The 124,953-nt window shown below is 29.0% G+C and overlaps 13 protein-coding genes, 1 long non-coding RNA gene and 3 pseudogenes across 24 annotated transcripts; 10 read left to right on the top strand and 7 right to left on the bottom strand.

The window, feature by feature from the left end:
- Positions 1-3,158: 3,158 nt before the first annotated feature.
- On the top strand, positions 3,159-8,609 carry LOC149893049 (uncharacterized). Its single transcript, XM_090088839.1, has 5 exons — positions 3,159-3,603; positions 4,168-5,886; positions 6,019-7,628; positions 7,824-8,174; positions 8,217-8,609. The coding sequence occupies exons 1-5, from the start codon at positions 3,159-3,161 to the stop codon at positions 8,607-8,609; spliced, it is 4,518 nt and encodes a 1,505-aa protein (XP_089944965.1).
- A 2,034-nt stretch (positions 8,610-10,643) lies between these two features.
- Positions 10,644-13,765, top strand: LOC149893048 (uncharacterized). Its single transcript, XR_016449339.1, has 2 exons — positions 10,644-12,433; positions 12,970-13,765. It is a non-coding gene; the product is annotated as an uncharacterized LOC149893048 (long non-coding RNA).
- Positions 13,766-23,297: 9,532 nt separating this feature from the next.
- On the top strand, positions 23,298-24,800 carry LOC149893047 (cysteinyl leukotriene receptor 1-like). Its single transcript, XM_090101221.1, has one exon. The coding sequence runs from the start codon at positions 23,595-23,597 to the stop codon at positions 24,498-24,500; it is 906 nt and encodes a 301-aa protein (XP_089957347.1). The 5' UTR covers positions 23,298-23,594; the 3' UTR covers positions 24,501-24,800.
- Positions 24,801-25,038: 238 nt separating this feature from the next.
- On the bottom strand, positions 25,039-29,327 carry LOC145187910 (U6 snRNA-associated Sm-like protein LSm6). Its single transcript, XM_090101227.1, has 4 exons — positions 29,077-29,327; positions 25,552-25,622; positions 25,309-25,351; positions 25,039-25,215 (listed from the first exon to the last, which is right to left on the bottom strand). Exons 1-4 carry the CDS (start codon positions 29,165-29,167, stop codon positions 25,181-25,183), a joined length of 240 nt encoding a protein of 79 aa, XP_089957353.1. The 5' UTR covers positions 29,168-29,327; the 3' UTR covers positions 25,039-25,180.
- A 5,115-nt stretch (positions 29,328-34,442) lies between these two features.
- Positions 34,443-36,147, bottom strand: LOC149893046 (uncharacterized). Its single transcript, XM_090088760.1, has 2 exons — positions 35,383-36,147; positions 34,443-34,550 (listed from the first exon to the last, which is right to left on the bottom strand). The coding sequence occupies exons 1-2, from the start codon at positions 36,145-36,147 to the stop codon at positions 34,443-34,445; spliced, it is 873 nt and encodes a 290-aa protein (XP_089944886.1).
- Positions 36,148-37,195: 1,048 nt separating this feature from the next.
- LOC149893045 (uncharacterized) lies at positions 37,196-39,216 on the top strand. The gene is made up of 3 exons (XM_090076981.1): positions 37,196-37,251; positions 38,096-38,224; positions 39,020-39,216. The coding sequence occupies exons 1-3, from the start codon at positions 37,236-37,238 to the stop codon at positions 39,214-39,216; spliced, it is 342 nt and encodes a 113-aa protein (XP_089933107.1). The 5' UTR covers positions 37,196-37,235.
- A 213-nt stretch (positions 39,217-39,429) lies between these two features.
- LOC149893044 (uncharacterized) lies at positions 39,430-41,957 on the top strand (annotated as a pseudogene).
- A 1,987-nt stretch (positions 41,958-43,944) lies between these two features.
- Positions 43,945-59,813, top strand: LOC149893042 (tubulin-specific chaperone A-like). Its single transcript, XM_090075118.1, has 4 exons — positions 43,945-44,081; positions 44,713-44,818; positions 45,133-45,219; positions 59,664-59,813. Exons 1-4 carry the CDS (start codon positions 44,023-44,025, stop codon positions 59,745-59,747), a joined length of 336 nt encoding a protein of 111 aa, XP_089931244.1. The 5' UTR covers positions 43,945-44,022; the 3' UTR covers positions 59,748-59,813.
- LOC149893043 (uncharacterized) lies at positions 47,731-48,753 on the top strand. The gene is made up of 2 exons (XM_090075114.1): positions 47,731-48,007; positions 48,146-48,753. Exons 1-2 carry the CDS (start codon positions 47,809-47,811, stop codon positions 48,709-48,711), a joined length of 765 nt encoding a protein of 254 aa, XP_089931240.1. The 5' UTR covers positions 47,731-47,808; the 3' UTR covers positions 48,712-48,753.
- Positions 59,814-63,826: 4,013 nt separating the features above from the next.
- LOC149893041 (uncharacterized) lies at positions 63,827-64,153 on the bottom strand. The gene has a single exon (XM_090088657.1). The coding sequence runs from the start codon at positions 64,151-64,153 to the stop codon at positions 63,827-63,829; it is 327 nt and encodes a 108-aa protein (XP_089944783.1).
- A 2,013-nt stretch (positions 64,154-66,166) lies between these two features.
- LOC149893040 (uncharacterized) lies at positions 66,167-68,142 on the bottom strand (annotated as a pseudogene).
- Positions 68,143-68,168: 26 nt separating this feature from the next.
- On the top strand, positions 68,169-69,014 carry LOC149893039 (uncharacterized). Its single transcript, XM_090088507.1, has one exon. The coding sequence runs from the start codon at positions 68,169-68,171 to the stop codon at positions 69,012-69,014; it is 846 nt and encodes a 281-aa protein (XP_089944633.1).
- Positions 69,015-72,269: 3,255 nt separating this feature from the next.
- LOC145187348 (fanconi-associated nuclease 1-like) lies at positions 72,270-87,195 on the top strand. 3 transcript variants are annotated; one of them, XR_016453201.1, is made up of 12 exons: positions 72,270-73,392; positions 73,606-73,834; positions 74,003-74,137; positions 82,251-82,506; positions 83,267-83,500; positions 85,048-85,159; positions 85,246-85,488; positions 85,833-85,928; positions 86,117-86,209; positions 86,398-86,526; positions 86,792-86,897; positions 87,049-87,195. XR_016453201.1 is itself a non-coding variant. In XM_090089938.1 (12 exons), exons 1-12 carry the CDS (start codon positions 72,354-72,356, stop codon positions 87,072-87,074), a joined length of 2,724 nt encoding a protein of 907 aa, XP_089946064.1. In that variant the 5' UTR covers positions 72,270-72,353; the 3' UTR covers positions 87,075-87,195. The 3 variants fall into 3 exon arrangements, 2 of the variants coding, with proteins under 2 accessions (XP_089946064.1, XP_089946056.1); XM_090089938.1 differs by having other exon boundaries at positions 84,992-85,159; positions 86,792-86,867; XM_090089930.1 differs by having other exon boundaries at positions 84,992-85,159.
- LOC145187987 (5'-nucleotidase domain-containing protein 3-like) lies at positions 76,040-101,550 on the bottom strand. 5 transcript variants are annotated; one of them, XR_016453211.1, is made up of 18 exons: positions 100,755-101,550; positions 100,456-100,634; positions 100,184-100,258; positions 97,678-97,733; positions 97,307-97,394; positions 96,467-96,544; positions 96,218-96,274; positions 95,970-96,030; positions 95,772-95,874; positions 95,504-95,605; positions 95,267-95,360; positions 95,093-95,179; positions 94,836-94,889; positions 94,475-94,561; positions 89,056-89,120; positions 88,605-88,854; positions 80,272-80,455; positions 78,312-79,010 (listed from the first exon to the last, which is right to left on the bottom strand). XR_016453211.1 is itself a non-coding variant. In XM_090089967.1 (17 exons), exons 1-16 carry the CDS (start codon positions 100,891-100,893, stop codon positions 88,647-88,649), a joined length of 1,533 nt encoding a protein of 510 aa, XP_089946093.1. In that variant the 5' UTR covers positions 100,894-101,550; the 3' UTR covers positions 76,040-76,590; positions 88,605-88,646. The 5 variants fall into 5 exon arrangements, 3 of the variants coding, with proteins under 3 accessions (XP_089946093.1, XP_089946085.1, XP_089946075.1); XM_090089967.1 differs by lacking the exons at positions 78,312-79,010; positions 80,272-80,455 and adding an exon at positions 76,040-76,590; XM_090089959.1 differs by lacking the exon at positions 78,312-79,010 and having other exon boundaries at positions 79,842-80,455.
- On the bottom strand, positions 77,261-77,806 carry LOC149893038 (uncharacterized; annotated as a pseudogene).
- LOC149893037 (uncharacterized) lies at positions 90,690-91,314 on the bottom strand. The gene has a single exon (XM_090089987.1). It carries the CDS (start codon positions 91,201-91,203, stop codon positions 90,826-90,828), a length of 378 nt encoding a protein of 125 aa, XP_089946113.1. The 5' UTR covers positions 91,204-91,314; the 3' UTR covers positions 90,690-90,825.
- Positions 101,551-102,418: 868 nt separating the features above from the next.
- Positions 102,419-120,134, top strand: LOC145187516 (uncharacterized). Of its 5 annotated transcripts, none has more exons than XM_090089907.1 (37): positions 102,419-102,535; positions 103,419-103,594; positions 105,501-105,592; positions 105,771-105,924; positions 107,119-107,215; positions 107,347-107,411; positions 107,530-107,714; positions 107,854-107,896; positions 108,061-108,167; positions 108,255-108,347; positions 110,937-111,068; positions 111,177-111,269; positions 111,513-111,573; positions 111,677-111,934; positions 112,043-112,208; positions 112,332-112,459; positions 113,233-113,378; positions 113,481-113,726; positions 113,852-113,956; positions 114,048-114,173; positions 114,348-114,506; positions 115,209-115,262; positions 115,340-115,435; positions 115,569-115,634; positions 115,716-115,749; positions 115,822-115,916; positions 116,063-116,236; positions 116,448-116,546; positions 116,621-116,755; positions 116,874-117,037; positions 117,145-117,262; positions 117,981-118,178; positions 118,368-118,436; positions 118,690-118,813; positions 118,937-119,015; positions 119,493-119,571; positions 119,806-120,134. In XM_090089907.1, the coding sequence occupies exons 2-37, from the start codon at positions 103,456-103,458 to the stop codon at positions 119,854-119,856; spliced, it is 4,230 nt and encodes a 1,409-aa protein (XP_089946033.1). In that variant the 5' UTR covers positions 102,419-102,535; positions 103,419-103,455; the 3' UTR covers positions 119,857-120,134. The 5 variants fall into 5 exon arrangements, 4 of the variants coding, with proteins under 4 accessions (XP_089946033.1, XP_089946036.1, XP_089946044.1 ...); XM_090089910.1 differs by having other exon boundaries at positions 102,448-102,518; XM_090089918.1 differs by having other exon boundaries at positions 102,465-102,535; positions 108,061-108,156.
- Positions 120,135-124,953: the final 4,819 nt, after the last annotated feature.

Raw genomic sequence — 124,953 nt, 5'->3', positions numbered from 1 at the left:
TTTCGCATTTTTTACATTTTATAGGACTTACACGGGCTGATTTTCAAAGTTGGCGACAAGAGCACCACGGGCTAAATTCTTGCTGTGCCTTCAAGGTTTGGAGGCGTAATGGCGGGGCAGATTTTCCAAATTTCCGCAACATGTCACGTCTTGGAGGTGGTCGAGGCGGGCGGGAAAGAGGTGTCGTGGTGAACGACTACTGCTAGTTTTAATATAGTAAAATAATGTTGATACCGAAAAAATTAGTAATTACATGTGAAAAAATTCTGTTTTTATATTGTTAACCTACTTTTGTGCTTTTATCTTAACTTTGAAAAAAACATCTAAGTCAGCAAAAAATAAGAATAATATACAGACTCTTTAAAAACGTTACAACTCTTCAAGGATACAGCCTCTAAACTTTCAAAATGCATCTTTGTTGCCAACACTGTAGCAGAATTTATTATATATATATATATATATATATATATATATATATATATATATATATATATATATATATATATATATATAATCATCGTTATTAAATAATAAAAGAACGCAGGAACTTGTAGAAGACAATACGGCCTTGTCGTCAAGTACCGCTAAGAAATGATCGTGTAAAAATTTATACGATATTTGAGTTCTTTAAGTTTTCGTTTAAAAGAAAAGTAATTACTCTGATGAACAAAATCCTCAGAAAAATTTTTCAAAACTATTTTATTCCATAAGAATGGTCCGCGATAATCAATACAAAATTTAAAAAGACTTGTTAGAAAAATGGGCTGCATTATAAAATTATCATTGCGTAAAATGTATTTATTTTCATCTTTTGATGAATACAAATTATGGAAAGAAAATAGTGATGAATTGGTTTTACATTTAAATCTACAAAAACTATAAAAAGTCTTTTTAACATAGTATAAAAGAAGCAAATATAAGGTATTTTTCTAATCAGCTTGATAAGCATAAACTCGACACAAAGAGGACTTGGGCTGTTAAAAATGGACTAACAGAAAAAGAAAAAAAGAAGCACACTTGCTCACCACAAAAACTAATTTCCGATAAAAAAAAAATTATAAGAAGCGAAACAAATATATGTCAAGAATATAACAAATATATTGTTAATGTAGGCTTGCTTTTAACATTGTGCAACCAAATCAAACATTTTTTTGGGAGAAAAACTAAAAACTTGTTTTATAAAAATCCAGCGTGGTAGTTTTTCATTTTAAACGCATGCGTACGAGCATATAAAATATTCCAGGTCTGCGTTTTTTTAAAAGTTCAAAATGTTATTTTGAATCATTCGATAGAACGCTAACCCAACTTGTACAGGCTGTTTTATAACTTATGACTTTAAGTTGCGTATAACCAAAACGAGATTTTATATTCACATCAATTTTTAACAATAAAAAAGATATTTGACTAGTTATTAACCTAAAAATAACTCAAAATGTGGTTGCTATGGGCGTTTCTAAGGATACTTTTTTAAGATACCTAAATATAACAGCTAATATCTTTTTTAATAGAGTTTGTTTACAATCCAATATAATCAGAGACTATTCACAAGTGATGAATAAACAAAATAAGCTTTAAAAAAAGAAATTTTTTTTTTATAAAAATAAGCTTTTATGAGTGTAGGACCACCTTAAAGGAACAGTGCCACCTTTTTCTTGAACATTACTCGTTTCATTTACGAATGGTTTTTGTAAGTTAGAAATTTGGTTGCTTGGAAAGTGATTTACTGTTGAAAATATTAGCGGTGTTGGTGAAGGCGATGGAGCAGCTACCATATTTTTCAATCACAAATTTTAGCAGAAAATATTAATTTATTGGTTTAACTATCAAATTTTAGCAGAAAATATTTTCAGCTAAAATTTGATGGTAACTATTTGCTATGTAAAACGAACTGTATCTTGTGGTTTGTGACTTACCATAAATAGATCTAGTTCATCTATATTTTAATGGTAGTTGAAAATAATAAAAAATTATGCAGCTATAGAAAATTTTTTGTAGACAAGTAGTCTTAAAGTCTAAGTATCGCCAGCTTATGGTTAAAGTTATAGTTAAAGCTATGCATTTTTTTTAGGATATTTTTTGGTAGTAGAATTATAGCGCAAGATTTTTGAAATATTTGCAATACTGTTTTAACAATTGATTTTATGTTAAGTTCTGTTTTTATTTCAAGTCAAAGTGAATAAAAACTTTGATTTTACTTTAAATGGTCAAGACACAAAGTAACAATCTGGAGGTACTTTTAACGCGAAATTGGTGTCTCTTTTGTTTCAGTTCATAAATGTTACACTCAAACACCTGAAGTTTTTAATAACACAATTAGAAGTTGAGACTTTTAAAAAAACATTAGAGTCAAATGTTCTTTAAGACTATAAGTAAGTTAAAACCTAAACTTTACTTACATTTTGGTATTTAATAGTTGTTTAGCTGCTTTCCCAAAGCATAAGATGTTTGAGGTGGAGCAACTCCATCGGAGATTTTATCATTTGAGAGCTTACGATAAGAAAACTGCAAGGGCAACTTCTACAATTTTTGATAAATATTTGACACTAAGCATGCGCAATGAATGGGATTCCCTGAAATTCCGTTTTAAAACTTTTTACGCAACGTCAAAAAGGTTGAAATTTGTGTTTTCTGAAAACGGCTTATAAATGGTGTTAAAAGTGATATTAAAAATTAATTATTGTAAAGAAGCATGTTGAAAGTGATATTTATTATTTTATTACTGTATGTGGGTGTTGTTAAATGTGGTATTTGTAACTTAATTATTGTTATTATTGTTAATGGGCAATTTATTGGTGCGTGCTCTCCACAGACCTCTTTTTTATTATATATTCTGTTGGTGGAGAAGCATAGACACTCTTGCTTTTGTACTAGTTTAAAAATATATATCGTCTCTCCAAACGTTCAGTTATTTTTAATCCTCGAGATTTTACATGGCGCCCGATGAAAAACTATGAAGAGTTACCGAATTAAATGATTAAAGAAAGAAGTTTATGAAGAGTTAAGTAAAATTTGAGTTATTGAACATTGAAGTAAGTGGAGTTTGTTATTTGTGATATTGTTTGGGAAGAATTTGATAGAATTAGAATTTAATTGTTGAAGGTGTTGATTGTGACGAAAATTTGATTTTATTCTGAGTTGTTGTGCATATTTATTTAAAAATGGCAGCCGCATTAGGAAGGAAAGTAGCGAGAAGGAGAGCGTTACGAGTAAGTTTTGGAAATTTGTTGAGCGAAATAAGAGAGGAATTAGAGAGTGAGGAGTTAAACTATACAAAATTAATAGGTTTAAAAAATAATTTAAGCGAGAATTATGAGAGATTAAACAATATTGATGAGGAAATATTAAATAATTTAGATCAAGAGGAAATTGAAAATGATGTTTTGGAGAGTGCGAAAATAGTTGAGTGTTATCATGAGTTGATGGCTGGAGTGACACTAAAATTAAAAAGTATAAAAATAAATGACTCAGATAAAGATTCTGTTAAAAGTTTAAATAAATCAAAGCGTATTTTACCTAAGTTAGAATTGCCAGTTTTTAATGGGAATCCCTTAGATTGGCAGGGTTTTTGGGACCAATTTAATCTATCAATTCATAGGCATGAAGGTTTAAATGATATAGATAGATTTAACTATCTAAAAAAATATTTGTCTGGCCAAGCATTGGCTACTATTTCAGGACTTTCACTCAGTTCAGAAAATTATAAAGAGGCAATTGAAATCTTGACTAATAGATACGGGAACACACAAGTTTTAGTTTCTGCACATATGGATTCTTTGTTAAGAATAAGGAAAATTAAAGATTTAAATGATCTAGAAGAATTAAGAAAACTTTATAATGATATAGAGAGCTGCGTACGTAATCTTAGATCTCTAAAAATAGAAACAAAAACTTACGGCTGTTTGTTAATTCCTATCCTTAAGGAGAAACTGCCTGATGAACTTTTGATTTTAATTTCTAGAAAATTTGCCGGAGAGTTGTGGACTTTAGATAGACTTTTACAATATTACAATGAAGAACTACAAGCTAAAGAGTGTTGTGCCAAATATCTTTTAAAATCAAATTATGATAAAAATGAACATAAAAATTTCAAATACGATTCTTTAAACAAAAATGCACAGCAAAATTCTTCTTATAATTATAGAAATAAAAATAACTTTACAACATCAGGTTTTCATACACAAAATAGAAGAGCACCAGAACAGAGAATTTTACAATGTGTATATTGTTCAGAAAACCATAAGCCTTCTCACTGTTTAAAAGTAACAAATTTAGATTCAAGAATTGAAATTCTAAAAAAGCAAAAGAGATGTTTCATCTGTTTAAAATTAGGTCATATATCAAAATTTTGTCATTCTAACTATTCATGTTTTCAATGCAATGGAAAACACCACATCTCTATTTGCAATAAGAAGCAAACCCAGACTAGTGCAACTCTCGTAGGTGTGTCTGATAGCATTTTGCTACAGACAGCAAAGGCTAAGTTTTTTAATTCAGAGAGTGAGTGTGGAGTATTCAGAATATTATTTGATAGCGGTAGTCAGAGGTCTTATATTACCAAAGATGTATGTGAAAGATTGAAATTAAAAACTATAAGGAAAGAAGCTATAATAATAAAAACATTCGGTCAATTTAATAATTCCAGAGTAAAAAAGCTCGATGTTGTTCAACTTAAGGTAAAACATAGAAATGCTAATTTGTATGTGTATGTCGAGGCTCTATGTGTGCCAGTTATTTGTAGCCCTTTGCAGAGGCAAGAGATATCTCGAGCGTGCAAAAATTACCCGCATATTTCAAAGTTAATTCTAGCTGATTATGATGATGGTTCCAAAGATTTTCCTATTGACTTATTGGTAGGGTGTGATTTGTACCATAAATTTATGACAGGTAATGTTATTAGAGGGGTCGAGGGCTGTCCTGTGGCTTCTTCCTCTGTTCTAGGATGGGTGTTAAGTGGCCCAATGCCTTCTGTAAAAAATGTTAATAAGAAAGTAATCATGAATTTACGCGTTGATGCTAATTTAATCGAGAGTGTGGAAGATGTGCGAAGTGAGATTGATGAACTAAGAAGTGATTTACAAAAATTTTGGAGTGTGGAGAAAATGGAATCCACTGATGAGTGTGTAATACATAAATTCGAAAATGATATTATGCATAACGGTGAGAGATACGTAACTAAGCTTCCCTTTAAACCAGATCACGATTGTTTACCAGATAACTATAAAATTTGTGAGGTTAGACTGAATAGGTTAAAAAGGCAATTGCGTGATAAGAATTTGTTAAGTGATTATGACGCTATTTTTAAAGAATACGAAACGAATAAAATTATTGAAAGAGTACCTGAGAATGAAATCGCTAAGGAATCAGGAAAAGCACACTACCTAGCGCACAGGCCAGTTTTAAGAAAAGATAAGGAAACTACTAAGATAAGAGCAGTATTTGATGCTTCCTGTTCTAACAATGGATTGTCCTTGAATGATTGTCTATATTCAGGGCCAAATCTGTTATCCAAAATATTTGATGTACTACTGCGATTCCGATTAAATTGTTTTGCCATATTAGCAGACATTAAACAAGCTTTCTTAAATATAGAAATTTCTAGTGAGCATAAAGATTATTTAAGATTTCTCTGGTATAAAAATGTGGATGTAGAGCAGGACTCAGAATTGATTGTTTATAGATTTTTAAGAGTAGTATTTGGACTGACTAGTAGTCCTTTTTTATTAAATGGAACAATAAGACATCACATCAAAAAATATGAAAAATCTAATGGTAAGTTTGTAAAAAGATTCATTGAAGATTTATACGTTGATGATGTCACATCTGGAACGGAAAGTGTAACGAAGGGTAAAGAATTTTATAAAAAGTCTAAAGCAATTATGTCTGAAGGTGGTTTCAATTTAAGGAAATGGAAAACAAATAGCCAAGAATTACAAAACTATTTTGATTTTAATGAGAAAATGATAAGAAATAAGGAAATAAAAAATTCAATAAGCAATCTCGATGATAGTACTTATTTAGAAACAGAATTGGGTAAAAGCGATTATGAGTATAAAAGAGTTTTAGGAATTGAATGGGACTCGAAAAATGATGAATTTATTTTTCAATTTAATGACTTTATAAAAATGTCACGGGAACTTAAAACAACAAAAAGGAATATCTTGAAAATTTCGGCATCAATTTACGATCCATTAGGCATTGTTTCGCCTATAACAGCCAGACTAAAAACAATTTTTCAAATTTTGTGTAGAGATAAAAAGGAGTGGGATGCGAGTGTGAGTGGAGAGATTGAGTTTAAGTGGAAAGAATTGTTGAGAAATGTTGAGGAGTTGAGTGTTTTAAGAGTAAAGAGATTTGCGTTTGTTAGAGTTGAGGAGAGAATAATTTCGGCAGAGTTACATGGATTTTGTGATAGCTCAAGAGAGATATATTGTGCAGTTGTTTATCTAAGAGTTAAGACGAGTGTTGCTGTGAGAGTATTTTTTTTGGCAGCCAAAACAAAGGTAACTCCATTGAAAGAGTTGTCTGTTCCTAGGTTAGAGCTGTTGGGTTGTTTGTTGTTGAGCAAATTAGTAGGAGAAGTGAAACGAGTAATAGAAGATCGAATAATTATTAGTAATGTTAGTTGTTGGACAGATTCTGAAGTGGCTTTGCATTGGATTAAAGGGAAGGAGAAAACTTGGAAACCTTGGGTGGAAAATCGTGTAGTTGTGATTAGGAAAGAGGTTGGGAGGAAGAAATGGAGGCATGTAGCAGGATTGGAGAATCCAGCAGATGTTCCAACTCGTAAGTTTTGTTTTAAGCTATTGAGTGATAGTTGGTTATCTGGACCTAAATTTTTATGTGAGGAGGAGGTTGAAGTAGGATTGTTTGATGGTGAGAATAGTTTGAATGTGGATGAAGTTCTGATTGAGTCGAAGGGTGTAGATAGGATAAATGAGAGTAGAGTAAATATGGTCGAGGCTGCGAGTAGTGGTAATATTGGTGTTCTGATAGATATTAAGAAGTTTAGCACATTGAACAGACTTATAATGGTAACTGGATATGTGAATAGATTTGCAAGTAATTTGATAAAAACAATTAAGAAGAACAATGGAATAATTAAAGAAAATATATTGACACTTGATGAATATGATATGGCATTTAATTTATGGTTATTAGTTGAACAGTTTTATTTACGAAATCAAGATAACTACAAGAAGCTAAGTTCATCCCTGAAGTTGTTTACTGACAAACAAAATATATTGCGATTAAAAGGACGATTTGGAAATTCGATACTGAGTTATAATGAAAAATATCCGATTATTTTACGTGATGGAATACATAGCTATTTTACAGTGTTAATTATTCGTGACGCCCATGAACGTGTTATGCATCATGGTATTGAAATGACATTAAGTCAAGTTAGAGCAAGGTTTTGGATTATTAAAGGAAGAAAAACTGTCAAGAATGTTCTGCGTAAGTGTGTTATTTGTAAGAAGATTAATGGAAGAACAATGCTGCCTCCCCAAACTCCTGACTTACCCGATTATCGTGTTAATGTTTCTATGTTTTCGTTTCAAACTGTTGGCATAGATTTTGCTGGACCCTTATATGTAAAAAGTTATTTAAAAACTGATGCGGTATCTAAGGTTTACGTTTTGATTTTGACCTGTGCGTCTAGTCGTGCTGCTCATCTGGAATTAACTCCTGACATGAAGATCCCTGCTTTCCTACGAGCACTCAAACGCTTTATTGCACGCAGGGGCATACCTGATAGCATTACTTGTGACAATTTTAAAACATTTAAATCGATTGAAGTAAAAAAGTTTTGTTTAAATAATAAGATTATTCAAAAATTTATACTACCTGCTTCCCCTTGGTGGGGAGGATTTTATGAAAGATTGGTACGATCAGTTAAGATACCACTATTGAAGGTTATGGGAAAATCACTCGTTACTTATGAAGAACTGCAAACAGTTTTATGCGATATCGAATCTGTAATTAATAGTAGACCACTTGTCTACATGAGTGAAGATGATAATGAAGAAGCGCTTACTCCCTTTCACTTGATGTATGGACGAAATATATTAAGGAATAATGTGGAATCAAATTTATGTTTTGATATGGTTAATATCAAGAAACGTGCCATCTACTTAAAGAACTTAATTAATGATTATCGAAAGCGTTTCAGTGAGGTTTATTTGAATGAATTAAAACAACAACATTTATATAATAAGTTTAATGATAATAAACAAGAAAAGGTACTAAAAGTAAATGATATTATGTTAATTAATGACAAAGATATGACACCTCGAAGTCAGTGGAGAATGGCAAGAGTTGTGGAAGTTATTGAAGGAAAAGACAAAGCGATTCGTGGAGCTAAATTAAAGGTTATATCGAATAAAGGAACATCCAAGATATGTTTCCGACCGGTCCAAAAATTAATTCCTCTGGAGATCGATATTGAACAAGATAACAAAGGTAAAGATAGTTCGAAGAAAAATGTCTGTGCAGTTGAAACCGAGATTGGGCAGAATGATGCGGCGCTCAGGTCAATTAATAAACGTCCAACCCGACAGGCAGCACTTGATGGACAACATCTAAGACAATTAAAAGAAAAATATTGTTGACAAGTCAACAGGGGGGAGTGTGTTAAAAGTGATATTAAAAATTAATTATTGTAAAGAAGCATGTTGAAAGTGATATTTATTATTTTATTACTGTATGTGGGTGTTGTTAAATGTGGTATTTGTAACTTAATTATTGTTATTATTGTTAATGGGCAATTTATTGGTGCGTGCTCTCCACAGACCTCTTTTTTATTATATATTCTGTTGGTGGAGAAGCATAGACACTCTTGCTTTTGTACTAGTTTAAAAATATATATCGTCTCTCCAAACGTTCAGTTATTTTTAATCCTCGAGATTTTACAAATGGATCAAAGTGGTACTTGCTCCAAAAGTGTAACAAAGTAATTATTTAATTTCTGATTCAAATTTAAGATATATACATAAGTATAAATACACACACACGCACACACACACACACACACACACACACACACACACACACACACACACACACACACGCAAACACACATATATATGTATGTATATATATGTGTGTGTGTTTGCGTGTGTATATATATATATATATATATATATATATATATATATATATATATATATATATATATCGAGTATCATATCGAGTAGTCTACATGGGTAGGAAAACCGTTTTAAAAAAATATACAGTGCTTCCACCGGAGTAACTTTTAACCCGTTATAACATAAAAACTCTTGAGGTAGTTGAAGTACATTGAGTAAGCGATATATATCACTACGTAGAAATCTAAATTCACTTTTGCATTCATCATCAGACATGATTTCTAAACAAAATTGCTTAACTCCGAAATGGTAAATCTTGATTCTTAGACAAATTTAATTTGTACAGTTGTAAAAATTCCTCGTCGTCTATGGTATTTGATTCTATTGCAAGTAATAAACTATTTCTAACATTTCTTAAAGGAGCCATTTTTAAATTTTTTTTGTTTATTTCAAGATGTTTTCTTTTTTTTGAAGCGGAAATTCGTAACTAATTTTATTGGAACACCGCAACTGTAAGTCGCAACCGCTCGATCCAGACCTTTGTCGTCTCCGTTACTGTTGCAGTTTTCATATCGTAAGCTCTCTATTTATTGTACGTAACAACTTTCCGTTTTCTTAAACCATGGTTTGCTAAATTACTAGCCAAAAAGTTATTCTTGTTTAAATTTATCTTTGTACAACTATTTCTTGCTATTTCTTGCTAATCTTGAATTTTCCTAAAACAATCAAGCTCGAAATCAATTAGTTTGATATACTTTGAAACGCATGATACGCTTGGCTACTTAAATTATTATATCTATAACTCTGAAATTCTTATTCTCATAAAAATTGCATCTTTAGCTATAAAAATTGACACGATTTTAATAATTTTTTTATTTATAGGGCCACGATATAAAAAAAACATTGTAACTTTTTTTTAAACTGCATAAATAAAAATTTCCATGTATGCATGTATGAATGTATGTATGTATGTATGTATGTATGTATGTATGTATGTATGTATGTATGTATGTATGTATGTATGTATGTATGTATGTATGTATGTATGTATGTATGTATGTATGTATGTATGTATGTATGTATGTATGTATGTATGTATGTATGTATGTATGTATGTATGTATGTATGTATGTATGTATGTATGTATGTATGTATGTATGTATGTATGTATGTATGTATGTATGTATGTATGTATGTATGTATGTATGTATGTATGTATGTATGTATGTATGTATGTATGTATGTATGTATGTATGTATGTATGTATGTATGTATGTATGTATGTATGTATGTATGTATGTATGTATGTATGTATGTATGTATGTATGTATGTATGTATGTATGTATGTATGTATGTATGTATGTATGTATGTATGTATGTATGTATGTATGTATGTATGTATGTATGTATGTATGTATGTATGAATGTTTATTTTTTAATTAATACCAAGCTTCTCTCTTGATATCTTGAAGATATTTCTATAAAATTTTAATTTTTTGAATCATTATTTAAACAAACGTCACAATACTCGATTATTACCAAGAAGTATTAGAGGGTTAAAATCTGGAGAAATCTGGATATGGGAAAACGACTTTATTACTTAATCTGCTAATTAATCTGGAAGGAAAAGTTGTTTTAGGCCAGAGAATCTGATTGTTTAGAAAGCTTTTGAAGAGAAATCATTTAAAGACAATATCAAGATCTTTTGATAATAACGAATCAAACAAGTATATCATTTTCTTTACTTATTGAGGCAACAGCAAAAGCAAATAAAGAACTATGAGGTATAAATTGTAGTTTTTTTGATTCCAGGAGTAGATGTTCCAGATCCTAAAAATTTTTCAACCGATAATAAACATCTTGTCATTTTTGACGATGTGTTATATGAGAAAAACAGAACAAGTGTTAGGCTTTTACACTCTTGGAAAGCATTGTAATGCTAATTACATCTACCTTGCACAGAATTATTTCAAACTTCCTAGATAAACTGTAGAAGAAAATACAAGTTTTATTTGTCTACTCCCACAAGATGAAATAAGTATAAGTCATATCTATTATGATCATGTTAGTCAAGAAATTCCAATCATTGAGTTTTAGAAGATTATGCAAAATGGCTTGGAAGAAACCAATAGGTTTATCAATCAAATAGTAAAATAACAAATGAAAGGTATGGATGTGGATTTGATACGTTTTATTTTCCAAAATCTTGTTTTGTAAGCAATGAAATGGATCTATAAGAGCATTTGCTAAGTACCAGCACAAGTATGTCATGATGCAAAGAATTAACAACAAATAAAAATTTTTAATATATAAAAATGGAAATTAATGTGTTAAATTTTAGAAATTCTGGATGAGGTTAAGCGTAATAGTACTGAATTGGTAGCAAATATAACGCAGCATAATCCAAATATAACGCAACATAATGCAGCATGTAAAGAAAGTATGCTAATAGTATTTTGTCTGATAATAAGACAATTCAAAACTTAACTTAATCCTCCATTAGACAAAGATAAAAAGTATAAGAATGCTTTTGTCAATTTGGAAACGTACTATTCATTTCGAAAAATTCACCCTACAAATAATTACTTAAAGTATTCACCAGATAGAGGAGTAATATGGTATATTATTTTTCAAGAATACAAGATGAGACATATAACTTTGAAGCGAGTTTTCTTTGACTAACGCCAACAATATTTTCCGTAAAAGTTTTCAATTTTTGTTGCTGTTGTTTGTTCAAAAATCCAAGAAGATGACCATTTCTTGTCTTATCTTTACATGGTAGTCTTCCTGAAAGTGTCTGATGATCTGATAAACTGTTGTACGCGGGGTATTTTCAATTTGAAAATATTTCATCAAATAGTTTTTTGTTCAACCAAAGAGTAGACACGTCTTCGCAGATCGGCTTAATTAAAGAGTTTTTATATTCCTAGAAAGAGAATTACATGAGCTACAAAGCAGTATAAAATAAATGATTTTCTTGCATGCAAAGATTGCTTTATTTAGCTAAACATTTTATCCTAATGTATTCGCACCCCCCTCCCCCTTCTCCTCCAAAAACAAAATTAAACATTTCTCTAAGAAATCTAAAGATGTGGCACAGAGTAAAAACCTAAAAGTAGTGGTTTGCACCATAGCTATTTAGAAGTGAGATCTCTATATCCTCTCTCCAAATCGAGAGTAATAGAACAGCGAAGTCTTGCGGTCAAAAACGTTATTCAAAACTAAGAAAGGATGAGTTGATAAAATGGATAGATGAATCAAAAATGATAACAATAGAGTCAACACAAAAACCAAACAAACCTAAAAAACAATCTGGGGTGCAATTTTCATCTCCGGTTTGACTTTGGTAAGTTTTTGCATTTATCAATAAAAGAAATAGGCGCACTGGCGAGTTAGCCAAAAAATACTGATAGAACAGACATAATGGTTTAAATTCTATAAGAAAAGATTGTAGAAATAAAGGGAAAACTAAATAACCAATCAAAAGACGAAAAAAATCTTTCAGATATATTTCAAATTAAAATTCAAAGTTCTGCTTTGAAAAAATATGTAGATATTTTTAATTGTTGATAAAAAAATCTACTGATAAAAAATATGATACTGAATCTTTTTAAAAGTTATTAATAAAAAATATAATTCTGAATCATTTTTAAAAGCTGTGAAAGCTACAGTTATCGATTTTCTAGAAAAGAGTAAAAAAAAAAAAATAATAAAGGTAACAAAGCTCTTACTTCTAAAAGTCTCTCTGAAGCTCGTTTTATGACAAAGAAAGTTTATTGACAAATCAACTTTGAAATAAAAGTAAATTTAGAAGCGGCTGATTTAAATGAGTTATATGATACTAAGGTGGATTTTATAGTTGAAAACTTTTTTAAATTTCAGAAATGTGGTGGTGGTTAATCATTCGTTTCATTTGCATCTCTTCAAATTCATACTGTTGATTATGAACCATTAAAAGGAGATATATAGATAGCACTTCTTAACAATTAATAAAGATGAAGAATTTTGTTAGATGTACAGATGTAAAGATGTACAAAGTTTAGTTGAACTGTACTTCAATGGGAATTGAAGAAAAATTGAATTTTGTAGAAAGATGGAATTGTACAATGAAAGAAAAAATGTGAAAATATTTTACAGCCAATTCAACACATCCGTACACATATACATTTTGGATGATCTAGTTAAAGAATACAATAATGCTATTCACTCTTCAATGAAGATGACACCTGCTGAAGCAAGTGTTAAAAATAATGAAGTGTGAAGAAATTTATAATAGACAAACCAAAAACAAATTTTTCAGCTGGTGACAAAGTAAGAATAAGCAATAAAAGTCAACATTCCAAAAGAGCTACACAACTAGATGGTCTGAAGAAGTATTTATAGTACAAAATGTTCAAATTACAAAACGAATTACGTATATGACTAAAGATTATGACTAAGAACCTTTTACGAAGCAGAAATGTTAAAAACAGAGCAAGATATTTATAAAAAAACAAAAAGTGTTAAAGAAAACAAAAACAAAATCACAAGTAAAATGGGTTGGTTATCCAGATTTTTTCAACTCATGGACAAGTAATAAAGAACTATTTGATGTCCCACGCTCGTCAAAGCTGCATAAATAGAAATGTATCGACATAAAAATTTTAATTGTTTTTCAAATTTATAAAGTTTTGAAAAAGTGAATTTTAATAAAACTGTTGAGCGCGCACAATTTATTTTAGAATTTTTTCAAAAAAATTTCATATGTATAGGCTTTTTTAAGTGCTATAGTGTTTTACACCAAAGCTTACTAACTAGTGGGTCAATACACTTTTGCATAATAACTAATCTGACTGAAGATCAGTATATTATGGTATTTTATCATTTTTTTATCTATAGTCTAATGGTTAAAATAAAGTTTGGAGACAATTTTTAAGTACAAATCTGTGCAAATCGGTGTGCGAATTTGAGCTGGTTTGTACTTACGTTTGCATTCGTTTACATGTGTTTTGAGCCCACTCGCTTGCTTCTCTATGAGTGTGCGTTTTACGTGTGAGCTGGCGAGCTACCGTTTACATTTTGAATCGTTTACGTTTACAAACGGGTGCATGCATTTGTGTTTGCATCGTTTTGTGGTATCTACTACCTTGTAATTTTAGCTGTAATTTTTATTTAAATACATTTTTATGTAACAGTTCAAGACTTAATTGTTGAAGCACACGTGCTGTACACGTGCTATTTAGATAAACAAAAAACAAAAAAACTTTTAACGATGGTAATAATATCAACACTGTGGAGTTTTTTTTTTTTTTTTTTTTCTTTCGTAAAATAGCACTCGGCTGTTGAAACGAATTTCAGTGAAAAGGTGCATTCCACTCTCTTTCCTGCTATTAAAATAAGTTTATCAAGTCAAGCCGACATTTTTAGAAGGCGAATCAATTACAGTTTATGTAAAATTAGCAACATTTTATCATGAGCTTGGAAAAGAGACAACTTAAATGCAATTTAAAAAGCTTAAAACGATTTTTATTCATTTTCCCATCTGTCAGTCAAAAAGGCTTTTATACAATAAATTCTATAACAATGTGCAATGTGATGTGCAATATCATAATAATGACTAGAAAGGAAAATTTACTGTAAAATTTTTAAAGCGCAAGTTGAACAGTAAACGCTGTTCTCGTCGCTCTGGACGTCGGTAAGTTTGTTCTGTTGTTGTTATTGAGTTTTATCTTGTTTTTGAATTTTGGAAAAGATTGCAGGAATACATGGATTGCAACAAAGAACAATGGTGCACAGATGATTATAACAACAAAAAAAAAAACATTTTCTACAGATCATTCATGGGAATGCATATTAAGAATTCTTAACTTTTCATCTTCAAAATCAAAATTTAATTAATGAAAATTGCGATAAGCAAAATTTAATTTTTTGATTTAACAAAATCAAGTAAAAACTTTTTGTGACAAATATACAAAAACTCCTAAATTCTTTTCTAAAAGTTCTTTCTTAAATTAAAATAAAAATAAAAAACGGCCTTTAAGTGCCATACATTTTCTTCAAACTTCGAAGTTAGATAGGGGAGACCGGGGCTAGCTGGCTATAGTTTTAGTTTTTGAGCTCTGTGCATTTCTGGGTGAAATTTTTTGAAGATATCAAACTGCAGTTTAAATGAATATGAATTTGGCAAGCATGTTCAAAGATTATAAAAAAAAATTATAATAAAAGGTGGCCCAAAAAGGGCCTTCTAAAAAGAAAAAAATATGTGCCGACTTACGCCGGCCCGGGATAAGTTGCCTTTACTCTTAGGATAAGTTGGCACACCATATAAAAAGAGACAAGCTTAGCAACATTAAGTATCTATTTCAAGTGCATCTTTTTTATGAAAACTCTTGATAAATTTTATAAAATAGCATTAACAGCCATTTTTGTAACATTTTACAGGTCTGTCAACTTTTTTTTTATAATTTCGCTTGTCTGTAGATCTGCAGCGTTACATAACTTTAGTGAATTACGGCCAATGCGAAAAGTTTTAAGCTAGCACATGTTGTCAACTAGCCCCGTGATCATTGTGCCAACTAACCCCAAAAACTTTTTGCTCACAAAATGGCTTATAAATTCCCAATAATATAAAATATAGAGAAACACAAAATGTGACTAATTAGAGTGAACCATACAACAGTTACATCTATTCGAGTTTACTTGTAGCTAATGATATTGCTTTTTAAAATTGAAAGAGTAATATAGTTACAAAAGTTACAAAATTAGTAAAAAGAAAACAACACAAAAAGCGGTATATGCGCATGCGATCGTAGTCCTGATACTACACTGAAAGATAAATTAGTTAAGGTTCCATGTGAATTTTGGAAACTTCTGGTGGAAAATTCCAAAGTTAAACGTATTGTGTCAACTTACCCCAGTAGCCAACTAGCCCCGGTCTCCCCTACTTATAAAACTCCATAAGTTTCTTAAAATAGGTAAATAGGTAAGGATTAACCGTACTAATTTAGTCATAACCGTTCAAACCAAGTAATTGACGAAATTTTTTTTAATGTTTTTTTCCAAATTTCGCTTTTGCTAATATCGTATCGTTAATTTCGTTTATTTTGTTTTCGCTAGTTTCGATTTCGTCACAACCAATTGAAGTTTACCTGGATGTAGCTTTATTATAAAGTGTTTATAAAAAGAAAAAAAATCAAATATGTTACTACTAAAATCTATTCTATACCATAAAATATTTTAGAGTTGGTTTTAATATTATAACATAAAACCCTAAATTGTTGGTCGAAAAGAGGTCGCGAGGATTCGTCAAGATACCCTACATGGTGAAGTACGCTTCCATAAAGTATTTTTTACTCATATTAAGACAAATATTCGCTGAGGTATCAAAGGATGTTTGCTAAACGTTTAGAGAGTATTATTGCTTATGCATCCAAATTTGTAGCCGAAACAAAATTGAACTGATAAGCTTAAAGCCCTTTTATTTATTAAGGGAAGTTCTAGAAATTCCTCCTAACTTACTCAGTATTGAATCTTTTATAAGTACAATAAAACGTATTTCTTTTGTATTCTGATTTTGTTATCATTATAGCGATTCTCTAAAATGGTTTAGTACGTTGGTTAATTTAATCAACTAACACAAGTTGATTTGTCGCATTTCTCTATCACGTTTAGGCATCGCAGTTTGGTTATTCGATTTTTTACGATTAATAACGATTAAAATTATTTGAATGAGTTGTTTAAAATAAATTTAATTTTCTGAAGTTAAGAACTCTTTATGCATTTAAAACACCCAAGTTTTCGGTTTCACATGTCTAGATTCATATATAAAATTGTTATTTAAAACTGAGTTAAATCGGCTATAATCGAATAGCATCTCTGCGCAATATCTTGAAACAAAATAACATAAGCTTTGCGAGATATCGCAATAATTTTCTTAAAGTTGTGCAAAATAACTCTTATTTAAAAATCATTTTAAATTAGAGTTATTTTAGACGACTTATACAGAAATATTTATTTAATCTTTAATAAAAATTTACTAATCGTAAAAAACCGATTAACCAAGCTGCGATGCCTAATCACGCATATTTAATCACGCATATTTATCTCTTATGTCTCCTCTGGTATATTCTATAATTTGATAATAACATATGGTTTCACTCATGAATCTTGTCAGTGTGATTTGTTTATGTAACTATTTTGCTATGCTTTATACTTATTATATTTTATTTCGTTTAAGTTTACTCTGTTACATTTTCTACTTGTTTACTAATTACTTGTTACTAATTACTTGTTTACTAATTACGTGTTTATTTGTTTCAAAATCTTAAACAAAGTTCATATCTGATTTGTATAAAACAATAAAATCTTGTTGACTTTATAACAATAAAATCTTGTTGACTTTATAATCGTTTCCAACCTTTTTATTCTCAATGTTTTAAAAGTTTAAAAAACTTTTTCTCTAAAAATCTTTAAATAGAAGTTTTCCACATTAAATTTCAGCATTTTTGCTATATCTGTTTTGTTAAACACTGATTATTCGAAGTTCACTTAAGTTTTAAGTTTAAGCTTAAGTTAAAAACATGAATTTAGATCTATAAATTACATTTTTCAGTGACTTACAAGTTTTTCAAAACATATTGCGATAGTTGCTAATTTTCAGAAAACATTCCCTTATCAAACAGAGTAATGTTTAAACATTCTCACTTTCAAGCAGAATTACGTTTCGCCCTGTTTCCTAATATTTACACTGATCTAGAGATCAGTAGTAAATATCAGGAAACAGATGTAGACATTAATTAGATAGCGCATCGAATAGAAAAACAGTGCATATTCGTAGACAATCATGTGATGCCGGCTCCGTAGAGTTCCACATCAAAACAAAGTTAAAGAGAAGTTTTCATGTTAAACGTTTTAAATATATGGAGCATGTATATGAAAAAGTGTGGAAAATAAACAATACATATTTTGATGACGATTATTGTATTACACTTTAATCTAATAATCCTCTGCTGTTTATAAATAGCAGTATTATTAAGCAATATGCTTTTTGCTATTCTTTACAAAGCAACTTTTGAAGAATGTTTCATGAGTTTTTTAACTATATATACAGGTCGACTAAAAGTTAATAAGTACAATTAAATATGACGTTTTATATATATATATATATATATATATATATATATATATATATATATATATATATATATATATATATATATATATATATATATATATATATATATATATATATATATGTGTGTGTGTGTGTGTGTGTGTGTGTGTGTGTGTGTGTGTGTGTGTGTTAGGTCATTTAGTAATTATATTTTTTGCAACCCTCAGAAAGTGTAGAGATCTGTGGAATTTATTAGTTTGAGAACGGCTTCTTTTCCATTTGAAAATTGTACAAAAAGCAGCAAACTATCGTTTCATTGCAAAGTCTTGCAGTAGCCAATTAAACAGAAGTTATTTGATAAACAATTCTTCGCCTTTTAAATCAAACCGCCTGGCGGTCTTTTTAATTAACAATTCAAAAAAGTTTTCTTTTAAATTATGTTTTTTAAACTTTTTACAATTGGTTTTTTATTGATCGGATAAAAGTTTTTTTCAAAACTTAAATTACAATAAATAAAATGATCCTGCTTGAGCTTGACCTGCTTCTGAAACTAATCTGGTTTCATAATAAAGAAACATTTTCAGAAAATTTTTAAGCACCCAAATGATGAAAAAAACCCTAAAAATCAAAGTAGTGATTTTTCAACTCTCACGCACTTATAGATTCATCAAATTCCAAAAGAGTTTGCATTCTTAAACATCAGCAAAAATCAGCATTTCAAATTAAATTTTAAAAAAAATTTGAAGCAAAAAACCTCAAAGTTAAGTTAAGCAAATTCCTGAAAGTAAAAAGTTTTATTTTGGTTTTTCTCATTTCTCGTTTCTCGTTTCAATTTTTAATTTATTGGTCTTTAAAGAACTATAAAAGTCAGGTTCTGATTTCGCCGAAAGTTTTTCTATTTGTAGTGGAACTGGGGAAACTGCATCTCAGTGGATTTTTTAAATATTGTGTAATAGTTTGCAAGTTTTTTTTTTATAAGAAACGTGTTCATAAGATAATAGTACTAGACGTCCCTAATATCATGAGAAACTATGAATACTTAGTCACTTTTCGATAAGAAACTTATTTTATTAAGAGTTCAAGGGATATTTCCTAATTTGTGTTCTGTTCAGGGACAAATCTGAGGATTATATTACATTGGATGGAATTTAGATAACTTTAGTTGAATTACTATAAAACATTTTATCTTAATTGTTAATATGTTTTCAAATTGTATCTTATTTACTTTTTCTCTCTTTTGATAATCTGAAACTTAAGAAACTCTTAAGAAACTTTTAGTACTATAGTTGTAAAAAGGTACCTTTAAAATAAGAAACTTTCTATTACTAGCTCATTTTCTTGGTTTCTTAATAAAAAAAAGGTCTAATGCAGCAGTCGCTTAATATGGTGCAGTAAATTTTGTGATGTTTAATGTAGCAGCAACTATGCTGTCGTCTATAAACAAACATTTTAATATTTGCATTCTCCTCCCCCCTCCCCCTCTCTTCCTTCAATTGTTTTAAGTTTAAAAAAAAATAAATAATGATTGGGTTACATTAAACCAAAAAGTAAATGTGAAGTTGCGTAAGAAAACATTTTAGTCTTAAAAGATTGTGAGATCAAAAGCGAAATCAGCATTTTTATTGCTTTAAGATCTTAAAAAAAACTGTAAAGAAGGATTTTGACAAACCATAAATAAACAAAGCTTCGCTTAACCAAACAATTTCGCTTAACGGTAGCAACAGACATTTTTTAGAGAACTGTTCTCACCCACAATGGTCTTTATCAAAGATTTTTGAGGGCATGCATCATCACGCAAAAATCTCATCTGAAGTTCAAAAAGTCCAATCGGTAAAATTTCTTTTTAAGGCGTTTCATGTGAAAAACAGAGCAGCGAAAAATATCCTGATAGTAAAGCCAGCTTTTAAAAAACAGTCAGAAGGGAAAAGTTTAGAAAAAGAGCACTTTGTTTACTTTTAAAAGCTACAAACTCGTATCTGCAGTCGATAAAAGTAAAGACAACAGACTGTCACGTCTATAGTCTATAAAGTAAACAATATAAATTATTTCAAATAGATTATTAATTTACAACGAAAATCTTAAATCTTTTTTAAAAATAGTAAAATGGTACTATATGAGTTAAACTGTGGAAAAGCTGTCCTTTTCTTCTACAAATTTAACAAATTTGTCGACAGAAGTCTATGAAGTTGTCGACAAAAGGTTTAAGTTAATGACGTATTATGTTTATCGAAATGTACAATTTAAGCATAAGCTCATATAAGACTATTCTGAAACAATCTGATTTTTTTTCCTGAATTTTTGCTTTTATTTTTACAAGTTCTAGATTATTTTACAAATGGCCATAATTTTCAGGTCTTATGCCAGTAGACAGTAATTGGATAAGAAAGATATGAGTAAATAAGATACGAGTGAGTAAGGGTAAGTTTTTAATCTTATTACCCTGTTCTGTTAATACATCAACAAGACTGGTTAAATAGATTACAGGATCACGACTAAAATTACAGCATATGTCTTATGCTTTAAATGTTTTTGTTACAATAAATCGTATTTTAACTTAATGTACTTTTAAAAATTTGATATCCTGTTGGAGAATCTTTGCATAACATTTTGGCATCAATTTCTTTGGCTTTGTATTTTAGAAACCATTGCTTTCTGTTTTTTAGTTAGATTATGTTTGTTTGTGTTATATCGAATATGTTTGTGTTATGTAGAATATGTTGTTTTATCTAAATTTCTTGAATAAAAAGAACTTTTGTTTTTTTAGATTTTTTAAAATAAACAAAGCATTTTTTTTGTGGACACTTTTAAGTGAGGTTTGCATATGGGGTTTTTTTTTATTATTACCGTTATATCATTTATAATATTAAATTATCATCTTATATTATTATATGCTATTACATCATATATTATCATATCCTACAGTCTCATGCAAATTAATTGCATCAAAATCAAAAATAATAATAATCCAAGAAATTTTATGTTTTCTAACTCATATAAAATAAAAACTCATACGCTAATATTTTGTGTGTCCTCCTTGTGCTGCTATGACTTTCTACACATAATTAAGCATGGAATCTACCAAATTATTACAAATGTTTTGGATTTCTGTGTCTTCAAATCTTTTTTGAAGGATAGTGGTGGTAAGCTTAATTTTAGTTGTGCAGTCATGTTTTTGCAGTCTTTTTTTTTACAATTGCCCAGAGATTCTCAATTGGATTAAGATCTGGGGAGTTGCCAGGGCATGTAAGTGTTTTAATATTACTTTTTACCATGAATTTCTTGACTTTTTTGGATGTATGGCATGTGGCTAAATCCTACTGTAATATTCCGTTTCCATTTGGAAACACTTTTAACATCTCTGTAATTAAATATGTTTGCAGAACCTTAATGTAAGTTTCAGAGTTCATCATGCCAGTAACTGGGTAGAGTCTTCCTGGTCCAAAAGCAGAGAAACAACCCCAAAACATCTTCTTTTCTGGATCCTTGGCATATTGTTCAATGTGTCCGGATTGTATAGGCTCACCATCAGAACGATGAACAAACTGTGACCACTCGCCTTACACTTCAAAATGTGGTTCATCCGAAAATAAAAACTGCAATCAATAAATAAACAAGTAAACTATTATCAAGTCTCTTCAATTTAATAGCCTCAATTTTTAAAAATAGTATGATTATAAAAATGTAATAGATAAAATAGCAATAAATTTAACAAATACATTTTGTCTTACCCTTCTCCATTTTTCTTTAGTTACTTTTTGTATTACTTTGCCCACAAGAGATGCTTCTTCTTCATGGCATCTGTTAATAATGGTTTTTTAGAAGGTTTTCTGGCAAACTTTGTAATAGCTATCAACCTCCTCCTCATAGTACTCAAGCAGACATGGATGTCATGCGTAGCTAAACCATTCATTAGTTGGTCACTTGTCTTTTTTGGATTTTTGATACTCTCCAGTATCAGATATTGGTCATCTCTCTGAGGTCTTTCGTTTTCGACCAGATTTTCCTTTTCTTAATAGTGATAAACTGCCTGTTGCAGTGTAATGCTTCTTAACCCGGTTAACTGAAGATTAGTTTACTGTACGTAATGTGGCTCTCCTGTTGAGATTTATCTCCCGTTGAGATTTATCAGAATATTGAACCAAAGCTAATATTTTAGATCTTTTTCTTGGTGTAGTGTCCATCTTTGTTTATTTACTTTTTTTAAAATTATTTATCTTTCTAATCACAGTTAAATTACAGAAAACGTAGAATAAATAAGTAAAACAAAATTTCACTGACTTATTATATACGATTAATTAAAATATTGCGAAGAGGTTATTTTTTTCCCTTAACCTACAGTAGACACCATAAACATTATCTATTCGAGAATTTTCGTTGAACACCACAGAAAATTATTCACCTAAAAATTTGAATCATCCATTTAAATACTGACCAAATGGTGTCTTTTTTCAAATCGAGAAAAATAAGATAATTTTTCAACAAAAATTGGTCTCGCCAAATTATAACTATCTTAAAATTTCTAAAAAAAAGAAAATTTATTTTCTTCCTCTTCTTCTTCTCTTCCCTATCCCCTCCCCCTCTTCTTCGAAACCCCATCCTACTTTCTATGCTTTTTCATCGTCATGAAATAATCTAGCAAATAATTAAAAAATTTTCGACTTTGTTTTTTTTATATTATCATATTAAAAAGGATCAGACTTCCTTTTTACATATAATGAAAGCATCTGTTTTTTTTTTAATTTATCATTTATAAAAAGGATATAGGTTGAAGCTGTAAAGACGGTTTTTTTTATCATAATTTAATGAAACAAACGTTGATTTATTTATAAATTTCATTTAATTGTCCATTTAAGCTTTTTACAAAAAAGTTGCTGAATTTTTCATTTTGATATAATTATCTTTTTATTTATAAAAGCCTATTTATTCTGCATTATACGCAAGCATCAACTAACATTACAACCTTTTTATTTTCTTTCAACATGTAATGGAGAGACAACCAACAGGGTTTGATTGATACAAAAGACTTTTTAAAATTATCTTATGCTGATACATGCCTCTGCTTGTGGTTGATGCGTCTTTATAATGTTGTAATTGGATTGTCTGTAATACTATGTATAATATATTTATATATACCAAAATATAGTCATGTGTCAATTGGTACGAAGAAAAGATGTAGGACATCTAATTGCTTAAATATAATGTAATATGTAAATATAACATAAATGCTTTGACCATTTTATGTAAAATATTTATTTAAAGAAAAAAAGGATGTAAAATTTGCATTAGCTAGCCCCGTTCTCCCCTAACCGCATATTATTTTAAAAAAATTTATATGTCGAAAGAAATATTTTTATATAAACATAATACAAAATTATAGCAAATATGAAGTTACATTAAATATGAAATTATAGCAAATATGAACCATAACGCTTTTGTAAGCAGCTTGGTTGGTGTATTAGCCGTACTGTCAGTAGTGATGAACTTTGTTTGTTTGTTTGTTATAAACAAAACTGCCAGAATGCTCGAACGACCGTCTTCGTATTTTATTATCAACCTGCTGGTGGTGGATTTGTTACAAGCCGTCGCAGTTTTTCCTTTATATATACTACGTCTTCAAAATATTAATCATACGTTTTGGAATGGAATTGTGTGCGATAGTTTTCGTTTTTCCAACATGGTAACATTTTACATGTCAACGCTGGGAGTCCCGCTTATTGCCCTGGATCGTCTTTTAGGAATAGTGCTTGTGTTTCAGCATCGATATTTAGTTAAAATAAAACTAGTTTTGACAACTATTGTAGCATGCTGGCTGTATGTTCTAACACTCTGTGTAATTCCTTTCATTTCAACTCGTGCTGATAACTTTCATGAAGAAAATAAAGCATCTTGCATTTATAGGCCAACATACGCGTGGACCATTTCTATGTTGGTTGTAAATTGTTTCGTACCTTATATTGCAATTATTGTATGTTACAAGTTTTTTGTGAAAGCTTTAATAAGAAGATCCATAAAAATGATGAAACAAAAAATACGACGAAACCAAGTTCAGAGTACCGACAAACTTGTCAGAATTTCTATTACAATAACTATATGCTATGGTTTTTTAATGACACCTTCTGTAGTTTACTACATATTGCAAAGCATGTGCCCAGAAGTTTGTTTTCCGAGTAGCTATCAAGGCTCGCTGATACAAAAATATTCTGAATTTACAGTTAAATATTTAGCATTTTCGAACTCTTTAGCTCCCCCGCTAATTTATTGTTTTTCTCTTAAAGATTTTCGAAGGCGTCTGATGTCCGTAATGCGAAAAAAGAAAAGTTGATTTTTTTGAGGTGAAAAGAAAATGTAGCTTTTCGTTTAATCAACAATTACGTTTTCTCAACAGAAGTTGGTTTTTGGTAGATTTTTTTTACCTTGAGATTTATCATAATTATCATCATGACGTAATTATTTATTTTTACCTTGAGAATTATCATAATTATCATTATGACAATTATTATTTTGCTTACGTTATCAACGTGTGAAATGTTTTAACTAGTTGGAGCGTAAAACTTTCATTCTTTTAAACTTTTAAGTTGTTTTGTAAAAGTAAGAATATTTTACAAATTCTTTGCGTCATGTTTAACACAATTTTCAACTTTTACAGCTTTTTAATTTTCAGTTGAGTATAAAAATATGGTCATCATTTGTATGTTAACGCGAAAACAATCTTGTCTTTAAACATTGCCTTTTATTTTGGCGCTACAAATCTTTAACATAACTTTTTTATATTTTGATTATTATTTTTCATTTAGTTATCTCATAGTACTGAACATAATATAATGAACTGATAACAATACTGAACTGATAACATACTGAACTGATAACAATATATTTTTTTCATAATACGAAAAATTTTGAAAAAAATCGTTTACACGGAAACACAATTGTCCGAAGTATAAGATTAGGTGTTATCTTTCTTCGATTTTTGCACAAAAAACATGTGAAGTGGATAGATAAATGCTATACTTTCTGTTTGCGGGTGCTGATATATAAAACTAAAGAAGAAATATGAGGAAAATGCACGTTAAATATCTATATTTTTGAAATCTATGCAGTAAAAGTTTTCAATAATAATAAACCAAGCGTACCGTTATTCCCTCGTAGAAATGCATCACCATATTTGTTTTTTAACTAAAAAATTTAAAAAAAAATAGTTATACGCTTGATCTAAAAAAAAAAGAAAGAAATCTTTTGTTGCTATGGAAATTTGATTTTTCAGAACTTCAATCCGTTAAGTATTTTGAAAAGGGATTTTCAGAGACTAATTAATGATTCAGTAAACAACGAAGATTATATTTATAGTTACTTTCTTAAAATGAATATGGACATACCTGTCCATTTACATACTCTTCTGTTTGTTCTAGAACAATATTCATGTAGCCATCTAAACTTCCTAAAACACCTGAATAAGTGAAAATAAATATAAATATGATATAAATATTAGTGAAAAAATATTTAAAAAACTAAACCTAACTAGTATCAAATTACAGTATATACATTAACAACTCCTAACAATCAAAGAAAAAAAAAAAAGGGAAAAAAACCTTGGAAAATTGTTTTTTTCTCTCACCCTGTTAAGGTGGTTCCTACGTAATCAAAAAAAGTTACTTTTTATTCATTAAGCATTAACTTTCTCAAATGTAGGTACAGAAAGTGTAAAAAAAAAAAAATTTTTGAACACCAATAATATATTGATGATCATATAGAGGCCTATAATAGTCAAAATAACCCCTAAAAATTGAGTTTACTAGAAACACAATTACTCATGAATAAAAGCTCATTTTACTTTCAAACTTCATATACTTGTTCGTGCTACCTGTATCTAGTGCGTGAGTTTTTTTTATTAAAACATCATGTTTCTACTAAAGGTTATGCTTCAAAACAACTGTATTTTCGAAAAATGTGCTACTAGGCCTTTGATCTTAGTTCCCTAACCACAACTTACAAGTAATAAACTTATTTGAAAAACACTCAGGCACTAGCAGTACACTGGATGAATAAGTCCTGAAAAATTCAAGTAGTTATCACTATTAATTCAAAAGTTATGATGTTTTTTGTGAGACAACTTTCTTGAAAAATGATATGGTAGAAAATCAAAAAACCAGAAAAAAATTTGTTTTTAAAACTAAAATCCTCCTTTTAAATAAGTTTCTCCTCCCTCTTTATGTAAGTCTTTATCCAATAAACCCTTCTTGATGGCTTTTAGTTTGTTTTTTTTGATTTTGTCTTATCTGATGTTTTAATAAGTAAATTTTGGATGCTGCGTCGGTTCATCTTTCAAATATAATATTAAAACAGACACCGGTCTGTATTCCAAGTTTTTCATACACTTTAACAAGTCCAAATTGACCTTTGTTGAATTGAAGAATAGCACTATATACACCTTACTGTAGAATTGATCTTTCTACAAAGACTTGCTTAGGACATTTCATCCAGATAATATTATTCAGGGACTCGTTAGCATTTTGAGTTTCCCCGTGGATACACTTGCAAAGAAGATCATCATTTGAAAGATCTTGGAAAATCTTTGACAAGATAGGAAATATCCACTCTGGTAAATTAATCTTCTCTTTGTGTTTTTTAAGTTTATTTTTCTTATAACTACACCTTGATTCTTCTCCTGGTGGACAAAACATGTGGCACTTATCTAAGTTAGAAAAGTTGGTACAATGATGAAGGATAGCACCTACCCACTTTTTCATTGTGTAAATTTTTTCATCGTTAGTGCAATTTAGTTTTAAACTTCTTTGAATGGCAATACCATAATAATTTGTTATTGAATTGATGGAGTTGTTTGTTGATTTTCCTTTTCCACCAAATAGTGTAGAGGTATTTTTATATTCTTATACTAGTGCCCTAAATCGAAAACCTATTCGTTTATTTACATATCCAACTTTGACAAATAAGGCAACATTAGAATAGCAAAAGAGATATACTACTTAAAGTTTTAAAGTACACTTAAGATATTAACTTAAAAAATAAAACGGTTGCTATGGCCATTGCTAGGCACTAAAACTATACCTAACTGTATAAAATTAAAAATATTGTAAAAAGCATAAACAAACTTAAAAACAAGTATATACCACGAGAAAGAGCAACAAATTTTACATTAGAATATCTAATTTGCCAAAAAGTCAATTTTTGAAAAAATTTCGATTTTTGATTATGTAGGAACCACCTTAAATCACAATTTAGAAAAATACTCGCAATCTTTGTGCAATATAACTTTTGCATGCAAAAAATATATGTGCAGTGTGATTATGGGAAAAGAATAATACTCTCTGAGTAAACATACTAAGTTTTTATGTCAGCAGAGGTAGAGTATTAAACAATATTTAGTTGTGTTGTTAAACTTTTTAAAAGTGGAAAAACATGATAGGAATTATCTTATTTAAGTCAAAGAAAAGATTGATATAACACTTGATTGGATTCAAGACCTCAAGAACCCAAAGATATTTTCCTTCTAGGCTATGTACTAGGATACATATGCAGGCTGCTCATAATAGATCACAATATCACACTAGCATGCACCTGATCCCCCCTGCTAACCTTTAGTAACCTTTATAAAAAATACCAACAGCTAAGGCTTTTTGTACTTTTTCCATTAAAATCTGTTCCTGGCTATTTTTTTTTATTGCAGTCTGCTATCTTTGCATTTTTCATAATACTTATTTCCCTTTTAGTTAAAAAGGGAAAGAAGTATTATTAATGAATCAGCTTAGCTATACATTATCTAAATCTTGCACTTAATAGACTTGTATAGCTGTAGGTACTAGGTATTATTGAAATATTTTTAATTATCTTTTAAAACTCCAAGTTTTATCTTTTAATCAAATAAGAATACCCCTTTAACTTTTGATCTAAAAAACAATCTGATAATTCTCTTTTTATCTTTTTCTCAGAGCTAATGTATCAAAAATATTTTTCTTTTACATCATAAGTTTGCTTTCTAGCTGTATTTTTGGTAGCTCTTCTCTTTTCAGCGCTTATTTGTTTAATTTTCTCTTTGAAATCATTTAGACTAATTTGTGCATTTTGTAAGCAAATTTAGACCCTTCATATACAAACATACATGCAAATATATATTAAACATTCAAATATACTAAAACTCACCCATTGGTAAATGTGTGTATGTAGCAACTTTCAGTATTTTTATAAGAAATATTGAATACAAAAAATAAAATTTCCTTAGTGAAGCATTAAGATTATTTATTTCAAAACAATTTTTTTTTTCTTACAAAACCTCAATTTATCAAATAAGTAAACAGCTTGGTGTATACTATTAACAATTGTCAGTTACATATTGAATATTTTAGAGTACTCAAAAGAAATTCCTATTATATAAAAAGTATGCATATATATCAATTCTTATGACTTCTTTCATGTGATATGAATATCTAACATATTTATATAACATGTATAGCAACCCAAAAAATTGCTATGCATACAAAAAATTCTAAACATAACATATAACTTTTGTTAAAACAGTTTATATACAATGTTAAGGTTGTGCGATTGTACAATTCATTTAAAACTTTATAAGCAAGGTGGAAATTTATCATTAATAAAAATTACCTCTTTACCTATAAAGTTGTAAACCAGAGGTAAAATATTTGTTAGATATTTTCTTTTGAATCCTTTCATTACTTTCATATGTTTTCACTACCTTAGATGTTTTCAATGCTTAACTTTTAATACTGTTATAAAAGTTTGTTATAAATAGACAAGAGTTTCACATCATTTAATTGGGGTGCATAGCTAACAAGACATTACATAGGTTGTATACATCTTTAGCTGCTAATTGTGATAATAATATTTGTGATAGCTAATAATATTAGTAAAATGTGTGAAAATACCTCTGTAATCAACTCCAGAATTCAATTTTACAACGACGGGACGCCCAATAATTTGCTTTAAAAAATCACTTGGATCCTGACGTTGACTCATACCTATAAGATTTCAGTTACATAAAAATAGAGTTTTTAAAAGAGTTTTTTTTTTTGAAACTGTAGTACAGAATTGAAGTACAGAACAGAAGTACAGAATTGGATGAACGGCTGCACGGCTGCACGGCTGCACGGCTGCACGGCTATACGGCTGCACAGCTAAACGACTGGACCGCTATACGGCAGTACGGCTTCATGGCTGCTGCAACAGCTATGTATGTGTCTTGTCTGTTGCAATTAGCTTCACAGTGATGTTATAATTCGTTGCAACAAGTTACATCGCATAGTAGGAATATCTTATTGTAATAGATAGCTAAAAATGTTATCTTTGTATTATGCGTGTGTTAAATTAAGCCTTAAATGAGTAAAATAGAGCCTTAAGGATAATAATTTTCTTTCTTGTGTTTTAGACCTATTCATAAACATAGCGAGGGGGGAGAAACAAAAATAGATCTGACCTCCTCCCCCTCCCCCTGAAACTAAAAAATGAGTTTGCATAGTTTTCAATATAGAGTCTAATTTCTCTCGTTTATATTTTCTATTTATTTAATAAAAATATACCGCAGACTAACGACTATAAAGTTATATACTGTATACAGTTCATAACATTATTCACCGTCATTGGTCATAATTCCATATCAGACGAATCTTCTGTATCTCTATTATAAGCTGCAAACACGCTTTAAACTTTACCTGGCAAGCTCAAATGTTTCCTATTTTTCCATCTTCAATTTGTGAATGGACCTTAAACCACTTATGTCTCTAATAATATTTTATACGTTAATTGCATTATTCATTTTTTCTAGGTCAGTTTCTTTGGAATTGCAATTCTAAATTTATGTAACCTGCTAAGTAAAGAAGAATCCAAATAAGTTCTTCAGCATAAATTTTTTAAATTGCTTGTTCCTGATCCACTAGCTCTTGCTTCATCAAATCTCAAGCCAAATTCTTTAAACATTATAAGCCAATTTATTTATCTCTAACCATTGATCCTTTAAAAACATTTTATTTTCGAAGTTTTCATTTAAATTCTTTGTGAAGTATGTAGAATAAGTTCAAAAAACTAAATTCATGAATGTTGTGGTGAAATGTAATAGCGAAATGCATGCCTTCTGCAACAAATTCATCTGCAAATATTTTTAAATCGCTCATTATATTGAGTGTGGCATGGAAAATTGGACAGCATAGCATTAAAGAAGTGTCCATAATGTAAACTAAAATTTAGTAAATATTTTTCTGTAATTTCAGAAGCAGCTTAAGTGTGTGGTCCATAAGACCCTGTATTTTAATTTTGGCATAAAAAAACTTTTTCAAAAACTTTTTCAAAAACTTTTTCAAAAACTTTTTTCAAAAACTTTTTCAAAAACTTTTTCAAAAACTTTTTCAAAAACTTTTTCAAAAACTTTTTCAAAAACTTTTTCAAAAACTTTTTCAAAAACTTTTTCAAAAACTTTTTCAAAAACTTTTTCAAAAACTTTTTCAAAAACTTTTTCAAAAACTTTTTCAAAAACTTTTTCAAAAACTTTTTCAAAAACTTTTTCAAAAACTTTTTCAAAAACTTTGATTGATGTGTTTAAAGTAATATTTAATTTTTTTACGAGTATCTAATATTTAATTTTTTTACGAGTATTTTCATAAACACTATTTAAAGCTTCTTTAGACGTCATTTTCTCTTGCAACGTTGTTAGCTAAAGTAAAGCAAAAATGATTTGCTTCCCCTTTTTGTAATTCCGCTAAGTAATTAGGATAAATTAAAACTCCGCTACTAACTTTTTTTTTGGATCAAATGGCATATTTACTATCAACCGACTTTTGATGTGAGAACTCATAAAATTCTTTTGTTGGTAGACCTCTTTTTGCACTTTTACTTATTGAACATTGTTGGTTTGCTGGTCATTCAACTAAATTATTTGTTTCAACTAATTTATTTGTTTCAAATACTGAAGAAGTCATACTTGACTTCTACAATCCAATAGAAATTATGTTCGGCTTAATTCAGTACTTTTTGTTTGATGCTATACATGCTCTTTTTTAATGAATTTTCTTGTCTTCTCTGACTTGAATTTTCGTCATGATGATATTTTCGTCATGATATAATTCTGGTCATGATGTAATTCTGGTCATGATGTAATTCTGGTCATGATGTAATTCTGGTCATGATCTAATGAGATACTCCTGTATACATTATCAAAAGTACTTTTTTAAAACCTGAAAATATTTTACGTCTTAAATTGATTTCCTACACTTTTTTCAATTCACTTCAAAATAAAAAAGAAATTCTTTGACAACTTCTTTTAATTTTTGTGGTTTATCGGTTGAAATAATAACACCTCTTAACTCTAAAGGTTTTATCTATCAAATAACGTAGATAAATGCAATAAAAAAGTTAAATGGTAGTTATAATGCGACGATTTTAATATTTCTCAAGAGAGTTGTAAATTGATAATTAGTTACAATTTATAACATTCTTCCAAATCCAAACCTTTGGGGCGCTTTCCGGTTTACGGTAATACGGTATCTGAAATGAAAACTTATCCAGAAGTACAACTAGGTTGTACTTCTGGATAAGTTTTATTAACTTATCCAGAAGTACAACTAGGTTGTACTTCGGGATAAGTTTTCATTTCAGATACCATATCAAGCAAGTTTTCTCGGTCTGTAATGAGTGGTTTATTTAATTGTAGGGTATACTCTGAGTGAATGGAATCCTTTTTGTCAGCATTCTCAGGATTAGAATGAGGGTTTTTTTTTATCTCCTTCTAATGGTGCTAAATCTTTAATTGATACAGTAAATTCTCGTCAGTTTGGATATTCGACGTGGGCGTACTGTAGTTCTGATTCTATTAGATCAGCTTCTTCTACTAGGGGACTGTATTTACTAGATTGAAAGTGCTTCTTTATAAAGTTAGTTCAATAAATCTACTTGGTTATGGCATCACAAGAATGAATCATTTTGTCCGCAGTCGAAACTTACCATACTCTATAGAAGAGGTGTTATTATTTACTATGCATTTGTTGATAAAGTTGTCCGAGCCTCCCGTATCCCGTATTAAAGCAGAAAAGTTCCACCCATTTATTTCAACCTTCCGAATTGCCTACGAAAGGCAATTAGTTGTCTCAGCACTAGGGCTTCTCATTTCCCTTAAAAATCTAATTCCCGGGATTCCGGGACAAAAATGATTAATTTCCCGGGATCCCGGGAAATCCCGGGATTAGGTAAAAAGCAAGAATTTATCCAATTAGGTGAGGGAAATGTGTAAATTAAAAGAAATACAAAAAAAAACGCCTTTTTAATACTATTACTTTTAACAAGAAAATAAATACAAAATAATTCTTAGAAACTAAGACTCTTAAAACAAAATAAATATCAACTTCAATAACATTATATTTTTTATATAGATTGATTTTTAAAATAATTTTTTAAAAAACATAAATTGTCAATAGCGCTATCACTTAAAGATGACCGAATTTCGTAACAAAGAGACCTGCCGCCGAAAATGCTCTTTCTGAATCGATTGATGTCGGTGGGATAGTTTATAGAGCATTGTATAATTTTTCTAAATTATTTGTACGCTTTTTCGTTGCATCAAAAATATCCATTTCTTTTGTAATATTTTTAACGTCACATAATACATCTTCTGGATTCTCAATTCGACTAACGTTCGTAATGGCAGCATCCAATTTTTGATGAAGTGTTAATTCAGATGTTGTCTTCAAATTTGGTTCTGCCATAAACAACATTTCAGTCCCATCGTTACTGCATTCTAATTCCTCAATTTCAACGGAATTTCCACCACCATCAATACCCTCAACAAATAGCTTCGAAAATAATTTTTTAGCCGTAGCGTGAAGGACTGATTTGGAAGGTAATAATAATACAGAATCTATGTCCGATTAGTGTTTATAATTTGATGGATTATTTAAATATTTCAGCAAGCCAACTAAATTTTTATTCCGTCTTTCAACAATTCTCTGTTGCACATGATGCAGCATTTTAGCCGAAAAACAATCTTTATTTTTGCGCAAAACATCTAATATAAACACTAATACACCCTCTGCCTCAAGTAGGGATGCTTTGCGTCAGCCAAGTCTTTCAATTCCCAATTTAATTGGTTGTAACGCTGTTACTACAGTCTGCACGACTAAATACTCATCTTCCGAAATATTGTTAACATCGTTGTGTTTAAAAACTATCAATGCTTTTAATATACTTGTTTTTAATGCTATAAATCGCTCCAACATTGCAAGAAGGCTATTCCACCTTGTCTTTACATCCAGTTTTAACTCGAGTTCCTTATTGTATGTAATTTTTACGTATTTTTGTAAAATTTCATTTTTAAGTGGTGATTTACGAAACATTCGTACAATTCTCCGGACCTTTTGAATTGTTTGTGCAATACTTATGTGGCCTAATAATTCGTCAGTGATCTTAACGTCTCGCAAATTTAATAAATCGTTGCTTTGGCTTAACTGTAAATCCACTGAAGTTGTAAAATCGATTTCTTCAGACTCGTCACCTTCACTATTATTTTCATCAGAATTTTGACTGTCTGATGCATTACACTCACTGCCCGATGAATTTGAAATCACTGATTTTTTGTATAGAACATCACAAACTGCTAAATGTAGCCTATGTGCATAACAAAGTTGATGTTCCATCCCGCTTAATCTTCCATATTTTTTCATAACTGATGCACCGTCAGTTACACTAGAAATTATATGCTTCTTTGTAGATAAATTAAATTCGGATAACTTATTTTCAACCATATCAATAGTTTTTTCAGCTGGAAGCGACCTAACTATTCGAATCATGCCCAAGTTCCAAAGCCTAGTTAATGAATGCACATTTAAATTCAAATAGCGAGGATTTTTTAAGGATGTGTATTCGTCCATCGAAATAGAGAATCTAGAGCCACCTTGAATTTGCATAGTGATTTCCTTAAGCACTCCTTGTTTTGCTAGGTGGTATTGACTTTTTACCAAATTCATTACATGTGAAGGGTTTTTTGGCAATATCATTCCTTAATCAGATGAAGATTTTCTTATAAATTCAGATTTTGCAATAGCATTAATAGAAAAGCCATCTACAGCCGCCAATTTTGAAACAACTTCTTCTATAGATTCCTTTTTTATAAATGACGTAATTTTAGGTTGAGCATTTCTAACTTCAAAATTTGTTTCTTCGTTTGGCCTTTTTTTCTTCACTTCAATTTCGACTTCCTTGTGAAAATTTTTTAAATGACGAAGAAGACCACTTGTTGAAAATCCTTTACACATTATTGTTGTTTTACATATATTACAAGTGGCAGATTCTGTTTTTTTTTCTTAAGTAAAATTTTCCCATGCCTTAGATCCACTTGACATGATGCTGTATATTTATTATCCTATTAATTAAATAGATAAAAATATACTAAAATATAAAACTATATTACCTACAACAAAAATCCCGAAATAGTGTGCTGGTTGTAGATAAATTATTTTAAATTAGTTGTAATTATTAAACATTTATTTTAAACTTCACCTACTTGGTTTTTCACTTATTTCACTTTTTACATACAAACTACTTTCTTAACGTAACTAACTACTTTACTTTCTAACTAACAACTTTTATGCGTGACTAATTAATTTTTTTTGCACGTACAAGTATTTGTAACTTGTCCGTAGTTATTTTATATTTAACATATCTGGGACTCCCCTTTATTCATTGTAATTTTTTGCAATTGTGATTATTTATTAGATTACTCGCCAATTTTTTGCAGTTTTGGTTTGTGCCTAAGATAGATAAAATATTATTATTGAATTTGATTTATAAATTGATTTGGTTTGTTTATCTAAGCTTTATATGCTGTAAGTTACAACATATAAAATTTAAATAAGTAAATCAAATCTATTTATAAATCAAATTCTATCTTAGACACAAACCAAAATTTATCTATCTTAGACACAAACCAAAATGCAAAATATTGGCGATTTAATTGCCCTCTATAATATATCTTCCAAATTTTTATAGAAAAGGAAAAGGAAGTAATTTGTACTCAAATTTTGAGTAATAATATTTTTAATATCCTTTTAAATGTTCAAAATGTTTTAAAAAATTACCGGGATTCCCGGGAAATTTAATTGAAATCCCGGGATAACGGGATGGTTTATTACCTCCGGGATCCTGGGAAAACGGGATCCCGGGATCCCGTTTGAGAAACCCTACTCAGCACTAACGATTGCTAGTATATCATCAGATTTGGTAACAGCTAATGATTTATTTGATTTACACACTTTTGCAAAGTGTCCTCGTTTTTGACATTTGTGACATGTAGTTTCTTGAGCAGGACAAGCACTGCGTGGATGGCGATTGTTTCCACAAAAGTAGCACAGTTTTGTGAAAGGCGGTGAAGTTAACTGATTGTCAGTGTATTTTCTTGCTTTATGCATTGCGTTAATTTGGGGTACGCTAGATTGGTACTGTTCCGAGTGCTTTTGAGCAAGTTCTAATGAGCGTGCTTGGTCGAATGCCGATGTTAGCGTGAGTGTCGTATTTTCCAGTAGCCTTTGACGTATTATACTTGAGTTTAAGCCAGTGATAAATGCATCTCTAATAGACTCATCACAATAAACATCGGCTGTTACTGCTTTGAAGTTGCAATCTTTTGCAAGAGTTCGGAGAGCTTGTATAAATTCGTCTAGTGTTTCGCCAGCTTGTTGCTTACGTGTTGCTAATTGATGCCGAGTTAATATTTCGTTTTTTGGTTTAACGTACAACGATTTGAGAACGTCGATCGCATTTTCAAAAGATAGTGAATCGAATATGTATTCATAAACAGTTGGTGATACGAAGTTTATTAATATTCTTAGCTTTTCGTCAGATGTAGATTCTGAAGATAAGAAGAAATTTTCGAGAGTTTTAAACCAGTGAGTCCATTCTTTACCTGATGTTGAAGAATTCGGATTCGCGTCAAATCTTTCAGGACGCAGATATTTCTCCATGAAAATTACTTTTTTTTTTATTTTTTATTTATTTTGATAGATAAATTGAAATAATAACACCTCTTAACTGCAAAGGTTTTATCTATCAAATAACGTAGATAAACACAATAAAAAAATTAAATGGTAGTTATAATGCGACGATTATAATATTTCTCAAGAGAGTTGTAAATTGATTATTAGTTATAATTTATAGCATCGGTTTATCAGTAGGACATTATTAACAAACACAGTTTACAATATCATGCTCTTAAAATAAGTATAAGCTTTAAAAACATAACTTAAAATTAAAATAAAGTTCATTTTCGTATAAAAAAGCTATATACTTTGAGCATAATTTCATGGAGCTATAGCAAGAATAAATAATAATTACTACAATCCTGTATGATAATTTTTTTATTAAAAATATATAAAAAACTTATCGTTGAGAAGCTACTACTATTAATTCAGTCACATTAAAAATTTCATAAATTAGAAAAATCTTACAAATCCCACTATCACACGCAAAATTACAAATCCCACTATCACACACAGTAAGTCAACTTTTGATGTATATACAGCATTATACATAATAAAATTTGAGTCAACTGAATTTTCATCATTTTAGACAAAATACCAATCAAATAAGAATCAAATAAGAATCATTTTAACATCTATAGATAATATACTTTCTAATTCTGGTAAGTTATCAAATTGCAAAAATTTTTTTTCATTTAAATAAAATCCACATTCTTCAGCAGGGCCTTCTTCGAAGGGGGGAGGGGGCACAGGAGGCAAGTTGACCCGGGCGCCAAGCTTGAAGGGGCGCCGGACCACCCATCATAAACATCAAAACTTTAAATTTTGAAATTTCTTGGCTTGATATGGGGCGCCATTCTCCAATTTTGACCCGGGCGCCATTAACGCTCTCGAAGGCCCTGTTCTTCAGGGTAAGCGAAAGATACTATGACCCACGATGAGGAAATTAAAATATGTTTTAATTATGCGAACTTTGTTGTTACGTCATGCTAATTGTTGTTACGTCACGTTGATAAACTAATCTTAAGTTGTTGTTTTCGTTTATTTCGCACGTGCTTCAAAAGTTTAAAAAAATGCATGAAAGTAAAAGTAAGTTTGTAAGTTTTTTTGTTAAAATAATTATAAGATTGGAAAGTAATATTAAAAAATGTTAAAGCGAGACGTCATTGACATTGACTGAGGGAAGAAAGTAAATAAAAATTAAATAAAAATTAATTAACTTTTTTGTTATTCACATTGCTAATCTGTTCTTAAAATATTAATCCTGCTGCTACTTGCCTTTTTATTTACAAAAGATAAAAAGGAAGTTTAACTTGCTATTGTATATCTTTATACATAGTTTATTGCTAAATATTTGCTTAATTTTATTTTTGAATTCATTTATTATTAGTATTTTCATGGTACAATATAATGGTGTTACACATAGTACTACTTATTGTACAATGTAATATATCAATTTCAATATATTTTACTAATATACCATGGTATATAAATAAATTTAAATTGATAATTATATTGTTTGGTATAATGTCATTTGATACTGTTTATTGGTATTATTTAACAATATTTTTAATGGTTTATTGTTATTATTTAATATTATTTATATATTAAATATATATACTGTATTATTCACTACAGTTCATTTTTATACAACCATAACGTTTATAAGCATATGCAGGCTCAGATTTTGTTTTTAAAATAAGCATATTTAAGCATATTCTTGAACCATTTAAATGATTAACAAAAAATAAATTTAAATTTAAAAAATAAGTTTTTTTAAATTTAATCATTTAAATCAACAAAATAAAACATTTTTATGTTTTACAAAGCAACGACTTCATGAATTTCTAATTTAAATATAGCTTAAGTTTGGTTTGACTTTTTTTTTCCTTTTGAGAGTTAGAAGATATTAATAACAGGATTTTTTTTATAGCTAAAAGAAATAGTCATATATTTTTTTATGAAGATGAAAATGAGGCCTTGTGTTACATAAAACAACATGAACTAGAACACACTGTTTGCTTTGTAGCATGGTTTACACCCAAGGGATTTGGTAACACAGGTTTGAACCTTTTTTTGATTTATTTAATATCAACTTTATGATGCAAATGTTTGAGTTGTCAGAAAATTCTTTAACTCAAACTTTTGAAAATAATTGAAAATAGTTGGAAAGGTAAATGAAATACATTATAAATTGAAAGTTTATAATGTATTTCATTAGGAAGATCAAACGCAATGATGAATTAAAAACTTTAAATGCCTTTTTCTCAGCTTTAAAATAATGTCTCTTACAATTACAATTAAGTTACAATTATTTTGCAGTTGTTAATCTTGCTTCTCCTTAGGTAAGAAATTTTTGTATTTATTTTTTATCCAATTTAACAGGTTGTTTTTTAAAATTAAATAGTTCATGGCAGACTTCAGATTTCAACCTCAGATTTCGAACATCTTTTTTAAATTTTCTATAAATCAGAATTACTTTCTTTGATGTAAAAAATTTGATGTAAATGAAAAAAGTGGCTTCAAAATATAATATTCCAATACATGTTAGTAAAAGTTATACTATAAGCTACTGCTCTAAATCGAACATTTACAGCAGTAGCTTATAGTAGCAACAATGCAATGACATTTAAATATTGTTAATATTTAAATGTCATTGTATTGTCAAACTTTATTTCAATTTCTTTGTATATGGTTCTTTGTAAAATGGTTCTACTTTACTAGAATTTACGAAGTGAATGTTTGAGTTATTAAGTGTTTACTGTAAATCCAATGTTTCTCATTGAAGTTTGGTTAACTTATTGTATCATTTTTTGTATAAGCGCTTTCAGTGTAAAGCAGACCGTGTCACATTTAGATGTACATAGTGAAAATCACAAAGTTTTATGGGAAAATGAAGGATTTTATGCAGACGTGTCTTTCATAGTTTTAGCACTGAAAGTTTTGGATTGTTCACATGGAACAGATCGCAATAATGCAAGAAAGAAAGCATACAAGATTAAAACAAAAGCAAAGGTAAACTCCATTGTTTATAACATGAATTCTAAGTTATAGTTTTAATAAAAAATATTTACCTTACTAAAGTATTGCTTGAATAATTTTAGAAAACTGAAAACTCTTTTCAAAAAAGTTATTTTAGTGTGCAAGACACAAAAAAATTCCAATGTCCAGCACAAGTTTCTATGAAGGAAATTATACATTTCAAAGATTACAAGGTAATTTCTAAACAATTTACTCTAATTGATATAAATTTTTACTACTGTAAGCATGAAACAAGGATTATTTATGAATAATACTTATTCTATTTCATTTGTGCATTTGTACATCCATGTAGCAGGCATTAAAGCCCACAATTTTTGCCTTTCTCAATCTCTAACTCAAATAGTCAACTTTCCAACTCGTTTTCCAGACAACCCGAATCATCTTCCTTCTCTACTTGACTTATGTTATGTTTCTGATCCTAGTCAGTGCTCAGTTTCTCCTCACTCACCCTTAGGTGCTTCTGATCACTGTTTGATCTCTTTAAATCTATTATCTCATTCTTCTTCATCATCTAAATCCCCCTATCATCGCACCCTGTTGACAAATGTGCTTCTTACATAACTTCGTGGATTCAGGCTGGCATGGAATCTTTTATTCCCAATCAACAAATCCAAGTCAAACCTCACTCTTCTCCTTGGTTTTCCTCACATTGTGCTGCTACAATTGCCAACCAAAATCATTACTTCCATATCTATCAGCAAAGCAATTCTCCAGAAAACAGACGTCTGTTTTTTACTGCTAGAAACCATTGTAAAAAGGTTTTGTCTAACGCCAAAGCCTGCTATTCTCAGGTCATGAAATCTCGTATTTCATCACAAAAATTAGGCTCTTGTGACTTCTGGAGAATCTTTATTAGTATCAATAATAAGGGCAAATCTGTAGTTCCACCTCTTTTGTATGCTTTAGATTTTGTCACCTCACCTAAAGACAAAGCTGAATTGTTTGCTAAGAATTTTTCATCAATATCGACTTGATTCCACTAGTTACGTTCTACCTGATATAGCCGTCAAACTGGTTGATCCATTGCTTGGCATTCATATCACTCCAGCTTCTGTATCTAAAGTGATTTCCTGCTTAGACTCTTCTACTGCTTGTGGCCCGAACAACATACCTGTTATAGTCTTGCAGAAGTGTTCTCCGGAGATGTTGTTGATACTTTGAAAACTATTTAACAAGTGCTTATCAGAGTCTTGTTTTCCAGCCTGCTTGAAAGCAGCATTTGTTATCCCTATTTTCAAAAATTCTGGAGAGCGATCTGATTTGCCCAACAACCATCCATTAGTCTTCTTCCTATCATAAGCAAAGTTTTTGAATCTTTAATTAACAAACACTTAATCTCTCGACTTCAATCTAATAACTTACTTTCTGATCACCAATATGAATTTCGATCTTCTTGTTCAGTTACAATTACAGCTGATTTGCTAACAGTAATAACCGATAGGTTTTATCGGGCATTAGATAAAGGTGGAGAGGTTAAGGCCGTTGCTCTTGACATTTCTAAAGCATTTGATAAAGTTTGGCATGCTGGTCTTCTCCATAAGCTTTCTTCTTACAGTGTGTCTGGTAACATCTTTAAGATTATTGAATCCTTCCTTTCCAATCGTAGTATAAAAGTTGTCCTCGATGGACAGCACTCTTCTTCTTATTCTGTAACTTCAGGGGTTCCTCAAGGTTCAATCCTTGGCCCTATACTCTTTTTAATTTACATTAACGATCTTCCAGACATTCTCATATCTAAGGTAGCATTGTTTACTGATGATACTACTATTTATTCTTGTCATGATAAGAAGCCAACACTCTCTGATTGCTTGGAGGGGGCATTTGAGCTTGAAAAGGATCTCACTTCTGCTACAGCATGGGGCTCACAGTGGCTGGTGACTTTTAATTAAGATAAAACTCAGTTTTTTTAGCCAATCATTATCATAATAATTTAGATCTTCCTATATTTATGAACGGAAATGTACTAGATGAGTCATCTACCCTTTTCTTGAAACAATATCCAAGATTTTTTGATATGAATGAAAGAGCAAGTTTTTCAAATTTAAATTAGTTAATTTTATATTTATTTTCTGCTTTTATTTGGATGAATAAAGACATTACTGAATTTAATAATACTAATTTATCCAATCTAGGGTTTATATTGCTGCTTTATGAAATCCTTCTAAACCAAGCATTTTTATTATGTCTTTGTACAGTCACTCTTATGTCTCGTCTAATCTGTTTTAACTAAATTTTGAATTAAAAAAAAAAATGAGTCTCTATAAAACCAAAGATTCAAATGCAGGAACTTCATAAAGTTACCCCGGAGTTTCCCAAACATAATGTAGAAATTAAAATAGATTAGACGCAACAAAAGAGTGGATGCATTAATTTTTAATGACAATATTTTTTTTACTAGAGTATGACAGTTGGTGCTACTTTTTATACTTGGATTAGCAATGTATATAAAAGTGGATTTAAATGCTTTATTGGTTGAAGATGCTGGTTTCAGAGGTGGTATTACTGTTTTTGACAACGTTTTACTTTTTTGATCTGCAGTATCCAGACGAATTGCGAGTAGTGTTTTCGTTACTTGAAAAAGTTTGTGGCATTCCAGAAACAATTAATAGTTCAATCGCAAATGATTTTTTTAGACAACTGAACATTTAGTTAAATTTATAAATAATCAAGATGCAATATATTTTTTTGGATAGCATTTTTTGTTTTCTATGGGGTTTTATTTGATTTTGACTTATTTTTATTTTGATAAATTATCTGGGTTATATAATAAAAAATAAAAAAGTTAAATATTTTTAGGAAAAAGTATAATCATTCATTTTATAAAATTTGTGTTTTTTTTTATTTTAGTTTGTTTCTTTCTTTTAGGATAACAACTAAAAAAATATAAAGTTCCATTTTTCAAGTTTTAAATAATCACTCTTTATGTTATGCATCTTTTGTTGTGGTGGTTTATATTTTATTGATAGTTAATACATGCATTTTCTTGATGCTATATATCTATATTTTGATTGCGTTTGCACTTGTACTTTATACGAGAATTAAAATATATATTAGTACATTAAGTAAACGTACAATAGTAGTTATATAATACAGTAAGGAAGTTTTACTCAATCCGCTGTCTTAAAATAAAGAAATAATCTCTATTATTCTTACAGGCATTTAATATTTTATTTCTTTATTAGAGGTAAGAGTCAGACATTCTTATTTTTTCTAGTAAAAGTATAAAAAATTAATAATTGTATGTTTGATGTTAGCTATAGGTGTCAACACCTCTGGACCAACCAATACCAAACTTTGCACAGGCACTAAGTAGGCCTGAGCGGTGGTTTTGACCAGGTTTGGGCCACCAGCGGCCCCTCCTAACCCTAACCCTGAGAAACCCGCGCGAAGAGACGGGTAATCCAGCTTGATTATATTAAGAAAATTATTACCTTATAATTTCCTTGTTTTAGGGCAAGAATTTTGCTTAAAAATTCGTTCCTTATTTTAAAGGATACTTTTCTAATGTCATATTTCAACTGGGCAAATAACCAACAAATTTTAAAACAACACATGTTTACTTTTTTTTTCTTAATTCAAACACTTGATATTATTATACTGATTATAAAAAATAATAATGTAAAATGGTAGCTTGTTGCTATGGTAACTGATGAAAATAGCTGAAAAATACCAAAAAAAACTGGGTTTACTCTGTAAAAAAGGAAGGAAGAATTAGTAAAGAAGTGACAATGTAACTTAGCAAAACTGTTCTAAATGTGTAAATTTTTAAAAAAAGTGTATATGATGAGTCTTAATAGATGAAACACAGTGTAAAGTGAAAAAAATTTGTTAAATGATTTTCTACTAATTTATCTATAATTTTTATTAATAATATTTTTATTTTATTAAAATTTATTTTTATTTAAAAAAATAATTTTTTAATATAGTTGTTTACGCGTTTTGTTGTTTCATTTATATAAACGCAATTTAACGTTCATTTAACCACCACCCTATTTTAGGTAAATATGTTGTTGTTATTAGTTACTTGTTTGCGCCTTGATTGTCCAAAAATTCACGCAACGTTAATTAATATTAGCATGACGTAACAACAAAGTTCGCATAATTAAAACATATTTTAATTTCCTCATCGTGGGTCATAGTATCTTTCGCTTACCGTTCTTCAGAGGAATACCCTAATTGGCAAAATCAAGATTAACATTATTATAGTCTAACTGCAAAAGTAGTTTGTTTTTTAATAATACCAACTTTCCTAAGTATTTGCTGTACAATTATTAATTACGTCCAGCCTAATCCTTGTCTGAGTTTTGGAAATTGCTTCTCTAAAGGATCAGTTATAAATGTTCTGAGCAAAACAAAATTATTAGTAGTAGATAAGAGAAACTTTAACAACTCTAGAAGGCCATTACAAATATGAAAGAGACTTTTAGAAGTAAATTTTATATTTGTAATGGTCTTGTGGAGTGAAATATTTAATACAACTTTTTAAGAAGAGCACAATTCTAACAGCTGTTAAAAATTAAAATCTAACATGTTAAAACTTATTTGCCTTTAATTTGATTTGGGAAACACAGAAACATCAGTAAATATTTTAACCACTTGATTTTAATTTATGTATCACAAATATCAGAATATAGAAAATACAAAGTGTTTACCTACAGCTTTCAACATCATCTGCACCAGTGAATTAAGTACTCTATGATTTTATCAACGATTAATTTAATTCTCACATTTGATTCTCTTTTGTGAATATTTTTTCGGCAGTCAATTGTCGGTAATCCTATTTTAGTAAAGTAACACCTAATTAAAAATATTGTAAAGATGTCCTCTCAAGATCCAAGAATTCGTCAGTTAAAGATCAAAACTGGGATAGTTGAAAGGTACTGTTTATTGTTATTGAAAATGAAACGTTATCTTTTAAATGAACAATACTTGATACAACAATCCAAGTTTCTTAACACAGGGTTATATTGTTTGACCTTAAAAGCATGGAACTAAGAATTTTAGGCAACTACAGTAAAGTAACTAATACTACGCAGTAAACAGTAATATTTAGCAACTTATTGTTAATTGTGTTAAACATTTAATGCTGGACAACCAATTAGTAATTTTAATAGAAGTTTTTTTAGATAACAGAATAATAATAATAATAATAATAATTATTATTATTATTATTATTATTATTATTATTATTATTATTATTATTATTATTATTATTATTATTATTGTTATTATTATAGTATTAATAATAATATTATTATAATATTAATGATCATGATGATAATATTAATAATAATAACCCTTAAATAACTAGTGATGAAATTAATTAAAAAGGTTTAACCTTATCAATATATAATGAATTTAAGACCGTATTACTAATTAAAAAAAAAAACTGCTTACAGTTTATAACTTAGATTTTTTGTAAATAATTGAAAAGAGTAAGGTCTAATAATATTCTTTTTTAAAATTATGTAAGTTGTAGGTAAAGAAACATTTTTCTTTTAATTCAAGATTGAATAAAGAAAAAAAAGTTTATGAAAAAGAAGTATTTCAACAAGAAGAAAAAGTATTACAAATGAAAAATGGTGGTGCTGATGAATACGACATTAAAAAACAGGTGAATTAAAAAAAACAAAAAAAAAATACAACATTGTTAAATTAAAAGTATTTCTATTATTTGTATTAAATAATAACTTTTTGTATTAGTTATACTTTAAATCTCCCATCTCTAATACCACATCAAAATATATCCAAAAAGTAAAATTAGTAGATATTCTCATTTTAAAAAACTCTAAAAAATTGTTTAAAAAAATTGACTGATTTTCTGATTAAAAAACTTTTGAGCATTACAACCTTTTTAAACATTATAGTTTGTAGACTGTAATATGCAATTCTAGTTTTTCTAACTAAATTTTTTTTCTCCTTTAATAGGTTGAAGTCAAAAATGAATCTGCCGCTATGGTACCTGATAGCACAAGACGTTTGAAAAAAGCTTATGATGAACTGTTCAATTTGCTAGTAAGTTTTTTTCTTTCTTTTACAAGTTAATATAGTTATATGGTTATTATCTTACTTTGCATAAATAACATAGAGTTTTAAAGAATTTGAATTAGTGTTTTTATTTGGACATCTATATGACATGAGTTGACAAAAGTAGCAGAGTCTATAGCTTAAGTGGTTCACTGGTTCTTTGCTGATAATGCTACATTTTTTTTGCTTGTATCCATGCAATATAAACAATATAAAATATAGCAGTATTCCTCAGCAATTATCAGGCACTTTATCAAGTTACTCTAAAGCACTGAGACTCCAGTTGATCAGATTTAATCCTTATCCAAATGATTTTATTACATATCCCTTTAAGTTGCCTGAGTCTTTTGGAAGATAAGCAGGTCATATTTAGACACAGGAATAGCAAGTTTAGTATAAAATAAAAATATACCTAATATAGCTATCCTAACATGAATACATTACATAAAAATGGGTTAAAGTTTAAATATGGTTGTTGATAGTAACCAGTTGATATTTTAATTACAACAAGTTTATGTTTGGATAATGACAGGTTGATTATTTGGGTGATATAAAAAATTGTAATTATATAATTCTTGTGATGACTATTTCCTTGCTTATTGGGTTCTGTGTCTTATAAAACATAAAGCAAAAAGTTTTCTAATGATGCTTATATATTTTTCAAGTTCATTTAGTATCACATAATGTTGGGAAGTTATAAATTTTGAGGTAGGTGTTTAAGAGCTCAAAAAAGGCCTGTATTAAGATACTTAGTAATTATTTTTAGAAACTTGGTTAGAAAAATCATAAAAAGAGACTTTATATTGAATATAAACTCACATTTTCTTTGAAAGTTTTGAATAACATTTTTACATTAAAAAAAAATTATTGCCCTATAATTATGTAAAGGACAATTTTAATTACTGCAGAGAAAATTATCATACTGATTCAGAATTTTACACATAATTGCCAGAATGAGAACTTGAAACAGTCTCTTTTACTTTCTATGGCAGACCACAGGCAGATTTTTCAACGCTTTTGTGCCGAATGCGCACATATGTGCACCTTGGATATACCAATCAAAACACCTCTCTAAAAGTTACAGTTCAACCCTATTTAGTCTTAAATATTAACCTTTTGTGCTTGTAGACATATAAATTGAGCTTCGGAAATTTGGAACTTTTAATTCACAAATAGTTTTCATGTTTAAAACACTAAAGATAATTGACAAAAATATATGTAGTTGTTACATGTTTTCAGCACAGATGGCTTTCAGAAATAGGATTGTTAATGAAGCTCTTCAAATCCTTGATGAAATGGACGATGTTAGTGATTTGTCTTCTCAGTCTTCAGAGTCTGATGACAATGAGTTTTATTTTTAAAATTATATATATATTTATTTGTGTTGACTAAGTATAATAAATGAAATAGCTTGAAAAATCTTGTCTTTGCTTTAAACAAAGTATGGGTTATTATTTTCTACTTATTTTAATAAGGAAAGCATCCTATCAAATTAGTTACTTTTCCTTATAGGTATTTTTAATATTTTTGTTGCATAACAAAATTAGGTAAAAAAAAAAACTCATCAAATGAAAGCTGAATAAATTTTGCACCGTTTTACAAGCCTTTAATCACTTCTAAAACAATATAGCTTGCTATTTGAAACACTTAATTAGCAAATATTTAAAATTCGCAATGCTTCTTTATCAATATGAAATAATGTAGATGTCATCAGTTTAATTTTTTTACTTTCTTAATTTAATTTCTGGATTCTAAATTTTGCTTGCTTTCCAATTATATATACTTTGTTTAACTTATTTTGTAAGGAAACCTATTTAAGTGTTTTTGTGGCATAGTATTGCACTTTTTAAATTGCCTAAATAAATTCTGGCACAAAAGGGTTAACCAAGTCAAAGGAAAAACCTTGAAACATTTTGGACAATATTTTTGATCATCTCTAGCCTCAGATAATATTTTGCAACTGAATTCATTCAATAATTAGAGTTACAGCATTAAAATACAAAATGGAGCACATTCTAATTATTGGTATGAGTTAAAATTGGGTGTAAGTTGTTCAGAATGGATAACCATAAAGGTGAGTTTCCACTCATCCATTTAGCTACAGGAACGGGAAAGGGATGGGAAAATTAATCATGTGAGCAGTTTGTAATTTAATTTTCCCGAAGCTAAGTTTTTCCCATCATATCTGTCTTGGGAAAAGGTAATCTCAAATCAACTTTTTCCTGTGAATAACCAAATAGCGAAGCGAGCAGCCAATCACCTTGCTACAAATTTAAATAAAAACAAAAAAGTGTAAAAGTTTCCACAAATTTTTCCATTTTTGTAACTTTTTCATAAACCCTAATTTTGTAATTTTGTCAAAAACATTTATTTTCCTATAATTATGTCTATAATTAATTAAAGTTATTTTATGCATATATTTTTAATTTCTTACTATGAAGCAAAATGGAAATCATTGAGATATTTAGTTACTGCTAATTTTAAATTGTATAAATACCCAAATAAAATGTTAAAATATTAAACTTTGAAGTGTTCTGTCTGATTTACGATATTGATTATTGTAAATTTAATTTAATAATGGCCAAATTAAATGTGGATTTTTCAAGAATACAAAGTGTTCCAACAAACTTAGAGGTTCATTTAATAGAAGAAGTGAGAAAATTTCCATGTTTATGGGACACAACAACTCGTGCATATAAAGAAACACCTTTAAAAGTTGAAGCATGGAGGCAGATATGGAAGCATGGAGGCAGATCTACTTTGTTAAATGTAGAAGGTAGCTATTTATTTTGCCAAGTTAATTTCAACAAAAATATGTTTATTTGATAAAATAACATAACCAATTTTATATAACATAACCTATTTTACATAACATAACCTATTTTTATTTTGTTTTTTTTTATTGTGTGTGTAGAAAAGACTTTGACTTCAGCATGGACAAAATTGAGAGAAAATTTTCCTAGAATCGTCAAAAAAAAGGCTACTATGTCTAGAGCTGGTGGGGAACAACTACCATCATGCCAGTTCTTCACAGAATTAATGTTCTTGAAAGATGTCATTTGGTTAAAATCTACTAGTTCAAACATAAAATGCGATATTTTTGCAACACAGCATCCAGTTGAACACAGAGCACTTGAAAATATAGACAATTTGATTAGAGCATCAAGTTCAAGAAATAATTTGACTTTAACAGAAAATGAAACAGTTATAAATTCAATCATATCACCTCAGATGATTATCTCAATGCCAAATCATCTGAAAAGAAAAATGAAAATTGACCCATTCCAAGTTGCTCTTCAAAAAGCAATAATGAATGATGTGGAGCAAAATAAACTGATGAAGATAAATGAAAATGATCTGGATGAGCTATTCTGTAAAAGTTTAGTAAGCTCTTTTCATAATCTTTCAAAAAAGAAAAACAAAATAGCAAAAATAAAAGTTATGGAAATCCTTCTTGAAATGGAAAGTAACAATGAATGAAAATGTAAAATTTAATTTTCAAATAAAATATATTTTATATGCAAAGATATTAGTTATTTTTACATTCAATATATATATTTAAGGTAAACAATAAAATACTTCAAAAATAAAAGCAAATAAAATAACTAAAAAAACTATATATATTTATATGCATACACACACACATATATATGTATGTGTGTATATATATATATATATATATATATATATATATATATATATATATATATATATATATATATATATATATATATATATATATATATATATATATATATATATATATGAAGACCACACTGGAAAAACGATCAAACTGCATTTTTGCTTTTTTTGGGTTTTCGTCCCTGTTATATTCGGCTGCAGTTTAACTATATAATAATTGACTATATAACTAGAAAACCGATCAAATTACACAGATATTTAGCTTTCTAGTTTATCTGTCCACTGGAAGAATGATCACATTCTTCCAGTGGACAGATAAACTAGAAAGCTAAATATCTGTGTAAAACATGTGACAACGCTAAACCAATCAGAATCGAGAAAGTTATAAACAAACTTGTTGAAATGGCGATGTATCTGATTTTCCTCAAGTGACAGACAAGCCGAAGAAAAGAAAATCATTGGGTTCTAAAAAAGATAAGGCAAAAAAAGCTCGAATTTCAAGCCACACAATAGGCAATAACTGCCAGTGCACATTTTTGAAGTGCTTCGAAAAAACAAATCTAGAAGACAGAGCAGCTCTTATTAAAGCATTCAATGCTTAACCTTCAAAAGACGAACAAGACTCATTTCTATCTTCTCTTATTACGACAAAGAAAGTGTTGAAGAGAAGACCTACTCGTCGTGAAGGGAAAGCCCAGTTCCATGAATTTAGCTATTCATATCATGTACGAGTCCTGCGAGGTGGAACTTATGTAGAACAGAAAGTCTGCTTCAAAGCCTTTATTGCCTTGTTTGGCATTACAAACAGAAGAGTACAAACCATCAAAAAAGCTTTAACCTCAACAGGTAAGTAGCAAAATATAATTATTACACAAAGTACGCCTAATAAAAAATGTATAATTATGATAATTATTATAATAATTTATATTATCATAATTAAAAATTATTGAAAACACATCTTTACATATAGCTATTTCTATATTACAAAGTTAATCATGACTAGATCTGGTACTGCTAGATTAAAATATTATTGAGCAATCACAATCAGTTCATGTTACTAGATCTAGTCACGCATAATTTTTTAATACAGAAATATCATAAATTGTTGTTACTTAGATTAGCTGTAGACTGTAGTAATACCAGTTGATCGTATTTTTTTCGTACCATTGCTAAACATCCAGTGGAACCTCTTTTTCGAGTTGATGTTTGCGTATCGCACCCTTTTTATCGCACACTGTCTAGCAACCTATGCTATACAGATAGAGCAATGCCGACTTATAACACTTAAATTAATAAACTAATAACCATACTATAAAACAGTTCAATTTCAATAATAATTTTAATTTAGCATTAGGCCAATTCCATAGTTCAGTGACGCATCATGCGGAGAGATTTTTTTTAATAAAAATTTTTCTATAACTCAAAAACAATTTTTTATTACTCTAAATCAATCTTGAATAAAAATTTTATAATATAAACTAAACACAATTGTATTAACATAACACTGCTACGTATCAAAAATTAAAACATGAGTTCAGTGACGCAACGCGGAAAAAAGTGTTTTTTTATCAGCATACTTTTAAATGGAGTTTTCGCTGAAATTTTAATTCTTGCTTGGCTAATTAGATTTTTTTGTCGTAATTTATTCATTTGGCAATAAGGTAGTCATAAAAAAAGCCACAAACAACAAAGTTTTCATATCGTTTTATTTTATAGAAAAAAAACTATCAGTTCAGTGACGCAACGTTCAGTGACGAAACAAAAAGATGAAATTTAAACCATTTTAAAAAGTTTTGTTATTTTGTAATAAATTTTAATTATACTCAGGTGAAAATAGCATCGGAACAACGTTATCATTCTGAACATAAAAATAATGTGATTTTGATATATCTTTGATTTTTTTTGAATAACTTAAAATTAAACTGAATCCAAGTTCATTTTTTTGTTGTCTTGTATCGTTTTCTGACATGTGAATTACAGATATTTGCAAATCTTGTAATGCTAACGCAAAATCTGCTGCTGACCTGATCTCGTATTGACTAGATTTAACTCTCTGGGCTGCGATTCGCTTAACAGTAGCTCCTATTCCGTCAACTACTCCTTTCCCGTGCATCGCTGCAAAGAAATGCCAGAAGAATTTTTTATGAAAATGTTTTTCAAACACAACCATTGCAGCCATAATGCTTTTGTTTTTGAATTGAGAAGTGGCATTATCGCTGAACATGTGTACTTCTTTGACTTGATCAGGAATAAAGTGAAGGATTTTGTCAATGTACGGTATAACGGAAGACTTAGTATGATCAGTTGAATCAGAAACTATGGCATATGTTTTTAACTCAATGTTCCAGACTGCAAGGGTCATGATAGAAACTTGATTTTGACCAAAATGAGCCGCTTGTGGTTCATTTTGATAGAAACACCTAGCGTTTTCAGCCCAGTCAACTTGGATAACCGCAATTTCAGAACTAACACTCATCGAAACCTCCTTTAGTTTCTTAAAAATTGTTGATTGATTTTTCTTTACAAATGCGTGTTTAACGAACTTATCACGCATCGCTGATATGTGCTGGATGAGTTCTGTTACAGTAGACTTTTTTGAAATTTTTTCAATGTTTGCATATGTTTTAGTTTCAGGCTTTCTCCACTCGTCCCAGGACACTTCGAAACCAAATGTATTAACAGTTTGCAAGTGCTTATCGAACTGTTTCATACCTTTGCATGCAACGCATTTGTCATTGACGCAATCGTATGTGTACGGCTCACAAACAAAGTTATTTATCATTTCAGATCCAACTTTGATTGAAGACGCTTGAATTGATTTTGTTAATGCATTTAAGGCAAATCGCATATTTTCATGCAAACTACAAACACAAACATTATGCGGAAATTTTGTAACTGATTTCACATTGCGTGGACGAAGGTCGCAAAATTTGCTGAGTCCAATTTTTATGTGCTGATGCTTTTCCTTAAATAACTCGAAAGTTTCTTTTAGCGTATAATATAAATGACGTATCTGAATATTGCTTGCCTTTCCGTCAGATAATTGAATTCGAGTGACATCTTTTTTGTTTGGTGATATTTGGGAAACTTCATCTTCATTATAAAAGTTTACAACTGCTAAAATATCGCTTTCAGAAAGACCATACAGCTTTGAACATGCTGGAGGTAGACCCAAATTATCTTTACAAGCAGAGCTATTTGAAAGAATAGAAAGAATTTCATATTGTTTTTCCTTTGAAGTTGGTAGTGCTTTTAAAACTTTTTTCAATGCTTTTCCTCTTTGTTGAACGTTTTTAAAAGATGAGCTTGGTCTTTGAGATTGATTTAAAAGTTTTCTTTTTAGAGCGCGACTTTTGAAAACTCTTAACTTTGCTTTAGCAGCATAAGCTGCTTTTTTATTAGGATCGGCTTTCAATTTTTCTCGATATCTCTTAGATCTTACTCTGGACATTTCTTTCTTTTTATCAGCATTCCGAGAAACATAATTAGCTTGGTATTCTGCATAACGTTTTTTTTTTACTTCTAATTTTGATTCCATTTTTTAAAAATTTACAACTTTATATGAAAATGTTGACATAAATCCAATAGTTTACTAATATTTACTAATAACCCTTCACAATAATAAAAAGCAAAAATTTATTCGAATTCGAAAAATTCGAAAACCCGCAATGAAATCTGAACATTTGGATGATGTTTTGACTTCCTTACCGCGCTATTTTATAAAACGCTTATAATCCCGTTGATGGGTTCAGTGACGCAACAGCTTTTAAACTATAACTATAAGTTAATATAATGCTTTTTGACCAATTTTTTTTTAATAATGATGAAAAGTTTACATTAAAATATATAATTTCTAAAAAAGCCTCGACTTAAAGCCTAATTTCGTTGTGATAATTAAACTTTTTTAGCTTTTAGTTCAGTGACGCAACCTAATTTTTGCAGATGTGTATGTGACAAAAAAACACTTGAATTATTTTTAAAGAGTAAAAGTTTTTTTACTCAAGACATATATTTAATCTCAAAGATTCTTTCTAAACAAAAATATGGATATGTTTTGTTTAAAATATTGCAATAACTCGCCCTCAAATTTTACTCACTTTTTCGAATAATAAAAAGAAAAAACAGTTGCTAACATTCATCAAATTTATCTACTCGGTTCAAATATTTTCTTCCCAAAATTTATTTTAACAATAATTTTAAGGTGTTTAAACTACAATTAAAGAAAAAAAATGCTTTGAAAAAAGAAATTTTTAAACACGAAATTTATCTCTTCCATCGTGGAAATAGCCATTACTAACTTAGACTAACTGTGTAGTCGTAGAAGGGTGCAGATGACGTTGCGTCAATGTTGTATCATTTTTTTACAAATCATCTTTCGAGTGATGTCACTGACCTGGAGGCTTTTTGTGATCGATGTGCTGGACAGAACAAAAACTTCACCATCATTCGTTTCTTCCACACAATGATCCACACCTACAAGTGCTTCAAGACTGTCAAGCTGATTTTCCCCATCAGAGGACACTCTTACATGAAGTGTGACAGAGACATGGGCCTGGTAAACCAAAAGGCTAATGTGGAGTTGCCAGAAGACTGGTGTAGTGTCCTAGAAGAAGCTAGAATTAAACCAACACCATACAATGTTATTCGTTTTTCTCGCAACCAGTTTTTGAGCTTCACTGACCACATGAAACTAAACTTTAAAGCAACATGTCCCTTTCCCACAAGGCCAGTGCAGGAAATCCGATTTGAGGCTCAGCATCCCAAATTGGTGTCATATAGAAATAATTGGAATGGCTCAATAGAAACCGCTGTAATAGCAAAACCCCAGAAGAAGGGTTCAATTCTTAGAAATCTTCCAACGCCGATGCAGCTCTACCCTACTGATCTGGCGGTCAGCAAAGAAAAGTATAAAGATCTCCAGGTTCTCAAGCGCTTTTGTCGACCTGAAAACCATGCATTCTTTGACAACCTTTCAACCTTAGTTACAGACATCACTGAGGGTTTTGAAGGAAGTAGCTCAGACACTGATGATTAAAAATAATCACCTTTTTTTTTTTAACTAATCCTGATCACCATTACTAAAACGCATCTTATTTCTAGTTAATAAATTTTAAGTTTTCCTTAATTTATTGTATTGGTTATTTTTCTAGACAAAACGATACATACACTCTACACTGCACCAGTTAAAATTGTAATTTACTATTATACAAACATTTTTTGAAAAAAAAAAAGAATAAAATGGAAAAACGATCAAGCACCTAAAAGGTATGCCATCGGTAAAACAATAACAACAACATCATTGCTAAGTAATGTTGACAGTAAAACCTTTGTTTTTATTAAAGACCTTGCTCAAGTAAATAATAAAAAAGAGAAAATTAAAAAAGCTTAACAAATAAGTGAACTATGGTGTTTTGAAGTTTAAAATCTAATTTACTCAAAACAAAAAAAATGTAGCTTGATCATTTTTCCAGTGTGGTCTTCATATATATATATATATATATATATATATATATATATATATATATATATATATATATATATATATATATATATATATATTAGGGTATCCCAGCCGCCCCAACTTTTTGCAAAATCGCTGTTCAAAATTTAGCAACTGTGTTTCATCATATATACGCCGGAAATATGTGTTTTTATGATTTTCAAGAAATTCAGCCAGCACAATCAAATTGAAGATTATTGAATTTTCATCTTTTTAGACTAAAATGCAAATTAAAGGATGAAAAACGCAATATTTTCCATTGAATGATGTAATATGGTGTACAATATTCATTGTTTATTATAAAAATTGAAACCTCATTTATGCATTTAATCATCAATCATCATCCAGTGCTAGGAACTGGGACTTCTCTTAAGAACAAGATGATAGTTTCCGCTGGATCTTTTTTTCACGATCTTTCAACTACTTAGAGTACATCTTGAAACCTTTCTTCGTCCATCGTTACACCCAAGAAATCATGACATAGCTTTACTCCTCTTTCAGCAGATTCGTTGACTATTTGAAGACTTTGAACAATTGTCTTCAGTTCAAGAAAGTCCCCCAGTTTTGTCCATTCATTGGCTGGTGTTTGAAGAAACTCATAGGGAGCATTCACAATATTGAAAAACCTCATTGATCCAGGGCCAATCAAATCACTCAGTGACTTATTTTCCTCTGAAAATGGTTTAAGCTTAGGCTTTTCGAAGAATGCTCCAACACGATCTGTAGTACTTCCGGCACTTTCAAATTGAAGGAGCCGGAGCCTCATACTCTCTTTGTCTTTGCAATTATAGAATCATGGTATGCAAACTGTTTCAGTTTCTTGACTAAAATCAAATCTTTGACTGGGGCATCATCTGCAAGTGGGCATTTAATCCACCATTGCATGTAGGCACTTACAGCAAACACACAGAAGCGTTCTAATTACTTGATTTGATTTTTGGTTGCAACTTCTGAATTGGGAAACTGCTCAATTATCTTACCGGACAATAATACTATTTTCATAGTGTACAGAAGTTTTGCCATCCATCTTGCTTTGTGCAAAGCTCCAGGTTGCTTTATGCTAAACTTCTGAGGTTTGGGTCCTTTTGTAACTAATAACAGGCTGAGTTCAATAAGTTCTTGGTAATCCCCTCGAGTGAAATCTAACGCTAGGAATTCACGGAAGCAATTTGTTAAGCTTTCTTGTTCCTTTTCAGTTGCTCTAGGAAGTTTAGGATAGTAAAAGTTTGCTTTATTAACTGGTGAAAGTTGTAAGTAGTGGCTCTTGAATCTGCAACAACTTATAATCATTATCACTAATTAAAGCAAGTCTATTTAATCAATTAAAAAAATCTTTTTTTTCAATGATGTGGTTAAAGCATCAGCCTTACCTTTTAAAAAGTTGAATGTTTGAACCAGATGAAGCCTCTATATTTAATGAATCCCAACAGTCGCTAAGCATGACTTCTCCTACATGCTTGCGACATGCAAACCACAACAAAGGGCAGTCTAGTTCTTTCTGCAGGCAGACACATGCTGCAGTATGCTGTTATGTGATGTAAGGAGTGAATTAATTCTTTAACAAAACTATACCTAATAGCCTTACAATTAGTCCATTACTAAAACCTCCACAGTATTTGTAATCCTAGAGTTTGTGCAAAAATGATTTGTTGATTTGAAATTTAATAAATTAAATTTCAAATCAACAAATAATTGCTATGTTAAAGCCTAACCTGTATTCGAGGATGTTGTGTCGAAGACCATGCCTATGATGTTTTTGTTGCATTTCCAATCTACAAGCAAATTTTTTGTTGCAACAGAGACAATGTTATCATGTTTCAGATCAGCTTTTGTAGTTGAACTTGGAAGGGCTGGCACACCAAGAAGTTTAGTCCCATTTACTCCCTACACTAAAACAGGTAGACGATCATTGGTGTCTTTGTAGTCCAGGGAAGCCATTAGTTTTCTGTCCCAATGTACCACCATTTTTGGAGATGGATTCCATTTGTCTTTTATTTGTTGGCTGATATGGTGCAGTACTGACGTTTGATATGGATGGGCTGAACTGGAACTTAGATTTATTTTTTAAACATCTCCTCTGCAGACAGATATCAAATGTACGAATGAATTCATCTTAGTATTACTAATTTTATTCCTCACACTCCTGGCAATAACAGTTGAATTCTTGAGAATATCATGTGGGACAAATATGTCTTCACCAGATTTAATTTGCCTTTTGTGTTGCCGTTTAATTTCAGAGCAGGCCAAGCTGGGTCCAGCAGTCCCCCCAACTGATTCATCACAAGAACTACTGGTTAACTCAAACTCATCAGTTTCTTTGAACATTATTGAATGGTCTCTTTTGGGAAAAGCTTTATCATAGGTTCTTTTCTGCCTTTTCTCAACAACTTTTGAATGGGCTTAGTCAATTCCTGAATAAGATGCTTTCCTATCAGTTATCATGCTGTGCATGAAAGCAATGTCTGCATCGATGGATTCTTGGAGAACAGATTTCTTATAAAATTTCATGGTAGCATCTAATGTTGACATAAATCTCTTGATTCCTGGGTTATCCAAATGTCTTCGATTTTCATTGTACTTCATTAACTTCATAAATTCATTATATTCTTTAATTCTTTTGCCAATGTTGTTTCTTCCACTTATTGGAGGGATATTTGACTTCAAATAATGCTTCAGGACATCAGTTGTAAGAGATAATGCATCATTAAAGTTTAAACCCTTAAGGTTTGCAAGCAGGCAAAGAGTTACTTGCTTCTTTGTTGGTAGTTTATGTCCCTTGATTTCCTTGTCGTTGATACCAGGAGTGGTCCCTAATATCATTTTTATATATCAATCTTTATGTCTAGTTTCCATTATGATACATTTATATTATTTATTAATCATTAGTAATCTGAAAAATAATCAAAGTTAGTTAAATAAGAATACTAAACAAAGATAAAATAAATATTTATAAGATATTATTACGAAAAATGTACATTTTTCACAGTAGCAAACTTTATGTCTCTTGTGCTAACTCATATGTGATCAGATTGCAGAAAAAAATTAATAGTCGTTAATTTTAGGCCCAAACGCCTCACCAAAAACTTGAACATCTATCCACGACCAACTTTTGAGTTTTGTGGGGTAGCTGGGACGTCCTAATATATATATATATATATATATATATATATATATATATATATATATATATATATATATATATATATATATATATATATATATATATATATATATATATATATATATATAAAGGAAAAGGAGTTTCATCTTTGATCAAATGTATTTTGAGTATGAGTAACCATATCATATTGCCATGGAACCAGTCCTTGAGGAGAATTAAAGAAGTCTCGAAATGATTCCCTCATTGTTTTTGTAGAAGTGTTATTCCTTGGTAATCCAAAATATTACTTCGCCATTCTTCAGCTTGCAAACCAGAGGATGTTTTATAATCAACAAATTTTGAAGGGCAATATTTTGATTTAATGGTTCAAACTGACGACCATGCATAAGGTAGTTATGCAGAGCAGTTGCAGCTTTAGTCACAATAATTACAATATTTTCTTTTGCAATAATTGGTTTGTAAAAAATTCTGCACTTGCTGCCAAAGTACCAAAAGCATTTTCTATTATTCTGTGTGCACGTGACAATCTATAGTTATATATTCTTTCCTTTAAAAATAATATTTCTTTAGGGTATGGCTTCATCAAATAGTTATTGAGAGGAAATGCCTCATCTCCAATTAGAACATATCACAGTTTTATGCTTGAATCAGTTGGTTCATAAGGTTCTGGGATATGTTATAACTTTGATTCAAGAGCAACTCCCATTTTACTATTTCTGAATACACCACCATCACTGTTTCTACCAGTATCACCAATAACAACAAGTATGAATTCATAGTTTGCATTACAAATAGCCATCAAAACAATAGAGTGAGATTTTTTATAGTTAAAGTAGAATGAGTCTGATCTTGAAGGGGTTGCATAACTTGATGTTTCCCATCTGCAATTGGAGAAGTTCCATTTCTTCTCGAACTCGTTTGCTATAGATCTCCATTCATTTTTGTTTTTTTTGGATAGCTAATATTTTTCTTAGCCAACAAAATAGTCCATATAGCAATAGAGGTTTCGTTTATTTTTCTTCCTATGGAAGTCCGACTTAATCGAAACATACCAGATAGGTCTATTTGTGAAGTGCCTCCAAAAATGGAGACACTTCACAAAAATCTCAAAGTTACCATTAATCGTTCACTTGCTCCAATTGTCTCGCGTCTGAGGGAAGATTTTCTTTTTTAAGTTTTTTCGAATGACACCTACAATGAATTCTTTTTTAAGTTTTTTCAAATGACACCTACAATGTTCATACTTTGTAGGTGTCATTCGAAAAAACTTGAAAAAGAATTCATGATCAATAAGTTGCGTATCTTTTATAAATAAATTGAATGCTCCTTTTGTTTTTCTTTCTCTAAATAATTTTCTAACCCAAGTACTTTTTTTATACTCTTGCCTTCTTTTGATTTTTAAATAATACAGTAATAACAACTGTAAAGTTTTTCTGCTAAGAATCGATAACACCGCCATTTTTAAATGTTAAAGTAAAGCAAGTTTGACCAGTGCAAGTGGAAATGAATATATCCCATCCGATCTGTCCAAATTCCCATCCCTTTCACTTTCCCGTAGCTAAAACGGATGAGTGGAAACTCACTTTAACACACTTAAGATGACACATTTTAATTTTATCTTGAGAGGGGATTAAAGGACATGTAAAAAAGCTTAACACTTTACTTTGATTAAATGTTATCTACAAACCTTCTTTTATTTATTGTTATTTTATATGAAGTTTTCTTAGCACTGTGTCATAAATCAACCCTCAGGTTGAACTTTATCCTACTTAAAAAAAAATATTCCATCAAATAGATATTTATTAGAATATTAAAAATTAAACATTTTAAAAATCCAAGAGTGCATTTTTAGACTGGGGGGTCCAAAATCCTATTGAAAGTATTAGTAATTGGAGGACAGATGGGTCTTGGCCCCCAACTTGCCAAATTTTTAATATAAAATATAAATCTAGCATAAAATATGCAAATATATTTAAATTTTTTGTTTACATCCCTCTCCCTTCCATCTTCCCCATAAAAAAGCATGCACTGCAGTCCTTGCATGCAAGAATTTTGCATGCAATGTATCAAAACTCGTATTTTATGGGGGATTGTATTTGTTAGGTCTTCTAGTTTTCTTGGTTTATAGAGAAGGAATTTTTAAAAATATCAATTCTTTTTTTCTTTCAGGAGAGTGAGAGTGATCTTTCAGAAGTTGAAGAGTATATTGCTGCGCAAAAAGTACTTGAAGAAGCAAGTGGAGAATTAAGTTGACTCTTACTGAAGCTGTGCACTTAGTTTGTGTAGGAATTTCTATTTAATGAAAAAAAACTAGAACTATTTTCCTTTTTTTTCGCGTTCTTCTATATTATGTTCTTAAATAGATTTGTTTATTTTGTTAAAACTATGTATTTAATTGTAAGTAGTTGGTTATTATCCAAGGAACCCGCTGGAGGGGGTCTTTTAAATCAAGATGGAACCAATACCAGTTTTTTACTTAAACATGAAGCAGATATTTTGGTAAATGTTAATTGGATAGATATTTAGCGCATTTATGGGTGTTAGTAAGGGTTGCGCATGAGTAACTTTTTTTTTAATATATTCTGCATGTGAAATTTTTTGTTTTTGTTTCGAGCTCTTTACTCATATTTAGCCTTCATATCTAAGTTTTTTGATACGAATTATAACTTTCCTTTCAAAATCTTCAAACTTATGAAGAAAGTTATTGTAATCTTTTAACAAATTACTTTCAATTTTTGCAAGATCGGGAAGCTTAAACTGTCCCTTAATAGATCGTAAGTTGTTCTTTATTAGTTTCATCTTACAAAAACTACCACTCACATGAAGCAGCAGATATGCCTATTGAATGGAGTAATTGTAGGCTTGGTGAGAGCATGGACGTATAAGAGAAGGACGTGTAACGATATTGTTTTTTTTTGCGAACCATGCTCGTTGCGTATTGTTACAAATCTTTTGTTTTAATAGAAATTAAATTATATTAAAGTCTGTCAGATTCGTCGAAAATTTTGATCTCGTCTAACCAGTCACATCTTCCTTTTAGTTATTAAAGATAACAGCAATGGAACCAAGTTTTAAGCTTAATTTTATGTAGATAGACATTCTTAATATTTTAGGAAATAACGCTGATGATGATATAGAAATTGAGATCATTTACTTAACTACTTTAGTACATGTTTAGCTAGAGATACAATAAATAATACAAAATATCAACTAGTTTTGTAGCTACCTAGAGCATATTGGTTTCGTGTCCAGGGAACTACTCAATCTATTATATTGCTGTAGACTTCCAGTTTATGAATATTATAGAATTTTCTATTTTTCTGTTTAACAACAGAAATATATACAGTTAAGGATAAATAACTTATACATAAAATGAATGTAAATACAATAAAGAAAAAAAAATTTTCACAGTTTTAAAGAATTTAGCAAAGCCAATTTATGCCAAACCGCAAGAATAACTAAGTATTTAATATTAACAAAACATGATTTACCTATATATAAACTAAATTTTATTTGACAAAAACAAATGGGTTGTTATGTCCTTTTTATGACAAATGAAATTATATATGAAATATGAAAAACGAAAACATGAAATATCTGGTCGCATTTTGCAAGATAATTATAAATTTGAATAACTTTTTAAATGGTTTTGCTATATCAAACGAGTTATAAAAAAGCCCATTAGAAAATACCTATAAAAAAATAATGCATAGTGAAATATATATATATATTGGAACTTATAGAGTAGTCGAGGCAAAAAATGGCGACATCGGAAAAAGTACTAAAAAAATATCCAAAATTAAGGCTGGTGAATGAAGGAATTGAATGAATATATAATGAATAAATAAATGAATATATAATGAATAAATAATGAATATCCAAAATTAAGGCTGGTGAATGAAGGAATTGAATGAAACCAGATCTTGACAAAAAATTTTATTTAAGCTTTTTTACATTTCGCAATACTTTTTTTAGTCATTTTAAAATTACTAACTAAAATTAATAACTCATTTTCTCCCAACTTTTAAAATTGGAGATAAAACAAAATAGTTCTAACCTCGCAATTTGTCAGCGCGTGAAATAAATACTTTATCCTGAACAGCCTAATTAAACAAATACTATTAAAGTTTAAACTAATACCACGTGATCAGAGGTTCTGTTTTAACACTTTCGCTGCCAACTACGAGTATACTCGTAGTAAGTTGGCGTCATTTATTTGCCAACTATAAGTATACTCGTAGTGCTTTTTTTTGTCAGTTATATTCAGAATAAGAAATACTATAGAATTATTTCAGATTAAAAATATTTTTTTTATTGAAATGTTGATATCTAGCCTTGGCGATGAGAATGAAACCACGCAAAACAGCCTCGGCAAAAATTAATCATTGCAGACATTATGGCTCGGCAAAGAAATAACGCATAGTTTAAAATAGCTCGACAGCAAACGTGTTAAAACTATGGGCCATTTTAAAAGATTTTTTTGTTGACGGTGTCACGTTAAATAGGGTAAAGTGACCAAATTCCAGCCGCATCTTTACAAAATTGTTTCTACAGACATATTAACAAGGAGGTCTATATTAAAATTATGCATTTCTAGAAAGATAAATCTTTCAGCATTTAGGATGTAATTACAGCATTTATTATAAATGAAAATTGTTTGAAAAAACAACGATAACAAAAAGTATATAAATTAGACCAAAATACAGCCACTATGACCAAATTTCAGCCAGGCGTATGTGGAATGAACCTAATTACAGCCAATATAAAAACAAGTTTTTTACCAATACTTTTATGGGTTGGCATTTAAAGTACTTAAAAATTAATTGTATTACTAAATATTGTATCAATAGTTTTTTTAATTCTACAAATTAGCCGGTTGACAGATAAACAATAAGTAAAACAGTTTTAGCAAATTTGGACTTAAGATTTATTTAGTTTAAATTTAAAATGAACATGTTCTTAAACATCGATTAGAAAATGATTGCTTAACTTAATAAAAAGCATTAATCAATAAATAAACTTGCTTAAACTTAATAAGGATGCCTTAACTTGTAAAAAAATATGTTTTCAGGAGATGAGTTGCACCATCTTGTCCATGGGTAAGAAAAAAAATATGTTTACATGTTGGTAACAAATTCTTTTTTAAATGCAAATAAAAACCAAACATAAAACTAGGTTTAATTTTTAATTAAGAACCTATTATGTGTAAATCAGGATAATTAATGTCAATGCAATAATCTGACCTACTGTTTTAAAAGATTTGCATAGAATATAATATTTATATTAAAAAAAAAAAAGAATTCAGTGAACTATATTAATGACTTTTTTAAACAATAAGAACAAAAATTCATAACAACATAATCAAATTACACATTTGTTTTTTTATACTTTTATTGGTTCATTTTTATAGCAAAGGTTTTTTTCTAGGATTATCTTTTGACAATATCTTTGCTTCCTTTATTTTTAAGTTTTGTAGTCTTTTCAATTTAAGCATTTCTTTTTCCATTTCATTTTGAGCTTTTTTTTGTACCTGCTTTAATTGTGACTCATATGCTTCCTTAGAAGTAAGCACAAAAAACCTGTCTGCAAACTTAGCTTTTTTGCTTTTTGTAAAATTTGCATATGAATATGGCAAAATATCATTATCTCCATCTTCTGGATAAGATGAATTTTTAAAAGGGAAATATGGGGCAAAAGATCTAGTTTTTACAAAATCAGAAGTTAAAGGAATTGAAACTGTAAAATCGATTTCATACTGATTAATAGGCTGTTCAATTTCAGAGTAAAACATCGTCCTAAAGCTGTCTTGAAACTTACTAGTAAATGCAGCTTTATTACTTGCAGCTTTTCGTTTTATAGTTTTCATACTTAGTTCCACTAAACCATCACTATGTTCTGGAATTTCTACTACGGTTATTGGTTCAGCTAAATAGTCATGATCATTTTGGTATAGTAAATCTTGGGTTGGTGATTTTATGTTGTTCCAACTCAATATCCGGTAAAAGTGTTTTTGTGCTGTCTGTTGTTTGATTAATCTGTTCAACTGTTGTTGTATTATCAATTGTTTTAATTTGATCAAAGAGTTTAGTCATTAACCTGTCTTCAGAATACACATAGTTTGGCAAGTAAGCTTCAGCTGGAATAATCGAAGGATTATATGGAAAGATTCCACGTGATTTAAAGCCAGATTCAATATTGGCTTTTGTAATACTTTTATTCCAGGCCTTGTTTATTATAACCCCAGGGTGATTAGACATCATATCCTGGGCTGTTTTATTATATGAAACTTTGAACGGCTTAAATACAGTTCGATCGCTACATATAGGTTGAAGCTAATTGTTTGTATGAGCAGGTAATTCAACAATTTCAATTCGGTTTTGTATGGCCATATCTATTAACTCCACGAAATTGTGGGAATCATGGCCATCCAAAATTAAAACTTGTGGACGTTGTGGTCCAATGTTTTTTAAAAATGTAATCTCAAACCATAATTTAATCCCTTGTTTAGTCCAACCAGATTCACTTGGACTCCAGTTGGTTCCTTCAGGGGCATCTAGAACTTGAAAACTTTGAAGGGATTTTACTGTTTTCCCTTTTGGAATTACATGAGGTGGTAAGGCTCTTCCTGCTGCATTCACACAAACAATTAAAGTAATCATTTCTCAATTTCCACTGGTTCTCATATGTAAATATTTAGTACCTTTTGCAGCAACAATTTTGTGTGCCTTAAAGTCTAGCTGCAGCCCTGTCTCATCCATGTTCCATATTACTTCAGGCTGACAGTCTTTAATGACTTCTTTAAGTGCGGTAAAATAATTTGCCAGCTTTATCGGATTCATACATTGATGACGAACTGATGCTGTTGATTCTGGTTGTCGAAGAGTTACTTTTTTGTAATGTCGGTTGTTTAGTGGTCTCCACCATTTATTAGATGGTTTTCCATTCTTAAAAGAATATCCATATTTTCTGGCAAGCTTGCCAGAATATACCATGAATTGCTCTTTACCAAAACCAATGCCCATTCTACCTCTGTTGTCTGTAAAATCGAGTTTCATTTTTTCAAGATCAAGTGGCATTAAACTTTTTCTTCCTGCTTTTGCACCAATCTCAATTTTTCCATTTATCCTGCTCTGCAAAGTTGCTCGGGGTACTTTAAAAAATTTAGCAGCAACTCTAACAGACATTTTAGATGAAGTAATAACACTGTTTATAGCTTCAAGTAACACTTCCTGTTTATATTTTAAAAATTCACCTCGAGTTGTAAGACATTGTTTCTTATTATGAAATTCTTTATATTATAAATTATCAAAATTTTCAATTAAAGATTATTTTTTCATATAATTTCATTTATAAGCAATAATGTACATGAAACATTATATTCAATTATTTAGACTTTTGTTTATTTTTAAGTCTTCATCCTCATATTTAAGAAATATTACATAAATATTTAACTAAATAAGTCCATATATTTAAGATTGATAACTTTTAGGATATAAATATAATATAAAGTACTTATACTAAAAGAATAAAATCTAATAATATAAATATCTTACAAGTATGAGTAACTTTTAGACACTCGTGAACCTAATTTCGGTCATGGCCGGAATAAGATATAAAACCTGGCCGGATTTAGGTCTTTCTACCAGGTGCATTTAATTCAGAAATACAATCTATAGAAATGAATCATCATAATTATAAAGCTAAAATTATCTTTTTAAGAAATATATTTATAGTTTAAAATAATCACCATTCCGTTAAGTAATAAATATTTAATGTTTATAAGCTTCAAACTAGATGCTTACATAATCTTTTAAATCTAAATTAGTACTTTTTTGAGATAAGTATTTGTTATTATAATACTTCTATTATAAACACCCGCCAACTAAAATGTTTTTTTTTTTATTGGCTAAGTTCATACCAGTCTCAAAAAAGTCGGATTTACAAACATAAAGCAGAAACCAAGACAGAAATATTAAATTTAAAATGTGGCTGAAATTTGGTCACTGGCTCGGATTTGGTCACTTTACCCTAAGTAGCCCGTTAAAAAAGTAGATAGATAGCTCTGCGCATGCGCAGATATGGTGTTAAGTTTCCATTAGGTAGGCGAAATCACTGTGAACCAGAGAGACCGCCAGGTTTTATGTCGTGTCACTCGATCCTAAGCTTTATTTTTAGTTTAGTATTAATGTGTATGGTTAATTAAAAATATTTTTAAAATCTGGTTTACGTGTTAAGGTCGGAAAAATCAATTTTTAAGTTTCTACATATATTTATCACGTATAATTATCATAACCAAATTAAACACTTCTTCCATTAAAATCATTTGTTGATTTCTAAACTATTTCAAGATTCTATTGTAGGTATTACTATTAGCAACCTTTTCAATTGGATTTGAAAAAGCGTTTCAAACATGTAATAGGAGCAAATTGATTTTTTTTTTCCCGCTCCCCTAACTTTTCGCTGAATTTTGTAGCACACTATAAAAACATACATGCCTAAAATGAAAGTTGTTCTTGTGAATTAGAGCTCTTGAGATATTACAAAACAAGCCATTTGTAATGTTTTTAAACAAATTTTGTGGCTATGAAAATAGCCGTTTTGACAGGATTATAGCCACTGTCCTGGACTTGTTGACTTCTTTTTGTTTCTAGGGCTGCATATCAAAGTTAATGTTAAATTCTTCCTCCATTAAAATCAACTACAGAGGATAGTAGTTGCTCTCAATGTCGAGTATGCTCTTCTTTACGTTTAAATTTACTCCATGTAGGCTTAAATTTAGAATGAATAGCTTCTCTACATTGTTTAGCAAACCTGGATAGGCCACAGTTATGGTATTCAACAAAGGGCTGAACATGACACAGCAAAATGTGAAACTTCCAACTTACTGACATTTTTTTCCCTAGAACCTGTGCAAGATCTTGGGTAGATAGGAAGGAGTTTTTTAATTAGCAAATGCTAACTTATAATCTGACTCAAGAGTTCGACCAAAACAAGAATCCTTTACTTTTTTAAAGTCTTTCATGCACTGAACTATAGGTCTAAGTTGAGGAACCTAAGATGTAACTAATTTATCAAGTTCATCCAGGTTTTTCAAGATCTTGTTGGAATTATTTCCATCCCAACCTCTACCTTGGTACCCTCTCTGAAGAACATTTTTAGTTTTCAGCCAGTCATCAAATTCATGCCAGGTATCCATAAGCAGACATCCTAAAGTAGATACAACTCCAATCAAAAGATGCAATTCAGGAGGTGGTACTAAATGCTGGATTAGAGTATCTGGATTCTCCTCTAGGTAGAGAATCCTTGGATACATCACATTCATATAATGTTGCATGTTAGATTTCTTGGAGTTATTTTCTATAACATATTTTTCATACCAATAATCTAGACTCCCAAGAGTTCTTAGTTTTCCACATTCATCATTTCTCAACCCTTCACACCACAGGCAAGCTCTTTTTCCTGCATGGCCTGACAGACCAAACACAGCATTGGCACACTTTAAATCAAATGCTGCAAAAAACTTGACATCTTGCAAATTGAGTTTTTCTAATATTATTCTTAAGTTATGGTTTGTATCAGGAATATCTTCAACTATTGCAAGAATTTGACAACGCTGAACACCACTATTCATGTAAATTGCAGACTTTGTACTTTCATTTGCATCAAATATATTAGTTATAACTTTTAAAAAAGATCCTCCACCATCCATAGAAATTCGTACAAATGCTGAATGAAAGTCTAGAGCACGCTAATTTATCAAATCCAGTATGAAAAACGATGTCTCTTGAACATACACAAGATCCTTTGAAACTTTTCCATCTTCACTGTCTAGGAAACCTATCTGTAAAAATATTTAAATAATGTCATTATTTATTTATACACTAAAAAATAGCCTTCTCATTCAACGACTTGTACAAGCATCTCCAGATTGGGAAAATTTAGGTTTTAAAGTTTTAACACAAAAAAATTAAATGTATATTACACAAAAAAGATAACAATAATTTCTAATTTATATATTAGTCAATTTAATATTAGCTGCACTTAATTTTACAAAAAAAATTACTTAACTTATAATGGTTACACATTATATAGTTACAATATTTGTATGTGTAGCCATCACAAATTCATGGTGGAGGATCTCTTTCTCTTTACATATAAAACATATTCATACAAAATGTTAGAACATTCTGAAAGTGCACTTTTGTGATTAATACTTATAAATTACCTTTTCTACATTATAAAAATGTGATATGGATTCCTCAAGTTCATTCAATTTGCCAAAAATATTAGGTTCTACAGCAGTCTTATTCCCTAATCCTTTCCGAAGAGAAGATATTTACTGTTTGGTGTCGTTAATAGAAAGTTCCAATATTACTTGAAGTTCTTTTATAACCTGTAAAGATACTTGTTTTACTGTTCTTCGATTTGCCTTGTTGGCAGGACATCCAACAGTTACAACTGTCGTATATTAAAAGCTCTGATCTAAAGACGTCATTTCCCTTTCTTTATGGTTTAACGCTTCAGCGAACCGTATTTATTAATTATGTTATTCCTTGCGTTTTTGACTTACTTTGTTGTCGTTATTGTAGTGACTTTATATATTCGATTAAAGCCTAATATTTTATATTGTATCTTGTTGCGGGCTCATAACAATTTAATCGAATATATATAAAAATGGATGCCAAAATATTTAAAAAAGTTCTTAGTGACGATCCGAGCGAAGAGGATTATATTTACTGGAAAAAGATGCTAGCTATTTATTTAGAAAAAGCAGTTATACCAGCAGATAGTAAACTTGAAGTTTTATTTGTTTTATGTGGAGTTAAAGCCTTTACATTAATTCAAGATTCAACCTCATTCAACGAAGCAATAACAATACTTGACCAAAAGTTTCAAAAACGGTCAACGGCTATCATGATGCGTCACAAACTTCGATCGCTTAAACAACAGGAGGGCGAATCAGTCGAAAACTTTATGTGCAACTTAAAGCAGTTTGCCAGAAAGTGTCCTACACAGTCTCTCACCGCTGATCAACATAGAAGTCTATTAATATGCGATGCTTTTATTGCAGGAATTTTCTCACCAACTATTCGACAGCGACTACTAGAATCTACAGAAGAAAATCTAGATGTACTCTATAAAACAGCACTTACTATGGAACTAGCAGCCGAAGATGCTCTCAATTTAACAACTACAACGGCTTCCACCGTACTACCAAATTTTGCTGCTACGAAAAACCAAGCAATTATCAAACCTTGTTTTTGGTGCGGTGGTAAGTTACACCCAAAAGCAAAATGCCCAGCACGTAACTCTACCTGTACAAACTGTCAAAGAAAAGGTCACTGGTCAACCGTCTGTCTGTCAAAAACAAACAAAAATTACGCTAAAACAGCCGCAATTAACGAAAAATGCACAGACGACGAGGATGAGAGTACACAACTATCTTCGGCCATAGCCGCAATTAACTCACCAAGTAGATTAATTGACGTCACCATAAACAAAAATAAGACTATTTTATAAATTAAACACAAAGTTCTAGGACATCAGCTTTTAAGAGTCCTATATCAAGGTGGCATTATTAGGGGGAAATAATTTAGAGCCTGCTAATTTTATTATACTTCCAACAGCCTAGACAGTAGTAGTTCTTCTGTGTCTAGAGATGTATTTTTTCTTGTCAGTTAAAAATGTCAAGAATGAAACTTTTGGTTGGTCTAAAAATGATGTACGGTTTACTAAAAAAAATGATGTACGGTTTACTTAAAAAGGGGAATGTTTAACGAAACATTTTTGGAAGAAGTTTGTCAATTTTAGATCCTGCATCTGTCTTAACTGAGTCGCCTAGTTCCAATAAATTTGTTATTTTTAAAGTTCTTTTCTGTTTCATTATTTTTTTTATGCAAATTTCATGACATACTTAGTTTTATCTTGTGTATTATTTAAACTGTGATGAAAATCTATGCCTAACTCTTTTTTAGGGAGCAGAATGCAAAAAAAGATGACAAAAAACATACAAAATTAAGGCTCTATGCAAAAATTCAATTTTAAAATAATTTTCTTAAGTTTTTTGATGTTCTTATACAATGTAGAGGTGTGCGAAACTCGAAGCTTCGAGTTCGAGTTTATTCAATAATCGAACTCGAATCGAATGTGTTTAGATAATCGAATATAATTCGAATTTCGAACATAAAGTTCGATATTTAAAAAGTTGCTGTAAAATATTGTTAAAAAGCTTCAAAAAGTCGCTGTAAAATAATATTAAAACGCTTCAAAATGGAGGACGAGAGAGTAAGGAACGTTATTTGGAATTATTTTGATAGGCGTAAAATTAACTATACTATTTTTGGTTTTTGTAAAATTGGAAAATGCAGTAAAAATATATTTTGTCTTACTTCATCTACAACTGGCTTATTTACTCACCTGAGAAGTTAAGTCATAATAAGGAATCAGCAGAGTGTGATAAAAAGACACAATAAGCAAAAAGAATGAAAAAGGAAGAAAATAAAGCTGGAAAATAACAGTCAATTAGTGTCATAGATCTGTGGGCTAAGAAAACAGCATGGCTTCCGATTACTTGCCGTACGATTTCGTAGAAGAACAAGGTTTTCAGACACTTATGAATTTAATGTACACTTTCACTAGTTTGTTAAATAATCTCGAACTCGAACTCGATTGAATTTTTTGTTATCTCGATCGAACTCGATCGAAGATGAAAAACCTAATCTCGCACAGCTTTAATACAAATAAAAGTATATTTTGCAATTAAATGTATCAAAATACAAAATACAAAAAAACTCAAAGCGTTTTCTTTTTTAGATGTAATTTATTAAATTTTTTTTTTAAAAAAAAATCGTTTGTGCAAGTTTTACAAAAATAACCCCCCAAAAAAACTAAAGTTTTTTTTTTAAATAATGAAAAAAAAAAAAAAGTGAAACATTTTTGGCATTTATTATTAGAGATTTGTAGAATTTCAGTTTCTTGGGTATACTGCTAGTATATAAACTTGAATGCTTTTCCTTCAAAGATTAAATACCTTTTTTTTATACAAAGTTTGTGATGTTTGTTATCTGAGAAGGTGCAAGTGTTAGTATTTGGCAATGATATATTATATATACTAGATGTCTAACTTGCGGGATTTTATTGGACAAAAAGTGAAGCCGCTTTTTTTGTTTACAAATTGAATCCGCCATTTGTAATAAGGGCAAAAACTATATCCGCCATTTGTAATAAGGGCAAAAACTATATCCGACGTGCGAAATAAAAGTTAAAAATGCACGTTTTTGCCCGAATTAGAAATGGCTCCCACGGCTTCACATTTCGGATCGAAGTTAGACATCTAGTATATATAATATATCATTGGTATTTGGATAGAAGAAAATTAAATAAGTTTAATGCACAGGTCAGCTCAATTATCAAAAATTAGTCAAGGTTTGAAAAAAAATACTGTAAGTAGCCTAAAACAAAACTTTTGGAGACTTCCAACTGAAATTTGCTTAAGGGCCTGTTTATGTGGAAAGCGGGCTGGCTCGGCAAACGAGCCACCCCGTTTACCGAGATATCGACGTCATCAATATTTTAACTTCATTTTATTTTGCGTTTATATGAATAAACGAGCTAGCCGAGATCTCACTGTTTTTTGCCGAGTCTCGGCAAACGGGCTGGTTAATTTTTTATATAAAATTGTACGCATGCGTACAAATTCTAAAATTCTTTAAATTTGAAGCTTCCACGTAAAATAATAAATTTAATAATAAAACTGGCAACTTCCGTGTAGTTTAAATTTTAGTTGTTTTGCTTTTATAATTTACCAAAGATCATTTACCAGTATCTTTTAAGTAATATAAAGTAATAGCTACTTTTTTTATCTGCTAATAGAACTCTAGAGTTAGGCGAAAAAGGGTCAGGAGATAAATAAGGGCTTAACTCTTAAACCAAATTCACGAAAAGAAACCGTAAAAGCCTAAAATTTGTTTTCCATACATCAATGGGAGCTACACCAGTTATTATATTATGCCACCATAAATCAGTTCTGCCAGTTTTAAATTAGCAACTACGACTTTTTCATAAAAGGTGCCTCTCTCCTGCTTGTTTCATCTTTTGAAGTGATTGTGATCGTTTTCGTAAAAAAATAATATTTTAAAAATTATCAAATTTAAATTTGTGAAGTTTATATAATACAATTAGGCTTTTAAGAAGCATTATTTGTGTTATAATACCAGTTAAACATATTGTTAAAATGCAATGTGTTTTTTTGCCGCTAGCCGCAATCTTTAAAGTTACTATTTGACCGCTAAAGAGGCCGGCCCTGCTAGAAAAAGCCAGGCTGACCTCGATATAATTTTTTTTTTTTGGCAAAAATTCATATAAACGCAATTTTAAAACTGGCTCGTTTTCCGGGCAAACGGGCTAGCCCTTGTCCATATAATCTGCAACAAGATAAGTTAAATCGGCCCTTAGGTTAGGATAAGTTAAAAAGGCCCTTAGAATCTGCAACAAGATAAGTTAAATCGGCGCAAAAAGATGCTTAGCATGCAAAAGACCACGTGGGGATATAAGTTTTAATATTACTGCTGGGCTGACCTTGATCTGTCATAGTTTTCTATTATCCATGACATTTTTTTTAAAAAATACAATTTTATACCAGATTAATTTAAGAACAATTTTTTTGAAAAATAAAAAATTCAATTCAATATTTATTTTGGTTTTTTTTTAAATGGTACTTTAAGCTTTAAATAAAAAAATCGCCATGTACCTTTTTTTTTTTTTTTTTTTTTGCCACTGTATAATTTAATTGTTTCAGATTACTTCAAGTAAAGTTCTTGAAGCATGATATTTAGATAACTAAACAATTAACTTTAACTAATGGCAAATGCTGACAAGTTTAACTTTTTTAAATTAAGCAATCTTTACATAGTATGTCCAGCATGTGGAATGCAAGTTGTAAAACGAAGAATCAATCATCATCTTGATGCTGACTGTAGAGAAATAAAAATCACTTCTGTTAAGACATTGATGTTAAACGAAACTGGTGATGAAAACTTACTAACTTCAGAAAGCTCAAAATGTTCCAAAAATGATTTTGAAATAATTAACAATCAAAGAAACAGCTCTAAGAATTTTGTCAAGAATGCTAAAAAAAATTGTGTGCCTAGCATAACAACAATGGTCACTTCTAATGATGAGCTTATCCATAAAAGACTTTGCAAATCTAAAGTAATTATCATTAGTGATGATGATGGTGATGATGATTGCAGCAATAAATTAAACCTGAAGCTATGTAATCAATCAACAAAGCAACCAAGTAGTTTAATAACTGTTAAAACATTAGACACTTCACTATCATTAAGTCAGTGGTTATTAAAACTTGAAGAGTTGACAAAAAAACTTCATGAGCTTAGTAATCAACATATTTATGATGAAAGTCATTTTCATGAGTGGAGAAAAAAGTTAAATCCTTTTAGATTATTTGGTTTCAATTGCCATCAAAAGCAGAATCAAGACAGTATTTTCAATGATAAAATTGAACTAAATAAAAATACTTCTAAAACAAAAGAAAATTTGTTTTTTCAGATAGAATCTCAAAATTTACCTCAAGAAGATAAGATAAAATTAGATTTGATTGAAAGTATAGATGCTAAAAAGTATAAAAATTCTCTTATGCCATATTTGGAAAATTTTTTTTATGTAATAGAAAAAGTTCTTCAATCTAAGGATGATTCTGTTTTATTTGATGTAAATGATATAAAAATCCTTGCTAAATGTGGAGAATTATCAAAAGTATCTTTACAGTTATATATTCGCTTGTATCTGAGAAAGAAAGGTTGGTTTCGATGTAATAAAATCCAATATCCAGAAATCTGTTCAGATTTAAGTGGGTCATTTCAAGAGCTTATTAAATCTGGTGAATCAAATATTTATTTTAAATTTTTTTATAGTTCTTTTGTTTGACATTAAGCATCAGTATTTAGTTATCATTTATTCTCAGCAGAAATTGAAATACCAATCCTTAATTTATATAAAATTAGATTCTTAAAAGATTTTAGTTTTTAAAAACTTGTTTATGTAGATGGTAATGTGTAAATTTAAATATAAGTATTTTATCTTTTTTTCCCAGGATATCTGACAGATGAAAAACACTTAAATAGTTTAGATGAAATTTTGCAACTCTTAAATGCAAATGAAGTTCGCCAACTATCGAAAGATTTTCATTTAGTAAAAAGTGGGAGTACTTTATCTAAAACGGATCTTTGTTCAATGTTAAAGAAACATTGTGTACAACAAAAGTCTTTGTTTATGTTAAAAAAAAAAGATTTCTTGTCAACATCTTTACTCATGAGCAAGAAGTACTGTTTCATAAAATAATGATAATAAATTCATTTATTTTATTTTATTTTTTTCTTTTTTTATGTTAGGTTTAAAATTTTTTTAAACTTAAAGATCTGTATTTTTTTTTTAATAATCTAAAATGTATTTTTAACATTAAAATGTTTTAAGAATAAAATTTCCATTAGAGCAAAAGAGTATCTTGGTCAATGTGTGAAACTGAATGAAGAAGTTGGTTTTGTATTCACAAGAATTTTCACATTATTCAGTATTACCAATACACACTATGAAGATGTTATGCACTACACAGGATACAACCAAGTGTAAGTTGAAAGTCGATTGGTTATTATTTATGACAAATATTTATTCAAAAGAAGAAATCTGATTTTATTAAAGATTTTTAGTTCAGTTCGTTTAAAAACTCACCATTCTATAACTGATATATTCTTAAGACTTTAATGACTTACATGAAATAAATCAGTAATGAAATGTTATTTTTTCAAGTAAAAAATTATTAACTTTAATAGGGTTTTTTCACATTACAAAACAAAGTTTGTCTGAAGTTAAGTATATGTTGTGATACCAAACTGTAAAATATACAGCCCGGTTCTCTCATTCAATACGGACACAAAATGTAAAAAGTCTCAGCTACTGGGAAAAACTTTGGGACATATTGATTAGTATAATTGATCCATACAAAGATTTCTTTATCATTGGAAACCTTTTTATAAACTGATCAATTATAGAAATGAGTCCTCCTTTAAACACATTGAGGCAGGATGAAATTCTCAAAAATACTTATACAATCAAGCGTTTTGCCTGAGACCTAAATAAAACAGCCAACAATTTGTTTTGTAGGCCCAATGTTCTGCAAATAACATTTCTCATATTCCATGAGGCATAGTTTAAAAGTACAGAATGAGCATAATTTGTATGATACATACATACATACATACATACATACATACATACATACATACATACATACATACATACATACATACATACATACATACATACATACATACATACATACATACATACATACATACATACATACATACATACATACATACATACATACATACATACATACATACATACATAAATACATACATACATACATACATACATACATACATACATACATACATACATACATACATACATACATACATACATACATACATACATACATACATACATACATACATACATACATACATACATACATACATACATACATACATACATACATACATACATACATACATACATACATACATACATACATACATGCATGCATACATACATACATACATACATACATACATACATACATACATACATACATACATACATACATACATACATACATTTCTACCACTCTGTATTGATCTAATCTTAACAGTAAATAATATCTAAATATGAAAATTTTATCAACTTGTCATGTTCACAACAAAAGTTGCAGCATTTTGTAATAATCCTAATATTCAATTATCAGGGTTGAATAGAGTTATTGGAAACCAATGCCCTTCCAACCCATCAAGTGACTCATGTAATGGGTGCAATCTACTATTTGTAGTTTGTTCTATAAAATTGCAGTTGCTATAAAAATTATCTGCAGTCCTGCATTATTATTCAATTGTGATACATGTTTAAAGTAGTAAATTTACATAACTAAGGGGTCTTATATCTTTAAGTAAAAAAGGTTTGATATCTTCCAAAATAATGTCAAGCAAATTTAGCTTTTTAGGACTTCATAAATAAATCTGGAGTGTTAGAGAATTCTATGGTAAACAATCTTTACATAAAACTTTAAAATTTGTAAGTTATTTTTGGTACTGTTGCTATAATAAGCATTTTTTTTTTTTTTTTTTTTTTTCGTTTTAACTTTCCATGGTAATTGAGAAAATTTTCTTCATGGTTATAAGAATCCAAAAAAATGTCCTTTGAAATGCTTTACTCAAATCAATCAATACGAATCTAAGAACTTCTTGATAAAATTTAGTTAGAAACAATTTATAACTAGGTTTGCTTTTCTATTTCAAGATAATTCTTTTAGTTGATCAAAATATTTAGAATGGGAATTTTTAACCAAATTTCTCAAATACAGCTTATTTCAATAACAGCTTCAACAGTTTGCAGCTTTCCTTACAAAAATAATTTTATTTTGGTCATAGTGTAGTAAATATAAAAAAATGGATAAAATATATTTAACATGCTTTTAAATCAGACAAGTTTCTCTTTTATATCAAAAATAAAAATATCTTTTTTTCAAAATTATTATATCTTCCCTTAATAATGATATATTGAATAATGTAGCTCATAGTTGAAAACAATAATGTATGACAATTCATTTCATCTTTTTAAAATAAGATAGAAGTAAAACCTAGTGTCTTGTATTTTTGAGCTCAAGCTCATGTAATGTCTTTTTTTATTGGATATTTGAAATAAAATCCAGCTTTTTGTAAACAGCTAACACAAACAGCTTCACCATTAAAATAAGAAATCACCAAAAAAATTCACTAATATCCAATCATTAATATTGATATCAATATTTATTGATTTTGCAAGTATTATTAATGCAAGTAACTTCCAGCATGTGTAAAATGTCAAATGCACTACTAATTGATGTTATATAAGCTTTTAAACAGCATGATTTAGGTGATAAATAATGATATGAGTTCCTTTGATAGCAGGAGTATTTTCAAATGATTGAGCAAGTACTTCATGTGTAATAGCAGCTGTTTCAGTTTCAGAAATGTTGAGAAATCTAAAAAACATTCAACATAAATAATAATTCTTTTTCCAAAAAAAATATTTAGTAAAGTCATGTTTTAATAAATCCTGTATTTCTATACAATTTTCTTTTAAAAAAAATTTATTTCAAAATTATAGTTATAATTACAAAATTGTAAATTTATTGGGATTGACATTTTATAACTAAACATATAACCTATTTTAATTTTTTTTTAGTTAAAGTCTTTTATGATACCTATATCATAATACAAGACTTCAGTTATTTGTAAAAAATCATAACCCAAATGTGTATACACTTTGATATTTTGCTACTAACTTATGTATTTAAATTTTTTTCTTTTGCAACTAAAAACATACTTGGCATCAAAATTTGATTGTCAATTAGTTTTTGAAAGGATAGGTTACAAAAAACTCTTTTCCTTATACAATATGTACTATCACTAGTTTTGAAAAAATGCCAATCTGTTCAGTTCATACTTTTTTCATGAAAACACAGGTTTTTCAAATTCAATCTAAAATACAATAAGAAAAAGCACACCTATTCAGTTAGTGATTATCAATTTTGTCTCAAGTTTGTAAAATATCATTTCAAGAGCCAAAAACAATTTGGTTAGAGTAGGTAATTGTTAATCAGATTTTTTTTGAATATTTTGTTATAAAAAATGAATTTAATTAATTTTATTCTAGCTGCTTGCACCATTAGTGAAATAATGGATCTTCTGAACTTGTGGGTATTCTTCTTCAGAATTGGTATGATTTTGAAGGCATACTGAAGACTGTCTCAGTATTGTGAAGAAGATTGTCATATATTAAAACAAACATTTGCTTTCTTGGGTTTAAAGATTGCACATTTATGACAAATGGATGGAGAGTTGCTAGATGTTTGGAAAAATATGATGACTGAACTTCATTTTGAATAAAAATTTACAGTAAAAGACATTTGCATAACACAATTATTTAGCTTCAGTTTTTCTTTAAAAAGAATATCAGGGATTTGCAAACATAATGATGATTTTGAGTTTATACAAGTTGTCTGTTAACTCTTCTAGAAACTCTATTTTTTCTAGGAGCTCCTATTAGTCTTGAACCATTGCTTGTAAGTTATTTCATTTTTTGAATCCCCTACCAGTTACGTTGACTTTTTTTTCAATTCTTTCTTTTTCAGGACAATACTCATACTCATGAAATATGCATGCTTTATTTTCTATTGAACATATAGCTTAGGCCATCATATCTTTTGACTTAAATTCATTTTAAGACTTTTGCCATAAGATTTGGATTTTGATGGTAGGTAGAAAATATATTGTGTTTGCCAGATTTTCCAGCAGTAATACAATCTTGTAGCTTTAAAAGAGCAAATGATGGTATCTCAGCTATACCACAGGATTTTGATTCTTCTAACCATTTTTGAAAAAGTTCTTAAAGATTGCATAATATGAGTTAAATTTGTGGCTTGCTCAGATGCATTCAACAATTCACTCACAATTTAACTTTTTTTCTTTACTTTAATATCTATTTGTAGTATGATCTTGCTGGATGATTTTTGAATAAGAGTCAAACCAAATTTGATAAGACAAGGATCTATAGTATCAATTTGTTTAACAGAGGTGGTATGTAATCTGGGTCATATCTTTTGCCAACTTCTTCAACAGATTTGATTTTTCTTACTTTCTTATATATATATACAGGGTGTCTCAAAATTAACACAAGATTTGAATTAAATAGAAAACACAATTTTTAGTCTTTTGATTGTTATTTTTTTATTGAATCATAAAGTACATAGGATAGGGTTATTTACGGAATAACACATTGGACATATGGCATTATTGGCTTTGCATGCATATACACACTCTTGTCTAAATTTCTCATGACCATTTTGCATAAATGTGACTGAATTTCGTTGATGCAGCATTGAATATCATCCAATTTCTGCAGAAAGAACTGTGTTATCATGTCGCGATATCGAGCACCAGTAACAGTCACTGCTTGACCAGTCTACTTATTTTCAAAAAAGTATGGTCCAATTATGCCTCCAGCCCAAAATCCACACTAAACAGTAACACATTGTGGATGCATTTGTTTTTCGACAATCACATGTGGGTTCTCGGAACCCCAAAAGCTGCAATTTTGGCAATTAACAAAACCATCCAGGTGAAAATGTGCGTCATTTGTAATTCTTGTCCACGACGCCGAATTGAGGTTCCTGGATTGTCACCAACACTCTCACGCACTGCTTCAATATTGACATCTGAACGGCTTGTTCTTGGAGCAGTGTGTTTGGCGTCTCCAACGAATCCAGTTGCCCTAAATTTTTCAATTAAATAATAGTTGTGAGCAGTATAAGTATAGCCTTCTGCATCTTTCTAAAACTTACTTGAACCTCCTGGGACTTTAGGGAATCTTCTGCAACTTTCTTGTACTTTCTGGAGTCTTCTAGAAGTTTATTGAAATTAGCAAGGTTTATAGTATATAAGCTGATAGAGCAACACTAATAATAATCATTGTTTTCAGAAAAATACCTGAGTATTAATTTTGTTCGTAATGTCACATGAGAAAAGTGCTTCTACAACTGAAAGAAATAAAATGATTTTGACAAAGAATCTTGTACGGTTTCATGAGTCACATAAGAAAAGAAGAACTGTTCAACTTGAAGAAAATTCAAGTAATGTACAGGTCAAGTATACAACTGGGAAGGCTCCGAATTCAAAAACTATCTATCCATCAAAAAGAAGAAAAACATCCTTCGAGCCTACTGTAACAACAGCAGCAGCAACAACATCAACTTCTGATTCAGAGACAGAATATTAAGAGTCTGAAGATTCTGAGGAACAGTCCATAAGCACAAGCAACAAGTACAACACCCAAAAATACAACCAAATTAGTAACATCATCAAATTTGTCAACTAAAAAAGCAGTAACTATTTGACAACAGTTATCTAAAGATGGAATCGATGTTCAGACACCTTCACAATCTGGCATTCAGATCCACTATTAAAGAAGCTGTTAAACGTAATGAAGAAAGAAAGAGAATATTACACTTTAAAAAATAGTCACTACATTCTGATGGTAAACATTAATCACCAAGAATATCAAGTGTTAATATTGAAGAATGAACTGGATCTACCAGGCAGAAAAACAGATACTTTTGTCAAAGGTATAACAGCTGTTCTCAATGAATACAGTTTATGCAAGAGTATAAAGAGTATAATACTATGAATGTGAACACTGGAAGAAGAAATGGGATCATCACTCAGTTACAAAGACTTTTTTTTTTCTTTAAAGAAATGAGAAGTACCACAATTCATTGGTTGTCAATACCTTGACCTTGAGTTGTTTGTATATTAATGGATGAAGAACTTGAAGGAAACACCCCATCACCAAACATTGAATATCTTTTTATAATGGAACTGGTAAAGAATTATTAACAGCTCAGGATGAATTTCAAGAATGGTAAAGAAGTGATTACTGAAACAGCAGGATGGCTTAATGGCATGAAATTTTTATTTCATTTAAGTCAAGTTTTTTGTTTTTGAAAAATCTGGAGTGTTTCCTAAATTGAATTTTCAGAAAATACTAAACTTAAGTAATGAAAGATGGAATTCTTGAGCAATGCAAGCTCTTTTGGCATTCTTACTTCTACTAAAGAGAAGAGACTCACAACTTGATATTTATAAATTCATCTCTTATGTCATACCATTGGTTTACTGACCAAATTTGCAATGCAGGTGATTATCAGAAGCTATGTAGTAGTTTGCAGGTTCACAAGAAAGTGTTAAACTCTGTGAAAAAGTCTTGGAGTCAGGAACCATCAAGACAGGAAATATCCAGAACAAATTAGTGGACAGAACAGTCAAGTGTCTTCAAGAACTTTTTGTAGTCTGTAAAAACAATAAGAACATTCATGTATAAGAATTGAATACTATGCTTTAATTGGACTATATACTTCTTTTTCGTTTTATGCAGTATTTTTTTTGTTAACCTAATAGATCTAATAGTATATATATATATATATATATATATATATATATATATATATATAGAGAGAGAGAGAGAGAGAGAGAGAGAGAGAGAGAGAGAGAGAGAGAGAGAGAGAGAGAGAGAGAGAGAGAGAGAGAGAGAGAGAGAGAGAGAGAGAGAGAGAGAGAGAGAGAGAGAGAGAGAGAGAGAGAGAGAGAGAGAGAGAGAGAGAGAGATCTGATCAATTACTTAATTATATTACATATAATTAAATGATTAATTGAAACTAGTTTACATTTTATAAAAAATATTTTATATAAACAAAACATTAAATCAATATTTTAGTGGTTTGATTTGTCTTGCTCTACTTCATGTTGCCAGTAATGTATGAATTTACTGACCTACTTTTGCTCTGAATTTTTAGCAATCCAATCAGCAATAAATAAAAAAATTTGATTAATAATGCTCAAGTTCCAGTTTTAAGATTAACTAAAGTTATTTCTGAGTATCACAATAATGCAAGGCATTATGTAGTTAATTGTGCCTTTATTTGTGTGCCTATCCAGTGTAAAGACCAGATCAGGGAGGAAGCAACCAACCATATCTTTCTTTTTTTAAGGAATGATTTTTTAATTGGTTAGACCCTTCACATGGGCTAGGAGGCAGGTTGGAGAGTACTGTTTCAAATAATGCTATTCAATCCTGATAATTAAAAATAAGGGTTTTTAAAAAACGCTGCATTTTTTGTTGTGAACAGTTAAAGATCACTTAGCCCAATGGTCCTAATGGCTGTTAATAAAGTGATAGAGAAATTTATGAGCTATTCCAAAATGGCCGAAAACAGGATTTTTTTAGACAAGTGAAACTATATACTTTTAGACATTTGATTTCTCAAAGTTTCACTAACTGTTTATATTTTGCCCACTTATTGCAGACAAAAAAGCTAATCAGAAAACAAACGTGTGGAGTTGTTGATGAATAGAAAAATTCTACAATTAATTTCATTTTGCCAGTTTTTAGCATTTTTCAGAAATTTTCCAAAGTTGAGGTTACAGTTTTTTCTAATTTGTTAATAAAAATCACTATTTTTAAAATCTAACATATTAGCAAAAATCACTATTTTTACGACATAAATATCCAGAGAACAGTTCTAGAAAAAAAAATGAGTCGCATGTTGAAGGTTAGAAAAAAAAGTTGTCTATTTTAACAACCAAGAAATCAAGGCATGCCACCTGTTAGTATTTATTAGACTATCATTTCTAAACCACTGTACTTGGATGTATATGTAAAAATTATGAAAATTGGAGATGGTGTCCCATAGGCCATAGGTTAAAATATAATTATCTGACACTATTGCATGCTGAAGTCTGCACATGAATAAAAATGGTTTATTTTGAATTAATTATTTCATCAAAATTTTGAATTATACAGGTTTTAATGCATTTGTAATACAACAGCTGAATAAATAACCTTCACTACACACACTCACACACATAATTAAGCACTTACTTATTGATGATACTAATTCTAAAATGTTAAATATGACAAGGATAAGCTGTATGCTCTTAGGATGTAAATGAGTGACTAATTATTATTGTTACTATTATTATTACTATCATTATTGTTGTTGTTGTTGTTGTTGTTAATAATATATATGTTTTAAGTATTATTTTCAGCAATTTTTCAATTTTATGATCTGTTTTTATTATTGTTAAGTTATCACCTGCTTCAAGTAAACAATGGCGAAGTTAAGTATCCATCATACACAGTCAACAAAAAGAATAAATTGTTTATTAGTAGTGCTGAACTTACTTCTTACACAGTGGCTGTTGAAATGGAGAGAGAGCTAGATATGTTTATGGAAAAAAAAGATTTAGATGCTGCATATGAAGTTTATACAAAAGTAAAACAACGTTTGGTTGATATATGTGAAGATATATGTGAAGATGTAGTGGATGAAGGAAAAAGAAAAGTAGCAATTTACATTTTTTACTTTAACAAAAAGAAAAAATTTATATTTAAAAATTTTTTGAAATTAGTTTGAAAGTAAATATCTTTCCAAATCTCATAAAACTTTTTTTAAAAAAAAAAAACAAAAAATTTTGAATAATTTTTGTGAGTTTAGAAAGAATTAAAAACACATAAAAGAAAATATCTGAGCTTAATTTTAAGAGGTTAAGGCCTCAAAAAATAATATAATAATCTTATAGTAATTGAAGACTACAGGGAAAGACCCATAGTTGTCCACCTTTTCTACTTTTGAGAAAAATGGAAATTGTGTTCAGAGACTTCAATAGTCTTTAATGTTAAACATTTTTAAACAATTGAATAGTTATCTGATAGTTTTTTGTTTTGTCAGAAGTAATATTTAAGCATTGATACATAATGAAAAGAAAGCAAGTACAAAAGTTTATCATATTTTATTATATTTCAGCAAGTGCAAAAATTTATCCTATTAGAGACCTGTGGTTTTCTATGTAGTCTTCAATTGCAATAAATTTGTTCTAGTCATCATCACATATTGAAGATGTAGCTTTACACACAAAATTAGTTACAGAGAGAAGCTTTTCTTATCATGTCTTATGATGTGAATGCTCATTTATCTTTCAAATAATCTGTTTAAGTAGGATTAGCCTAGCATAGGTACAAATTCTAATCAATACATAGATGTGAATTATCAATATAGTTTTTTTTGTAAATTTTGTGAAATGTAACATTTATTTTTCTTGTAGGCTATTCGATGTCTTTCATTACCTTATTTTCTATCATGTTACTCTGAACCATGGATAATATTTCGGATCTGTGGAAAATCAGTGGAGATTCTTGAAAAGCGTCAAGAGTATATGGAAGCTGTTAAACTTCTGGAATTGCTTCTTTCTCAAAAATATTTTTGTAATTGTGCTAGAGGTGGTTTATGGGAACGCTTAGTTATTGATACAGAGCGGTATCTGAAAGATCTTCCAAAGGTTTTTTGATGTTTTTTTATTGTTCTTTTACTTCACTCACTTCATTTAAATTTGGACTAAATTTTTTTTACACAATAACTTGAATTAGTTCAATAAAAAAAAAAAGAAAATTAATAAGCTTCCTTAAGTTTTTTTTCTTATGATTTACAAATGGGAAAGTTTTCTTAAAGTTTACCAAACAGTCTTTTTTTCAGTGAAAATTCATGTAACTTAAATTTTTATTGAGAGTCATTTATTAGGTGCTGCATGATTGTAGACATTTATCTAATTTTAAACTCTATATCTAAAAATCAAAATTTTTAATTTCCTAATAAACCATCATACATATGAATCAATAACATTTATTCAATAAAACAGTGGTATTATTTTAGATTTAACCATTTAAAAAGTCTTAATTTTATAATTGGTTTGTTATTCAAAGCAAGAATGGCAGATTTTTTCTAACTTATATTGTATTACAAGATCTGCAGTTAACAAAGTATGACGACCCTGTCCTCCAAGGCCTTACTGGTGTTCTACATGCCAGATTCAGTGGTTTACTCATAATTCTTAATGTTTTAAATATGTCTGACATCATCTGATTTTCAGACAAAGTATCCTATAGCCAGTGTGTTGGATCCAAAATAATGGATATATATATATATATATATATATATATATATATATATATATATATATATATATATATATATATATATATATATATATATATATATATATATATATATATATATATCCATTATTTTGGATATATAAATATATGATTTCCCAGTATCTTTAACTGTGAAGTAAAGAATCCTGAAACAACTGAAATTTATCACAAAGGAAGTCAAAGCTTTTTGTTTCTCATTTTCAAAATTCAGTGGAAAGTGTTTTTAATTGTTGTATATTATTTATGTGAGGTCATCAAGTTCAAATGGGATGTTAAATATCACAAGATGTTAAATATCACAAGAACATGAATTATCCTATTGACTGACTTTTAATTTCATAAAAATCATGAAACTTAAAGTTATTTTTTTGATATAATTAAGAATAGTGAATATGTTTTTAATTTTTCTTGCTAAAATCAATTTTTTACCAAATTCTCATTAAATATTTTATGAAGTTATCATAAACAGAGATGTGAAAAGCTTTGAAAAAGCAGGATGAATTGTAATTACAGCAACAGTTTTTCTTTTTTTTATTGCACTAAAATGAGTAGCAGAAGGGCATATTAACTCTTTTTTTAGCTTCTGTTTTTTTATAAAATCTTTCGCTACTAAGTGCACTGACCTTTTTATATTGATCTTTTCTTGAGTGTTTAGTCCTTAAATGACACTGGCCTTGTGACCATGTTCTTGGTCTAGATTGTGCTGGCTTTTGGCTTAAGAGGATTGCCATTAACCTAGGTCTTGGGGTACTGGTTTTGACTACATCTCTAGTAAATATTATCTTATATATTATATGCTCATCAAACAAAACCTATATTTTTAAAATTTATTAAATTAGGCGATTTGTCTGATAGAAAGCGCACTAATTGACCCTTTTGTTCGAACTGGTCATAGATTGGGTTTACTTCAACGATATCAGCGTCTTCAAAAATCTCCAAGATGTAAAAAAGTTAATTTTAATAACAGTTTTCTCAATGAAGTTTATCAGTTTAATCAAGTTCAAGAAGTAAGCATAAATTAATACGTATATTTGAAAATTTTGTGAAAATCCTCTATGTAATATTTTTAGTATTATTTTTATGAACTATTTAGGAGATAATTTGTGCAGAAATATTCTTAGAAGGCTCTTCATCTCAGCGAACAGTGTTTTCAAATTCTTCTGGTGAAGATCAGTCAATGTCTTATGTAGAGCAATTTGTATTAGATCACTACAAAGATAAAGGTTTTCCTAACGGTCTCCATGGAGAAGGGAGTGTCGTAACAACATTGTTTTTTTTACTTTTTTGGGAAATTATTTTCATGGATGTGGAAGATGCATTTCATGGTGAATTCCAAGTAAATATTTTAAATTATTTGAAATCTTAAAGACAAGATAAGGTTTGTAAATCCTGAGAACATCGGGCTGCAAATATTTGACAACTTTTGTGGATAACTAATGTTAACTACTTATATCGATTGTGCGAAAAATTGTTAAACCACTATCAGTTTAATGTTAGAAATGTAATGAAAATTGCTATTTGTTTCTAAAAAATCCAGTGTTGTTTTTTTTTGGAACCTATTTTTTTCTGAAAATGTTTGTTCTATAAACTTCTTTTTTACGTTTTTGCTAGCTAATTTTTTGCTGGTCTATTTTAAGAATTTAATCCTCTTAAAGTTTACAAAAGTTATTTTTACTGTAGTGTTCTCCATTGGATATGTATCGAGATTGCTTTTATTTAAACAGAAAAGATGCCATTGATAAACGACTTGATTGGTTATATTCCTGCTCAGATTTTGTGAGATTTCGTTTATACTTTATACAAAGTGTGTAAAAAGTTATACCATTTATATCGAAGTACTTGATATATAATTTACATCTCTTTTATACTAAAAGCGAAAATGTTTTTAAAAAAAGTTAAAAATATTTTTTTCTAAGTAATTAGTAGTTTTGTTGTGAAAATATTTTTGACTGGTTTTGCAAAAGGAGTTAAGATGCGCAATCCAGGAGTCTTGGAACAATCGTTATAGAACAGTTGGCGTTAAATGGGATCTGCTAAAAAATGCAAGTGAAGCTGCTGTGAGCAACTTCTTTGATTTTTTTTTTTTTAATTTATTTATTAGAAAAGATAATAACTTTTAAATTTGATAAATTAGTAATAAAAAAAGGTAGAAACATTTTAATTTTTCAATATGCGGTTTTGATCCAGTTATGAGGAAATGTAATCAATCGCATTGCTGTTTAAGAAAATTATCTCGATAACTTAGGACCTTGCTATTTGTCTCGGCTCAAAGCTTCTTTCTGGAATATGTGAATTGTTTTGTAAAGACTTTAGACGTCGCAGAGGTGGGTTTCCAGATCTAATTCTTTGGAATATCGAAGCTAAGAGTTGTAAGGTAATAATTTCTGCTCTTCTAAGGTATCTGTACAAGGGCGATTGTAAGCAAGAAACGTTTTTATATGTTTAGCAAATGCATTTATCATCAACATGTAAAATAATTTGAACTTAAGTGACAAAATCTTTCCTATTGGATGTTTAGGACTTACATTTTTAAACACTTATGATTCAGACATTTTCTGGAGTATTTTAACATTCTTTTTATTTATTTTTAGATGTGTAAAGTAATCGCAAAGGTGTTTTTTTGTTTGTTTTTTGTTTAGATTATTGAAGTTAAGGGGCCTGGTGATAAACTTTCAACGAAACAACTTGTTTGGTTGGATGTACTAACAGAGTTAGGTGCTGACGCGTTTGTTTGTTATGTGAAAGGTAACACGATTTGGGGGTTACTCAAAGATCCCCTTTGAGCAATCTTGCAGCATTATATAAGGGCTTAAATATTTTTAAAATTAAAATTGAGTGTATAAAAACTTTTTTAGTGAAATGTACTATATTTTTACATCAGATTTAATTTTTTTAGGTGGTGGAAAACGTAAGCGGAAATGATTGATAAAGAATAAAACCAAAAAATAGTGATTCTGGAAAAAGATATCATTACAACGATCACCAAAAACAAAACTTTTTTTGTAATGTTCAAAGTATATTAGTTAAAAACTTGATGAAGTTATGTTTAGCGAATTTCTGGGTAAAATTTCCAAACAATGTGTTTTTAAGTTTTGGTTCTAAAATGGAAAACTAAGAAAATGAGTTAACTTTAGAAAAATTTATGTTTTTTAAATTTTATTAAGACCTTCAAACTGATTCATAAAATGATGCATCAAATTAACTTTTTCAAATGTATAAGGACCAAGAAAATTCGCGTAGAATTCCACCGAAACTTTAACTTAAATCATCTTTTGATGCTCCTAATACTTCACGGGTCAATTTTTATCTTTCAATAATCATGTTTTTCTGAAAAAGTATTACCAAAATGAAACCCTGAGTAACTGACAGTATGATACATTTGTTATATTTTTTTTACATGAGCAAAAATTTAAATTAATTTTATATAAAAAAATGTTTTTTAGGGCGCATTTGAGAACTTTCCAAAAGCGCCGAATCTCTAGTTCCAGCTTCTAAGTTCTCAGTTACTCTAAACTCGCTTTAAAGTTTATTAAGTTTTAGCTGCAAAATCTCGTTCAATATCTGACAAAGATTAATTTGAACAAAAATGAAGAGGAAAAAAAAAGGGAAACGTAACTGAACGAAGAAATAAAAAATGGAAGTATTCCTCGTTATCCAACGTTTCAAAAAAATTTTTTCTTCCTGTTCATCCTTATTCAACTCGTTAATTTACAGTATGAAAAAAATTTTAATATTTTTAGTAAACATGTTTGTAACTTTGTATCAGCCAACTCTGTACGTCAGGAACAGTAAAAAGTAGATCAACAAGTTAGATAGTCATAGCATCATCTTAAAATTAAATAACTTTTTCGTTTCTTAAGAATTCATATTTATTCTTTCAAATTTACATCCTTTAATTAACCACTATTTTGCTCTTCACACTGACGAGCTTTAGGGCAATATTTAAAGCATTCTGATTCATTAGCTTTAGTGGAAATTTCAAATTTATTTGAACTTCATCATAGTGGAAAGGTTGAATTTTAGAACACAAGTTTGTTTTTTTTCTCAACCTTGTGTTTAATATTTTAAAAATTATCATTAACGAGTTCTTTCTTACAGGTGATAAAAAAAACAACAACAGATGATTGTAAATAAAAATTGGTTTAAATAATTGGACATAAATATTTTGGAACAATATGCTTTACATATTCCTTAAGCTATTTGTTAGTTTTATATACATTTCATTTGCTTTTAACACTGGGATATTTTCCATACTGACTCGTATTGAACGCTGTCAGTTTGGGAAAAAAAGTAGAAGTTGAAAAAAAAGCGAAAAAACCCATTCAACGACTAGTTGTTAACCGAACAAAAGATCAAGTCACATTTTCACGTACCAAAAGCTTGATAAATGTTGGAGAAATGTTTTAAACTTTAAGATTTTTAATTAAAAATAAAAAATTTTTTTTTTCTTACATTCAAAAATTTTGACTCTCATCCATCTACGAAGCATATGAATTATAATATACTGCGGTAATCTTGTTCGTGAGGTAATGAAATTCTTCTTGGGAAAAAGTGATAGTTCTCGTTGTAATGTAGTAAATTTGAAACGCTGGAAGTGTACAAATCTGCATAACGAGTCATTCTACGTGTAAAGGAAGAAGAGTTGTGGAACGTGCGAAACATGCTTCCAAAGTAAGGATTGAACGCCGCCTTCAACGATTTTCTAAAAGTAGATCACACAAAGTTTCTAACCCAAAATTCGGGTGTCTAATGCTGAGCTACTTAAACGTTAGAGAATCATGAGTAACAAACTGATGAACAAACTCATTAAACTCTTCGAAAGCACCATAAAAATTTAACAACTTGATAGAATTTATTAAGTTAAATTTATTACAAATATTTCTTGAAGAACGTAAAAACATACCTTAAACGCTTCCTCTCTTGTTTCCATTCATAAGCAAGCTTTTTGAACTCTTGGTCCTCGCGACACTTTAAAAAATAAAAAGTTAACTGAACAAAGCAGAACTAACATCAATACTCAAGATTATATATGAACTGATTACACAGGCCAACGATGAAAAAACTTTTTCAATAACTTACCTAATTTCTGTGTTGTTTGGTGTGCTGATTCCGAAAATAATAAAAAAAACAGAATCAACCACCAATTTCTCTCATATTAATATTAAAAAATCAATTTTATTATTCAAAAAGAAAAAAAAAAATTATTAAACCATTCAAATGTTATTAGGTTGATTGTTATTGGGTCCGGTAGTTTTGACAGCACAACTGTTTTCTTTCTTGTAGTTAATATAACCTCATTAAAGATGGAAGAAAAACTTCGACTATGTCAAAAATTGATAATAAACGAAGCGGTATAAAGCGAAGTTTAAGAATTTCGAAGAATTTTCATTTTTTCAGACTTCGGAAACCACCTTCAACATCGTCGAAGTGAAGAGTTTTATTTAACCAACTTCGATCATCGAATTCGGCTTCGAACATGGTTTAAATTCATCAGAACACCTTTAACTTTGTTAGAAATGCTATTTTAAAGATTCCCTTTCTGTCGATTTACGAGATAATGTGCATATTTTAAAATTTATTTTTACACTTATTTTTGTAATTATTATCTAAACTGAAATAGTCAATGAGAGGAATTGTAATTTGGGGACCAATCAGAATCTTCGCGTTTAATTAAAGGTAACTATTATCATAACAACGCTTGCAGTTTTAACTAAACGGTGGACTGACGAAGTTAGGCGAAGTTCTTCGGTAAAATTCGAATGTTTTTTGAGTTCGAAGTCGAGGTTGCGTGGACGGTCTTCGGTCAAATTACGAAATCAAAATATTTTATTGCCTGAAGTCGAAGCTCATTTTTTTGAAAAAGTCCCATGCTTACCTCACATTGTACACGGATTGAAAATTTTGACTTTTTTGCCGACTAAATATTCCAAAATTACACTTTGATTCTATATATATTGGAGACTCCAAATCAATAAATTTTAAAATCCTGGATTAAAATCCAAGGGATACATTTACTTTCGAAATTACTTTAAATACTTTGTTTTGGAATTGTAAGGCCTAAATTAGCTCAAGTAATTTTATTATATTGCTATAAAAAATAAATTGATAATAATAACAAAATACAGAATAAATATGTAAAACTATTGTTCACAACATTTCTAAATTTAATCACAAATATCATCGTTGTACCCTTTTGTGCTTCTTAGAACTTTTTGTTATTGTAAACAACAACACAATTTAAGAGCTGTTTAGAATAATCTGAATGAGACATAATCCTTTTGAATCTTTGCCAATGAGGATTGAAGTTTGAATGGAGTGCCTCTGTTACTTGCTCACTGTAAATTCCAAGACCAGTTTCATGGTGCTTTAGAAGTTGTGGAACATGGTAAAAGACAGCATGAACTTTTGGGGTGACAGAGACAGTCAACTTTAGATAATTGCTCTTAAACTCTTGAATCTTTTTCTCAAAGCCTGGAGGGAGTGAGCATCCAAAACAAAAATTAACAACTTGCAGAAACAAATGTAGAACATGGCAGATGGATGATGTTTCAAATCCCTTATCAGCTACGGTTATCTGCTTCAGAGTGTCAATTTTTTTCACCAACTTCATGCAATCATTGTCATTGATGTGACCACCATGGTACGGCTGTAATGGCATATGTATTAAAGTCAATCATTCTTTTATTTTTGGCAAAACCTGAACCAAATGCTTAACAAGATGGTTAACAGCGCCAAGAAGCAAATGAAGTTCGATTGGAGGAAAAGCTTTTAAGACAAGCTTTTCATCTGGGAATCGAAGTATTGGTGGACGAACAGCATTCTCGAATTCTTTTGATTTCTTTAGATCAGCACCAAGGAAAATAAACTTTTGATGTTGCTCTCTGATTGTTCTAAATGTTCTGAGTTGGCCACAGTTGTTCACGTTTGTCGACTCAATGTTGCACCAGCAGCAAGGATGCTTGCTACTGTGAGACTGAATTCCACAGATAATATTTGCAAGCTTTATGTCACATGACAGAATCAATTTGTCAATTAATTCATTAACTTGCATTAGGCCCAAAACCAGTTTGATTTTGCCAAATGTTTCAGGGGTGTTTTCAGAGATTGGTACAATTAGTTGCTTTTTGAAATTTTTTAAAACTTTCACTTGAAGCCAATTAAATTGACTTCTTTACTGGACTTTGTTGTTCTTTTTGGTGTTCAGAAATTTTACTCAAACAAGCTTTGAAAAAGAACCCTCCACCATCAAGGCCCCGTTTCACAGTGTCCGAGCTTATCAAACCTTTTAAAACTTTTATGTTTTCCTTCAGAGTTTTTAAACTGATACAATGAACAATGTCACGAACCTCATTAAAATATGGCAATTTTACATTGGTAGCAATTTAAAAGTCTTTTCGACAAGATCCTGCTGATGAAAATTTCTGTTAATAACTTGGCTCAAGATGGCGAACTGGACTAACTTGGTTTAGAAAAGATCCAAGCTTTTTGATTTTATTATTTGAAAGCCCAGTACTCTGCTGAATATCAACCATATTTTTTGTTGTCAAAGGGCCTTGAAAGAGTGAATGAGCTGCAGATGTTCCTTAAGAAAGAAAACTAAATTAGTTACTTCACATATAAATTGTATTGCTCAGAATGTACAGAATAGTAAAATAACTAATCTTTTCTTATCAAAAGAGGTTTGCCATGAGCTTGACCAAGATAATTGTTCCGCCCGGAGATGCTTCTTTATATGCAATGACAGATAAAGCAACTTGTTCTGCGCCCACAGAATCTTCCGATGCAAAATGATATAAATTTGCACGGCGAGTTGTATCACGGCAATTATGAGAGATTCCATGAGCAATGATACACAAGCATTTTGTGCATCGTTTTTCAACTGACTTTCTTTGTTCTTGCAAAGATTTTGATGCAAGACCCTTTTCAAATGGATCCTTTTCTTTGCCTTTCATCTTCACAATTTGACAAATAAAGCAATCAAAAGATGTTGTAAGTCTTGTTAATGGCTTCACAACAATGGAATCAAAACTATAGAGTTGTATTGCCTTTAAGGCATTAGCTCCATCACCCAATTTTTTCAGGTTGCAATGGCATGTAACACAAATTCAAAGTGGCACTCTTTTATCCTGAAAATTCACATCTGATAAAATCAAGCAATGAATCTCAAAAATGAAATATTTTGAAATTTCTTTGCCACTTTTCTTCATACAAATAACACACACTGTCCTTCTGTAATCGTCATGGTCTTTGAAAAATGTAGGCAATTTTATTTTTTCTAAAAATAGCTAAAAATAACAATGATTTTTAATACCTATGCCTTATTATTTTTATTTAGTTTGTAAGTGTAATATTTTTTTAGCGTATTGTAAAGAAAAAAAGTCATGTTGATATTTGTAATTTTGTATTTACGTTTATATATTAAATATATTAAAATTAATTATATACTTTTAAACTGTTTATAGTTTCTCGTATCATGACTATCATAAGTTTAGTGCTACATCTTTGTCTCTAAGGAATTAGTTTTGCAATCAATTATAATTGTCTGAAGATAGTGTGACAAATATTGGTCCAGAGGGAGTTACTTGTGTAGCAATTACTAATGATTATAAAGAGAATATCATAAATGACAGTCCAAAAGAAATTGGTTGTGTCACAATCGTTAGAGTATGGTAAAAAACAATCTATTTTTGCTAACAAATATTTGTAAAGTATCCAAAAAAATAAAAAAAATGCAAAGCTAAATATCTCCCTTGGACTTTAATCCAGGATTATAAAATTTACTGTTTTAGAGTCCCCAATATATATAGAATCAACCCTCAAAAGGGCAATTTTGGGATATTTAGTCGGCAAAAAAGTCAAAATTTTCAAACCGTTTGTAGTGTCTAACGACTGTGCTTTTCTTGAATTTGCACTTGTAGAAGTCAGTAATCAAGATAAATGTTGGGTTCCTTGCAGACTGTTGCGTTTGTGTTGAGAATCTTTGGAAATGGTATAAGAAAGAGAAGAAAGATTTTAAATTTGCAGTACCTATGGATGAAGAGGGAGAAAATCATGCAGACAATTTTTTTTTTTTTTTTTTAAAAGTATTGATGTTTCCAGACATTACTCCAGAAGTAAGAAAGCGAATATCTATCCTAACCTTACTTCAGCTGATTGTTAAAACAACTGAAGTAAGATTAGGATAGATTGTCGCTTTCTTATTTCTGAAGTAATAAATTAGGTGGCTCAGGGACAGGAAGTCCCTGAGTCACCTAAGTCAATTTATGCTGCTTCACAGTCCAGCTTTGAATTTAGTGAAAATCAACTGAATCTTGATGAGTTCAAATGTTCTCCAGAAAATTTAAAACCCCAGTTGTTTACACAATCTGAATTGAATGATTTAGTTAGAGATTTAGGTTTGACTAAGGAAAAAAAATTTCTTAGTTCTGGATTAAGTAATATGCGCTGTGAATAAATTGTTGCATTAAATTTTTTAACTTTCTATTAAAAAACATAAAAGTCATAGTTACAAAATTGAAGTCATTTAAACAAACACCTGCAGCTTTTGAGAACAATATTTCAGAGGAGTTATGTCTGAGACTCTCAAAATACTTTTCATTCTAGAACACAGAGCAGGCTCTGACCCTCCAGGATTACAGCTTGTTCTGTGCTCTAGAATGATTATGCCTTCATATCAGATTAATATGATCACTGAAGTGTTCTACAGAGAGTGCTTAATGAAAGCTATTGTTAAACTCCTAATATTTGTTGCATTTCTGCTCTTGTTGTTTGCTTTGTTTATATTTCTTCACTTATATTTCTTTAATTTCATTAAACTCATCTAAAACTTTTATTGTGCAAGTAAATGTTGCTATTGCTCCATCTGCATGTGTGATAAGCTAGATTTAAGCTTAGTAAGAATACTCTTTGACTTTATATTGTTGATTAGTTTTAAATAGTATTAAATAAGAAACTAGGATTTTGGTTTCAAAAGATATGTAACCTTTAAATATAGAAAGTAAAGGATTTAAAAAATAGTTTTTCAGACATTTTTATAGATATCATTTTTGTTAAGAGGCAGCATGTTTGAGAGAACTTAAAAAACGTTGTTATAATCTTTTCATTCATTTCTGATCTAGAAAAATAAAAATTCAATAGAAAATTTAGAAAAGTAAAAAAATTCTAAGAGGAAAATCAATCTTGGTAATTAATAAACTTTTTATTTTCACATTCACTTTTTTTATGGATTAAATTAAAAATTAAAAGAAAGGATAGACTTTACTGCAATAAGTCAAACTGTCTAAGAAATTTTAAAGAGATTGTTAAAACCACAAATAACAAACCTGAGCCAATGTTATAAGTTCTTCTAAAGCCACAAGCCATCTCACATTGCGAACATATTCTTCTGAGTTACAAATTTCGATTTCTCTCTGTTAAATAAGCTTTTATAAAAAACTTTTTTTTATTTTAAAATTCTATGGAAAATTAATTATGTAATCTAACAATAACAAGACATGTTTGGGAATAAGTTGAAGTAAACTGTTTGAAATAAAATTATTCTGCACAATATTAGCTTTCCAGTAGATATTTCTTTAGTTAAAAAGACAAAAAAAAAAAAAAGATTGATAAGAAATTCATTTACAACAAATAACAAAACATGATGTAATAAATTTTACCATGTTTTGGTATTTCAAAATTTATCACCTCTAACTCAGGAATAATTGCACCAGTTCTCCAGCCATATCTCAATACAGGGTCCTTAAAGAATTCATAAACGGTTAATTTATTGAAAATTTTTTTAATAAAAAGTGTGATCATTGAACAACTTAAAATATTTAACTACTTAACAAGTTTTATAAAACTTATAGTTCAAAATAGAAACAAATAATTGTAAGATTTAATATACACAAACAAAACAGTTTTATAGATAGATTTCATTGCATATTTAAAACTTAACTTACCATTAAATCACTATATACATGATCACCAAAAAACATCACACTTGGCCCTTCATACCCAGTAAACTCAGAAAACAATCTGGCATTTCCCTAATTATAAACAAAACGACATTTTTCTATCACTTCTATGATTCTAACAAAATTTTGGTTATGAAAAAAAATTTTTTTTAAACTCACTTCTGCATACACACCATGTTTTTCGAAGCAGTGCACTTGATCCCAATGATAATGACCAGTTACAGTATTGACTGTGCGAAATGGACGAAATGAACTAAAATAATTATTTTCAATAGTGGCTAAATTTTAAACATACTATAATTAAGCAGCTTTTAGCATAACTACTTAATCTTTAAAAATTAACAAACTTAAAGTTCTAAATTATGGTTTGAAAAATACAATTAAAAAAAAACCCACCCCTCTGTATCTACAAAAAACTTAGGCTTTCTTGCTCTTACAATTACCACATCAAACAGAAGTCTCCAGTCATTACCAAACAAATGCTCCATGCCTTTATTTCTTAAAAAACAAATATTTCTTATTTCTTAAAGCAAAGGGAGAAAAAAATTTTCTATTATCAAATAAACAAATAACAGCATCATTGTAATTGATATATTAGGTAGTCACCATAGCCTTATAAAAATTATTCAGTTTCTAAAAAATTAATTGCTATATTTTAACTTACACAAAAGTATAGCCACTATTTGTTATGATGAAAAGTTTTTTACCAGCAGAGATCAAACGTTCCAAATACTGTTGTAACTTAGAATTCTTTGGTAAATAATGATCTAAAAGCATTAAAAAGAAAGTGATTTATATGAAGCTTTATAAAGAAATTGCAATAATTTTAACAAAAAAAAGATTAAGAGAAATAGAGTTTTACCTAAATTATCTATTATTTCCATGTGTAGTTGCCCAGACATATGTATATCCTGAGTAGCTTTCTAAAAGTTTTTTCACTCTTTAAAAATTCTATATATGCAAAAAAAATATTGAATGGAAAAAAATTTAAATGTTTAAAAAGATACAACAGAGTAACAGAACATAGAATATAGAGTAAATTACAAAGTGCAGTTTTGAAAGAAATTTAGATAACACGACTCTAACATTTGCAACTGAAAATCAACTTGCCTCCACATCAAGATACACATAGCCTGGATCAAAATCAATTTTCTTCTGGAGGAAAAACTATAACACAGAAACTTATAGCTATAAACTATAATTTCAAGTAGCAACTCTGAAAACAAATCTTGCTCACCATGGTGTTGAATGTGAGCTCTTTGAAAACAAAATTTCAAAAAAAAAAAATTTTCAAGAAATGATAAAAGATGTTTAATTTCTATGCATTAATAAAAACTAAAGTGAATTACATTTACAAACCTCAATGACATTTGAAAGCAATGATAAGAAAGGCAGAGAGAATAAATCCATTTGTTGGTGTATGGTATTACCACTTCTCTAAAATGAAACAAAAGATTTTAAAAACTGAAGTAAATTCAACAAAATGATATATATATTTTTAAGAATCTTTAATAAACAATAAAATTTATTAGAGTTTTCTCTCAGCTCATTTGATATCACACTATAAATTGTTCTTTTTTTATATATGAAAATTTGTGTAAGCTTGTAATAAAACTAATTATGAATTAACACTATATTGTAGATTGTCAACTTATTCTAGCAGACATATCTTGATAATAGAAAGATTTTATGAATTTGTTAATTATTTGATGACATTAGTTTAGAGAAGAATGATTAATTAAACAGATTAGCATTCAAATACTTGTATTAGTTAGCTTAAAAGCACTTCACATAGAGTTCCTTATAAAGTATGCTGACAGTATAACAAGATTGGGTTTCTAAAGATCTGTAAACTTTTGTTAGAGCAGTTGAACAGATTAGAGCTGTTGGTTCTCACAAATGTATACTGAATGGAAGATAAGCATATGGTCTGTGCCTGTACCCTTGTAATAGATGTTTGTAGAATTAGGTTAAATTTTGCATAAAATTTCTTATACATAATTCATTAAAGCATGAAAGGAAATCTTGAAAAATCTGACAGTTGTTCTAAACTTTTTAGCATTACTTGTGCTCAATATTTCACTATTTCGACCAAAATAACTTTAGAATGTTAAAATTAAAAGACATAAAATTTATAAACATTTCAAGGTATTCAGCCATTTTTTAAATTGCAGACAAAAAAAAAATTATTTAATCAACCTTAATACCCTTGCTAATTTTATCCACATGAATCAAAGTTCCTGAATACTGTTGTATTACATCTTGATCTTTTACTTGTTGCCAACCTCTGGTGGTAAAAATATAATTAAAAACAAAAAGCCAAAAAGAAAACCTAAAAGCTGTTTGAGGGATTCACAAAAACAAGAAACAAGTTTTAAAAACAGAAAAATTCCAAATATTTTGTTAAAAAAAGAACTTTACCTTTAAGAAGAATTTAAGAACTTATTTAAATTATATGTGCATAAAAAATGAAAAAAGTATTAAGAACTTCTTCAAACATCAAACTGCAATCATAAATACTTTCTTTTAATATTTTTTCAAACTTATTTTAAAAAAAGAAAAAAAATTACTTGTACACTGTACCAAGCTGAACATGACTAAAACAGTCCACTTTCATCAGATTACCCTATATATATATATATATATATATATATATATATATATATATATATATATATATATATATATATATATATATATATATATATATATATATATATATATATCGTCAGTGAAACTGCAAAACCTCGTAATTGACATTTTTCACAAAGTCAATTATGAGGTTTTGCAGTTTCACTGACGATATATATATATATATATATATATATATATATATATATATATATATATATATATATATATATATATATATATATACATATATACATATATGTATATACATAATGCACAGTTGCAAAAAATAATATAGCACCACTAAGCGTATTTTCTTTTTTGTTAAGAAAACACCATGCAAAATAAATTTTTTAAAAATATTAACTAACATGTTTACTTTCTAAAACAAATCATTTTGGGAAAAAAAAACTGCTTGGTGTTGCTCAATTTTAATCAAAAATGCCAATTCTGACCGAAAAATAAAATAGCACTACACACTCTTTTGTTGTAAAATACTCTGGTATCGGTAAAAATAATTGTGAAAATAGCAAGCATTGGGTTTTTTTTTTGCTGTTTTATTTGTTTTATGTTAGTGCGTATCAGTAGGAGACATTTACATATAAAAATGGGATGCGGAAAGCATTGTAGTGCAAAAAAAACGAGAACTGATCCGAAAGTTGATATCAGCAAGGAAATCTTATAGAGAAGTTGGTCGTTTAGTTGAGTGTTCCAATAAAATGATAAGAAATGCCATAAAATTTCAAGAAAAGCCTGAAACACGTGATCAAAAACGTTCTATTTCAACATTGCTGGCCAATCGCTTAGTCTGACAGGCTAAAAAGGAACCTTTTAGAACAGCTACCGAGCTGAAAAAGGACTTTAACATCAATGCAACAGTACAAACAGTTCAGAGTTGTCTGTGAGTTAATGGATTAAAAGCCTGTAGCCCCAGAAAAATTCCACTTCTAAGTGCCAGACATGTTGTAAAGCGTATTGCGTTTGCTAAAAAACACTCAAATTGGCCACTCGAAAAATGGAGGAATGTTTTATGGACAGACAAAAGTAAGATTGTGCTTTATGGTGGAAAAGGCTCTCGGGGGGGTATGTCAGAAGACCGCCGAATGCAGAATACAATCCAAAATATACCATAAAAACTATTAAACATGAATGTTGTAGTATAATGATATGGGCATGCTTTTCTTATTTCGGAGTAGGGCCCATTCATCACATTACTACTACTATGGACCAACACATTTATGTTGGTCCATAATTGTAGTAATGTATGAATGGGCCCTACTCCAAAAAAGTGATGTTGCCATATGCAGACTATGAATGGCCATTGTCCTGGGTGATGAATGGGCCCTACTCCGATAAAGTGATGTTGCCGTATGCAGACTATGAAATGCCATTGTCCTGGGTGATGAATTGGCCCTACTCTGATAAAGTGTTGTTGCCGTATGCGGACTATGAAATGCCATTATCCTAGGTGTTCCAACAGGACAATGACCCAAAGCACATTAGCAAGAAGGCGATGAATTGGTTTGAGGAGCATAAAGTGAATGTTATGGAGTGGCCAGCAGTTGCCAGATCTTAACCCAATCGAGAATTTGTGGGCTGATGTAAAGGAGGTAGCTTCTGCTGCCAAACCCACTACGAAGGAGTCACTTTGGAACATAGTTATAGAGACATGGAGTGAAATTCCACTAAAGCGATGTCAGGACTTGGTTAACTCGATGCCAAGATGTTGTTTAGCCATCATTGCCAATAAAGGTCACGCTACAAAATACTGATATGTTAAGAAATAACTAATATTTATTGAAAAATGTTTAAAACTATTGATCTCATAATATTTCCTTATTTTAAAGTACACATTAAAGCTGTGGTGCTATTATTTTTTTCACGTTTTATTTGATTTTTTTTTGAATTTTTGTTTAATAAATGAATACTATATATTAAAACTTGTATATTTTGTTTTGTTATAAAAATTATAAGCCATTTTACTTTTAAATATGTATTTAAAACATTTTCAAACTATCAAAAATAGTTAAAAATTCTAATTTCAACCAATTTTTGATGGTGGGGCTATTTTATTTTTCGCAGCTGTATATCTATGTATAACTTAACATTACAAAGTTTTTTTTTAAAAAAAAAATTTGCAATAGAAATCTTCATTTGTTATCTATAATTTTTGTATTAGTTCAGTTAAAACTTTTTAGTTGCTATCAAAACTTTATAAAAAATTAGAAAGCTAAACCAGATATTGTTCAAGGATTTTTTAAAACATATTCTAATTAAAACTTCTAACTATATTTGGAGAATTAAAAGCCAAATTTATACAAAATAAAAGTAATATGACTTTGTTACTTATTGTTTAACACTTTTTAGTTCTACAAATATTTTGCGAATACATAGGAGAGTAATGATGCTTTTTGAAAGAACTTAATTTAAACTTAAGTTACTCACACTGTGTGAATCAAAATGGAGACCTCTGATTGGGAAACCAGGGTCATACTTAAACTCTTGAATTTTTGCAGGATACTAAACAAGAGAACATTAAAAGTGTATTTAAATTAGACATGAAACCAATTTTAAAACTTAACTTTAATTTTTCAAAACATCAAAAAATTTCATACAAATATTTTTAAGCATGGCAACATATCTAAAAAAAAAAAGCATTTAAGTTATTAACCATATTCCTATAACGTTAAATATAATACAAACAAAGTTAAACTTACACCATATCTAACAATTAACTGTTGCATAGCCATGGCATATATAGTTTCATGGAGATCATCGGAATAGCTTGCTAAAGTATAGTCATAGTCAAAGCCATAGACATTGACATACCGCAAACTCACCTCATTATTCACAAAAACAGCATGCTTCTCACTCTTTATCACGTCTAGAGGATGGCCTAATTTAAAAAATTAGCAATACCTGTCTCTGAATATTTGTTAACAACTATGTTTTTTCTTTAGGAAAAAAAAATATTTTTTTAAAAATATTTTAGTTATTAGAAAATAACTAATCCAACCTTGAAAGACTTTCGATTGATTTTTATACAGTTCAATTAAATTCTCATACGTGTAGTTGTCCTTAAAATGCATAGTATGCTGACATCTCACTTGTAATTTCAAGAAATTAAGTTGAATACAAGCTCTAAGCCTTGACATGCGAGCAGTTTTTTTTATAGCAATAAAACAGTCATAATTTTTTATCTTATACTGATTTTAAGCACATTAAAAAGTTTTTAAGAAGGTGATGCTTCCATCTTCAGCAGATTCATTGTGTTAGTAACATAGGATAGGTAACAGTGCTTTAAGTTAGTTAACATAGTAACTCTGCGGTAAAAAAAAGTAGAGGCCATGGGGACGGGGGGTAAATTTTCAAAGCATCTAAATCTATCACTTTATTCTTCTCTTTTTTTAGGAAGCATTGTTCTATTTTTTTCAACCTAATAGCGTTTTCTTGTATTACGATGAAATTGAGGTAAATTGTATAACAGCGGAGTATTGTGCTCGTGTTTTTATTATTATAACCATGATAAGGGGTCTGCTTTCCGGCCGCGTTTGATAGCGCTTGATCGCAAGTTGCGTCTAAATTAAAGAAATTTAAACATCCAATTCCAACTACTTCCACAGATATCATTGACATAGTTTACTTCGTTGCTGTTTCGACACCCTCTTGCCACAAAAAAACAATTTTTTACTTTTATCAATATTTTTATAAATGATTTTTCTGATCAACTAAAAGTTGGTTTCTAAGAATATTTGAGGTCGAGCGATCTGTTAAAATCGCATAAGTTAAAGGGAAGAAATGAAAAACAACATTTTTATCTTTTATAAAAAATTAATTTTTAGCCAGCCTTTCGTTGACTCTACAAAAGTCAATATTGACGCGATAAAACAGACAAAAATATTTTCCAATTAAAATTACATATGTATTTATTTATATATCATTGATATTACGAACGCAAAATTCAAACATATTATTGCAATTTAACATTTGAAAGCAGTAGAAATTGGATTTTCAATTTTTTAGATCTATTTTCTTTTAAAAATTTCTCTCGGAGTTCTGAAGTCAAGCAATTCTAAATACTTGGGGACATGTTATATATATTTTTTTTGGCTACATTAACGTCGAACCTTAAATATATCTTTAAGGCGTGACCTTAAATATATATTTCTTTGGTAAAAGATCTCCGCTAGTAACTGTCATTCTATTATAATAACATAGGATTTTAATTGTTTTAAATATAGAAAGCTTTTTCAGAACCATCTTTATAACCTTTTCCATTTTTTGTAAAATGCAACTATGGTATTAAAGGCAAATTAAACAAGGTTATATTTAACTTTTTTTCAATCTTCTTATTTTAAAAATAATTACTATTAAATTTCAAATAATCATAGGTTTTAGTACAATTTATTTTATTGTTTTTTATTTTTGGCCAGCTGAATTCAAACGTCCTTCCACTGTGAGGCTAATTCAATTCATCTAGAAGTTCTGATGGTCAAATAGTTTGATATATAAAAGTCACCCAAATAGATGAACTGGCTGGGATTGTATATATTTTTTTCAAATAGCAAAGCATGTTATACTTTTACTACAAACATTCGTTGTAATGTAAAAACCCCCTTCCCTTGTTTCTTTTTTGATCGCCTACCATTGGTCAACTCTCCCCCCCCCCCTGCCCTTACCAATTAGCCGGCTGGCGACGTTTATGAAAAGCTACTTTTCTCATGTGTTTACATTGTTTCTAAGGAAATGGTAAACGAACTTAAAATCCAAGTCACAAATGGTAAAATAAAAGTTCATGTAAGGTTTTAAAAAGACCTTTTTTTTTAAAATCTTATTATAGTTAATATTTATAGTTTCTTAACAAAACTTTTTAAATGTAATGTTGTCATTAGACAAGTGTTATTGCATAGTAAAAAGAAGTACCAACATAAGTTTAAGCCGACAATCTGAAATATGTTTTGCTTAAGAAAGAAAAGAAGAAGTTGGAAAAAAAAAAAATTTTGAAAGATTTCAAAAGGGAAAGAAGTTGGTCTATAAATTACTTGCACCATAACACATTTTATAGATTGCTTTTCTTATAAATTATTTTCATTTTCCGAATTCATGGAGGAAAATCAAGTTACATACCCATATATTTGTTGTAATATTGAAAATAATATAGAGATAGATATGTATTTACTTAGGGATTAAAGTATATAATCAGAAAATGTCCCTAATGATATAAATATAACTACATTTACCAATATGGTTTGACAGAAAACGTGATGCCCAACCCTTGTCAAAGTTGTAATATGTGAAATAATTTTTCTTTTTTAGCTATCTAGATAATTAGTGTAGCTGTATAGAGACTAAAGTTATGTTTAAAATTGAAAAGAATCTGATAAAATTGAAAATTGTTGGTATAATATAAATATAACATGCGTGTAATTGATTCGTAGAATAATGTTAACATGCAAATATGTTTAGAATAAATCATTTCTAAAAATAGAAACTGTGTTATATGATATACAGGTGACTAATGCTTTTAATTGTTGTTTTTATGTTTTAGTATCATTTGGGTACATTGTTTTATAAATTGTTTTATAAATTCTACGAATCAATTACACGCACGTTATATATATATATATATATATATATATATATATATATATATATATATATATATATATATCCCTTTTAGATTATCAAAACACATAAGTAGTGTTTACTCTTTTGAGATGCAAGCTGTCAAAATTCTTAGAAAAAATAATAGAGCAGTGTCCCCATTAGTGGAAAATGATGAAGAAAATGAAACAGAAATGAAAGCTATTAGTCCATCAATTAAAGAACCTGACCTTGATTTGTTGGAAAGTTCAGGTATAAATATAATTCATACATTTTATTTTATTAGTTTTGGCTCTCTTATTGTTTAAAAAATCAAGAAAATAGTTATACTTACCAATACTTCTATTTAGTTATTACTCCATGTATAACTTACTTGAAATTGATATATTTAGAATTATTTTCCATGATTTAATTTACAAATTAAATCACTATACTAGATTTGTTACTAAAATATTTAATCATAATTGTTAACCAGGATTATATATATACCCATATATTTTTGCTAAAGTTAAGTAAATTATATTGGTGACAGTGAATAGATGAATTTATCTATGGTATATGTTTGAAAAACTTAATTAGTAAACGAGTTCAAATTGTTCATTAGTTTAATTTTCTCATTTATTCTCTCTTTAGTTTGTGTCATTTCTGCTTCTCTTGTCTTTTCTTTTGTATTTAAAGAAAGGATTTTTTTTATAATTGCTCAGCAGTAGTCTTTAAGAATTGATGGAAACTCATTTTTATTAGTAAGAATACTTGGGCCTACAAAAAATCCTTCATTTATTTTTGTAGAAACTAAATGATTGAAGTTTAACTGTAATGTTCATAAATACTGTTTTATTCTTGTCGATTTTCTTCATTACTCAAAAGTTATTGTATACAGGAGGAACTATAATCTTATTGTTTTCTCTAAGTACTTGATACTTTACAGTTTTATTCCCTGTCTGCTGTAGTAGCCTGTCTGCTGTAGTAGCCTGTCTGCTGTAGTAGCCTGTCTCTTGATATAGTGCAATTTTTTTTTTAATTGCATAAGCAGCTGGAATTGATGATAAGTGATTGCCATTATGCAGCAATACAACTTTAACATTTGAATCGTTAATGTACAAGATTGTTTAAGTCTCAATCCACTTGGCATATCCCTTAGTCCTTTATTTTGTAAGGATGTAATGATAAATTTTAACAGAAGTCATCAACAAATTTGCAAATATAAAATCCAGAATTTTAATTAAAACTTCATGTAGAAATTGTTAAAGACTAATTTACTTTTCCTCAGTGAATTTCTAATAACATTACACATTCACACATGCTTCTTCCGAATAACAAGATAACATCTGCTTCTGTTTGTAATGCAAGTTTAGTATAAGCTTTATATATATATATATATATATATATATATATATATATATATATATATATATATATATATATATATATATATATTATAGTAACTAGAGCCAATATATGTTTTTAAATGCTTTTAAAAAGTTTTAACTGCTGAACTCTGTAATAAATGAACAAGTAAAATAATGGTCAACTAGTTACTTTGAGAGTTTTGGATACATTTTAATGTTATGACTTTTTTAACTTTAAATGAAATACATTTTTTACTGTAAATAATTGTGCCTAATTGCTTTATAGATATGTGCACCAAAATGGTTTTACTTTCAATAAATGTTTCCATAATTATTTGTATGTGATTTGAACTTTAACACATAACTTATTTTTTTTTAAATAATCTTATCCTAAAAAATTTCTTTAAAATTTAATCATTCTTTAAAAATATTATGCCATTTAAGTATTATTTAGGGATCTCTGAAGAGCCATGAAATTCTTTGTTTGTTTGTTTGCAATTAGCATAAAATGATCAAAGTCCAAGATAGTTGATTTTTATCAAATTTTTGTTGCCCAAAGTATTTTAATATAAGAAAAAACGTTGTAGAATTTATTTTTATAAATGTGTAATACTTATTTAATAAACCCTTAAGTGGATGGAGAAATGTACTCTTGAATGCAAAGTTTAAAATATGGTTTTAAATAAGTGTCTTTTACTTTTGAATAAATATGTTATAAGTATAAACTGCAGGAGTTGTTGAAAAATGAATTTTTTAATCTTTACTTTTGTTTGATTTTTGTTAAAGAAACTTCTCTTTTATTATGAAAGGTATTAGTAAAGCATCTTTTACTGCAAGAACTGAGGATACTTCTGAATCTTCACCAATTGGTTTTCAAATAAGCACTGATTCACCTAATAAAGTAAACACTTTTGCTCCTTCTATGTGATGAAAGTTTGCAGAATATTTATTACTATTTCTTAAAAATGGTTTTAATAATCCATCTAAAATGATTTACTTATAAATAATTTCATTACTTTTGTAATTTTGTTTTCACTAATTGTTTAAAAGTTAATTTCTGCTAATAAATACTTTTTGAGGATGGAGATGACAGTTCATCACGGTCTACCACACCTTCTAGTGTAGCAGGCCTTTTAAAAAGAATTAAAAAAAATACAGTTACACCAATTAATGAAGAGACTTCTTTTAGTGCCATGGATAACAAAAAATATGAAGATAATACTAATAAACCAGGTGAGTTTTTATAATTATAAACCAGGTGTGTTTTGAGATAAGATCTCTTAATTTTCAGTTTTTCTTATCATCACTAGTGTGACACATTTGTACTGTAAAATGAAATCCAATTAATGAAAAGAGTAAGAATTTTTTCATTTGTTTTTACTAAAGAGATTTATAGTCCCTAAATTATATTTATAACAATAAAGTGGTAACAATTCTTGGTGATTATGGAGTGTTATGCTTTTAAAAAATTGAACATTTTAGATCATTCTTTCTAAAAAATTAAAAATAGTTTTCAAAAGCAGCAAATTTGTATCTTTAAATTCAGCCAGATTAATACTTCACACTATTTTTAATAATATAGTCATTATAGCAAGTTGAGATTAGCAAACAAAGACGTTGCAAATAACTTATAAATATTGAATAATCTTTTTGAAAAAGTTTCTACTAAATCAAATTTTAAAAAACAACTTTTTTTTTTGTTTAAGATGAGAAAAATGTTTGAAAATTCATACATGAAAATGTGTAAATAATTTATATGCCTTTATTATTGCCCTATTAAAACTGTTTTTTTTTTGTTTGTTTTTTTGTTTGTTTGTTTGTTTGTTTGTTTTTTGAAACTGGGACAAAATATATTTTCTTAAAAATAACTAAGTGGCATGGGTTACATGAGTTTAGCTCCTAGAAAAGTAAAAGACAATATCAATATTGTAGATAATGATGATAAGCGTTTCTATGAAATAAACTATCAAGTTCAAAATAAATTCTTCCAACTGGCAGAGCATTTGCAATTCAATAAAATATAGAGTAGTTATTGACATTCCTTGGGCAGTCAGTGAGTACCTACTAGTCCTTATTTCATTTTCTACAGGCAAACATATCCACTATCCATATACCATGCTGGTCTATATGTCAGCCTGGGTATAAGTAAATGAACAATATATAACTTTTTTTACTCTTACTAAAACAGCTTAAAATCTCAACTTATAATTGGCATGTAAATTACTTGATAAATTTTCTTCTCTGCCTAATTGTTGAAGTAAGATGCATTGACACAAATCCTAATTTTACCCTAGTACAATTGTTTAGGTAATTGACCTACAGACCAAGTTGCATTTAAGTTGGATCAAGTTGAAAATATTCTATGTGAACAAAAGTTCACATAGAATATTTTCACTCAGGATTTCAGATTTAAATCTTACAATCTAGGTTTTAAAGCATGGGAAGATGAAAGGATTGAGGTAAATAATTTCTCTGATCCAGTTAAATTACTCTTCAGTCAAAGTGCAACAACTCCTTTACACAGGTATAGTATCATTGCTAAAATGTGTTTAAATCATTTTCAACTCTTAACATTCTTTAAATGCTTTCAAATCTGAAAAATCAAAAATTTATTAATAATACTTTTAAAATGTTGCTTCTAATTTTTAATTTTAGACCTGAATCTGAATCATCTGTTAGTTCAAAGGGAAAGAGAACAGCTAAAGTTTTACCCATTTCAGGTGTTTTTAAAAGCTAAAAATATTTTACAATAAATATTTTTATTATATTTATGATTCTATTAGAAATGTAAAGAGAATTTGACTTAGGTTTTATTGTTCTCTTTAATTTTTGTACCAGATTCTGATGTTATTCCTTTTAATGAAAATGGAAATAATATTAACAGAATTTCCACTGACCACACGACTAATCAAAATTTGAATCAAGAGAAAACAAATACAATTGATCCTATAGGTAATACTCCTAAACAAAAATCTTCAATTACATTTTCTACAGATGTTGAGAAAGCCTCTGATCCAAGAATTGTGAGTTTTTAATTAAAATTTTCAATTAAATATCACCCCTTTGTAAAAGTTAAATGTTTTCTCATGTGTGAGAGCTAAAAAGCATGTTTCAAATAAAAATAAAATAAAATAAATATTTTCTGATTTTTTGTCTTGTTAGATTTTCAAAACTAAATCAAATCCTCAAACTTTGGAGGATCCTGGTAAGTTGAAGATGAAAACTAAACTTTGCTTTGTTTTATGATTAACATTTATACAAAATATGATATTAGTCATAAAAGAAAGCAAAAATTACAAAGATTATTCTTTAAGTTTGTGAACCATGTTTGTAAAACTTTGTTGTGAATAATTTGTGCTTTTTTTTTAGAAGTTAATTCTATAGTTTCAACTGAAGCAGTGTTGGCTCCTCCTCAAGTATCTGGAGAGCAAGAAGCTTACATTCCATTCAATTATGCAAAGCTATGTATCCAAAAAGTAGATTTATTATTTAAAGTAGAAATCTTCTATGTAAAGACATTTTATTTATGTTCTATAATCAAACTTTGCTACTTTTCTTTTTAGGTTGTTGAGGACATGAAAAAGATGAAAGAAAATCACTATGTTGTAGTAGATAAGATTCAAAATCACTACAAACTCATTGAGGAAGAGTCTCAGGTTTTATTTCATCAAGTTACATTCTTATTTAAAAAATATTTGAGAGTAAAAAACATTGTTCATGAAGTTTTTTATTGTTAATGCAGCTTTTTTTTTTTTTTTTTATGGCATATCCCATAACTACTGCCTAAACTCTATTACTGTCATCATTTTTAGAAAAAAGATTATTTAACCCAATTTAAACTAAAAACTTTCTAAATCAAATCTTAACATTATAAAAATGTGTCAGACTTTAAGTTGGTTTATTTATAATAGGAAATTTTTTATGCGGTTTGGTTCTATGAAAAATTACCTTTGCTTCATTAAACAACTTTTACAACTATTTTTTTTCTGAAATTTATGTTTTCTATATACAATCTTCTAAATCTATGAGTTATTGAAAATGGTGCACAGAATATTATATGGGCTATTGGTTAACAGGCCATTATATAAAGTTAATGCTAATTTGTCATGTAATAAGCATTCGTTTAAAATTAAGTATATAATATAAATGTGAATAAGTTAAAACAAAATTTTTTAATTGTGTATATTATTTCACTTTTAATATATGAAGAGCTTACTTTTCATATGAACTCAGCCAATGTTGTCACATTGTGGGTACTAATTTCATTTAGGTTTATTAGAAAATCTTTCTGTTAGCTATTAGTATATCAAGAACCATTTAGGTCTATTGGTTTTTAAAAGCTAAAAAGTCTATGAATCTTATTTTGGAGATAATAAACATAAACAACTAATAAGTGCCATGTTGATTGTTTTAGCAGAATAACCTTGCTTTGAACTCTGAACAAACAGTTTTTCACCAAGTCTATTAAAGTAACACATGTAACTTGTTGAAATTGAGGTAGTTTTTAATATTTGAGGAAAATATTGCAATTGCATAGAGTTTGTTAATAATTTAGTTAAAACTTTTTTTTGGCACTGAACAAGTCTTCAGAGTTTTCCTTTAAAAGCTATTTACAATCTCTATTGCAATCAAAGTTTTTTTACATATTTAAATTTTTGGTATTACTTACAAATACTCTTATGGCAATTGTTGCATTAAGTAAATTATTTTTTGCTATTATTTTACCCATCTTTTTACCAGCTATTGATAGTACACTTTGTTAAGCCTTTAAGATTCTTACTTTTCGAACTAGATATTTTAGATAAACTAAATACTTCAGTTAAGTTTGGAGCCAGAAACTGCTAACTGTTTTTCTTGAAGTTCATTGTCTGGGGCAATGTTTTTCCCATAAATTTTTGCTTTTGCACTGAAAACACTTTTACAGTTTTTTTAAGTCATCTTAATTTATCAAGATGACTTAAAAGCTGTTTTTTGTGTTAAAGAATACCATAAGTTTTTGTGATACAGATCTTGTTTGAATAAACTTATCTCAGCTGTTAGTACCACACACTGCTTTACTTTTATAATTTCTTCCCTTGCCACCATTTTAGAAAATTTTGTTGTAATTTGGAGTTTATTAGCTTACATTTTTCCAATCAGTCATTTCTATAAAGTTATTTTCAAAATTTTTTTGTGGTATCAGGAACTGATGGATGTCAACTTGATTTTGTGTACTAACTTTTAGTATATGTAGCAATCCACATTTGTGTAAGTCCCTTCTGTGCTTGATGGATTTGCATTAATATGAGTGGGAGCCCTGTTCTACTAGAACACAATCTTTATGTCTGAACTAAAGTTGAACCTCATCCAGGGTAAAAGCTTCTTTTTCAATACATCTAAGAAGAAACCAGTTAAAATTTTTAAGAATCAAGGTTGAAATGCTTCTCATCAGAAATAAGATGTTTGGCTTTTTTCTATATTTGAGAGCATTATGTAACCTTTTTGATCTTGATGCAGTCTTGAAGCTTTTATTGAGTCTGTGATTAGGTGACATCTTGTTCATGCCTTTGAGGTGTTCATGTCTTTTGCTTTAAGGTCAATCTTTGATGATTTTCCTGATGATACCCACAATTACTCCAGCTTCCCTGGACATTTTTCTCATAGATTTTATGAGACTGTTTTTTATTTTTGACTTGCACTTTTATTCAAAAACTGGAGTTCTAGCAGTGCATAGGTGTTTTTTTGCAACATCTGCAGGCTTCATTTTTGTGGAAATCAGCTCTTTGATAGGTTTTGCTGATCATTTTGACATATTTAGGGGAGTTTTATGAACAATTTAAAAAACAAAAAATAGAGAGCGATAATTGAACTCACTGCTCTCCAACTTTCATAATTCTAGCTCTAAGATTAATCACAATAGAGCATTTAAAAAGTTTTTTTTATAAGTTTCTATGCACTCTGTATATGATTTACTATACTAATTTAAGCTTTTTGAACAGAGAAAAACAATATTTTTTTAATTCAAAATAAAAATTATAAAATTTCAACCACCTATTGTCAACATAATGTGACAAAAAAGGCAACTCTTTTCCATTACTGGAATTGGATATAAGAAAAATAAGTTTTTTTGATACACCCTAAAAAATATGCCAGCTGTTTAATGCTGTTTTATAGTTTAATGTTATTGCCAGTTATTTTTTTTTAGTTTTTTTACATTTATTTTAAATGAAAATTTGTCTGTATAGCCTTTTGCTTTTGTAATTTAGGTACAATTTAATGATTATGTCATCAAGTTACGCAATGAATATTCACAGAAGGTTTCAACTTTTAAGCAAGTTCTTGAATCCCACAATGCAGAGTTTAAAGAAAGAGAAAATTTTTATGAACAAGCTATTAAGGCAAGATTATTATGAGCAAGCTGTTAAGGCAAAAATTTGATTAAGTTTTACTATTTAGTTTTTTTAGTATAATTCATTTTAATTTTGTAGATTTAATTTCACTTTTAGAGTTTGCGAGACAAAAATCGTTATTTAGTTGTTGAAAAGAGGAACTTTTTATCTAAGTTTAAAGATTCAAATGCTCAAAAAGAACGAGAAAAGGTAAAAGGTTCTCAGTTTTTTTACAAGCCTAGTGTTTTTTTTTAAATAATTTGTGTTGCTTGTTCTTTTATTTTTTTTTGTTGCTTATTATTATTTTTAGTTATTACCTATTTTTAGCTATTAACTAACAGCACATTGTTTTATGAATGATAAATTTATAGATTTCTATTTCTTAAAAGAAAAAAATATACATTACTTTCTTGTTTATAGTTATGCTACACACTTAGCTTTTTAATAATTTAGACTCAACTTCTGGCTGATTTGACAACAATGCTGGATGATAAACATAGGGAGTATGTAAAACGTAAGAAAAAAATTTTTAGACTTTAAGCTATGCATTAACAATTCCCCTATTATATTTTACATTAAAACTTAAAGTATACTGTTTTGAAGTTCAAATTTTTTAGTGTATGAAAAATACAAAGAAGAAATTAAAGAGACAGAAAAGTTTCAAAAAGAAAATCATTGTTTAAAAAATGAGGTGCATTTATTGAAAGAAAAACTTGATGTAAATGCATCTGAAAATAAGAGAATTGTTGAAGAGCTATCATTGACACAAAAAGAAAACGATGAAAAAAAACACCAAATGGATAAGGATAAAAAAGATGCAGATGAAGTTATTGAAGAAAAAAAAATGTTGCAAGAGGAAGTTAAAAAGTTGCAAGGTTATTGTGTTTGAACAAAATATTTATTTAAATAGTATTGATAATTTTAAAAATCTATTCATTATGATTTTGAAGTTGCAAACCCTGATTTAGTTGTTATTTTATTAGGCTATCTTGAAGAAAAAGATAGAACTATTGCTTCTAAAGATGAAGAAATGAAAATATGCTTGAATGATTTTGAGGAAAAAAAGAAATCAAGTCTTTATGATCTAGAAGAGAAAAGCAAATACTTAGAGCAAAATATTCAAGAGAAAAATGAAGCAATTAAAGAAATGTATTTTTAATATGGATTTTAATGTTTCAATTAAATAGTTAAATGATTTTGTTTATTTATTTATTTTTCATTTTAAATTTACATATTTGAATCTAAATTATGTTTAATATTTCTTTTATAAAGGGAGATGAAAATATTAGATTTACAAAAATTACTTCAAAGTAAAGCAATAGAAGGGAATCAGTTACAGAATCAAATAGATCAAGCTAATATCTTGTCATTGACTATGCAATCTCAAACTGTTAGTCCATGTAAGTTATCTGTTCTTAAAATCTGTCATGTTTAATCAGAATTTTTCTTTATTTTTTTTTGTTAGATAATTATATTGATAAGAAAGTAGAGAATTCAATAAAGAAATTGATTGAAAATAGAATTCTTACCCAAAGATTTACAATTGTATGTGAATGATAGTTATGTAATCATATTCTGTAATCATATTCTGCTTTAGATAATAAAATTTAAACTTGGCTTGCCTGCAAGCCAAGTTTAAATTTTTTTTTTCTTTCAATAAAACCTTTTTGTTTGAATTTTTGTTTAAGTATTTAAAAGATGTATTTTAGATTGTAAAAGTATTCATAACTAATTGAGATAAAAATGTATATTTGCTTTTTGATTTAAGCTGATTTTGGTTTCTATTAAAAACCTACTGAAGTTTAAATTTTGGAAATGTTTTATGATGTTTTTGCAGAAAAACTTTAATCTGTTTCATTTTAATTATGCACTTAAAAATCTTATTAATCTTATAAAAGATTAATTGCTTAATAGCATTAACATATGCTTTATCACTATTGGTATACCTATGATTACATATGGTTATTGGATTTAGAAGTTGTCTTTTAGTTAAAAACTAAGAAATTGAAGAAAAAGAATGTAATTTTTTGTTTACATATTCATTTTGATACATGGTTTAAAAGTTAATTTATAATTTAGTTTAAAAGTTTTTTTTTTATTTTTGTTCAACAGGTGTATTTTTGTAGAGATTTTTTTTGTTTTTTTTTTTGTAATGTATATTTTTACTTGATAGATGTCACTGAGCAAACAGTTGTTACTGAATCAAAATCAAGTGATGATCTTGTAAAAGAAATTGAATCTTTGAAAAAGATTATAAAAGATCTAGAATTGCGCTCATTTTTGCCAATAGCAGAGCCTTCTATAATTGAAAAATCAGATGTTAGTAAACTATTTTATTTTTTGAAAATAAAGAACATGTTGTTTTACTTGTATGAAGATTTATTTGGTTCAGGTATTTTGTTTAATTGTATGCATGTTTAGAATATGCATAATGAAGTTGAAGACTTAAGAAAATCTCTTGAAGAGTCAAAACTAATTACAATAGAGCTAGAAAAAGAACATAAAGTAAACATTGAATTGCAACAAAAGCAAATGCACAGAGTTGAGAAAAAGCTTCAGAAGCTTCAACAAGAGAAAGACAATATAGAACAACTGAAAAATGAAGCAGAGAGCCAACTGAAAATTACTAAAGAGATCTCTAATACTGAACTGAATGTCAAACAAGATGTATGTTTTTATCATTTTTTTGAAAAAATGACTGCATTAAACAATCTTGTAGCAATCTTACTAAAACTATCAAGTCATATATTTAGATATTTCCCTATTTATAAAATTATTTATAATATTTTTAGCTTATTCAAGAGTTAAAAAAAGAAATTAATAAACTTAATGAAGAAAGAGTTGCAAAGTTACCAGTTAAAGCAAAAACTGAAATACAATCATTACAGGCTAAACTGGTACAGCTGGTTATTACTTTGATCCTTGTTTTTTTGTTTTTTAGAAGAGAGTATTACAGATGGTACTAATTGAACATATATTATTTTTCAGAATGAAATGCAAAATCAGCTAGAAGCAAAAAGTAAAGATTCTGTTGATGAAAACTCAAAGCATTTAGAATTAACTGAAAAAATTAACAATTTAAACAAGATCATTGATGATCTAAAAACAAAACAGGTTTTTAGATTTAGGCTTATACTTTTCTGATTTTATAAAATGCTGTAAAATTTGCAACGCTATAGAGGCTGTAATCCTTATTTATAAATTCTGTGTATTATAAATGCTGTCAAGGTTTTTTTATGAGTATCAACTATCTTTTTTAAATGTGTTTAAATGGAAATTTTACTTTAGTCTGAGTTACCAAAACTCTATGAAAATGAGAAAAAGTATAAAGAGTTAAAGAAAAAGTACAAAATGCTAGAAGAGAAAAAAACTGTGGTAAAAACCATTCCTGTTAAGGAATCCAATGAGACAAAGGATGAGATAGAGAGAGAAGATCTTCAGAAAAAAGTAAGTATTGTTTATCAGGGTGTTTCTTTGCATTTTTCATGTTGTTTTCTTTTTGTTTGTTTTGTTTGTTTTATTTTATTTTTTTGTTTATTTTTTTGATTGTAAACTATTTATAAAAAAGGTAAAAATAACTAGATTTTTTAAGATTTTTTGCTGTCATGAAATTTTAACAATGTGTTTTAAATGAGCAGTGAAATTCATTACTTAAATTATAAAATCTAATGTTACATGAGCTACTTGCAATTCAACAAAATTTAGTAAAAAAACAACTAAAAACTTAAAAAGCCATGTGATCAAATTAATAGACTTTATATTAGAGATAATTTTTTACTGTAATTTAATAATATTATATATATAACTACCTCATAATTTATAGCTAACTCTAAAAAATAACTGTATTTTATCTGGACTTACAGAAGATTATTTGATGAACATAGGTTGATTTAAAATTTTCTGATAAAAGAAATTATACTACAGAATGATATGTTATGATATAGAATAAACTTGCATAAGTGAATTTATGAAAATGCTTCTTGAATAATTTTGAAATAATCATGATTTTATTTAACTCAATTTAGTTGATCTCAGTTATTGATATTTTGAATTTTTTGATAGATACTTGAGTTCAATTTATTATAGTTTGATTTCAATAATTTCTTTATAAAAATATTTCTTGGTTTATTTTTTAAATATTAATTTAAGATTGAAGTTTTGGAAAAAATGCTTGAAGATATGCAAAATGCTCCCTCAAAAAAGGTAAAGCTATAAGTGATTTCATTTTTAATAATTAGTATGGGGCACAGTATTTTGTTGTTATTAAATCTTATATTTAGGATTCAAAAGTGGATAGTAAACAAGGAAACATCAAACTTGAAAAAGCAAATGAAATGTTAAAGGAAAAGTTGGAAAGTTTTAAAAAGTCAGCTCAGGTTTTAAAATTATATTATTTATTGCTAACTCTGAAAAAAAAATGTTTTTTCATTTTTTAACTTATGTACAATTCATTTTCAAATGAATTGCAGAATAGCATAAACTAATGATAGTTATTGTTTATATCTACAGGCTGATGCTGATAAGATCAAAGAGTTAGAAAAAGCTGTTAAAGAAGCAAAGGCAACAGTCAATGATGTAAGTATTAATATTCTTTTTTTTTTTATTTTACGTTCTTTTTCCATTTATTTTTTAACCTATTAAACATTTTTTTCATAGAAAAATGCAAAGAAACAAGAGAAAGTGTTAAAAGGTAATTTTGCTTTTTTTAGTTTTTATTTGAAAGAAAACAAATGTAGCAAAAATAAAAATATTCATTATTTAGATCTTCAGACAAAGCTCGACTCAGAGCAAAAGAGAGCTCTCAAATTAAAAGAAGATCTTGATAAAGAGAAAGAAGAAAGTATGAACTTGAAAAAGGTGATGAAATCTGATTTTACATATTACTTTTTTTAAATAGTAACACTCATTACAAAGTCAATATTGAACTTAAATTGAACTAAATAATGTGTTGATAGAAATATTGGGATTAACAATTCTCTCTGGTTTTTCTTTTTTTCTTTTAGGAAATAGAAAATCTTCAAGCTGAAATTCAAAAAGAGAAAGCCGAAATAGCCAAACTAGCAGTGGCTGCAAAAGAAGGTGTGGAAGCCATTGAGAAAGTTTCTGAACTTTCAAAGTCCAATAAAGCTCTTTCAGAGGAAAATAAAGTCTTAGTTGAGAATTTCAACAGTGAAAGAGTAAGTTCTCAGTAGTGATATATTTTTTGAATTAATTGTTTAGAGCACATGGTAACTAAGTTGGGAAAAAAAATTTAATTTGAGTGAAAAATATAAAAAATAAAACTACATTTTTTTTTTAAATTTCAAGATTTTCATATGTTTACATAATATATGAAGGTCATTACATTTTATCTTTATACATGATTTTGGTAATGTTCTGTCATATTAGGTTCTTCGAAAAAAATACTACAATATGGTGGAAGATATGAAGGGAAAGATCCGAGTGTATGCAAGAGCTCGTCCCTTGAGTCGTTCTGAACTGGAGCGGGTGAGCACAGTTTTGATCAGAAATTTTGCTTTTGAATATTTTATTCTTTTTATACTTTTTAATTTTAAAAAAAGGGAAACTATGATATAACTCAATCACCCGATGAGTATTCTATTGTCATTCAAACACCTCGAGGTCCAAAAGACTTTCAGTATGATGCTGTGTTCCCACCAGGCACCCCACAAGAAAAAGTATTTGAGGATACAAATGTAAGACTTAGATATTGTAGATTTCACTTCAAACAATATTTTTTTTTTACTTCATTTTTTTCAAATCAATTTTATAACAGTTTTTTTAAATTTACACTTGATTATTATTTCTTTTAAGAATTTGATTCAGTCAGCAGTTGATGGCTATAATGTTTGTATCTTTGCATATGGACAAACAGGCTCTGGAAAAACATTTACTATGATTGGTGATAAAGAACAAAAGTTTCCTGGGATTGCCCCTCGTGCTTTTAAAGCCATTTACTCGCTCATTGAAGAAAATAAGTACTGTTTTTATTTTTTTATTATTATCATTATTTTTTATTTAGTTGGTTCTATCAAATGGAAAGCATTTTGACACAAAAAATGTATTCCTTTTTTTTTTTTTTCAGAAAAAAGTTCTCTTTTAAAACTTACATGTACATGTTAGAGTTGTATAGAGATAACCTCATTGACTTATTTGCAACCACAAGAGATCCAGATAAGTTAGACATTAAAAAGGATAAGAAGGTTTTTGTTTTTTTTTAGAATAAGTCATTTAGTTTTAATGTACCGTGGTTTAGGGTGAATTTACACAGTTTTTTTTTTTTTTTTTTTTTATTGAATGTTTAGGCAGTGGGTGATCGAAATACGTTCAAAATTGGCACACATGGTAATGGCTTTAGTCAACTTAAAAAAATATAGTAATTTTCAAAAAGTTTTTTTACTGTTTTAAGCTGTGTAAAGTCAGCCCATGGTTTTTAGGTAAAACTTTATGCAGTAATTTACATTTAATCAAACAAGATAAACATAATTTTTTTCAAATAGACAAAAGCACACTAAGCTTTCTATTTTAACTAATTTGGAGAGCCAGGATAATGGTCAATAACATTTGACTATTGCATTGTTAAAAAATATGCTTTCAGCGTGTGAGCAATTACGACGTTTGACAGCATATCAACATATTCCATTTAAGACTTTCGAAATTGTTTGTTTAAATGATGGCTAAATGTTGTAATCAACATGTTTATACTTTTTTTATTACAACTGATAAACCAATGTGTAAAAAATTAAAAAAAAAAAAAAAAACTGCAAAAACGTTATTAAGAAAGCACTATAAAACGTTTCTGTGAAAACCCCTTCACTGTGTAAAGTTGACCCAAATCACGGTATATAACATTTACATGTAATGTTCTTAATATATGTAAAGTATAGGTATGTGTAAATGATTCAAGATCTTTGATATCAGGGCATGGTTGTGGTGAGTGGTGCCATTGTCAAAGAGGCATTTAGCGCAGAAGATCTTATGGGTATATTCGAGAAAGGTTCTTCAGCACGTCACGTTGCATCTACAAAAATGAATAGCGAAAGCTCAAGATCCCACCTTATTTTAAGCATTGTAATTGAGAGCACAAACCTTACATCTGGTGCCATCACTAACGGAAAAGTAGATCTTTATTAGTTTCTGAAAGGGCTCATGTAAACTTATACATTGATATGCACTTTTACATTACACACATTACACACAACTCACGCATGCAATAAAATCACAGACAGCACATATGCACATTCTTGCACATACAAGTGCATAGCATGTTGTGTAGCAAGATAGCTGAATCTTTCGTTATTATTTTAGCTAAGTTTAGTTGATTTAGCTGGTTCAGAAAGAGCTGCAAAAACTGGCGCAACTCCTGAACAATTAAAGGTTTGTTGTTGTTTTTAATAGCAAATTTATTGCCCTTTTTTAAAAAAACATTTTAATAGAATCTTGATATTTCAAATTGTTAAATTGAATATTTTATTGTCACAAACATAAGTTATAAACTTACATTAAAACAATAGCTTTTGAGTTAGATCTGCTTTTTTTATCTTCAAGGAAGTTCTTTATCTTAGAAGAAAAATTGCTTTGAGAAATGTAATTTTTACTTATTACACAAGCAAACAATTTTTCTTTAAAGGAAGCGCAGTCGATTAACAAAAGTTTGAGTGCTTTGGGTGATGTAATTAGTGCTTTATCCAGCGATCAAGCTTTTATACCCTATCGAAACAATAAGCTGACATTATTGATGCAAGATTCGCTAGGTACGGTTTTTATCCTTAGTTATTTGTTTAATACTGTTTAATTGATTTTATATAACTGTGGTTTGTTATTTGTGAGGCTGCAATCAAAGTTTTACGATCGTGAAATTTTCTCGGTTTTTTCAGGAGGAAACGCTAAAACGCTTATGTTTGTCAACATTTCTCCTGCTGATTACAACTCTGATGAGACTATCACATCTTTAACGTATTATTTAAAATATTTTTCATTTGTTTATTAGTTAAAAAAAAATCTAGGGGTTCAATGTCAGTTAAACTTGGCCATGTTATCATGTATCTCATAATGTGTTGAATGTGTCTCATAATGTGTCTCAAATTGTTTTAGTTCTTAGAGTACTTATTAAAATTAGATAACCATAAAAATTTTAAGATTCAGCTCCAAGTTGTTTTAGAGATATGAATAATAATAGTTTAGCTCATAGAACCTTTATCTACGTGGTATAACTTTTCCCTCCATCCACCCTCTTAAAATCTGAAAGTTATTTAGTAGCAAATAATCTATTCAAGGCTTATGTTTTTATGTTTTGAAATTTATGGAATTTTGAGAATGGTCTATAAACTCATGTTTATGAAATGATAATTGCTTTTTTATTTTATCATGTTACCAAGACCACGTAGCATCACAAGGCGATTAGTTATTTTTATTATTTTTATGTTTCTTTAGGTATGCATCACGAGTAAAACTCATAACAAACGATGCATCAAAAAATTCTGAAAGTAAAGAAATTAGTCGGCTCAAAAATGTAAGAATGTAAAATTGAAATTTAATATAACATAAAACAAAGTTAAAGAAAACATAAAATTAAACGCGTTTTTTATTACTCAACATTTAATTTCTTTAAGAATTTAAGGAAAAGTTCAAAGGATAATCTTCTATGGCGTCGTGTTTTGAAATTCGAACTTTTAACTTTGGGTAAATTAACTTTTTAAAATAGTTCTAAAAGATTTATTTATTTGATGCATTAAACTTTTTTTAGATCATATCAAAGTTAAAGAAAGGGGAGCAAGTAGATGAGGATGCAGAGTGATTTTTAAATATTTTTCTATAAAAATTATAGATAAATTAATATTTATAAAGTGTTTTAAAAATGAACGACGAGTATTTTGAGGGTATAACCTTTTTTAAACATAAATCTAAGATTTAATATTGCTGAAATATTTGTTAAATTGCGTGACATTGCAAAATTTATATCGCGAATTGCGAAATTTATATCGAAATAAATTTAATAGATTTTTACTTTTTGAACCTCTAGCTTTTAACTTACAGTTGTACTTTATAGGGTAATGTAAGAAAAATAATTTGTTACGAATATTGCTTTTCTTGTTTTATTGTGTTAGTTTTTCGTGGGTTACTATGTGGTAGTGAAACTTTAGTACGACAGCCCGGATGTTCTTCAGTTTGAAGTTCAATTCAGCATATATTTACTTCTATTTCTTCAAATTGATCCCAAACCTATTTATGGAAATAATATAAATAGATTTTCTTAACTCGAAATTGATACTTTTGTTGTTAAAGTAAGGAAAACGTAAACTAAATGAAAATCAATAATATTTTGATCTTCAAATCCAAAAACAATAAAGAACTTCTTTTGTAGAAAATAATCCATAAAATCGCTCATTAGACCTAAGTAAACACCTTTCGCAAGAGATGATGGTGTATACCTTTCGCAAGAAATGGTGGTACATAAAGTACCTATATCTCTTTACTTTGAAAGTACCTACATCTCTTTACTTTGAAATTCTTGAAGTTTCTTATATATTTCTTTTTTCTTTGTGACACTAAAATAACATTCCGAAGTATATTCTTAAATACTCTTACAGCTGTTAAAAATCCCTTTCCTATTAGTGTCCTTGAGACTATTGCCTGGGATTAAGCATCTGCATATCGCTTCATTTTTTTATCGTTATCATTCCGATATATTGGAAAAAAAGTGTCATCGGAATGATAGAGTTCCGGTATATACCGATACTTTAACTGCAATACCGGTTTAAATTTTTTTAACGATATTTTGTTGTAATCATTCCGATGATACTTTTTTTTTTTCAGAATCATATCAGAATGATAACGATATGCAGACGCTTACCTGGGATGTCTTTTTCTCCAGCAATTTCACGTGAAATTTAACAGCAGTAGGGTAATTCCGTGTCAAAACAACAACAAAATTTCAAAAAAATAACCCACTATCTCTAAATGACTTAATTTTTGTAACAAAGATAATTAACTAGGCTAAAAAGAATTCCATAAAGTTGTTTTAAACAAATCAGAATATTTTAGAAGTTATACTCGTTTAAAATTCAAAACTTTGTAACATTTTTACTTATCATGCTCCCCTAGCAACGTCCTTAGTAACAAGTAAATGTCAATACATACGTTGTTACCTTAACTATATTATTTCATAATTTGAAATTTTCCACATATTATTAGATGCTAAACCATAAAATTATACTAAGAAATAATAATTTTTTATATTTATTAATAAATCAAAAAGAGAAAATTGGCGTTTTTAATAAAATTTAAAAGTAAACAGTCTTACTATAAGAGAAATTACAGAAAAGGTTATGATCTATATATTTCCAAACTTCATATTCTTAAAGTATATATAAATACCTAAAAAAAAAAAAAACTGAGTTGTTTTTTGACTTACAAATCTAAAAAATTTAATTTTTATTTTTGATTGAAAGAATATTGAGATTGAGACAGAAAATTGATAGGTATTTATGCTTAAGCACAACCAGAAAGTAAGAGTTCTTATTTATGTGTAAAACTACAATATCCATATTTAATAAACTCAATTAAAAATATTTAAATATTAAAAACAGGTATTTTTACTCAGAGCTAGTCAAAAATAAGAGGTATTTTCACTTAGGTATAAAAATGCAATATTCATGACCTATCCATGTCCATAAATAGTATCCATGTCCATAAATAAACTCAATTTTAAATATCAAAACACATTAATTCTTTGAATTCCATGTTTTTATGAATTGACAAATTTATATACAAATTAGTGAACTTCTTCACATATTCCTTTGTTTTTCTTTGGACTGTAAAACAAAACAAAATTAGGAGATATTTTTTAACAAATGCAAAAATATTGTCATATACATACCATAGACATACACAAACTGTCAATTTTAAGAAATAATTTATAAAAGGAAGCAAGCAAATGTTTTTTAAGATTCAAGGGCCATGTTGGTGCATAAATTTAAATCCCACATCAACTTTGCACATCACTTTGCATCTCACAATTTTTAAACTTGTAAGTCAAGGTAGGGATAGTGTCATCACTGCAGTATTTCATCCTAACTTCATTTTGACATACAGGAATAAATTCATGAAAGTCTCTTGTTCCTGGTATTGTTTTTACATTTTTAAATCCTTGAGATTGTAATAATCTAGTTTCTATCAAACTTTCACTTGAAATATAAATAAAGTTTATACCTTTGATGTTGTTAGTGCAATATGTAAACATATCACGTGAGTTTAATATTTGATTTGTAGAAACTCTCTGAAAACTAGCATTAACTACAAGCCATTTAACTGTTCCTCCTATACCATCACAAGGTTGCTTTCCATGGCTGGTTGCAAAGAAAACCCATTTTGCATCTATTCCAAAGTCTGATTTATGCTGACATAGATTAAAAATATTTTTGCAGTTTTTATATTGAGATGAACAGCCATCAGAAAAGTAGATCACATTTACAATGCAGGGTATCTTTTGCTTTACATTATTGATAATTGATTTTTGTACCTCGTAAACCATTGGTACATGATATTGCATTATATCAGATGATAACATGATTGTTATCATCTGATATAATGCAATATGAAGTGGAATGCAACACTTGATTTTCTTTATAGTACACAACTACTGGATGAAGTGTGCACGCTTAGATTGTGGAACTGTAAGAACTCCTTCCTTCTTTGCTAAAGATCTAGATTTTATAATTAGATATTTTGAAACACCAAAATAATCACTAGCTGCTTCAATTGACCATTCTTGTGGGCACAAAGTCATTATTTGAATTTTGTCCCTAAATGAACAGCATTTTTCAAGTTTATCTTTTATCAAAACTAACATTTTTTCGAACTGAACAACTTTTTTTTTTAAATCAAGAATACTGTTGAATCCCGTTAACTCGGACCCTGGATCACGGTCGTTCAGAGGTGACAAGTTATAGGTATGTGTGCAAAATTTTTAAACTATTCAAATATTTAATTATTATACATCTTTGTAAAGAGCTTTAAATCAGTATTACGATGGTGAAAATTTCATAACAAACTAATGATTCCACTAAAAGTTATGCCCATTTGAGTGACAAAAATTCATTATAAGGAATGCTTTAGAAAACTGCAACCAACCTAAAAAATTAGCGTTCGGCTTACGGTGGTTTTATAATTGAACTTCATTGTTTAGTTTATAGCGCATTACTTTGCCTCGGTTATATTTTTATTCAACTAATAACAGAATATGGTTTTTTTTGTGTGTGTTTGTGTGTAAATCACGTTTTGAATACTTTAAAAAATCACCATTATTTTAAATAAAGTTTCATTTTTCTAAAAAAACAATTTTTTAATGAATAAAAAAGTCAAATACACAAAATGCTCATAATTGTGAATCCCCCCCCCCCCAACCTCTACAACAGAAGAATATTTGGTACCTTTACTGCGTGGAAAAATAGAATATGAGCGTGTCATTATTTTTTAATGAAATTTGGCAGGTACATAGAAAATAGATATATAAAATTGATCCAAAAGTTAGAAAAAAAACCCATCACTCCTTCAATGTCAATTCACTTCCAGAACAGGAATGAAGTTTTCAATAGCAATGAAATCACTAAAAAAGTTAGTAAGTGCAAAAAAAAAGCAAATTACAGTAAACTTACAACACTCTACTTTTAAAATATTATCTAAGTCAATATAAAATTCCAAAAAAAAGACGAGAAAAATCCATCCATACGACACCTACCTCGAGCACGCGGTGAAAAAATGGTCACAGATTTTATCTTTAAAATCGGTGCCGTCAATCGCAGATACGCACGTACCTACAAGTTATTATACGCAAGCGCAATAGTAATTTTAAAAAAGTCAAATTTTAATAATGGCTACGGTCCGTAGCAACGAATTTTTTTATTTAGTTGACTGATTATTTATAAATTTTTCCATATAAATCAACATTTTAAACTCTTTATAAAACTAATATCATAATAAGCATATCTCAGTTGCATAAGAAAATGATTCAATAAGATAAATATTATATCAAAAAGTTTAAAGTTGCGCTTTTCTAAGTAAATTAACATTCTTGAATATGCTGATTTGTTTACACTTTTAAAAACATATTATCTAATTTTCTGAGCGTAGAAATTAAATAATTTTTTTTTTTTAATTCAGATGAGTTTTTATAGTATTTAACACTTTTATCAGATCTTAGCACTCAATTTTTTTTTCTTGTAAATAAACATACACAACTTTTTACTCATCAACTTTAAAGATTAAATTTTTTTAAAATTAGCTTGAAGTTTCCTTGAGTTACAATTTTGGTCAAATTAGATTAAAAATGTGCTCTAAACAGAGTGGTTAATTTTTTCTTTAACACTTTCAACATTTTTCACTGAATTATGTGATTAGCCTTTTTTTTTTTTTTTTTTTTAAATGTTTGACATGATACAAGAACTTTCATTATACTTTTAAAATACAAAAATATTTTTCAAACATTTCCAAAATATATTTGTATATATAAACATGATAAATCAAGTTTATCTTTTAACTCAAGAAATATAAGCCAAAATTTTATCTATTACCCATTTTTATATATATATATATATATATATATATATATATATATATATATATATATATATATATATATATATATATATATATATATATATATGAGTGGACCGGTGAAAAGTTGCCAAACAGCTGATGAAACATTGCATCATTACATAGAAGTTGTTCATGAATATGAAGCAAAAGGAAGGGCAGATTGCAAAAAAACCTGGAAGAGTAAGGAGTTTCCTGCTATTGGTTTGTTTAAGCCTCTGCTTAAGCAAACAAATTACCAATTCATCAAAATATATACTAACATTAATGGCAATGAGAAGATAAACAATATCAAACTGCA

Source organism: Hydra viridissima, unplaced genomic scaffold, assembly GCF_058129835.1.
Source record: "Hydra viridissima isolate aposymbiotic clone 2 unplaced genomic scaffold, HvirCarnegie_v1 scaffold_1, whole genome shotgun sequence".
Lineage (NCBI taxonomy): Eukaryota > Metazoa > Cnidaria > Hydrozoa > Anthoathecata > Hydridae > Hydra > Hydra viridissima.
Note: the sequence above shows the minus strand (reverse complement) of the source record. Positions and strands in the feature narration are given on the sequence as shown.

Excerpts from the sequence above, each read along its gene's own strand:
- LOC145187910 (XM_090101227.1), bottom strand. The coding sequence starts at position 29,167 with ATGAGTCAACGTCAGGATCCAAGTGATTTTTTAAAGCAAATTATTGGG. Across the intron at positions 25,623-29,076 it reads TTCTGGAGTTGATTACAGAG|GTGTTTTAGGAAGTTTAGAT; the intron begins GTATTTTCACAC and ends TCACTTATTCAG. Across the intron at positions 25,352-25,551 it reads AAGAGTATGTAAATGGACAG|TTAAAAAACAAATATGGTGA; the intron begins GTATGTCCATAT and ends TAAATTTTTTAG.
- LOC149893042 (XM_090075118.1), top strand. The coding sequence starts at position 44,023 with ATGTCCTCTCAAGATCCAAGAATTCGTCAGTTAAAGATCAAAACTGGG. Across the intron at positions 44,082-44,712 it reads AAAACTGGGATAGTTGAAAG|ATTGAATAAAGAAAAAAAAG; the intron begins GTACTGTTTATT and ends TTTTAATTCAAG. Across the intron at positions 44,819-45,132 it reads AATACGACATTAAAAAACAG|GTTGAAGTCAAAAATGAATC; the intron begins GTGAATTAAAAA and ends CTCCTTTAATAG.
- LOC149893041 (XM_090088657.1), bottom strand. The coding sequence starts at position 64,153 with ATGATTACTTTAATTGTTTGTGTGAATGCAGCAGGAAGAGCCTTACCA.
- LOC149893045 (XM_090076981.1), top strand. Across the intron at positions 38,225-39,019 it reads CAAGGGATTTGGTAACACAG|ATGTACATAGTGAAAATCAC; the intron begins GTTTGAACCTTT and ends TGTCACATTTAG.
- LOC149893046 (XM_090088760.1), bottom strand. The coding sequence starts at position 36,147 with ATGGAGAAATATCTGCGTCCTGAAAGATTTGACGCGAATCCGAATTCT. Across the intron at positions 34,551-35,382 it reads CTGATGATATACTAGCAATC|GATAATAAATATACAGCATC; the intron begins GTTAGTGCTGAG and ends TTTAATTAATAG.
- LOC145187987 (XM_090089967.1), bottom strand. The coding sequence starts at position 100,893 with ATGTCAAGGCTTAGAGCTTGTATTCAACTTAATTTCTTGAAATTACAA. Across the intron at positions 97,395-97,677 it reads CAGCTTGGTACAGTGTACAA|AGGTTGGCAACAAGTAAAAG; the intron begins GTAATTTTTTTT and ends TTTTACCACCAG. Across the intron at positions 94,562-94,835 it reads CAATTATTCCTGAGTTAGAG|AGAGAAATCGAAATTTGTAA; the intron begins GTGATAAATTTT and ends CTTATTTAACAG.
- LOC149893037 (XM_090089987.1), bottom strand. The coding sequence starts at position 91,203 with ATGCAAGTTAATGAATTAATTGACAAATTGATTCTGTCATGTGACATA.
- LOC145187348 (XM_090089930.1), top strand. The coding sequence starts at position 72,354 with ATGGCAAATGCTGACAAGTTTAACTTTTTTAAATTAAGCAATCTTTAC. Across the intron at positions 83,501-84,991 it reads ATCTGAAAGATCTTCCAAAG|GCGATTTGTCTGATAGAAAG; the intron begins GTTTTTTGATGT and ends TTATTAAATTAG. Across the intron at positions 85,160-85,245 it reads AGTTTAATCAAGTTCAAGAA|GAGATAATTTGTGCAGAAAT; the intron begins GTAAGCATAAAT and ends TGAACTATTTAG.
- LOC149893049 (XM_090088839.1), top strand. The coding sequence starts at position 3,159 with ATGGCAGCCGCATTAGGAAGGAAAGTAGCGAGAAGGAGAGCGTTACGA. Across the intron at positions 5,887-6,018 it reads TAAAGCAATTATGTCTGAAG|AAACAGAATTGGGTAAAAGC; the intron begins GTGGTTTCAATT and ends GTACTTATTTAG. Across the intron at positions 8,175-8,216 it reads ATCGAAAGCGTTTCAGTGAG|TTTAATGATAATAAACAAGA; the intron begins GTTTATTTGAAT and ends TTATATAATAAG.
- LOC149893043 (XM_090075114.1), top strand. The coding sequence starts at position 47,809 with ATGGCCAAATTAAATGTGGATTTTTCAAGAATACAAAGTGTTCCAACA. Across the intron at positions 48,008-48,145 it reads TACTTTGTTAAATGTAGAAG|AAAAGACTTTGACTTCAGCA; the intron begins GTAGCTATTTAT and ends TTGTGTGTGTAG.
- LOC149893039 (XM_090088507.1), top strand. The coding sequence starts at position 68,169 with ATGGATGCCAAAATATTTAAAAAAGTTCTTAGTGACGATCCGAGCGAA.
- LOC145187516 (XM_090089906.1), top strand. Across the intron at positions 103,595-105,500 it reads TGATTTGTTGGAAAGTTCAG|GTATTAGTAAAGCATCTTTT; the intron begins GTATAAATATAA and ends TTATTATGAAAG. Across the intron at positions 117,263-117,980 it reads ACATTAAAAAGGATAAGAAG|GGCATGGTTGTGGTGAGTGG; the intron begins GTTTTTGTTTTT and ends CTTTGATATCAG.
- LOC149893047 (XM_090101221.1), top strand. The coding sequence starts at position 23,595 with ATGAACCATAACGCTTTTGTAAGCAGCTTGGTTGGTGTATTAGCCGTA.